At 36.3% G+C, this 127773-nt stretch overlaps 1 protein-coding gene across 1 annotated transcript; it reads left to right on the top strand.

The window, feature by feature from the left end:
- The first annotated feature begins 36905 nt into the window (after positions 1-36905).
- Positions 36906-102382, top strand: TEKT4 (tektin 4). Its single transcript, XM_074195997.1, has 6 exons — positions 36906-37549; positions 66202-66272; positions 70360-70503; positions 75754-75976; positions 79060-79214; positions 102043-102382. Exons 1-6 carry the CDS (start codon positions 37016-37018, stop codon positions 102257-102259), a joined length of 1344 nt encoding a protein of 447 aa, XP_074052098.1. The 5' UTR covers positions 36906-37015; the 3' UTR covers positions 102260-102382.
- Positions 102383-127773: the final 25391 nt, after the last annotated feature.

Below are 127773 nucleotides of genomic sequence, written 5' to 3'. Positions count from 1 at the left end.
AAGAAGAGACCTGACTTGGGTTTGTGGGTCAACAGCAGGAAAAAAAAAGTCTCCAGAACTCTAAGACTAAGATGACTGTATTCAAAACCTTAGCCTTAAACAAAATCAATCACATTCCTACCGGGAACCTGTTGTTATTCAGTGACTTTTTCTTAGAGAAGATACTGCCAGAGTCTACTGAGAAAGAAGAAAAAGCCCCTGCCTTCAGAGAGCTTCCAGAATTGGGGAGAGAGAAGGAGATGAAAAAAAACAGGACTCTTCCTTTAGTAGCTCACAGTCAGGAATAAAGTAAATAACTACAGTACAACATAAGGTACCATATAACAGTGCTAGAATGAAGGGTATAGATTGTGAATCTGAAGGATGAGAAAAGAGGGGAGAGTGGAGAAGGAAGAATGAGATCATAATCCAGGAATAGGTAGGACTTAGATTTTAGAGGATGAGTAGGGAGGGGAATTAGAATTAGAATAGGGAGGGGAAAAATTTAGTCATAGGCTTATAGAATCAAAGATTTAGAGCCAGTAGATACCCTATTGACCTTGGAGTCAAATCCTGCCAGCCTGGAATGGAAGGAAATCTATGACTAATTAATAAGCCTCAAGGCAGGAGGGATGGATTCTTTTGACAGTCTGGTGAAGCCAATGAATAGTGAAGCCTTCTCAGAATATCATTTAATATTTGAAATGTATACAATCATATTACATATTATATTTAAAATACATAAACATATATAGGGGCAGCTAGGTGGAGCAGTGGATAGAGCACCAGCCCTGGAGTTAGGAGTACCTACCTGAGTTCAAATCTGGCCTCAGACATTTAATAATTATCTAGCTGTGTGGCCTTGGGCAAGCCACTTAACCTCATTGCCTTGCAAAAACCTTAAAAAAAACATAAATAAGGTTATTTAAAATATATCTTATATTTTGTTATATTAATAGGTATAATATTATTATGCAATATTATTTAAATGCATAAAATAAAATAAATAAGATTACTGAAGAAGTTAGTATATTGAAATAGTTATCAAAATATCTTTAAAAACCCAGAAATGAGTGAATGAGAAGGTTAAGGACTCCTGCCTTAGAAGGAACATCTAAATTGAAATACAGAGATAGAGATAAACATAATGTGTTCACACTTGGCATAATGGAAGAATTTTACCCTACTGTTCTTTAGGAAAATTAACAGAATTCTGGATGGTCCAAGAGATTTGGTGAAATGTCCAAATCCCTGGTTTGAAAATCAGAAAACTTGAGTTCTAATTCCAATTTTGCTATCAAATTGTTGTGTGAGCTTGAGGAAGTTCTTGACCCTCTTTGCACTTCAGTTTCTTCATAAGTAAAGAAGGGGTTGATCTGGATATTTTTAATCTCTTCCAGCACTAGAATTATTTGATTTTTTAAAATTCCCTAAAATTTCAAAGGAAATAGAAAACCAACCAAGAAAAGTGAATGAAGACAACTGAAACTTTTGCATTTGGAAAAGACTGAAAAAGAAGTAAATCTTGATCTTTAGAGATATTTTAGGTCAAGGAGAAAGAAAATAGAGTTTCAGTCCCTTAATACTGAAATCAAGGAACCTCCCAGTAGACCTCAAAGGAGATAAATTTAGGGAAAAAATGAAAAGCTATATAACATTAGATCTGGAAGGGACTTTAACAATCATTTAATCTGACACTTGAAACCCAGTGAAGTTGTGATTGATAATGGTCAATCAGATCATAGGAGAGACAGCTTGGCAAGAGTCAGGGAATTTGGCTTCAATTTCAAGCTGTAACACCTACTATCACAGTGATCTTGGGCAAGCCACTTAACCTTTCTTGGCCAGACTTTCTTCCTTTCTCCATTTAGGCATGTGGTCTAGTAGAAAGATTACTATGAAATAGTGGACCTGGGTCCTAATCCTAACTCTGCAACTAAAGTAGCAGTCTCTTATTCAAATTAGATATTTCAAATCTAGGTCTCTTTTCGAGAGTCATAACAATGCAGGAAAACTATATTTTCCCTCAGGGAATCAAATGGGAATAGCCTCTTAGCAAACCCGGGGGGGCACTTTTCTATTTCAGTTCCACATAGGGCTTGATCTAAAAATCCTCTGCTCTCCTACCCCTTTACCCTCAGATTGCTATTTTAGGGTGTTCCTTGTCTAAGCTTGACCCTCTTTTAACCCCTGTAGGAGTGTGAATTGAACTTTTTCCTCTCTCAGCATGATTGCCTAGGATCTGACTTAGTTCCCTCCAAAGGTCCACTTCCCTTTCATTTTTTTTGCCTTAACTGAAAACTTTTCTAGTTATTTCCAACTATATAATAAATGATTTCTAAGATACTCTCCAGTTTTAGAGCTTATAAATCTGAGAAGAATCTTAGAATAACTTCAATAAAATATGCTTACCTTTAATTTTTAAAATTTATTGCTATATTTTGCTTTTATATCACCTATGTTCCTCTCTTCCCCCCAGAAAGTCATAGCTTATAAGAAAGGATTAAAAATAATTAATAAACCAAATAAATCTGACATCATATGCAATGTTCTGTACCCTACATCTACAAAGGAGAAGGGGAAGGATTGATCAAAAGGAAGTAAATTCACACCTCTTCTTAGAAATGAGCTTGGTCATTATATTTCATAGTATTAAGTTTCAGTTTTGTTCTTTTTCCTATTTCATTACTGTAGTTATTTTGTATACTGTTTTCCCAGTTCTGCTTGCTGACTTTGCATCTGTTCATAGAAGTCTTCCCATTCTATGAGCTCATCATATTCATCAGTTTTTACCACATCATGGCATTTCATCCCCCTCAGATATCATAGCTGATTTTGCCATTTCCTAGTTGATGGGCATCTGCTAACAAATATTTAAAGTACCAACTATGTATCATTAAGATGGTCTATTAGAACTAATGTTAATTTGAACTAATCAGAACCTATGCTAGAACCTTAGAATTGAAGTGGACTTCAGGGTTTATCCAATCCATCCCTCCAACTAAACACAGGAACCCCCTCTAGTATTTCTGCTAAATTTTATTCTGACTTCTCCTTACTTTTCCAGTGATGTCCTTCCTCTATCACACAGAGTAGATCATTTTATGGAAGTTGGATAGCTCTAATCACTAGAAAATTTTTATTTGGCACTGAAATATTTCCTTATAATATTTCCTTCCTATTACTGCCCTAGCTTTGAATGCTAACCTCCCCCCAAATGAAAGAAGTGTAATCCTTTTCTCAACAGCTCCTCCTATATTTGAAGATAGCTATCATATCTCCAGACACACACACTCACATACATATTCACACATACATACACACCCACTCAAGCCCCTAAAATCAGTCTTTGTCACCTCCATTCACCACCTTCCCCCAATCTGTCTGGGTTGCTACACTTCAACCTCCTGATGTCTGTAGAATGGCAGGAAGGGAGAGGGAAGGGGAAGGAAGAGGTGACAGTTGTCTGAAGGACAACAGAGTGATGGGGAAAGAATACTGGGGAACAGCTTGCTCTGTCAAAACTGTTCCATGTGAGAGAAACCTTTCATCAGCTTTCCCAAGGGAATGAGAAAAATCCTATGGTGGGTCTGAATTCAGACAAGCCCCTCATCCCACATTGCGTTGCACACAATATGTTGGCTGGGCTCAGTGCATATCATCACAGCTAATCTCATGCCAGCTGTCCTGAAGCTTTCTTCAGACAACACCAAATAGAAACTGATAAGAGGAGGAGCGTCTCTTCTCTCGCTTCTTCCCTTTCTGCCAAGCTCCCCCGACCCCCCCTTCTCCATTCTGGGAGAGAAGATGACTGAGTTGAGCCAAAAGAAAACTTAATATACTATGCTTTCAAAAGAGAAAGCAAGCTGCATTCTTTCCCTTTTCTGGTGGTGTATTAGTCTTGTAGTAGCAGAGTGACACCTCATAATTCACAGTCCCTGGGAGAGGGGAGACCCCACCACATGAGAACTTGGAGTGGTTGGGTGGGAAATTGAAGGCTTTGTTAATCAAGTCCACAAGATTTGTGAGGAGGAGGACTGGGAGAGAAAATGTTGCTAGACACCAAGGCACTTTGGAAGCATCCAGACACAAACAATTTAGGGGAAGAGTCAGGGTAGTGTAGTTCAAAGAGCTCTGGTCTTGAAGTCAAGAGAGACATGGCTTTTAATCCCTGCCTGGGTACTAACTGTGTGACTTCAGTCAAATTACTTTACCTATCTAGATGTGAACTCAGTAAAATGACTTGAACTCTCTGGGCCTTAGTTTCCCCATCTGTAAAACAGATTGATGATGCAGTGGATAAAACACTGACTTGGAGTCAGGAAGACAAGAGTTCAAAGTCAGCCTCAGATACTTGACAATTACTAGTTGTTACCTTGAACAAGGCCCTTTACCTGATTGCCTCATATCCAGGGCCATCCCTAGCCATCTTGATTCATATCTAGCCCACTGGATACATGTGGCCATGGAGGAGAATGTGAGGCTGGTAACTTAGCACAGCACCCTTCATTCAAATCCAATTCATGTGCTTGTCATGGCATCACCTCCCTGATGTCATGGTTTTCTTTGAGAATGAAGGACAATCATGAAGACAGAGAAACCTGGCTAAGTTGCCTCTAAGGTCCTTCCAGCTCTAAATTAAATTAATTAAAAATAATTCTAAGTAAAGTGAGTTCCCTGGGGAATCACTATCCCCACCCTCATGACCTCTATTAGCAATGCTTGTTTCATTATAATTCTAGTTTGTGTGGGGACCAGTGGACTTCAGGAAAAAGTGATGGATTTGGAGTCAGAGGGCTTAAGTTTGAATCTTTGCTCTGCCATTTATTATCTGTACCACTTTGATAAAGTTAATTAACCTTTTTAGGCTTCAATTTCCACTGTTCACTAAAGTTAGTCCTATAATTCTATAAAATATATTCAATTCAACAAATGGTATAAGTCTATATTGTGTATAATGCTCTGTAGTTAAGCACTGAGATTGCAAAGATGATTAAGAAATTAGTCCTTGGGAGCAGCTAGGTGGTGCAGTGAATAGAGCACCAGTCCTAGAGTCAGTTCAAATCCAGTCTCAGACACTTAATAATTGCCTAGCTGTGTGGCCTTGGGCAAGTCATTTAACCCCATTGCCTTGAAAAAAAATGAAAATCTAAAAAAAAGAAAAGAAATTAGTCCTGTCCTCAGGGGATTTCCAATTCAAGCACTAAAATTCAGTCTATATGAGAGCAAGGATTATTGTGTTATTGTGTTTAGACAAGGGTAAAGGAAAAATCCAAATGATATTTTGAGAATGCAGAGAAGAGATAGATCATATTCAACTGTAGGGACTCTTGGAAGAACTGAGTACTGTATTACTTCAATAGGCAGAAACTGGGGAAGAACATTTTCAGGCAGGAAGATGGCATGAACACAAGATCTGAAGGCAGAAATGGGTAGAATGAAATCCAGAAAGAAGAAAATGTTTGTCCTTCATTCTCAAAGAAGACTATGTCATCAGGGAAGTGATGCCATGATAAGCAGATGAATTGGATTTGAATGGAACCATCTGAGCCCAGTGACTAGATATGAACCAACAAGAATTGGTCCTAGATGCAAGGCAGTCAGGGTTAAATGACTTGACCAAGGTCACACAGCTAGTGTCAGGTGTCTGAGGCTGGATTTGAACTCCTGTCCTCCTGACTCCAAGGTCAGTGCTCTATCCACTAGCTGCCCTAGAATGAAATCCAGGGAGATGATAAATTGTGGTTGGAATATAAGGCATGTGAAGAAGAGTAATGTGAATAAAGAAAAAAAAAAGAACAGAAAAATATATTGAAGATGAACTCTTTAGGACCAGCTAAGCTGGGATTGGTTTATACTCAAGAAGGAATGACTAGAAGTTTTGGGGAAGAAGACTGACATGGTTAAACCAGAAAGATTATTTATATAGTAGGATGAAGAAAGGATTAGAAGGGACAGGGACTGTCCAATTGGGAGACCAATAGAGTAACCTAATCAAGCAAGAAAAAGGTCTATATCAGGGAGGGGTTTGTATGAGCAAGTAATGTCAGAGAATGTGCATGATTTTAAGAAAGAATGAATCTCACATCCAGAGATGGCTACACAAGTCAACAACTTCCAGAGTCCTTCATGTCACATCCCTGCTAAGCACTTGTTCCATTTGAAGAGATGTATCAGTCCTTATCTTCCAAAAGATCACATTTCATTTTGGGATAATCCTGTTAAGTTGTATTTTGTTCCATTAAGTTGAATTCTCTCTCTTTGGAATTTCCATATATTGCTCTTGGTTCTGTCACATGAAGGAGGGATTGGCCTAAAAGTCAATTTAAGACTGATGTCAGGAAAAACCCTATAGGCAATGAGAAGTTGTAGGCAGTTAGGAATTGTAACAGACAGAGTATGCAAATTAAGTTAGGAAGACCTAAGCTCATATCCTGCCTCAGAATACTTTCTACCGCTATGACAATAGACTTAACAGCTCTCAGCCTTAATATCCTCATTTGTAAAATGGGGGTAAATATGGTCCAAATTATATCTATATCCATATCAGTCTAGACATGGATATAGACGCAGATATGTTTATATATTTGGATGAACATACATATATACATGTATGACTATACATAGAATACATGTACACATGAGTATACACATATATCTTTATGTGTATGTCTGTATTCCTTATATACACTATACACAATTTTTGCTTTAATTCATATTATACAAATTTGACTTTATATAAAGAATTCTGAAAGAAACTAGCATTTCAAAAAAAACCACTCACGTTAACTTTACTGTGCAATAAATACTATGCTCTCTCTTTCCACTCCTACCCCTCCACTCAGTGCTCTGTGCACCCATACTCCTGTCCAAAAAACCCCCCTAGGTGAAAGCATAAGGGTTGGGAATAGGGAGCCCCTAGAGCCTCGGCTGACTCCAGATTGGGGGTAGGGGGTTGACTTGAGGCCTTCTGCTCTGAGAGAGGAGATCTTTGTCCCTCTTTGTCTGGTTCAGTCTTCCATCACATGTCTATCTTGGCTATGTGTCCCCCATCTCCCCAGGTCTGTGACTGTGTCTGGCCCCCACATGTAACCTCCACGTTCTTCTTCTCAGTCTGTCCAGATCCCCATGTTACTGATTCCGGACCTGACTTATTTTTCCTTCTGCTTTCATTTCTCTGTCCCATCCCTCCCCCCACATTTTTGAATCAAGTGCTGGCTTCCTCTCTCCATGGGTGGGGGATGGGATAGAGGTAATCTTTTTCTTGTCTCCCTCCCTCCTTTACCTATATTCCCTGATAAATTCATATTATGTAAAAATTGCTTTACTTGGAGGTCACAGAACAGTATACTTAAAGTGAGAGCTGTTTATATATTTTTGAATTGTTAAATTGCATGCACTATATCCATCATCATCATCATCATCATCATCATCAATATTCCTATTACTACATAGAAATCCCTCAAATACTTCACCCCTGGGAAGGGGAGTTGTATGTGTCTGTTGTACTCCATATAACAACCAACTGAAATGTTTTTGTAGAAATTAGTTAAATCAAAATATACAAATTTTATGTACTAGCAAATGATTATATAAATATAAAGGGACATCATTACTTTATTAGTCTACCTTTTATGAGTTGATTTCAGTCAAGATTAGAAGAAAAAGGAATTGGTTAAATTTATACAGAGGTGTAAATGACTGAAAATACTGAGACTTTCTATTTTAAAAGAGAAAACTGTCATTCTGTCATAGAATTAGAGGTGAGGCTATAAAAATCATAAAATTCAACCAGGTAAGAGATATTATTTGATTTTTTTTTATCCTTAAAACACTGTGAACACTAAGCAAATTATCTAAGGCTAAAAAAGTAATAATGTTGATTCAAATCCTTGTCCTTTGACCACAAAGCTAATGTACTTTACATTGTATTTAGTTAACAGGAATGAATATCTGATGAAAATTCCCTTTTTTTGCTTTTCCAGGAATACCTTTTGCTGGAATAGCTAAGTGGTGATGGAGGGAAGAAAAAATATTCTTATTGTTACATAGGGACATCTTCTGCCTCTTACCCCAGAGGCCCTAGGGAACTGGCAATAATAACACTTGTATATCAAAATGGTTCTGAAGTTCTGAAGTTCCTGAAGTGAAGTTGCCCTTGAAAAATGAAAATAAAACAGTACCACCTATCTCCCCAGGAGTAATATTCAACAATTCTATATGGGATACCTACTAGGCAAAAGAAACCTGTACCAAAGAATTGAATCCTTGAATCTTCTAGTTCAAAACCAGATGCTCTGGTCAATAGACCTCATGGTCCAGAGATTATGAAGATTCAATGTGATTATAGTTGTGAATGTTCTTCTCTGTGGTGACTTGCTTTTTAAGTTGTTCTTATGGCTTCCCCTGACAAAGTACAAACTGCTCCAAGCATATTGAGATTTTCCACATCACTTGAATTAGAAGAGTCCTCCCAGGGGCAGCTAGGTGGCATAGTGGATAAAGCACCAGCCTTGGAGTCAGGAGTACCTGGGTTCAAATCCGGTCTCAGACACTTAATAATTACCTAGCTGTGTGGCCTTGGGCAAGCCACTTAACCCCATTTGCCTTGCAAAAAAAAACCTAAAAAAAAAAAAAGAAGAGTCCTCCCAGATTATACTTCTCCCTTTCAAAATATGAACTTATCCCTTCCACAGAATTCTGGACAAGAGCTTGTCTATCCTTGGCTTAAAAGTCTCCAAAGAGAGACTTCCTACTTCATGGTATTCACTGCCTTTTCAAACAACTCTAAATTCTCCTTCATCAGATGGCCTATTCTTAGAGATCTAAAATTATATTATAAAGCATCAGTCATCAAAACTGTCTGGTAATGGCCAAGAAATAGAGTGGTGGATCAACGGAATAGATTAGGTGCAAAAGAGACAGCAGGAAACAATTATAGTAATCAGCTGTTTGATAAACCTGAAAAGTCCAGCTTTTGGGATAAAAACTCTCTCTTCAATAAAAATTGTTGGGAAAATTAGAAAATTGGATTAGATCAACATCTCATACTCTGTACCAAGATAAAATCAAAATGGGTATAGGATTTAGACAAAAAAAAAGACAATATTATAAGGAAACTAGGAGATCAAGAAATAGTTTACTTATCATATCCATGGAAAGGGAAACAGTTTATGACCAAAGAAGAGATAAAGAACATTCTTAAAAACAAATTAGATAAATTTGACTACATTAAATTAAAAAGCTTTTGCCTGAACAAAACCACTATAACCAAGATCAAAAGAAATGTAGTAAATTGGGAAATAATTTTCACAACTACTGTTTCTGATAAAGGACTCATTTCTAAAATATATAGAGAATTGAGTCTCATTTATAAAACAAACTAACCATTCCTCAATTAACAAATGGTCAAAGAATATGCAAAGACAATTTACAGATGAGAAAATCAAAGCTATCCACAGTCATATAAAAATTGCTCTAAATCATTACTGATAAGAGAAATGTAAATTAAAGCATCTCTGAGGTATCATCTCACACCTATCAGATTGGCCAATATGACCAGAAAGGACAATGTTCAATGTTGAAAAGGATGTGGGAAATCTGGGACACTAATACATTGTTAGTGGAGCTGTGAACTGATCCAACCTTTGTGGAGAGTAATTTGGAATTATACCCAAAGGGCAATAAAAATGTGCATACTTTTTGATCCAGCAATACCTCTACTGGGTCTATACCCTGAAGAGATCATGAAAAAGGTAATAATGAAAAAGGGAAAAAAAACATCACTTGTACAAAAATATTCATGGCAGCTCTGTTTGTGGTAGAAAAAAGATTAGAAATCAACTAACTGAATGTCCATCAGTGGGGGAATGGCTGAACAAATTGTGTTATATGTATGTTATGGAACACTATTGTTCTATTAGAAACCAAGAGGGATGGGATTTCAGAGAAGCCTAGAAAGACTTACATAAACTGAGGCTGAGCAAGATGAGCAGAACCAAAAGAATATTGTACACGGTAACAGCAACATGAAGGTGATGATCAACCTTGTTCACTCTATCAATGAAATAATCAGGAATAATTTTAGAGTGTGGAGGAGAATTCCATCTGTATCCAGAGAAAGAACTGTGAAGTTTAAACAAAAACCAGTCAATTACCTTCAATTTTCTAAAAAAAAAAGTTTCTTAGGTACTACATAATTTTGCTATCTCTAATATTTTAATTTCTCCTCAAGGATATGATTTCTCTCTACACATTCGATTTCTTTCTCCTTTTTTTTGCAAGGCAAATGGGGTTAAAGTGGCTTGCCTAAGTCCACACAGCTAGGTAATTATTAAGTGTCTGAGGTCAGATTTGAACTCAGGTACTCCTGATTCCAGGGCTGCCTCTCTATCCACTGCATCACTTAGCTCCTCCCAACACATTCAATTTCAATCAATATTTAGCATGGAAACAATGTAAAGATTATCAGACTTCCTTCTTGAGGGGGGGGGTAGGGGGAAGAAAGGGAGAGTGGGGGAGAAAATCATAAAATTCAAAGCCTTACAAAAATGATAGGTAGAAACTATAAACAAATAAAATATTAATAAAAATTAAAAATAAATTCTCCTTCATCCTAACTTAAAATCTGCCTTATCATAACTTTCACATGTTAATGTCATCCAGGAGCCAGTGAAACCAACCTTCTGCTCTCCTATTACAATACTTGAAGGTAATGATTGTGTCTCCTCTACATCTTCTCCTCTTCCAATCAATCATATAAGCTCATAGATTTGTAAATGGTAGTATACACAGGGACTACTTTGCCCAGTTTCCTAATGTTACAGATAAGAAAGGTTATATGATTTATACAAAGTCATGGTAATAATAATTCTCAGTTCTCCAACTCCAAATCCAGTACAGCATGGGACAATTAAAGATCAATTTGAGTGAACTGGATATAGTCACTGGAAAAGTAGGGAATTTGACTACCATCTAAAAACAGGGAAAGACCACATTCCTCCTTCCTTCAGTCCCTACACATATCCATATACCTTCAAATCTTATACTGATTTCCTGATGATATAAAGTTTGTCTCTAGATAATATGAACTCAGGCACTCAAGGCAAGCCAAAAAGCCCTGAACTTGAAGGTATATAACCCAAATTCAGATCTTGATTCTGCCTTTGTGAATACAAGCAAGTTTACTTCACCTTTCTAGGCCTCAATAGATAATCTCCCAAATCCCTTTCAGCTCTGTGGCTATGAGCCTATGACTTCTTTTTTGACAGGGGAGGGAGTGCAAGGCAATGGGATTAAGTGACTTGCCCAAGTTTACACAGCTAAGTAAGTATTAAGTGTCTAAGGTCGGATTTGAACATATGTCCTCCCAACTCCAGGGTTCTATCCACTGCCCCACTTAGCTGCCCCTTGAGCCTATGATTTACAGTTAGAAAGCAGGTATTAACATTCTTACACAGAGGAGATCCCAGAATCTTTACTGGAGGAACATTTAAAAAGGAAAGAAGAGGGAAGAATAAAGAATTTGAGAGGAAAAAGGCATAGAAATCACTGTGGAGGTATTAGGAGGTATAGAAATCATTATGAGAATCAGAGAAGTTTTGATGAAGCTGGAGAACACATTTCACTGATTTCACAATTTGCCACATGCCTGGCATGGACTGAATGCTCAAAAAATTCAGTGAGAGGGATTTTGACAGTTTATAGGAACTCCCTTCCACCCTCTCCAACTTCCAAACCCAAACCCTCTTAGCTACTGATGCCAACATTTAACTCTCCATTACCTTTTGCAAGTGACAGCCAACACTTGAAACAACTTCATTCAGCCACCTGAAGATGGGGATGCAACTACTAGTCAGTTTTATTCATTTAGTTTCTACCCTATTATTCTTGATGGGACACTTATTTGTAGGTGAGCCCCACCTCCCTTGCTACACTGTGACTCATGTTCACTTGGGTCATGGACTTAACAATGCTGTAAGCAAACTAAGATTGACTCTCTCTGGAATACCTTTGGCTTTCAAAGAAGGAATTAAAATTTTAAGGCAGAGGTGAATTTTGGAGAAAATGTTTTCAAAGCAGGAATTTGGGGCAGGGGGCTTATTCTCAGTATTGAATTCTCATTCCTATGGTTTGATAGCTGTGAATTCCATGATATGTTCCTGTTTCTGGAAAATTCCATTTAAATTGGTTTAGAATAGTTTTTTTTTAACTTTCTGAGTTTGATAAACTACAACTCAGGGGGATCTCGGGCAAGTCATTTTCCCTTAATGAACTTCACTGCAATTCCTTTCTTTTTAAAATGAAGGGGTTGGATTAGATGAGGGGTTCTTAATTTGGAGTCTGTGACCTTTTTAAAAAAATAGATATTTCAGTGTTGATTTCCTTTGCAATCATGTATATTTTATGTATTTAAAAACATTCTGAGGTCTCCATCCATAGGCAACATTAAATTGTCAAAGAGGTCTAGGGCTCTCAGAAAGTTTAGAATTCTTGGTCTAGATTATTTCAGATGTCCTTTTTGGCTCTAAAAGTAATGAGTCTTAACTTTCCATCAAACTAATATATGATCTGGGAGAATTTCATTAAATTCACTATATTCTTCATTTTCCATGATATAAAAATAGGTGAACTGCATTACCATTTTAATTCTACAAAACACATTCATACCTATGATCTCATTTTATCTTTGTGCTATCAGGACTTTGAGGTCTATTGACTAAAGCATCTGAATTTAAGGTTTACATTTTTATTTTCAATATATAGTGTTTCTCCTAATAGGTATCCAAAACATTTGTTGAATGAATACTTCATTTGTGATAAGCTATGACAGGTATTATTCTATTTTCAATAATAAGGAAACTGAGACCCAGATGGACAAGAGTTATGCTAACAGTAAAATGCAAAGACCAGTGTTGCCTAGTAGCAAGAGACTAATACCAGTATTTTAAGTACAATGTCTCCCTCTATTGGTCCATAATTTTTATGTTTTGCCTTTTGAAAAAATCATCTTGCTTTCTTTTGGTAAATTAAAAAGGTCTTACTCTGAATTTTTAATCCTTCAGTCATAGGTATTCTAAACATGAAATCCCTGCACATGTTTTCTTATTTTTACTATTTTATAACTATTTCTATATAATTGATTTCCTACATAATATTTTGATATTATGCAGTGAAAATCATTCTGAGAATCAGTCCAAGATGCAAAAAGAAAAAAAAGTTAAGAACCTCTGAGACCTAGGAGGACAATTAGAGCCAATTGCTTCTTCTTTGAATCCTCTTCTTTTTGGAAATTATTGTTAATGTCTAAGGAGATTAGAAAGGTCTGTTTGTCCCTCTACCCACAGGAGCTAGAAATCTCCTGCTTGAAATCTAATGAGTAGGCTAAATGTATGAATAATCCACTTGGGCTATCTGAGACTTCTTACACCAGCAATGCATAGCATGATAGAAGCTGAGGGAGGATTCAGTCTCAGGGCTGTCTAACAATTTTCCTGGGTCTCCAGAACATTTTCCCAGTTGTCAAGGACCTGAAGGGTTATCATATGGGGGAGGGATTAGGCATGTTCTTTGTATTTTATAATTGAATTTTTATTTTATTTTTCCAGTTATAAGCAATGGTAGTTTTTCAGCATTCATCATTTTCAAATTTATGAGTCCCATATTTTTCTACCACTCTCCCTTTTCTTCCCCTCTCCCCATGGTGATGAACAGTCTGGTAAAAGTTGTACATGTATATTTTGTGTTTAATATATTTGCATATTAGTCACGTTGTGAAGGAGGAGGAATTAGAGCTAAAGGGAAAGGAAAAAAAACTATGAGAAATAAGGAAAAACTAAAAAAAAATTTTATAAAAGTAAATAGTATGTCATGTTCTTTGTGATACCAATGGATAGAGACCTCGGAGCAATGAAGGATTTCCAAATGATCAGATCTATTCATAAATGAAATGAATCACCTGGAGAGTAACAAGTTCCTCATTATGGAAGAATGCTCAAGTAGGACCAACACAACTACTTTTTAAGGGTTCAAGAAAGGATATTATTACCCAAAAAAGAGTCAAACTATATTAAATGGTCTCTGATATTCCTTCCCAAGCAGAGTCTATAACTTCTGTTTTAGAAAGCAAAGAAGATGGTGGTATGTTTAGGGAGAGAGTCTACTTAAGAAACAGAAAGTAGGCCAGAAAAGGACTCTGTGGAGAAAACATGGGATGGAGGCTGTTGGGAGGTCAGTCATGAATTAATAACGAGCTAAACTGGATTATTTTTATTTTTTTCTGGTGGCTGGATGATTCATGCCTTTGCTCATCCCTCCTCCTCTACTCCCTCTACATTCTCCATATTTGTCATGGCCCTGCTCAAGCTCCACCTTCTCCAGGAAGTCTTCCCTGACCATTGTAACTTTCCTTATCCTTCCTGTCTCTGAATTGCTATGAAACTCATGATCAGAACCAAAATATTTAATGCTCATGAACTGTCATCTTGCATATGATTCTTGTTTTCTCTGGTAGGTTTGGTGTTCCAGAGGACAGTGCTTGTGTCTCCTCATCTTAGGCTTGCCTCCCTCCAGAACTTATGGTTGCCATGACAAGGCATGAATTTGCTTTCTTCCCTAATTGTGAGCTTTCCTTGGACAGGGTCCTTCTCTGTGCTGCAATTAAAAACTCAGTCATTTTCACAAGAGATAGAGTTTCTCCTTTGTTTTGTGGCATATACCAAATCAAAATGAAAGTGGCTTAGGTGACTATGTCATAGCTTACCAAGCCCTTGATATCATCGTCTTAAGAAAGCAAACTCTTTGAGGACGAGGACTGTTTCATTTTTTTATTGTAACTCCATCATCTAGCAGTGCATTATACTAAATAACTACCTGAAAAGTGCCTGCTGAATTGTTGTATCAAATTCTCTTGTTTTAATGTTAATACATCCTATCTAACTAAGTTCCCTTTTGATCATAAGCTATGTGTCTGATCTTTTAATATAAATGGAACAGTACTGTTCTGTGAACATGGCAGCACTTATTGATGAATGATTGACTCACGAGGCATACTCCTGGCTCCCAGATCTTCCAAAAGAATCCTGTCACCTCTACAACAGATACTGACAAGATGACTTCTTCCTACCAAGAGACACATGGCACAGATGAGCCAAAGCAAACTAGAGAGAGATTTTTGACAGGGTGGGGTAGGAGAAGATTACCCTGTCACAACATTACCTTGCAGAGTCTCAGAAGATATTTAAATTAGATGTGGGGGGGGAGGCAATATGTTAATAGAATGTTAAATCTGAAAAAAAATTAAAAATGGGGAAATGTGGGAAAATAATAAAAAATAAGTTTTCTGTTGAATCACCTCTGTAATGGACTCTCTGTATAATATACTAGATACAGTTGTCTCTCTCTCTCTCTCTCTCTCTCTCTTTCTTCTATGGAAGGATAAAGGAGAGGGGGTATTCTCATCCTAAGAGTTGGAAGCACATTGGAGACTCTCTTTTCCAGAATAAATAATCCATTCCTGGAACTATTATGGGCTGTGACAGGCCTGCTTTGGCTTTTATTTTCCCAGTTTTTATCTCCAGAAGACATCACTAGCCATTGCTCTAATTAGATTCCTCTTTCCACCCATCATTTCTTTATGTGTTGTCTTCTTGCATTAGAATGTAAGCTCTTTGAGGGAAGCGAGAGGTCTAGCTTATTTTTCTTTGTATCCCTTGTACCTATAAGAGAACCTGACATAGAAGAAGACATGGCAAATGCTTCACATATCTATCTTTTGTAGGGAAGAAAACTGAGTTTTAGAAAGAAGAAGAAACTTACCTAAGGTTTTATAGTGAGTTCAGAGAGAAGCCAGGTATAGATTCTAGATCTTTTGATTCCCTGAGACAGTTGTTTTAATAAAAATAGTATTAAAAGGTTATATTAAAAATTGAATCTCAGAATATGGATTAAAAACATGGAATCTGGATTTGGAAGGGTCTTAGAACTTTGAATGTCAGAGCTCTAAGAGCTTCTAACAGCCCAATTCGAGTCTGACTCAGGGGCAGCATGGTATAGTGGAATGGGATTTGGAGTGGGAGGACCCAGATTCAAACCCTCCTTCTTCCTTCTTATCTGAGTAATCTTAGACAATTTTCTTTACTTATGTAAGCCTTGGTTTTCTCATCTACAATATGAGGGCTTGAACTAGATGGCTTTTAGTGTGTTTCCTCGGTCATTCAGCAAACATCTAAGGGCTGAGGTTACAGAGAGGGACAAAAAGCAGTCCCTTCCCTTATGCATTCTCATAGAGAATATAAAAACTAAGTATATACAAGATACATGAGTTCATGCTAGTTGGGTATTAGATTATGAAATAAAGGAGTTTGTCTAAGCATTGGAACCTATATAATTTTTTTAGAATTGCATTATAAAATCAATAGGATTAAACTTCTCCTTGCTTAAGGATGGTATGGGTTTGATCCTAAATGCCAGAAGTCTATACCAGTGACCACAAGTTCTGGCAGTGCCATGAAGGTTTTGAGTTTGCTCCTGGGAGACTGGACTTTTGTGTTTAATTTAAGAATCACCCTGAAATCAGAGTGGCTCATCATCAGGTTGGATGTAGGGTAATTAAGTTTTCATTCACAACAATTCTCAAATATCCTACCTATTAAAGTGATAATGGGACTGTGAAGTACATTAGCAAGAAGGAGTTTCTATCTCAGTTTTCTGAGGCTTAATAGAGTAGTAGAAAGAGCACTAGGTTTATACTCAGGAAGAACTGGTTTTGAATCTTGCCAGAAGGCAAGAAGCACTTGCTAGTTGTGTGACCTTGGACAAGTCTGTGCCTCACCAGCAAAATTAAGAGATTTGGACTTAATGGTCTTGAAGGTTATTTCCATCTCTAAATGTTAGGTCTTAGTATTCTATGACCAATGAAATCACAGATCTGTGAAGAACTGAGTAATGGGAAGTTACTGAAAATATCTGAGTAGGACAGTGACATAAGACTATTCAGGTAGGAAGAAAGGAAATACACATTTATTAAGCAGATATGGGTAAGGTGTGACCATAAGCAATTTAAAAATATTACCTCATTTGATCTTTACAACATCTCTATGAGGTAGGAATTATTATTATCCTGCTTTTAAAGTTGAGAAAACTGAGTTACATAGAAGTTAAGTATGGGTCTCATAGCCAGTGTCTGAGACTGGATTTGAATTCAGGTCTTCCTGACTTCAGGCTCAATACTCTGGAAGATTATTCAGTTATTATGAAAGAAAGATTATAGGGAGGCAGAATAGAGGCAGAGAATTAATTATAATACTCCATAGGAGAGGAGATAAGTACCTAAACTAGAGTGGAGGCTAATATTGAATAAAGAAAATCAGATGATTATGTCAGAATATTTTGGATATACCCTGTTTCCCAAAGCATCTATGTCAGAATATTTTGGATATACCCTGTTTCCCAAAGCATCTGTAGCCTAGCAAGGCTGTGCCCTAAACTTGTCATAACAATAATTCTTTGCACTTTAGATGATCTCATCCTCTAGCAAAGTGTATTGCTTTGAGCAGCACCAAGTGTTCACTGAGGGATTTATGATTTTTTTCTCCTCTGTTTTCCAGGGACCTAAGCACCAACACCCATCATGTCTTTTGACATGCTCACAATCCCTGTTCCTAGCAGGTACTATATTCCCATTCCCATCACAGAATTCTGTTTCTGTGTGCCACATAGTAATCACAACCCCCAAGAATTGAGAAAATCACCTTAAGAACTATTCTCACAAGATACAGGAATGCCATATGCAAGCATGTCATGGGAACAGCAATTTAAGGCCTAAAAATGATTATGTCAAGGTCAAGCCCACTTAGGATTTATATCATATCTTTCTAGATCATCTATATCTATACCACATCTACATATGTGTATGTGTATGTGTATCTCTGTCTCTATCTCTATATTTATATCTATATATATATCTATATATATATCATCATTTATATAAACTCTGCCTTTTATCCAGAAAAATAAACCCTCCTTTTCAGGAGGAGGTCTTACATTTGCTATTGTCATTTTCCTCATTCTGAAATTAAACTTTTGTTTGTGTCCTAACTTGATCTTTAGCCTGCTTTGTGCTGCTCTGATCACTCATAGGTTAGAGGCTGGTACCAGTTCAGTTGACACTTATGAGAAGTAGTAATGCATTAAAATTGATAGAACATGGCAACAGATTGGGCTGTACTAGGTGAAAGGGGAAGAAGAAGGGGAAAACACAGAAGTTTCAAATCTGAGTAATCTGGAGGATGATTGAGAGAAATAAGGAAGTCAGAAGGAAGGACCATTAGCAAAGGAGAAAATGAGTTCGACTTTACATTGCTAAGTTTGAAGTGCTGGTACAAGAATCTCATGGATATACAGGTTCACATGAGGGAATTAGCAAAGATATGGATGTTGGGTTGGAATTTGGGGATTGAAAAGAGGGGAGAAAGTTATTAAAGTTATTAAAATTTTTTAAATTGTCAGAACACAGTGAAAGTTCAATTGAAGTGAGAGAATATGAATCTGTAGTGGGTCAAATTACTATTTTTACAACTTCTCTAAATAGAGTTTGGAGTAAAAGTGGAAAAGATGGGATATAGGGATAGAGGAAGATTTGTATAATCTCATTCAGAGGCTCTCCTTCCCTCTCTCTCATTATGGGGGTGGCAGGTGATGAATAATCCTTCTATTAACCATTGTTGCTCTGGAGCCCCCACCAGTGTGCTTCTCATTGTGTTAATGCACAAAATCATGATGCCTAGCATTAATTTTTAAATATAATAAATTTATTAATCAAAACCAAAGTTATTCAATATAAAACAAAAACAAAATTGACCAAAACATCACAACCCACCCATCAACTTGGATCAATCTCTTCCACAAGTTCATAATGGTGTACATGATGGAAAACAGATATAAACATATAGAAACCTAGCCAGGGGGTACATAATGAGTAGGGAATACCATATACCTGGAACAGTTTCAGGTATTGTTGTTCTTGTTCTTCCTCAAGGACAATATTCATCACATAAAGTTATTTTTCCTGCTAGTTGATTCCCCTTTAACTCTCCCCATTCTCTTATTTGACAAAGTCATGCATTTTCTGGCCATGAGCCAATGAGTCATTGCTTTTTTGCTTAATAGGGTTCTAAGAAAAATGATATGGTGCCATTGGCTAAGTACTAAGTCACCTAACATTAGTGTTAAAAGCTTAAAGCTTATCTTATAGATTTCTGGCAGAGAGAAGCCAGGCACTGATTTAAGCTCCCTAGGTTTTCCCTGAGAACCAGCATGAATCAAGTCTCTTAAAAGATTTCAGATTGACAGAGCCTACAAAAGAACAGAGGGGAACATCTTCCAGCAAAGTCTGTCATGCAGGAGGTGGGGGACTAACCTGAGAACCTCAGCAGTGGAAACAGAAGCCTTTGGGGTGTACACAGAGAGTATATGGGCAGAGCTCCAGGGTGGCTGTCCAAAACATTTATTCAGCCAGTGCTGCAGGTCTGGATGACTGAACCTTGAGCTCCTGTTATTCCCAGAAGAGCTTCCAGTATACCTGTGGGAAGGCTTGACTTTCTCCAATTCAAACTTAAAAGCAGTCCCAGGTGTTCACACCTTTGCACCTTTCTCCAAGGCCCAGGTCTGGGTGGCAGAACTTCTCTAGCAGTGACTATCCAGAGAGAAGCTTTGGATTTTCCAACCCAAATGGCCTAGCCCAGTGAATGGTTTGCATGAGGGCAGCCCAGATCCAGGCCCAGATCTAAGGAGTGGGCTGCTGATACCCCACACAGACAATCCAGAGAAAGCTTCTGGTCTATTGAGTAACCCACTGGAATTCCTAAATCCAGTAAGCAAGACCTCTAGGGTTCTCAACCCCCAAAATCTGTAAAATGGCCCCTCCCCCCAATACAAGAGCCTAGGAAAAGCTAAAATCCCAAAATGAAAAAGGTCTAGTACAAAGCAGGGTCTATTGAATGTTAGAGATAAGGATACTAGCTCAGAAAAGAAGGACAGAAGGGATTCTATTATGTGAAGCTTCAAAGGAAACTATGAATTGGTCTCCAGGCCAGAAAGACTTCTTAGAAGAGATCAGAAAGGAGTTTAAAAATCAAATGGAAAAATTGGGAAAAGAAATGCAAGAGAAAATTTGCCCTACACAAGAGAAAAATTATCTTAGAACAAAAAAATGACAGAAGAAAAATCCTTTAAAAATACAATTAGACAAATGCAAAATGAAAATAATTCCCTCAAAAACATAATTGGGCAAATGGAAAAAATTAACAACTCCTTTAAAAATAGAATTGACCAAATAGAAAAGGAGATGCAAAAGCCAAACGGGAAAAAATATCTCTCTAAAAAATAGATTAGGAAGGGAGGGTGGGGGAAAAATTGTAAAATTCAAACTTTTGCAAAAAATGATAGATAGAAACTACTCTTATATACATATGTATAAAATTGGAAAACAAATGAAACATTTTAAAAAATAGATTGGGATCAGTGGAAGCTAATGACTTCATGATACACCAAGGATTTGTTAAACAAAAATAAAAAAATGAAAATATAGAAGAAAATGAAAAATACCTCATTGGTGAAACAACTAACTTAGAAAATAGGAGTGACAATAAGAGCTTGAAAGCACTGATTAAAAAAAAGAGCCTGGACACTATTCTTTAAGATATAGTTAAAGAGAACTGCCCTGCTATCACAGAAACGGAGGGTAAAATATTCATTGAAAGAATTCATCATTCACCTCCTTAAAGGGAACTCAAAATGAAAACACCAATGAATATTGTAGTCAAGCTCCAGAATTATCAGATCAAGGAGAAAATCTTGCAAGTGACCAGAAAGGAGCGATTCATTTACCAAGGAGCCACAGTTAAGATCACATAGGACCTGAGTGCATCAACATTAAAGGATCAAAAGACCTGGACTATGAACTTCCATAGAGCAAGGGAGCCTGAATTACCACCAAGAATCAACTATCCAGAAAAACAACCTTCTCTTTCAGGGGTAAAGATGTACATTTAATGAAATAGGTGACTTTCAAACTTTCTTGAGGAAAAGACCAAAGTTGAACAGAAAATTTGATTTTCAAATAGGAAATTCAAGAGATACATTAAAAGGTAAACAGGGGAAATGAAAAAAAAAAACCTGCTATCCAGTAAGATTAAACTGGTTAAATCCATGCCTGGGAGGAAGATTCTCATAAGTCTTGAGAATTGTAACTCTATAAGAAGGAATATACTAAGGCTGATCAATGGTATGGACATTCATGATATGTCTATGACTGATGGAATGAATTAAAAAATATTTCATTAAAAAAAGGGGAACTGTAAAGAGACAGAAAGAAGGGGAAAATTGAATGGGGGCAAATTATATCACATAAAGGGTACAAAGGACTTATTGCAATAGAGGGAAAGAAGGGAGGAGGTAAGAACTACCTAAATCTTACTCTCATTGGAATTGACTCATAGAGGATTAACAAATACACTCAGTTAAATTTAGAAGTTTCTCTTACTTTCAAGTATTAAGAAGGGAAATGGGGAGGCAGGAAAGAAGGACTGAAAGAAAGGAGGGAAGGAAGAAGTGAAAAAAGGAAAGGGGAAAGAAAAGGTAGGATGTTGGATAAAAATGGGGAAGCACATTGAGGGAGATGGCATTCAGAAGCAAAACATTGAGGAGGAGGTATAACATGAAGGAAGGGGAAAAATACAAATGGGGGAGATAGCATGGAGGGCAATGAATAGTTACTAATTATAACAGTGAATGTGAATGGGATGAACTCTGCCATAAAATGGAAGCAAATAACAGAACAGATTAAAAATCAGAGTCCTATAATGTGCTGCTTACATGAAACACATTTGAAGCAGAGATATACACACATAGTAAAGGTAAAAGACTGGAGCAGAATATATAATGCTTCAACTGAAGTGGAAAAAAAACTAAGGGTAACAATCCTTATCTCAGACAAAATTGCAAAAATTTTGCAAAATTTTGCTCCATTGCAGAAATATATCTCATTAAAAGAGAGAAGGAAGGAAATTACATCTTCCTAAAAGGTACCATAGACAATGAAGTAATTTCAACACTAAACATGTATGCACCAAACAGTATAGCATTCAAATTCTTACAGGAGAAGCTAAATGAGCTATTGTCTATGAAGTCACTATACTGTAGGGGACCTCAACCTTCCTCTTTCAGAATTAGATAAATATAACCATAAAATAAAGCAGAAAGAAGTTAGGGAGATGAATAGAATGTTAGAAAAGTTAGATATGATAGACTTCTGGAGAAAAGTGAATGGGAAATGAAAGGAATACACCTTTTTTCTGTGATACATGGCACCTATGCAAAAATTGACCATGTATTAGGGCATAAAAACTTCATAATCAAATGAAGAAAGGCAAGAATATTGACTGCATCCTTTTCAGTTCATGATGCAATAAAAATAACATGTAATAAAGGGCCATAGAGATATGGGCCTAAAACTAATTGGAAACTAAATAATGTAATTTTAAAGAATGAGTGAATCAAGCAACAAATCAAAGAAAGAATGAATGATTTCAGGGCCAGCTAGGTGATACAGTGCAGGGGCAATTAGGAAGCACAGTGGATAGAGTTTGGACCCTGGAATCAGGAGGACCTAAGTTCCAATGTGACCTCAGACACTTGATAGTTAGTTACCTGTGTGATCTTGGGTAAGTCACTTAACCCCATTGCCTTGCAAAAACAAAAAAAAAAATTAATGATTTCATCAAAGACAATGACAATCATGAGACAACATATCAAAACTTATGGAATAGAGCCAAAGCAGTTATTAGGGGAAATAGTATATCTCTAAATGCTTACATGAATGAAACAGAGAAAGAAGAGATCAATGAACTGAGCATTCAACTAAAAGGTTAGAGAAAGAACAAATAAAAAATTCCCAATTAAATACTAAATTATAAATCCTGAAAATTAAAAGTGAAATTAATAAAATCAAAAGTAAGAAAATAGGGAGGCTAGGTGGTACAGTGGTTAGAGTACCAGCCTTGGAGTCAGGAGTACCTGAGTTCAAATCTGTCCTCAGCACTTAATAATTACCTAGCTGTGCGGCCTTGGGCAAACCACTTAACCCCATGTGCCTTGCAAAAACCTAAAAGAAAAAAAGTAAAAGTACTTTTGAACTGAAAAATAAAACTAAGAGCTGGTTTTCTGAAAAGAAGAACAACAACATAGATAAACCTTTGTTTCATTTCATTTAAAAAAAGAAAGAAGAAAACCAAATTACTAGTATCAAATTTGAAAATGGTGGATCTGATGCTGAGCAAAGGGAGTAGAACCAAGAGAACAATGTATACATCAACAACAGCATTATGAGATGAACAACTTTGATGGAAGCAGCTCCTCTCAGCAGTCCAGAGAAATAGGACAACTATATTAGTCTGGTTATGGACTATACTATCCGCATCCAGAGGAAGAAAAACAAAACAAAACAAAACACACACACACACACACACACACACACACAACAACAACAACAACAACAACAACAACAACAACAACAACAACCCTTAAGAATCTGATGGAAACTTTATAAAAATTATCTCTTATGTATCTCTTTCCTTTAATCCTAATTCCTTATACCAAAAATTACTAATCTGTAAATATGTTTATCAAAATGTGTATGTACAATGCTAACCTGACTGTCCACTACTGAGGTGAGAGGTAGAAGGAAATTTTGTAACTTAAAAATATATATGTACATATCGATAAAAATAAATACATTTTTAAAAATTAAAAAAAGAAATTCATAAATTTGAGGGTATGATGGTGAGTAACAATAAAATGAAAAACTTGACCCCTCAAAAATAAAAAGGGCAAATTCTCCACCAATGAGGAGGAAATTAAAATAATAATTAGGAGACATGTTACCCAGCTGTATGCTAATAAATCTGATAATCTAAGTGAAATGGATGAATGGATGAATATTTAAAAATATATACATTGCTTAGATTAAAAGAAGAGCAAAGTTAAGTATTTAAATAACCTCATCTCAGAAAAAGAAATTGAACAAGCCATCAAGGAGCTCCCAAGAAAAAATCTCCAGGGTCAGATGAATTCACAAGTGAATTCTACCAAAACCTCAAGGAACAATTAGCTACAATTCTATATAAACTATTTGGAAAAATAGGTGAACCAGGTCTGCCAAATTCCTTCTGTGTCACCAAATATTGTGCTGATACTTAAACCAGGAAGTGCCAAAAACAGAGAAAGAAAATTATAGAACAATTTCCCTAATGAATATGGATGCAAAATTTTTAAATAAAATATTAGCATGATGATTACAACAAGTTATCACTAGGATGATACCCTAGTATCAAGCAGGATTTATACTAGGAAAATAGGGTTGATTCAAATTAGGAAAACTATCAGTATAATTGGCCATATCAATAATAATCCTAACAGAAATCATATGATTATTTCAATATATTCTGAAAAAGCTTTTGACAAAGTACAGTACCCATTCCTATTAAAAACAAGAGACCACATGAATAAATGGAATGTTCCATAAAATAAGCAGTATCTATGTAAAATCATCAATAAGTAATAGGGATAAGCTAGAAGAATTCCAGGGGCGGCTAGGTGGCACAGTGGATAGAGTACCGGCCTTGGAGTCAGGAGTACCTGGGTTCAAATCTGCTTTCACACATTTAATAATTACCTAGCTGTGTGGCCTTGGGCAAGCCACTTAACCCCATTTGCCTTGCAAAAACCTAAAAAAAAAGAATTCCAATAAGATCATGGGTAAAAAAAGGGTCTGTTATCACCACTATTACTCAATATTTTATTAAAAATATCAGTTCTACCAATAAGAGAAGAAAAAAGAAATTTAAGGAATCAGAATCAGTATTGAAGAAAGAAAACTCTCACTCTTTACAGATGATATGATGGAGTAACTAGAGTACCCTAGAAAATCATCTAAAAGAAATACTGGAGACAATTAGCAATTTTAGCAAAGTCACAGGATATAAAATAAACCACATAAATCCTCAGCATTTCTATATATCAATAATAAGATACAGCAGTAATAGATAGGAAGAGAAATCCCATTTAAAATAACTACAGAAAACAATAAAATACTTGATAGTCTACCTGCCAAGGCAGATTCAGAGACTCTCAGAAAATAGTTATAAAACACTCTTCACAGAAATAAAATCAAATCTAACTAATTGAACAAATGTCAGTTACTCATGGGTAGGTCAAGCTAATATAATAAAAAATGATAATTCTACCTAAATTAAATTACTCATTCAGTGCCATACCAATCAAACTTCCAAAAACTCACTTTAGTGCCCAGAAAAAATAATAACTAAATTCATATGGAGGAACAAAATGTCAAGAATATCAAGAGAATTATTGAAAAAAATTCAAAGGAAGGAAACCTAGTCATACCAGGTCTAAAATTATATTATAAAGCATCAGTCAACAAAACTGTTTTGTACTGGCTAAGAAATAGAGTGGTAGATCAGTGGAATAGATTAGGTGCAAAAGAAATATGAGTAAATGGCTATAATAATCTACTGCTGTTAAACTCAAAGGTTCCAGTTTCTGGGATAAGAACTCTTCAATAAAAACTGCTGGGAAACCTGGAAGATAGTATGGCAGAAACTAGGTGTGGACTAACATCTCTTGCCCTATACCAACATAAGGTTGAAATAGGCGCAGGATTCAGGCATAAAAGGTGATAACATAATTAAGAGTACAAGTAATAGTTTAACTTCAGATGTTTGGAAAGGGGAACAGTTTATGACCAAAGAAGAGATAGAGAACAGTATAAAAAAAAAACAAACTGGATAACTTTGATTATACTAAATTAAAAAGGTTTTGCATAAACAAAACAATTGCAACCAAAATTAAAAGGGATGGGGCAGCTAGGTGGCATAGTGGATAAAGCACCAGCCTTGGAGTCAGGAGTACCTGGGTTCAAATCTGGTCTCAGACACTTAATAATTACCTAGCTGTGTGACCTTGGGCAAGCCATTTAACTTCATTTGCCTTGCAAAAACCTAAAAAAAACAAAAACAAAACAAAAAACACAAAACACAAAACAAACAAAAAACAAAAAACAAACAAAATTAAAAGGGATGTAATAAATTTGGAAATACTTTTTTTTATAGCTAGTGTTTCTGGAAACAAACATTTTAAAAATAGGTCAAATTTATTTAAAAAAAAGAAGTCATTCCCCAATTGATAAATGGTCATAGGATATGGAAAGGCAATTCTCAGGTGAAGAAATCAAAGTTATCTACAGTCATATGAAAAATTGCTCTAAATCATTATTGAGTAGAGAAATGCAAATTAAAACATCTCTGAGGTACCACCACACAACTATCAGATTGACCAATAGTACTAGAAAGGAACATGATTAGTTTTGGAGTGGATGTGAGAAAAATGGGATACTAATTCATTATTGGTGGAATTGTGAACTGATCAATTTGGAATTATGTCCAAAGGGAAATAAAACTATGCATACCCTTTGATCCAGCAATACCACTACCGGGTCTATATCCTGAAGAGGTCATGAAAATGGGTAAAAATCCCACATGCACAAAGCATCTCTTTATTTGTAGTGGCAAAGAATTGGAAATCAAGAGAATGCCCGTCAATTGGGAAATGGCTGAACAAATTATGGTATATGTATGTAATGGATCACTATTGTTCTATAATAAATCATGAGAGATGAGACATCAGAAAAGCCTGGAAAGACTTGCATGAATTGATACTGAGTGAGATGAGCAGAATCAGGAAAACATTATACAAACTCCCAAACATGGGGTGATGATCAACTATGATGGACTTGTTCATTTCAGCAATATGATAATCAAAGACAATTTTAAAGACATGATGGAAAATACCATCCATATCCAGGGAAGGAATTGTGGAACTTAAATGAAGATCAAAAGCTTATTATCTTCAATTTTTTCAAAGTAATTTTATATATTAAGTCTTTTTTTTCTCTAATGTTTTCTTTCTTCCATTTGGATTTGATATGTCTCTCATAATATGATCAATGTGGATATATTGTTTAGCATAATTACAAATGTAGAGTCTTTGTCAGATTGTCTTCTGTCAGGGAAGGGAAGGAGGGAGAAAAATGTAAAATTCAAAATCTTGCCAAAAATCTTGGTAAAAAAACTATCACTGTATGTAGTTGGAAAAACAAATAAAATATTTTTAAAAAGGAAGAAAGACAGACAGACAGACAGAAAGAAAGAAAGTAAGAAAGAAAGAAGGCATATCCTTTCAAAAAAAATGTTTACAGACTTAGAAGTTAATGAAGAACACTGAGCCCAGACATTTGGGAATGTCCAAAGTTTAGGTACCCTTTAGTTCCCTGTCTTATGACACTTTACAGGCTAGCAGGGAGATAAAGCCAACCAGATAATTATGAACTAAAATTTTATAGTAAGAACATAACAGAAAAAACAACAAACTATCATATAAGATCTAAAGAGGAAGGTCTTTGGGCATCCTTTCATTAAAATGTAATTTCCAAGAGAACAATCTCTATACTTTTTTTTCAGCTTTGTATCCTTAACATCAAGAAGAGTAATTTGCAAACAGTAAGTGCTTTTAGAAACCTTTGTGGAGGGGGACGGAGCCAAGATGGCAGCATGAAGGCAGCATATTCTGGGAACTCCAACCCTCCAAACCCCCAAAAACAAACAAAGGATGACTCTAGCCAAAATTTAGAGGGGCAGAACCCACAGAAAAACTGAGTAATACATTTCCTCAGTCCAAGATAACTTAGAAGTTCTGTGGAAAAGGTGTGTTTCACCAGGACCAGGGGCTGGAAAAAAAGCTGCAGCAAAGCCCACCACAGCTCAGAGATCACCCGCAACAGCTTGAAGGGGTGGTGAGAGAACTCTGCTCCACCAGAATGAATGTGGAGTGAGGAGCACAAGCTGCAGAATCTACAATGAGAATCTGGAAAAAGCAGCCTGCACCCCCAGAGATGGTAAGGAAAGTCTGCAGAGATTTCTCTGCTCTCCCTGGGGTAGGACTCTGCTGTTTGCCTACACTTAGACCCAGGGTACAATTTGGGTTTCCATACTAAGATAGCTGGATCCCTCCTTATAGCCTTAGGGCAGAGGGAAGTACTGGGTCATCTACATATAAAAGCACAGGCTACAGAGCATAAGACCTTGGAGGAATAAAGTTCCCAGTGGGATGTCCTCCCCAAAAAATACCCCACTTAAGCTATTTCCCTCTGAAGTGCTACAAATTAGTCTTGGGCTGAGGAAATGAGTAAACAGAAAAAAAAGAATCTAACCATAGAGAATTAGTTTAGTCCCATGGAATATCAAAAACATACAGAGATGATGACAAAATGGAAGCTTCTGTACCCAAAACCTCCAAGAGAAATAGAAAATGTGCCCAGACTATGGATGAGCTCAAAAAAGACTTTGAAAAGCAATTAAGGGAGGTGGAAGAAAAATTGGGAGGAGAAATGAGAGTGATAGAGAGAAATCATGAAAACCAAATCGAAAACTTGGTGAAAGATATACAAAAATGTACTGAAGAAAATAATATGTTAAAAACCAGTTTAGGCCTAATGGAAAAAGCAAAACAAAAGGCAAATGAGGAGAAGAATGCCTTAAAAAGCAGAATTTGCCAGCTGGAAAAGGAGATTAAAAAAAACTCTCTGAAGAAAATAACTCCTTCAAATGCAAAATGGAACTAAAGGAAGCTGATGACTTTGCAAGAAAGCAAGAAGAAATAAAACTGCCCAAAAAAGCCAGAAATTAGAAGAAAATATGAAATATTTCATTGGAAAAACAACTCACCTTGAAAACAGATCCAGAAGAAATAATTTTAAAATTATTGGGCTATCTGAAAACCATGATCAGGAGAAGAGCCTAGACTTCATTTTTCAGAAATAATACAGCAAAATTACCCTGAGATCCTAGAAGCAGAGGGTAAAATAGAAATTGAGATGGAAGGGAGGCGGGGAGAAAAGTTGTAGAATTCAGAGCCTTGCAAAAAATGATGGGTACATAGTACTAATGTATATAATTGGAAAACAAATAAAATGTTAAAAAATTTAAAAAAGAAATCTTTGTGGAATTTAAGTGAATTGAATAGGAAAGACCTTTTTGAACAAATGGATGGAAAAAATGAGGCTAAGTTTTCCAGATTAGATCTACCATCTTCCTTTCTTCTGTTATGTTCATGTTTCTAAAACTAGCAATAAGAAGATATGTAGAAAAACTAACCTCTACTTTAACCCCAACAGGAGTAAGAATTCAGAAAATTTGTGCTGGTTCAACATTGGTTCTTGATCTAGTTTGACCATGTTGGTTCTCAGACAATTTGTGCTTAACCAGGACGCCCAAGAGCCTATTTATCATTAGTGACTTGACTGTTAATTTTCACGACTGATTCATTTTTCAATTAGTATGTAAACCATAATTAGCTGAAAAGCAATTATTACTTTGACCTCAGCACTTGCCATACTGAAGAAGGCAAAATTCATTTCCAGGTCTTATTTCCTTTCCCTCAGTCCTCATCTATTCTTTGGTTAACTGTGATTTGAAAACCACTTAAACCATTTCCCTCTGAAGACAATTTACAATTTAATATAGCAATTTTAGAGAATGAAAAGTGATTAAGATTCAATTGGAAAATGTACATTTTATAAAGTACTATTCCTGCTGCTGACTTACTCAGTGACCTTGGGAAAGTTATTTCTTCCCCTTAGGCCTCAGTTTCCAAAATTAGGATAATAGATTTAGAGCTAGAAGAAACCATAAAATTAGCCTATTCTAACCACTTAATTTTTCAATTGAGGAAACTGAGATTTAGAAATTGAGTTACCTAAAGCTATACAGATAATAGAAGGCAAAACCATGATTTTCAGATCCAGGTCATTTTCTATTATGTCATATGGACTGGATATCTTAAATATCTTTCAATCTTTGAGGTTTTAAAAATATTTTTATCTTGTCAAATATTTCCCAATTGCAGGAAAAAAAATTAACAATCAATTTTAAAATTATTTTAAGTTCCCAACTCTCTCCCTTCTATCCTTCTTCACTCTTTGGGAAGGCAAGCAAGTTGATTGAAATTATACATGTGAAGCTATGCAAAATATATTTTCATATTAGCCATGTTACAAAAGAAAACACAAACAAAATCAAACAATAAAAATAAAGGAAAAAAGTAAACTTTACTCTGCATTCAGAGTTTATCATTTCTCTCTCTGTATATAGATATTTCATCAGCAGAACTTTTTCTTTCAATTAGTTTATATAGTATTGGGAATAATTGTTATTTAAATGTTCAGTGGACTGAGAATTTTTCCTTAAGAAGTTCATTTCTTAAGTCCATTAGAAAGATGAATTTCTTTTTTTCTAAGATGGGATTATTTAAGCATTCCATTTCCTATTCTGTTAATCTGAGCAATTTTATGTTTTTTGACAATATTTGCCCATTCTATTTAGACTGTCAAACTTTTTGGCATTTGATTGGTTAAAATAACTCAGGTAATTTTATAAGTAAATTTTATAAGTAAAATTTAATTTGCTTCATTGCCTTAATTTCCTCTTCATTTGTGGTAAATTCACCCTTTGTCAAATTCATCAATAATTTATCTATTTTATATTTTTCATAAAACCAGCTTCCATTTTTATTCATTAGTTATTTTTTTACTTTCAGTTTTATTAATTTCTCCTTTGATTTTGAGGATTTCCAGCTTGGTGTTTAATTGAAAATTTTTGGAATTTTAAATAGAAAATTTTATTGGAAAAATTCCTTGTTTTTTAATTTCATTTCTAATTCTTTGATTTACTCTTTTATTGGTGTATGCATTTAGATATATACTTTTTCTTCTAAGGATTACTTTGGCTGCATTACACAAATTTTAGAGTGCTGTATCACTGTTGTCATTATCTTTAATGAAATAATTGAATGTTCCTATAATTTCTTCTTTGCTTAGGATTAGATTATTTAGTGTCTAATTAGTTTTTAATCTATACTTCCATGGCTTTTTATAAAGGCACATATAATATTTCTGCTTTCTGTATTTGGTTGAAGATTTTATGCCCTCATACATGGTCAATTGTTATAAAGGTATCATGTGCAGGTGAGAAAAAGTTATACTCTATTTTATTCCCATTGAGTTTTTTCCAAGATTTGTTGTATTCAGTTTTTCTAAGATTCTCATCATTTCCTCGACTACTTACTTTTTGTGGTTAGAGTTAGCAAGCTCTGAGAGGAGAAAGTTAATATCTTCTACCAATATAGTTTTATTGCCTATTTCTTCCTATAATTAATTAATTTTTTCCTTAGAGAATTTGAATGCCAAACCATTTGGTGTATACCTGTTTGGTATTGATATTATTTTATTGCCTATGGTGCCTTTTAGCAGATAAAGTTTACCTGATTTATTTGGGATCATGATTGCTATCCCTGTTTGTTTTTTTTTAACCTCAGCTGTAGCATAATAGATTCTACTTCAGACCCTTATTTTAACTCTTGTGTGTCTTTCTGTTTCAAGGGTGTTTCTTGAAAACAACATATTGTTGGATTCTGGTTTCTAACCCATTTTACTAACCACTTCTATTGTATGGGTGAGTTCATTCTATTCACATTCACAGTTATGATTGCCAGCTGTGCATTTCCCCTCCATCTTATTTTCTTCTTTTTATCTTTTTCTCTCTTTTTGCCCTATCCTTCCTCTAAAGTCTGTTTTGCCTCTGATCACTGCCTTCTTTTATCAGCTCTTTTTTTTTCTATTGCCTTGCCCCATACCTTGTTTTTATTTTTATTTCCTTGTCAGAAAAGATAGATTTTGTTTACCAATTGAACGGGTGAATGTGAATACATACACACATATCCTTCTTTAAACCAATTTATATGTGGGTGGGTTTAAAGCATTGCCTATATTTACCAATTATTTTCCTCTCTAAACTATAAAAACTCTTCCTTGTGTATCTGTTTTATATGAAATATTTCCCCCATTCTTCTCCTTTCTTCATTCTTATTCTTTCTCATTTATCCATTTTTAGAAGATACACACTTCACATTTCCATATAGAAAAATAAACAGTTTAATCCTACTGACTTCCTTATGAATTCTCTTTCATTTTTAGCTTTTTAAAGTTTTTCTTGAATATTGGGCAGTTAGGTGGTGCAGTGAATAGAACACTAGCCTTAGAGTCAGAAGGATGGGAGTTTGGATCCACCCTCAGACACTCAACACTTACTAGTTGTGTGACCTTGGGCATCCAGGGTCATCCACAATCATCCTTATTCATATCTGGCCACTGGACCCAGATGGATCTGGAAGAGAATGTGAGACTGGTGACTCAGCACAGCACCCTTTCACTCAAATCCAATTCATCTGCTTGTCATGGTATTACCTTTCTGTGTTCTTCTTTGAGAATGAAGGACAAATATCATCATCATCATCATCATCATCATCATCATCATCATCATCTCTTGAGTATTGTATCTGAGATTCAGATTTTCTATTCAACTCTAGTATACTGGTAAACATTCATCAGGAATGCTTGAAAGTCCTCTGTTTCATTAAATATCCATTTTCCCATGTACCTCTTTCCCTATACTCTATTTTACTGAGTAGGTTTTTCTTGGTTATAATCCCAGTGCTTTTGCCTTCTGGAATAGCATACTCAATGCCCTATGCTCCTTTAATGTGATAGTTATTAAATCTTGAGATCCTGACTGCATCTCCATGATATTTTCATGATTTCTTTCTAGCTGAATGAAGTATTTTCTCTTTGACCTGGGAGCTCTTGAATTTGGTTATAATATTCATTTTGGGATCTTGCTAAGATCATTTAGTATCTGTTTTATCCTCTAGTTCTAGGATAGAAGAGCAATTTTCCTTGATAATTTCTTGAAATATGATGCCACCATTCTTTCCATGAGCAAAGTTCAGGTAAGTTGTTTTTCCAGTGAGATATTTTATATTTTCTTTTTTTTTTCATTCTTTTGACTTTTTTTTATTATTTCCTGATCTCTCGTGAAATTATTAGCCCAATTATAATTTTTGAGGAATGATTTTTCTTCAGTGGGTTTTGAGCATTGTTTTTACATTTGACCATTTATGCTTTTTAAGGAGTTATTTTCATCAACTAATTTTTGTAACTCTTTTTCAAATTAGCCAATTCTAGTTTAAAGGTATTTTTTCCTTCAGTATTTTTGAGTCTTTTTTTAGCAAACTATTATCTTTTCATAATTTTCCTTTCCTTTTTATTTATTCTTTTAACATTCTATTTTTGAAAAAAAACATTTTTAAGTTTTTTTTTTCAGAAATTCCAGGTTGCATTTTTTTGTGACTTTGCTTATGGTTGTTTTGATTTCATTGTCATCTTTTGGGTTGAAGTCTTGATATTCCCTATTTTCATAGAGGATTTTTATGATTAGGTTCTCTTTTGTTATTGCTTGTACATTTTTCACCTTCTTTAATTGGAACTTTATGCTAATGTGAGCTCTATTCCAGGCATAGCAGAGATCATGGAAGAGACTTCAGGATTTATCTAACTGTTGTTTTCAAAGCTAACTTTTTTAGTGCTTCAAAGGTGATATGATTTGGGGGAGAAATATTGTCACCAATTTTCTTGTCTTCACTTTGGTTCATATGTAGGAAGGTCCACTGATAAATTGAAAATGAAATTGATATTGCCCTTCAGTGCCCCTCCTCCACTGGCATCAGAATTGATACTGTCCCTGAGAATCCCTGATCCTTTGGCACTGGAAATGATAATTCCCTGCAGGATTTCCACTCCCTTTTCATGAAAGTAAACCTCTCCGTCCTTGAATTATGACCCAGAAGTGGGTCTAGCCATTGAAGTTGTTAAGTAATGTCCAGTTCTTTCTCTAGCACTAGCACAAGAGTACCTTGTAATCTCTTTCTTACTAGCAGTCAAGTCCCTTTACCATCTCTGACTTGAGAGCTTCTGAAGCTGCTTCTGAAGCTTCTATTGCTACCACCTCATCCCGCTACTGGTATTTCATTTATATGGGCTCCAGGGACAACTTCTACTCCCCTTTCATGGATCTCTCTTTCTGACCTGTTTTGGTTTTGAATGGAAGAATGTCTCACTCTGACTTCTTTACTCTATACTCCAGAATTCAATTTGAGGCATTATTTTTAAGTTGATTGCAGGAAAATGTTGAGAGAGTTCTGGTGAGTGTTTCTCCACTCCATCATCTTGTCTCTGTCCCCAAATTCACTGCCTGTTCCTTCTTCCTCCGAGTTTTGATAACCTTTGAGTAAAGCATCTGAACCAACAAAATGGATTTTCTGGGAGTAGTGCGGACTGTCAGATGAGAACATAAATGAACTTGATTGCTGCATTATGGGACTCCTCATTTCCTGTAGTAGAATGAAGAATAAATTATTTAAATCTCACTTTCAAGAGAGATAAAGTATTAAAGAGAAATGTGTTTCTAATGAGAAAGGAGCATGATTTAGTGAAAAGAGCTCTGGACTTAGTCAGAAGACCTGAATTCAAAAATCTGGATTTGCTATTATATGATTCTATGAACTTGGGTGATTTATGTCTCCTTTTCAGGACTCATCTTTCTTAATTTGTAAAACAAGAGGGTAAGATTTGATGATTTTCTTTCCTTTTTTTTTTCCCCAAGGGACAAACAGGCTTAAGTGACTTGCCTAGAGTTACACAGTTTGTAAGTGTGAGAGGGCAGATTTGAACTCAGAACCTCTTGACTTCAGAATTGATGCTCTGCATCCACTGCACCATCTAGCTTTGCCAGATTTGATGATTTCTAAGGTCGTTCTCTTAAATCTGAGGTTTTTCTGGTTCAATGGAAGTTATTAGCTGGCTAGAGGAGAAATTAACTAGAGAAGGCAAAACTAGAATGTTATGCACTGGGGTCTCCATAACAACACAAATTAGAGGATAATAAATAGAAGTTCTATGCATCTAAGACAGGAGAGGTCACACTGAAGCAAAGGATTGAAGTACAGGTGTTTATTTCGATTAAAATAGTTTAAGAAGAGGAGGACATTTATGATTTAGGGACCATTAATGTATTGACATTAATTATTGGTTGAATAAATAATCTTATTTGATTTGGACATATAGAAACAAATGGGGATGATACTTATACAGGGTTTTTGATTCAATAAATGACCAATTCATTATTAAATTCCAGATTCTCTGAGTTATTAACCATGGGTGTTTTCAATAACATTGGGTTATCTCCTTACAATAGTTAGGGGTCTATCAGAAAATTTAGTACAGATACCCCCCCATGCACACTCCTGGATGTCACAGCAAAGTCCTGTGGACTTTGTGTCCATTGCTAATAGTAAAATCGATGGTGATTCAAGAGAAGAATCCTGCTATCTTCCTCCTTAGTGCGGCATGAAATTCAGATAAAATGATTCATTGATTCAACAAGCATTTATTACCAATTTAGCAATCACACATTCTTAATGCCAGGGATGCCTACTCCTTCCCAACTTTTTTAGTGTTGAAATACTACCTATGTTTCAAGGCTTATTGCTTGGACTTGCCAAACAATCCCTCCAAGACTTCTCCAATCTGTCTAGCTGGAAGGAACTTCCTGTTCTCTCATTAGATTCCTTTGTTATGCCAGTATTAGAAAAAGAACTTCATATATGATGCTCTGTTTTATGCAAGACTTAAAAATAAAGTAAAAGCTGAGTATGTAGTAAAAAAAGAAATATGACCAAGAATAGACATCTTCTAAAGTCAAAGGATCTAGAGAGAGGTCCCAGCTTGATGACTGAATCCTAACCATGAGGCAAAAGAGGACATAAGTAAAAGCTGACAAGTTTGCAATCTGGATCCCTGAGAAAGTAGTTCCCACATTGTTATCATATATTTATTAAAATAGCTATCATAATAGAGCTCAACAATTGAGAGCAAGGGTTCTTAAGTTGATATCACCTTCCCCTATGGTGTCCTTAGGATAGATTTTAGGAGGTTCCTTAGATGAAAACAAATGCATTTTTCTTTTTAATTAAATTGACTTCTTTTATAATATTATGTATTTTATTTTATACATTTAAAATTTTTATTTTGAGAAGACACCCATAGACTTCATGATACTGACAAAGGAGTCCATGGCAAAAATAAAAATTTTAAAGTAAAAAAAAATCTGTAGTCTAAAGAAAAAACAACCTTGAAATGTGAAGTTAGAAGAACTATATTCAAATTTTTTCTCTGCTGCTTATTAACCAAGAGATATAAGACATTCTATGGACTTTACCTTGGTAAAAATGGAGTCATATTATCTCTGAGGACCCTTCTAGGTAGGTGAGGATATTTACTCCTATCAGCAATGGGGCCATGCCCCTTTTTCTCCCCCAAACCCTAGTACTGGCCTTTAATTCCATGGGGATTAATCATTATTGGGAGTTATCAAATGTGTAAAGTTTACAGGTTCAATTGTGTAACATACTGACTTTGGAAATAGACTTTATAGGAGATCTCATTACCCATTATGGCAATGATTTGCTGTTTGAGAGACTCAAGTACAGAACTAAAAATGCAGAGTGAATTTACCAGAGTGATTCATTAAAGTGAATCAGTTTTCCAGTTTATTTTGACTACTCCTGATAATTCCTGGATCTGCCCATTTGACAGTGAATCTAGAGATGAGGGAGTTTCTAAAGAATCTACTTACTGCCTGACACCCCCCCCCCCATTATTAAAGAGCCAGGAATACCATAGCCTTTAATAGAATGGCACTCTTAATTTGACCTTTTAAGAACAGCAGGTCTACTCATGGCCTCTTTGCCCTCTTATCCTGAACAAATGTCCCTTTCCTTTCCTTAGCATTTGTGTGTGGAAGGGGAAATCCTGTTACCTAGCAACAGGACGCAGCTGTTGATTATGTGTCTGTTTCCTAGGAGATGAAAGTCGCTTCAGTCAAGGGCACCAGGGCAGCCCAGTGCAGACTACTCTCTTGTTACTGCCTTAAGGAAGGCATCTCGCTCAGAGACGATGCAACAAACTGGAATCCTGGTCCCCCATGAGCCTGCCCCTCAGACCGTTCAGATCTCTGACCTTCCTGTCAAGGTCCATGAGATTGAACGCAACACAGGATCCTACACCTCCTCAGGGTCGGGCACAGTAGGCTTCAGGACAGCCAAATACCTTAAAGAGGAGTGGTATCAAAACAGTTTTGCCCGCTACCACCAGGCCTTTGCCGACCGTGACCACTCAGAGCATGACCGACATGTGTCCAAGGAGATAGCTGCCAAGACAGAGGAACTTTGCCGGCGGACTCAGCAAGACTCAAGCAGGAAGGCAGGGGAGAGACTCCAAGATATACACTTTTGGAAGTCAGAGCTGCAGAGGGAGATTGAGGACCTCATGGCAGAGACTGACTTGATGCTTGCCCAAAAACTGAGACTGGAAAGGGCTCTGGATGCCACTGAAGTACCCTTTAGCATTGCAAGGGACAACCTGCAATGCCGGGAGAGAAGACAACCTCCAGACCTTGTCCGGGATGACGTGGAACTGGAGTTGTTGAAGGTGCTGAGTCTCCTCATTCCCTGGAGTTGGGGCAGGGGGGGAGGGGGATAAAGGGAGGGGGTCATTCTCCACTTCTGCGGCAACTATTAACTATATTCCTAACCCTGGTCTATCTCAGTAAGGGACAAACCAATGACAGTGGTGAAAAGGGATTCCAGGATCATGTGACAGTAGATTAGCCTCTCTAACCTCTCTCATCCAACATTAGATTTTCATTATTTTGGGAGGTAAAAGTTGCCATTTTGTAAAATGCAAAGCTATTGGAAGGAGGGTTCTGCTTCCCTATTGCATACTTCTCCCTGATAGAAGGGGACAGGGGTTGAGGTTTTATTTATGAAATAGGGATGGCTGGAATAGAGGACCTGAAAGGATAAGCCTAAAATTTATGGAACAAAATTTATAGAGGATGAGACCCTAATGATTATCTAGTCCAACATTTTCATTCAAAGGAAGAAGAGATAAGAACTAGAGAGGATAAAAGACTTTTCCAGAGTCACATTGGTAACAGGTAGCAGGTAAATGATTTGAATCTAGCTCCTCTGACTTCAAATTCCATTTTCTTGGCAGAGAACAGTGATTTCTCAATTTCATATTTTGTGCTGTTTTTTTTCAATACAAGGTATGACCACAGCTATATTCTGTTATGTTCAGATACATGCAGTTACTTATGTCACTCCAGGATGTGTGGGGAGAGGTGGAGAGGAAAATGAAGAGAGAATGTAGTCAGAATATGGGACTGACAAACGATCGGGCAAGACATTTAAATGGATAGTCTAGATATCATTAGCAAGTCCAAATCATTCATTTTACATAGAAGGAAACTGAGAAGTTAAATGTTCTATGATCATATAAAAGCATAAGAAGTAGGATTAAAACCAGGACTCTTTTCATTAAACAATGCAGATTCTGGGCTTGTTGGATTCCACTGCCTCACTTGTTCATCCACTGCTTTCATCTGATACTAGGAGACAGGAGACTGGGTTTTAGTTCCTGGTTTGACCGCTGACTTCCTGTGGTAAAACAAAGGACTCCCCTCCTCCCCCCCCCCCCGCCCCCCAGCCCTAATTTGGCTGCAGTTTTCCCTTGAGGAGTTTATAAACCAGGATTTTCAACTTTCCCTGTATCTGTTACAAGCATGTAAGTTGCATAGGATTCTGGGTGTCTCTGATTTTGCTCAGGCTAGATTTCAACTGTTCATCCTTAATTATGCCTAGGCTAGTGGGGGGGGGGGGGTAAGGAGGAGGAGAAGTGGACAAAAATAACAAGTTTGAGATTCATTATATTGTGAAAATTCAGATTCTATTTCAGGGTCACCTATGGGCAATATCATATGAAGTTTCACTTCTTTTCAGTAATGTCTCTTTTCCTTTATTTAGTGTCCTGGCTTTTCATCATCTGGTGTAACCTGTTTTCCAACTACCATTCCTCCACTCACTCAGTTTCATTTCAGGGCACCGAGGAAAACAAGTATCCTTAGTAGAAAACATGATTTTGAATCCTTGCTCCTCTTGCTTACTCTCTATGCTACATTTGGTCACTTAACCATTCAGCTTCAATTTCCTCAATGTTAAATGAGATTGTTAGACTAGATGACCACTAAAATTTCTTCCATTCCTGTTTGGTTTTGAGATGTTTTTCAGTCATGTCCTACTCTTCATGACCCCATTTGGGGTTTCCTTGACAGAGATGGAGCAGTTTGCCATTTCCTTCTCCAGCTCTTTATATAGATGAGAAAATTGAGGCAAACAGGTTTAGGTGACTTGCCCAGGATCACACAGATAGTAAGCATCTGAAGCCAGATTTGAACTCAAGAAGTTGTTTTCCTGATTCCAGGCCTGGCACTCTACCTCCTGCATCACCTACTTTCTATCCCCAAATATATGATATTAGAGTCAATACTCACTCTCTCCTTAGGCAAGTCATTTCCATTCTGTTTCTCAGTTCCCTGCACTTAAAATGCTACTTTTCTTTTGGAAATCACATTTTCCAGTAATCCTAAATGAATATTGGGGAATAAGAGGATTAGATTCTGGAAATTTGGGTTTCAGTCCAAGTCCTAGCATTCATTGTGCAGCATAGTTCCTAATTCTGAGGACTATGAAATGATCTCTGAAGACTCTTCCATCTCTAATGTTTTAGATCCTTTGTACTTTTCTGTCATATGATGTAAACAATAACTCAACTAACAAAGGAGCTCCCCTGCATCCTATCTTTGTGCTCACTTATGCTGTGTGGTGAGAGACAAAAGGCTAACCTAAAAAAGGTTGTCCTGCAGCCTTTGGAAGCTCACAGTTTGGGGTTCGAAGGCATATTGACCCACAGCAGAGTTAAAAGACAATGAATATTATAATATACTAGATGGACAAAGAAGTGAAAATAATGCATTATTTGAGAATCTTCTTGATTCAAAGGCTGTCAGAGCTGGAAGGAACTTTTTAATGTCATCTACTACATTTATCATACAATGAAAGAAACTGAGGTCCAAGTGGAAGTGATGTACCTAAATTCATACAGTCAATTTCTGACTTGAAAGGGATTTGAACTCTAGTATCCAGACTCTTAGCCCAGAATTCTTGTCACTTTAATTAAAAGAACAGAAATGGTCATTAAAATGTCTCAGTTCTAACATTTTATACTTTTCTATCATTCATTGGATATAATTTTTCTCCACACACTTGACCCATAGTGTGTTAAACTGGAAATCCTCTTGACTGTATAATTTAAGATGCTTTTAAATTTGATTGGACCATGGTTTCCAGAGCAACAGAATCCACAACCACTATCTGCAACCCATTGCAGTTTATGTAATTTAAGTTTGGCCCTTCCCTCTGGTGGCCCCACTGCACCACTAAGGCGGCTTCCTCATTTCTATACTTAGTCTAAGAGAGAAATTATAAAAATCTCTGGGACTAGAGAGCCTGAATGTTTCAGTTCTGTGACTCTATAGAGGATGACAACAATCTGAGGACCTGTAGCAGGTGAAGGGAAATTGTCTTCCCATTAGACTTCTGGGTTATCAACTTGTCAGGCTCAGACTCATTTCCAGCTGAGCATCCTGAACTTGGTACCTTAGACCATCAATTACTAGCTCTGACGTCCCAAAGTAAATTGACAGGATTTGCCTGTACCTAAAATAGGAACTAAGGTACAGGTCAGAATTTGTCTTTGATGCTTTATAAGGTTTTAGGTGTTCTCTCTCCCAAGGGTACCTAATTTCTTTGGGAATCATCAAAGACCAAAAAGCCTCCAAGATCCAAAGGAATGAAACTCTAATGGTGAAATGTCAGGTATCAAGAGTGAACCAGTAGTAAGGGAAGGAAAGGAAAAGGAAAGAAAAGTTTGAGAGGAAAATTTATTAAATTTTTACTTTATGCCATGAACTTTACAGTATTATCTCATCTGATGAAACATCATCCTACCATCAAATGCCAGGAAGTTATAGAATGGAAAAGGGGGATGGGTTTCAGCTTTCATCATCTTATCCAGTATATATTTCTAGTTATCTTTCCCACAGTTAAGGTTCTTCATAGTCATAGGTATTGGTACATAGAATATCATCACAATGCCATGGAAAGTGAACTGGATTAGAATTTCCTGCTTGGTCCAGTCACTCACTGAACCTGAACCTCAGTTTCCTCATTGGTTTAGATGACCTCTTATTTCCATTTCAACACTGATATTTTATGGCTCATTATTCTCCATAAGTCAGGAAAATGTCCAAGGCTTCACCCATCATGCTTAATTTCTAAAGATTCTATCCTTCTCTGACAGCAAAGTTTTTCTCAGTCTTCCTCACCTCCCAACAAACCCAAAAAGTGATTTCCTCTGCTACAGTCAAGTAAATCAACCAATCTAATTCAACATTTAGTAATTAAATACCTAGTATGTGGAACATTGTTCTAGTCAGTGGAAGAGATAGAAAGTTCAGATTAAAGATGACCTCTGTTCTCATGGAGACTCTGGGGTTAAGAAAACAGATTTTGTTATTAGAATCATATTTTTATGTTATTCTCATATTTCAATGATTTTCCCTCCCCCTTCCCCACCTTAATATATGACAGTTAAATACAGTCAAGCAAAACAAATGGACACATGTATGCCTCATGTGTGCATCATTTGATAGTCATAATCCACTAACTCTTGACTGAAAGGGGGAAGATATTGCTTCACTAACTATTCTGAAGTCATGTTTGGATGATGCTTTAATCAGAATCACAGATAACTTTGTTACATTGATCTATCTGTGATTATGTTAACGTGGGTTATTTTTCACATCGATGAATACCTTAAATGTTGCATTCAGTGTTAGGAGGTTTTTGTTCATGTCTTTTAATATCTTGAACACAGAAAATTTCTTTTAAGGTTGCCTATTTATTGATTTTTATTCTTATAATGTGACCTGAGCATCTTTTTTTTCAGTCTATACATGTCTTTGGATAGTATCCTTTAAACATTTCTCATGTGAAATTCATTACTTATGACTTGATCTATTAATTCATTCCCACCGTGTATCTTTCTAAGAACTTTAAGGTCACTTGTAATCCTAACTTTTTTTTTTGAGCATGACATGATTTTTAGCCACTGGGAGAATATTGGTATTTAAGAAATGGACCTGGGCTTTTTCAGCAGTGAACAATTTGGGATCATTCTAAGTACTAGACAATTTGCCAGATAAGATTACATTTAATCTCCTCTTACTCAAGTATTGGCCTAGCTCACAACTTATTTACAGTACCTTGCTAAAGTATAGTATTTTTCCCCTCCATCCATTAAACAAAGATGTAAAACCAGAAAAGATTTTTATTTAAACTTTGTATTTCCTTCATATATTATACATATGTTTTCATGAGTGTAGAGTATACAAATTTGTGTATACATATACTTCTTGGAGAGATGCAGATCTCAACCTTTGCCATATGTTTGTCTCTCTCTCTCTCCATATATATATATATATATATATATATATAAATATAAATATAAATATATATATATATATATATATATATATATATATATATATATATATGTCAACACATGCATATTCAGATGGAATGGATACCCCTTCAGCTGCATTTCATAATCTGGTAATGGGTTAACATGATTTTTTTTTCTGAAAAAATGACTGATTTCCCTAACATAGTTTTTCATTTCACTAAAGCTATTTTTGTAATGTTCAATATATTTTTATCTGCAAGTAGAGGCATTTGAAGAACATTGCTATTTTCTTCTGTTTGGATTCTGCCCATAAGATTAGTGAATATTTTAGGTGAACACTCATATAATTTTCATTACATAGTGTATGGTTCTATTAAAGAGTTATTTGTGTACATTGATTTAGGTGCTGCTTTTTCTTCACAAATTTTATTTATTTTGAAATTTTTAATATTTTATTTGTTTTTCCATCTACATGCAGCAGTAGCTTTATCAATTTTTACAAGGTTTTTAAGGGTGTTATTTTGGGGATTTTGCAGGTTAATGGGATCAAGTGACTTGCCCAAGGTCACACAGCAAATTTTAAGGGCCCTCCGTACTTCCTTGAAGGGCACGTTGGTTAACAAAATGGTAGAGTCCAAAATTAATGGTTCCATCATCATATCTGATTATATTGTTATTCAAATGCTGGCAAAACTGTACCATCCCATAATAATTGTTCTCCTTCCAATATCATCCACAATTTCTGAACAAAATAACTTAGTTGGATCTCACATCAAACATCACATGCTCATTTTTCCCTTGACTGCTTTTCATTGTTTTTTTTTTGTTTGTTTTTTTAGGTTTTTGCAAGGCAAATGGGTTAAGTGGCTTGTGCAAGGCTACACAGCTAAGTAATTAAGTGTCTGAGATCACATTTGAACTCAGGTCCTCCTGACTCCAGGGCTGGTGCTCTATCCACTGTGCCACCTAGCCAGGTCCTCCTGACTCCAGGGCTGGTGTTCTATCCACTGTGTCACCTAGCTGCCCCTGACTGTTTTTCATTGCTTTATGAGGTAATGTTCACAGTTTATTCCACCTTTCACCATAATAATGATTTTACAAATGAACTAGTAAATCGTGATGCTGCTGGGTTTCCCTGTTTGACAATCAAACTGAGCATTTATTACTGAAAGACTTCTGGTTTCTTTACAGCTTCTCTTTTAAACTAATAGAGGCAGCTTCTATGACTCATTGGATGGAAAGGTGAATCTGAAATCAGGGAGACTCTTCTTCCTGAGTTCAAATCTGGTTTTTGATGCTTATTAATTGTGTAACTTTGGACATATCACTTAACCACTGTCTACCTGTTTTCGCATCTGTAAAATGGAGATAATAGTAGCACCTATCTGCAAGGATAATTGTGAGAAATAAATGAGATGATATTTGTAAAAACACTTAGCAAAATAGGCTTGGCACATTGCAGCCTCTTAATAAATACATATTTTCCTCCTATTGTTTTAAGCATCTTTAAGAATCAGTAATACTACATCAATGTCTTTTCCTTTATCCATTTCCTGTTTTTATTATTCTTAACTTAGATTAAGAGGCTAAAGGATCAAAGAATTAAGAACTTGAAGGGACATTAGGAATTATTTAGTTCATCTTCTCCTTTTACAAATGATAAAGCTCAAGTCCAGACACTTACCCAAGGTAACAGAAATATTAAAGTTGCATACCCAGGAATTTAACCTGGCATCTTGTTCCTCCAATTCCAATGATATTTTTCATTATCACATAGTCCCTGACTTGAATATGGTGGCTAAACAGTCTAATTAATACAGGTCAAGAACTTTTCTCTTCAATGATGAGTCATTCTGTGTAAAGTCATTGACTCTAAACCGGTCATTTTTTATTATCTGTGAAGTCTCTACTATGTTATATGTAAATGTGGTTTCAGCTGCTAGAGGCAAAAGTATGCTAATGGTTATGAAGCAATTGTTCTAGCTTCTCTGGAGAAGAACCCTGAGGGTAATACAAGTAGTAACAATAACTATCAAATGCTTTGAAATTTGCAAAACACTTTATATGTCAGCTAATTTTTATTCTGATGACTATATCAAGCTTAACTAACTTTCCCTAACCCGGTAGTTTTCCCCAAACTGGATCTTCTTTATAACTACTATTTCACTATTAATGTGTTATAATCATCCAGGCTAGAAGCCTCAGTCATATTTAGTGATTCTTTCTCTTTCACTCCTCTAACTTAAAAAATTATATTTATTTTTCCAAATTTATGCAGATAATTTTCAACAATCATTTTGGGGGCAAGGTTTTGAGTTTCACATTTTTCTCCCTCCCATTCTTCCCTCTCACCCTGACAGAAAGCCTTCTAATATAGGCTATACATGTTTAACTAAGATAAATATATTTCCATAGTAATCATGTTGTAAAAGAAGAATCAGAACAAAAAGGGGAAAAAATGAGGGAAAAACCCATAAAACATAAAACCAATTTAAAAAATCAAAAATATTAACAAGTTTTGGATCTGCATTCAGACTTGATAGTTTCTTCTCTATGTGGGTGGTAGTTTTCATCACAAGTCCTTTAGAATTGTCTTTGATTATTGTACTAATGAGATGAGCAAGTCCATCATAGTTGATCATCACACAGTGTTGCTGTTAATGTGCACAATATTCTTCTGGTTCTAACAGTAAAATTTTTCTTCAAGATATTTCATATTCATGTCTTTCTTCATTTCCAGTGCACTCATTCTCATTCAAGCCCTTGTTACCTGTTATATTGACTTTTAAATAATTATGTTTTTCATTAAATATTTCCCAATTACATACAAAAGTTTTTCTTCTTTTTTATTTTTATAAAAATTTTTAACATTTTTTTTAAATTTTGAGTTTTAAATTCTTTCCATCTCTTCTACTTCTCCCCCCTCCTTGAGGAGGCAAGCAACTTTATTTCTATTATATACATAAGAGGTCAAACAAAACATATTTCTAAATTAGCTATGAAAGAAAAAAATTAAAAAAATAGCTTAAAAAGTATGCTTCAATTCACATTCAGAGTTCATCATTTCTCTTTCTGGAGGTGGATAGCATTTTTCATCATGGGTCATGTCTTGGATCATTGCCTTTTTTTTAAGAAAGATTTTTATCTATTTTGAGTTTTACAGTTTCCCCCCATTCTTGTTTCCCTCCCCCTACCCCCCACAGAAAGCATTCTGTTGGTCTTTACATTGGTTCCATGTTATACATTGATCTCAGTTGAATGTGATGACAGAGAAATCATATCGTTAAGGAAGAAGCATAAAGTATGAGATGGCAAAATTACATAATAATATAATTTTTTTTTCTAATTTGACAGTAATAGTCTTTGGTCTTTGTTCAAAGTCCATAATTTTTTCTCTGGATACAGATGGTATTCTCCACTGTAGATAGCCCAAAATTGTCCCTGGTTGTTGCACTGAAGGGATGAGCAAGTCCATCAAGGTTGATCATCACCCCCATATTGCTATTAGGGTGTACAATGTTTTTCTGGTTCTGCTATCTTGCTCAGCATCAGTTCATGCAAATCTTTCCAGGCTTCCCTGAATTCCCATCCCTCCTGGTTTCTAATAGAACAATAGTGTTCCATGACATATTCCATACATATACCACAGTTTGTTAAGCCATTAGCCAATTGAGGGACATTTACTTAATTTTGGATCATTGTCTTAATGAGAATAGCTAATTCTATACAATATTACTGTTACTTTGCACAATGTTCTCTTGGTTCTGCTCACATCATTTTACATGAGTTCATTTAAGTCTTCCCAGATTTTCCTAAAGTCATTCTGCTTCACCTTGAATATTGCAAAACATTCTTAATTAAACTTCCTTGTCTCTTTTCTCTCCCTTATATAATCCAGTTAACACAGATTGCCAGAAGCACTTAATGCACAGCTCTGTGATACTGTGGACTCTACCTCAGAAAATAATATTGATAAAACAATTAGCCACTTAAGATTCTATTTCTTCCTATTCCTTCTTTCAACAGAAGGGTTTGACTATTTTTCCCTGATATATATATATATATATATATATATATATATATATATATATATATATATATATATATGACATTAGACAAATGACTTAAAAATTCTGGACCTCAGTTTCCTTATCTAGAAAAATAAATGGAGTTAGACTAGATGACCTCTTAGGTCCTTCCTAGATCTGCCAAATTATTCTGATGTTCAAAATTCTTCAATGATTCCATGTCACTTTTGGAAGAAAATGGTCAGCCTTGGAATCAAAGACCATTACAATTAAAATTCACCATTTTAACTTCATATCAAGTTCTTTCCTCTGCATATACCCTCAGGTCTAATCAAGGCTATTTCTCCACCATCTTCTAAACATGCCTAGTTCATTCTTACCACTGATTTCATTCACATTGTTCTCTAATCTAAAATGCCCTTCCCTTTCTTCTCCTCTTTTTTTTTTTGAGTTTTTTTCTTTTTCAAGGCAAACGTGGTTAAGTGGCTTGCCCAAGGTCACACAGCTAAGTAATTATTAAGTGTTTGAGGTCAGATCCCAACTCAGGTACTCCTGACTCCAGCGCCGGTGCTCTTTCCACTGCACCACTTAGCTGCCACACTTTCTTCTCCTCTTAACCAAGTAGTATTGATTATGTTCCAGATTCAAGTTCAGGGAGTCCCCCCCCCCAGGTAATCTCTCATAACAACCCCAAGTCCATGCCTTTCCCTCCCTCTTTTTTTTTTTTTTTTAGTTTTTGCAAGGCAATGGGGTTAAATGGCTTGCCCAAGGCCATACAGCTAGGTAATTATTAAGTATCTAAGGGCAGATTTGAACTCAGGTACTCCTGACTCCAGGGCCAGTGCTCTATCCACTGAGCCACCTAGCCACGCCCTCCCTCTTTTGAATTTTTCTGTCTTTCACTTTCTATGCCTACTTAGAATCAGAAGTGAATACAGTACACAGAACTTAATTACCCTTTGTGCATGAGTTTTGAATCCTGGTATGGCAGAAAACATATTTATAGCAGTATGCTATAAGAAAGACCATTTCTAGTTCTTTATTTAATTCAGTCCAACAGATAATATTATAGAATCATGTTGTAATACAGTGATGCACATTTGTCTAAAGAGGCACATTTTCCTTGGCTATAAAAACAGGTTTCAGTGATAATCATAATTTTGTAAACTGGAAAGCACAATGAGAATGAGTTGTTGTTATTTTTGTTTGAGAACTGATAGGCATTTTGAGGGATTCAGAGGAATGTCAGTCCTTAAAACTTTAAGAAAAATTTAGAATATTGTTATATTTGAGCTAGAAGGGGAACATGAAGCATGCCCAAAAATTTTAAAAGAAAGATGCACAAAAATCGAGGGACAGGCATATTCCCTTTCCCACACACAAGTTAAACTGGAAAGAATCTGATGTATAAGGCAATAACAGACAGAAGTAAACAAAAGAGATGAGCCGCAGTAGAAAAGGGAAATAAGAGTTAGACCCTCAGGCCTCTCCAGGCACCAAACAGAAGAATCAAGCTAAAACTATTCATCTTTTCAAGGATCTGAGGGAAGACCAAAAAAGACAAGAAAGAAAGGGCTATTCTTTCCTAAACTTTCCCTTTTCATTCCTTTCTGTTAACAAATGCTGTAATATATATTTGCCTGATTCTTTTACCTAAATATTTCCTGTCTCCTGACCTTGACTGAATTAGAGAGAGAACAGGAATTAGCTGGAGATGAAAAAAAAAATCTTAATGCTATTAAGGAGATGAATCTCTTTCTGAATGTTAGGAATTTGCTTAACTGGGGGCTCTGAGCTCTTGTGTTTACATTACTTTTTGTCTGTTATAAACTTTGCAAAGGGGAAAAAGACCATTTGAACCTCTCAACCATAATATTGATCCTAAGCTAAATATCAAGCTAATTGTTGCAATGAGTGTGTCTTATTAAATCTCTAGATGGAAAGGGGTAGTATGCTGGTAAATATTTAACAATTGGCTCTCCAAAAATGCATGCTCATGTTTAAGTTTATCTGCATCACTAACATTTTCTCTGTCACTTTAAGTCTAAACCAAAGTTGTCAAACTCACAAATAGTAAGGCAGTCATCTCAAACTAGTTTAATGTGATTGGTAATAAAATGTAATTGGTAATAAAAAATGAAAATAAAAATACAATGCAATATAGATAATATTATTTTGTGATTTTCTAAGTCAATATATGCCCTTCAGGGATCCACTTCTATTTGACATGGACACCATTGCTCTAGAGAAATAACAAAATAATAAACCAAGCTTATTTATAATATAACTGATTTCCAAGATGTAAATAAATATTTACACTGAAAATTTAAGAAACAATTCTCTTAAGTCAATTAAAACAGGCTTCAGGAAGGGGCATGGAGGAGAAAAGATCACACCCCCAAAGAAATAGGTAAAACTTGGGAAGGATTCAGCTATGCCTAACCTAGTTGGAAAGAGGAAACCAAAAGGATACAATACCAGTCAGCCAACCTGATAGTCAATGATTATACCTATTAGAATTATATTTTTATTACTTCAAGACTACAAGAACTAGACTCTATTGGTGTGGGCATACTCTCCAACCTATGCAATCTTAATCCATCCATACTTTACTGGATATTTTCGTAAAGAGGCATGGGAAAATAGATTTGACAACAGAGACCAATATTGTTATTGTAGGAATGTGAACTACTGTTATCATCAAAAATCATCTAGAAAATGAAGGGACTAGATAGTCTTGGAATTAATTTCTCCTTGCTCTAAAGGTATAAACTTATGAAAATAATTTTTATTGTGATGCCATTTATCCCCCATAGTCATGCTACATTTTGTTGCCTTCTCACTCTGAAATTCTGTGATTCTGTGAAATTCGTGGACCCCCCTGTCTTTGAAACCAGAGAAAGTTCTAATTCCAACAAAGGGGCTAACTATGTAATTCTGGACAATTTGTTTCCCTCATGAGCCTCAGCCCTCTCATCTATAAAATGGGAATGATAACATCAATCTCAAGAACACAGCATGAGGATGAAGAGATGCCATAATAAGTCCACTATCTATCTGACTCTCAGGATAGCAAAGTTAGAATCTACTCTTTCTGTGAGCATAATGCCAGAAAACCCTAGGAGTAACATAACAATTTAATCTCTTTTAAGTCTCACAAGGAAATAAGCCCCATAAATTTAAGTGAATCACTAGCATTTGGTCTTAAAAAAGGAATGAATATTTCTGTTGGGCCTCCACAGCAGAGATTCATCAATATAAAACTACCCTAGTGATGGATTTATGACCTGTTCTGCACCATCGAGGGCAGCCCTAGTCTTACAACTATTGGAACTACACAATCATAAAAAGAAATGACAGCCTCAGCCTTGAAATCTGAAACATTCATTACTTTCTCAATTGATGCTCACTTGCTCCACTAATAAAAGCAATTATTATTATCAACTGGGCAATCAGCTGAAAATTGACTTAAGTCTGCTTCCAAGCCCAAATAATTTTTCCATTTGTATAGTCTGAGAATATCTGCTTATTTATTGAGCTCCTACTGTGTGCAAAGTTCCCTCTTAAGATCGCTTACCTGACTGATAATGATTCCTATCATCCTTAAATAGACAAAGTAGGCACTTTATATTCTTTCAACAGAAGCCCCCCACTTCAAAGGAAATAACATTGCATACTTCTGGAGAAGCCCTGAGATCCATCCCTAATGTACAGATGAAGTTAAATCACTGGTCACTTAACTGAGAAATCTGTTACTAGATTTAACCACTTTTACACTGGTATATGGACTGGGGTTGGAATGTGTGACTGGGGTTGGAATGTGTACTTCCTGGGACTACAATGAGAAAGAAATTCAACTGTGGTGGTAAAGAATTAGTTTAAACCAACTAGTTCAATCTCAGACCTGTTCTTCCTAGACTTATTAATAGTCTTCAAGTGCCCTTTCCTCAGTAATGTTCTGGGAAAGGCCTAACAATCAGTTTTCCAAGGCAGGACACACTTTAAAGCTTAATTTACTTCATTAGCATTTTCTCCACCACTTTCTAAAGCCTAGATAATCAACAGCACAATAATGCAAGCCTTGATTTGTAGTTTTCTGATTTCTGTAGTGAAAAATGTTCAACACTAAAAACTTAACAATCGATTCTCTGAGTTTTTTTGAGCTGACTGACTGCATCCCTAACAAACACTCTTGGAGGATTGCAAGTCCTATGGATAAATAGATCATTCAAACCAGAAAGGATTTGAGAGAGTCCAACTCCCAAACTTTACATAAGGACAAACTGGAACTCAGAGAAAAGTGAATAACCACTGTCAGAAAAGTAGTGGCAGAGCAGGATTTTTTCCTGTGACAATTTTACATAATCTATGTAAATAGATTATGTAATCTATACATAATAGATTAGTCTCCCCTGTTCTTTTTAAAGTTCTTTCCTGCTCTGTAGCCTATTTGACAGTACTCTGAGGTTTAAAGACCAATTTTCTCATAAGAGCTTTGTGATGTATGTGAAAAAGATATTGTCCTCATTTAATAGATAAAGAAATGGAGGTATTGAGGGATATGATGAGGATAATCAGATCTAGAACTTAAACTCATATCTTATAATTGATTCTCAGATCATTGCTCTCCCCTTGATATTAATACTGCCTCTTCCAAAATCTCCACCAAAGTTGTCATTCATCCTTGAGGTAGGTACCTTGGAGGTAGGTACCCTGAGGGAGGGACTTGAAAAGAATGCTGGGAGTTTGTTAATGGTGAAGAGATCACAAGATTCACTCAGGAGTATAAGAAAAAGGTCAGAAATTTTCTTTCACGGGTTACTACAAAAAGTTACAAGCAAGGAAATGAAAATGAGATTTTTGTAGAGAGAAGCAAAGAAAAGAGGAGGCCATAGCAACAGCCCCTTGAGTAATAGAGAGGTTGGGGAGGCACGTGAAGAGTAGAGCTGCAAGGTCACAGCAGGCTGTCTTCAGAGACCAGCACAAGGCAGAGAAGGAGAGGGCTTTTGAGGAGCCCAGTCTACCTTTGTGCTGGGAGGAGTCAAAGGGAGGAGCCCAAGAGGGAGGGCCAAGGAGTGATCACACCTGGCTGTGACTGGGGTCAGTCATACATACACCTTGGCAGGCTACATGTTAGAAGGATAAGGAAGGGTAGGAGGAAGGAACTGAGGTTGCTCCTATTAGCTCAGTGAATTTATATTTACAAAAAGGCTGAAGAGTGGGGAGGAAGTCAGAGGTCTACAGAAAATGCCAGATGAGTACAGAAAATATTTCCTTAATATTAAAGGAAATGCCAGCTAAATATTTCCCTAATATTTCACCTTCAACAATCATCCACTCTCAGCTTGAACATTTCCAGTAATAAGGAACTCACTCCTTTGCAATGAAACATGCCTAGTTTTGATTGCTCTGGTTGTTAGGACATCCAATTACTTTAAACCTTAAATATGTTTAATATATGTTCAAATATAGTTTTGTGGGTTTCTTTCTTTGTCTCTGTCTATTCCTTTCAGTTAATTCTGCTTCATAAAATTAGGGGAAAGAATTTCTTTTTTACCAGGTTAAAAGTGCCAGGTAAATGTTGACTTGCTGGTGGGCACAGGGAATATTTAGTGACAGTGGCTGACTTCATGCTGTGACTAGAATACTAGATCAGCAGCCATAGGTGTGTGAGAGTCAGCTTATACTGGCTTTCAATATTTGATCGTTAATTTTTTTAAGGTTTTTTTTGCAAGACAAATGGGGTTAAGTGGCTTGCCCAAGGCCACACAGCTAGGTAATTATTAAGTGTCTTAGGTTGGATTTGAACTCAGGTCCTCCTGACTCCAGGGCCGGCTCTATCCACTGTGCCACCTAGCTGCCCTGATTGTTAAATTTTCAATGTGAATATTTCCATCTCAGAAATCGGTAAATGCTACAAATTAGGGATTGATTTATTATTTTGTTTTTTTAGAAAGTTAGTGGATTATTAAGAAAGTGATGGAGATGTTAATGCAGATCAAACTGTAAAATGTGTCATATACAAATATTTTGGAGAGTCAGTTATTAAACATTAGCACACCCTTGGTTCATGTCATCCTGTTCATATGTCTGGTTCTATTCTGTAGGAAGCACCTACAGGACTATCAAAGGAACAATTCATGTCATACTGTAACAGAAAACATTCAACATTAGAGTGAGAGCTTAAGGCCTCTCTGACTCTCACATTTCTGGTCACCTTCTATCCTTGGCTCTGTACCTTTGTGGGAATTAATGTTTGTCTCCTTAATCTAAAATAGATGTTCTTAACATGGAGTCTGTAGATATCTTGGATGGGAATTTTTTTTTATTTCAATATAATTGTTTTCCTTTGAAATTCTATGTATATTTTATTCTATGTAATCAAAATATTATTCTGAGAAAGGAGCCATAGGCTTCTAAAGAAGCCCCTAGAATAAAAAAAAAGATAATCAAGAACCCTTGATGTAAGGATTCAGTATGTGGATTTACTCAGTCAGCTCACAGCAGCACATTTTCCTTTCTCATTCCCTGATGTGTGCTTCATTGATTCACCTCTAACTATAGGACATATTATAATCAGTATTTAATCAGAATAAATCAAAGGTTGCCTGGGGCACTCAGTTGCAGATGAGATTTTGGTCTGTATCAGTAGAGAGAATTCCTCACTAAGATGCATTCTATGTGAAAAATAAAAATATTCCAGGTTCCAGTCCTCTGCTCTTCCAAAAGAACAATATCAAAGACAAAGCAAAGTAGAAATAGTAAGCCTAATAAGAGACTATAGCTGATAAATAATATTAAAATCTCATACCCATTTCCTTCCAAGAAACTCTTTCAGGGCCTATATTCATATTTCCCCCTTATGTCCTAGTCAGAAGGTTTACCAAAAATAAAGTTTTCCATTGTTCACAGTAGGAAATTCAGTAAAAAGGGTTCCCCCCCCCCAATAAACACATATGAAGCCCTGTAAATCAAGTCTTCTATTGATGACATCAGGAAATTAAAACATTCTGAGAATCTCAACTGCAGAGTAGTAATATAGTTTGAGCAAATGGTAGTGCCCTCATGTTTGTCCTTTTTCTCTGTCTTCAAATAAAGTCAGTTGGATTTTCTCCTAGGGAAAGATCACTACTACTTGCTCTCAGTATCCTCTCCAAAGAAGATAGCCCAAGAAGTGGGAATAAGCAGATAACTCTTAGTCCTTTGTCATCTTCTCTCTCCCAATCTCCTTGAAAATCCAATAAGCCTGTCATACTTTATATACTGGTATATGCTGCTTAGAATCAGAAAGAAACGTGAGGGCCCCCAAACAAACTAGACCACATAGCTAGTAAATGATGATGATGTTAATTAATGATAATAACTGACATTTATATTAGTTCTTTAATTTTTGCAAATACTCTAATAACTAGTATTTATAGAAAAACTTTACTTTTTGTGAAGTGCTTTATATACATTTCATTGGCACGAAGACTGTAAGGCAAGTGCTATTTACCTCCATTTCATAAATAAGGAAAGTAAGGTTAAGGAACATACAGCTAGTGTTTGAAGCAGGATTTGAACCTAGGTCAGCATGTCTATCCTCTTTATTTTACTATTGAATCAGAATAAAAAGCCTAGGTCCTTGGACTACAGATTCATTTTGCTCCTCCTGGGAATTTCAGTCACTTCAAAGTGACTTTAAAGGTCATCCAATCCAAGCCTAGATTTGAACAAAACCTGCCAGACAAGTGATCAGACAAATTTACATATAAGAGGGGGCCTTATGGCTCCTGGGGTATTCCATTCCACTTTTAAGTAGCTCTAATTGTAAGGAAAATTTATTACATATGACTTAAAACTGCCAATCTATAACTTCCATCCACTTCTACTATTTTTGTCTTCTGGGGTCAGAAGATCCAATGTCATTTGGCTGGGCTCAAACTAGCCTTGCTACCTCTCCTCAGACTATCATTTCCCCCATTGGAATAATTGGATTCCATTCCTGGATCTTTAAGTTCAAATACATTGGTTTTGCTGTATCTTTCTTGGGCTCAGAATCCCATGCCACTGAGCAAGACCCTCATCTCTTGCCTCCTCCCTTGTCTCCCAAAGTCTTTATGGGTAAGAATATTGTAACTTGGGGCAGAGACTACCTCATTTTTCAGTGTAAGTCTCCCCAATGTGTCATCAGACTGATCACAGACTGATTCACTTTATAATTGCTTGATCTACCTATCTAGTTCCTCTCCAAGTTTTCCCTTTTCTACTATGAATATCACCAATTAATTCAATTGATCTTTATGATCTTATAGCTTTTCACCATTCTGATGGCTGCCTTCTAGGTATTCTCCAATTGAGAACAAGCTGCAAAAATATGACAACTCATAAGGAGTCCAGATGTAATCTGACCTAAAAACAGAGGGACTATTAAAATACATCCCTATTAAAACCACTAGGCTTCCCTTATGCAGTTTAAGAACATTAGCTTTTTTAGCTGCCATATCAAATCTGATAATTTTCAGATGAATTGCTATCTAGGCAGGCCTCCCCCAATTTTTTTTTATTTTTGCAACATTTAGCTTTTTCTTAACTTTAATTTTTTAAGATTTAGCCTAATGAGCTAGCTAATCATAATAGGGTTTGATTCAATATGATAGCCAATTTTCTCAGCAAGTTTGATGATGTTATCTTTTAGACCATTATCTTAAGTTACTGATAAGAGCTGTTTAACAGCATAGCACATCTAAAAGACTGCTTTCTAACCATTAATAACTGGTCTTTGGATCCAACCATTCTTTCCACAAGGATAGTATTAGAGATTTTCTCAATTGCTTCTCTGGCACCTAAGCTGACTCTCTTCAATTATTCAGCCAAAAAAAAAAGATTTAAAAAAAGTAAAGGAAATAAGGTTAGTCTGGCATGACCAGTTCTTGATGGGAACATTGCTTTTCTCTTTGAATGTTCACTAACTTATCTTTTCAATAATGGATTCTAGAATTTTGCCAGGAATCAAAGCCAAGATCACTGGGCCTATATAATCTGTTTCCTTTTAAGGAATCTAGGATAACATTTTACCTTCTCTACGCCTGTGCATGTCTCCTGTTTTCCACAGTCCTTTAAAGATCACTGATGGGCTTCAGTGACCACATCTGCTGATTACTCAGCACCTTGGGATTTAGTTCATTTGGGGGTTGGCGACTTCAATTTTATTAATAATGACAGCTCAGAATTCTTTCAGCATGTCCTTTATTTATCTTGTGTTACAATGCCCTCAACCTCCACCTCCCCCCCCCACAATTGGGTCTTATCATTTTATTTTCTTATTCAAGGTATATATATATATATGTGTGTGTGTGTGTGTGTGTGTGTGTGTGTGTGTGTGTATACATATATATACATATATATATATATATATATATATATATGATTATCAGAGAAAACAGAAGAAAAAGTAATTCTGTAATTCTGTGCTCTGACTGCTATCAGTTATCATTGTCTTATCCACCCCAATCAGCAGTCCTGTCCTTACTTTGATCTTTCTTTTTTCACCAATTTAACTTTTGAAAAAGCAAATCTGACTTTTTTGATTATCTTTACTTTGTTGTTCTTGATGCTTCAACTCATTCTACTACTATCAGGCTGAATCAGTAAGAACATACCTTTATTTGTATGAGGCATAATACAGTGCCTGATACATAGTAGATGTTCATAAATGCCTGTTAATTGCTTCATTTAAGTAGGGTTTGTAGAATCACAGGATTTAGACAGCAGAGTGCTGTGACTATGTGATATTTAAAACCAGAGAAGTTAGGCTACTATTCAATAATGCATAGTGAAAGATGAAGAGAATTACATTAATGTGGGAAGAACAAAAGTGATAAGAATTTTGGATGAGAAGTAATGGACACTGTGGTGTGAGGGGGAGGAGTACTTACAGGAGAGAGATTGAATGAGGAGCATAATATGGAATGACATATGTTTATCACCATTGTGGTATAAAAGATGTCATTAGTTATTTGCCTTCCATGATTACTGAGCCCATAAACACAGTAGATAACAATGTGGGCAGCCAAGCAATGAAGCCAGGGTCTCAGCTCTAGCATTTTCCTTATCTTATTTGAATCAGATAAGTACCTATACCTAAAAAAGAATGCCTGGTTCAAAGTTTGGAATGAATCTGATATCTTCAGTCATTCATTCCCCTGCTAATGGTATGAGATGGAGACTAAGAAAATATAAGTATAATAGTAATTAACATTTATTTATATAATGCTTTTAGTTTTACAAAGTACCTTTACAAATATTAGCTCTATCCATTGCACCACCTGTCTAGCATGAGATAGCTCCCTTAATTTTTTTTTAGGTTTTTGCAAGGCAATAGGGTTAAGTGGCTTGCCCAAGGCCACACAGCTAGGTAATTATTAAGTGTCTGAGGCCGGATTTGAACTCAGGTCCTCTTGACTCCAGGGCCAGTGCTCAACCCACTGTGCCACCTAGCCGCCCACCCTTAATTTTTGATAAGAAAAATATCCCAAAGCAAAAAACAGCTGGCATTTATATATATACTTTACCATTTGAAAAACATTTTTCTGCTCCACAACCTTGTGAGATAATTTTCTTTCACATGTAAAAAAATATTTTTAACTGACAAATTTTGTTTATCATCACTTTTCCCCAGTATCCCCCTTCCAAAAGAGCCATACTCTAGAACATTTACTTTTTTTAAAAAAAAAAGTAGATAATATCAACAAAATCAATATGTCAAAAGTCTTAGAAATATTCCAGACTCATAAAGCCACCACTTTTGAAAAGGAATTGGGAAAAGCATCCTTTCCTATATTTTCTTTGGTGTTCAAATTGTTCTTTGTAACTTTTCTTTTTTTTTCTTTTTTTCTTTTTTGCAAGGCAATGGGGTTAAGTGGCTTGCCCAAGGCCACACAGCTAGGTAATTATTAAGTGTCTGAGACCGGATTTGAACCCAGGTACTCCTGAATCCAGGGCCAGTGCTTTATCCACTGTGCCACCTAGCCACCCCCTTTGTAACTTTTCAACATGCATTTTTGATTGTTCTATTGCTTGTTCCCATTATTTAATCATTCTCCAAGTGGTTAGAAACTATTTTGCTTCACATTAATTATTATTATAAAAATAAGAGAGGGCCTATCTTTTCCATAATTATCTTTTTAGAGTATTTTCCTAGCAGTATAATCTCTGGATCAAAGTTATATGGATGTTTTAGACACTGTATCTGCATAATTCCAAATTTCTCTCTAGAATATTCTACTAATTCAAACCTTCATGAACAAAAATTCCCATCTCGTGTAATCTTAATTCATTTGTATGAAGTAATCTTCAGGGCTGTTTCAATTTGCATTTCTCTGATTAGTGAACTAGAGAGTTCCTTCCTATGGTTGTTAATAATCTGCATTTCTTTTGAGAACTGTCTAATGATATCCTTTGACAATTTCTGCATTGGTGTTTTGGTTTTATATATTTTTGCTATCTATCTATAGAGATAGATAGATAGATAGATAGATAGATAGATAGATAGATAGATACTCTATATATCTTAAGCAGTAGGGTTTTTGTCCTTCATTTTCTTTTTCTTATTTTAGATTGTATTTACTTTGAGTTTTACAGTTTTTCAATGAAATTTACAATTTTTCTACAATCTTGCTTCTTCTCCTCACTCCCCACAGAAGGCAGTTTGTTAGTTTTTACATAGTTCCCATAGTATACATTGATCTAAGTTCAATGTGATGAGAAAGAAATCATATCCTTAAGGAAGAAACATATAGTATGAGATATAGTAGAATTACATAAGATAACTTTTTTTAAAAATTAAAGATAATATTCTTTGGTTTTTGTTCAAACTCCACAATTCTTTCTCAGCATACAGATGGCATTCTCCACCACAGATATCCCAAAATTGTACCTGATTGTTGCCCTATTGGTTTGAGCAAGTCCATTAAGGTTGATCATCACTCCCATGTTGCTTTTAGGGCGTACAATATTCTTCTGGTTCTTCTCATCTCACTCAGCATCAGTTCATGCAAATCTTTCCAGTCTTCCCTGAATTCCCATCCCTCCTTGTTTCTAATAGAACAATAGTGTTCCATCACATACATATGCCAGTTTTTTTAGCCATTCCCCAACTGAAGGACATTCACTTAATGGCCAATTCTTTGCCACCACAAACAGAGCTGCTATGAAGTTTTGCACAGGTGATGTTTTTACCCTTTTTCATAATCTTTTCATGGAATAGACCCAGTAGTTCAAATTGTTGGTTCAAAGGGGATACACATTTTTGTTGTCTTTTGGGCATAATTCCAAATTGATCTCCAGAAAGGTTGGAAGAGATCATAGCTCTACCAACAATGTATTAGTGTCCCAGATTTCCCAAATCCCTTCTAACATTGTCCATTGTCATTTCTGGTCATATTGGCCAGTCTGAGAGGTATGAGGTGTGGTACCTCAAAGATGTTTTAATTTACATTTCTCTAATAATTAGTTATTTAGAGCAATTTTTCATATGACTGTGGACTGCTTTGATCTCCTCATCTGTAAATTGCCTTTGCATCTCCTTTGACCATTTGTCAATTGGGGAATGGCTTTTTTTTTTTAAATATGACTCAGTTCTCTGTATATTTTAGATATGAGTCCTTTGTCAGAAACACTTGTCATAAAAATTACTTCCCAATTTACTACATTGCTTTTGATCTTAGTTACAGTGGGTTTGTCTGTACAAAAACTTTCTAATTTAATGTAATCAAAATTATCTAGTTTGTTTTTAATGATGTTCTCCATCTCTTCCTTGGTCATGAACTGCTTTCCTTTCCATAGATCTGATAGGTAATTATTCCTTGTTCTCCTAGTTTGTCCATGACATTGTTTTTTATGTCTAGATCCTGTATCCATTTTTGATCTTATTTGGTATGGGGTGTGAGATGTTGCTCTAATCCAAGTTTCTTCCATACTAACTTCCAATTTACCCAAAAGTTTTTATTGAAGAGTGAGTTTTTATCCCAATAGCTCGACTGTCTGGGTTTATCAAACAGCAGATTACTATAATCAGTTCCTGCTATTGCACCTAGTCTCTTCCACTGATCCACCACTCTATTTCTTAGCCAATACCAGACAGTTTTGATGACTGATGCTTTATAGTATAATTTTAGATCTGGTAGGGCTGAGCCACCTCCTTTTGCACTTTTTTTCATTAAATCCCTGGAGATTCTTAACTTTTTATTTCTCCATATGAATTTACTTAGAATATTTTCTAACTCATTAAAGTAATTTTTTTAGTATTTTTATTGGTAGGGCACTAAATAAGTAGTTTAATTTTGGTAGAATTGTCATTTTTATTATATTTGCTCAGACTATTTATGAGCAGTTGATATTTGCCCAGTTATTTAAGTCTGATTTTATTTTATGTGAGAAGTGCTTTGTAATTGTTTTCAAAAAGTTTGTGAGTCTGCCTTGACAGGTAGACTCCCAGGTATTTTATATTGTCTGAAGTTACTTTGAATGGGATTTCTCTTTCTAGCTCTTGCTGCTGCATCTTGCTAGTCATATATAGAAACGCTGAGGATTTGTGAGGGTTTATTTTATATCCTGTGACCTTACTAAATTTGCTAATTATTTCTAGTAGTTTTTAGATGATTTTTTGGGATTCTCTAAGTACACCCTCATGTCATCTGCAAAGAGTGAGAGTTTTGTCTCTTTCTTCCCTATTCTAATTCCTTTGATTTCTTTTTCTTTTCTTATTGCTGAAGCTAACATTTGTAATACAACATTGAATAATAGTGGTGATAATGGGCATCCTTGTTTCACCCCTGGTTTTATTGGGAATGCCTCTAGCCTATCCCCATTCCATAAAATACTTGTTGATGGTTTCAGATAGATACTTTATTATAGTAGGAATGGGTGCTATATTTTGTTAAAAGTTTTTTCAGCACCTATTGATGTAATCATGACTTCTGTTAGGTTTGTTATTGATATAATTAATTATACTGACAGTTTTCCTAATATTAAACCAACACTGCATTCCTGGGATAAATCCTATTTGGTCATAATCTTAGTGATAACTTGACGTAGTCATTTTGCTAAGATTTTATTTAAGATTTTTGTATCTATATTCATCAGGGAGATAGTTCTATAATTTTCTTTCTCTGTTTTTGACTCTTCCTGGTTTAGGTATCAGTGCCATATTGGTGTCACAAAAAAAGTTAGGCAGAGTTCTGTCTTCACCTATTTTTCCAAAGAGTTTATATAGAACTGGAATCAATCATTCCTTAAATGTTTGATAGAGAGTTCATTGATAATCCATCTGGCCCTGAAGATTTTTTCTTAGGAAGTTCAATAATAGTTCTGGAATTTCTTTTTCTGAGATAGGATTATTTTTGTACTTAATTTACTTTTCATTTAACTTGGGTAACTTATATTTTTGTAAATATTCACCCATTTCATTTGTTGGCATAGAGTTGGATAAAATAGTCCCAAATTATTATTTTAATTTCTTCCTCATTGTTGGTGAATTCACCTTTTTCATTTTTGATACTAGCAATTGGGTTTTCTTTTTTTTTTAAATCAAATTGACCAGAGGCTTACCAATTTTATTGGTTTTTTTTTTTTTGTGAAACCAGCTCTTGGTTTTATTTATTAGTTCAATAGTTTTCTTGCTTCTTTTGATTTTATCAATTTCTCCTTTAATTTTTAGAATTTCTAATTTGGTATTTTACTGCGGGTTTTAATTTGTTCTTTCTATAGTTTTTTAGTTGCATGTTTATTTCATTGATTTTCTCCTTCTCTAATTTATTCATGTAAACATTTAATATAATCCCCTGACAGCCACCTTGAATGTATCCCATAGGTTTTGGTATGTTGTTTCATTATTGTTATTATCTAGGATAAAATAATTAATTCATTCTATAATTTGTTGTTTGATCTACTCATTCTTTAAAATGAAGTTATTCAGTTTCCAAATAGTTTTGGGTCTGTATCTCCCTGGCACAATATTGAATGTGATTTTTATTGCATTGTGATCTGAGAAAGATGTATTCACTATTTCTGCCTTTCTGCAATTGATTATTAGGTTTTTATGCCCTAGTATAGGGTCAGTTTTTGTGTAAGTGCCACGAACTACAAAAAAAAATGTATATTACTTTCTATCTCCATTCAGTTTCCTCCATAAGTCTATCATATCTAGATTTTCTAACAATCTATTTACCTCTTTAACTTCCTTCTTGTTTATTTTATAGTTACATTTATCTAAATCTGAGAGCAGGAGGTTGAGGTCTCTTACTAGTAGATTTTTGCTGTCTATGTCTTCCTGTAACTCCTTCAATTTCTCCTCTAAGAATTTGGATACTATACTATTTGGTGCATACATATTTAGTATTGAAATTACTTTATTGCCTATGCTACCTTTTAGGAGGATAAAGTTTCCTTCCTTATCTCTTTTAATAATATTTATTTTTGCAGCTGCTTTGTCTGAGATAAGGATTGCTACCCCTGCTTTTTTTCACTTCAGCTGAAGCAAAATAAATTTTGCTCCAACCTTCTCCCTTTACTCTAGATGTATCTCTCTGCTTCAGATGAGTTTCTTATGAGCAGCATATTTTAGGATTCTGTTTTTCAATTCAGACTGCTATTTGCTTATATTTTAAGGGAGAGTTCATCCCATTCATATTCAAAGTTATAATTACTAACTCTTTATTGCCCTCCTTGTTATTTTCCCTGTTTGTATTCCCCACCTTTTTTCCCTTTATCAATATTCCCAAGTATATTGTTTCCAAATACCACCACCTTCAGTGTGTTTGCCCTCCTAAATCCACCCCCCCCTTTTCCCCCTTTCCCTTTGCTCCTTCTTCCTTCCCTTCCTTCTGTTGATTCCCCTTTCTTCTCCCTTCTCTTTCCTGTTTTAACACTTTAAAGGTAAGATAAATTTCCTAACTCAGTGTGTTTGTGTATGTTAACTTTAAGCCAACCTGGTGAGAGTAAGATTAAGGTGGTTCTCACCTCCTCCCCTCTATTTCAATAAGTTCTTTGTACCTCTTAATGTAATAAGATTTACCCCATTCAATTTCCTCCATCTTCCCATCTCTTTACTGTCCCTTTTAAAGGAGCTATTGTTTTAAAATCATTCTATCTGAGTCATAGAAAGATAATGAATGCCCATCACTTCTGGCTATTCTACTAGAATTACATGTATTGAGAGTTATTAGAGTCTTTTTCCCAGGTAAGGATATATCTAGTTTCATCTTATTGGAAAACAGTTTCTCGAATAAATTATGTGTGTACATCTCTCCTAGCTAATTAAATTCTCTCTAATAGAGTTGCAATTCTCAAAAGTTGTTAAAATCTTTCTTCTAGGTAGGGATATTGCCAATTTCATCTTATTTGATAACAGTTTTTTTTCCTCCCCCCCACCTTTTTCTGAAAATTTTAACTTTTCATATGTCTCTTGAGTCTCCTGTTGGAAGTCTAGCTCTGGTCTTTTTATAAGGAAACATTGGAAAGTCTCCTATTTCATTAAATGTCCATCTTTTGCCCTGGAAGAAACATTTTTTCTGGATAATGGATTCTTGACTCCATTCCAAGCTCCCTTGCTTTTTGGAATATTGCATTCCAGGCCCTTCAGTCCCTTAATGTTGATGTTGGCTTCTTGGTATCTAAATGGTTTCTTTCTGGCTACTTGTAGGGCTTTCTCTTTTATCTGATAGTTCTGGAATTTAGCTACAATATTCCTTGGTGTTTTCATTTTGATATCCCTTTCTGAAGGGGATCTATGTATGTTTTCAATAATTATTTTGCCCTCTGGTTCCATGATATCAGGGCAGTTTTCCATCACTAAATTCTGTAATGTTGAGTCCAGGCTGTTTTTCTCTTCAATGTTTTCAGGAAGACTAATAATTTTTAGGTTATCTTTTCTCAATCTATTCTCGAGGTCACTGGTTTTGCTGATGAGGTATTTGCCATTTTCTTCTATTTTTTCAATTGTTTGGTTTTGTTTAACAAGTCCTTGTTGTCTCATGAAGTCATTGGTTTCCATAGACTACATTTTTTTAAGGGAAGAATTTTCTTCAATTACCTTTTGCAAAATTACCTCTTACAAAAATAGTTTTCCCTTTGATCATTTGAGGTTTTGAGAAAATTATTTTCTTTTTGCATTTGTCCAGTTGCATTTTTCCAAGGATTTATTTTCTTGTTGCAAGGTATTAATCTTCTCTTGGGATTCTTTTCCCAAATTTTCCAATTGATTTTTAAACTCCTTCCTGATTTCTTCAAGAAAATCTTTCTGTGCTGGAGACCACATCATTCTCCTCAGAGGTTCTATGTCTCTCTCAATTAGGATCTTTCCTTCTAGGAATTTTTCTATGGTCCACCCTTTTGCTGGCCTTCATTTTCCTAAGATCTTGTGCTGGGAGAGAGGCTTGTTCACAGAAGTTTGGTGGTGGGAGCCCTAGAGGTTTTACTCACAGAGTGTAATATCTTCTCCAGGCCAGTGGTGGGTGCTAGAGGCTGGAACCTACCCTCTGGCCCTTCCTGTAAGTCCCAGACCATTAGTCCCATGGTCACACCTCCACTCTAGTTGTTTCTTTGAGTGAAGGGGTTCCCTCAGAGAAAGCTCCCTGGGGCTGATCTTAGATTAGTCCAATTCTGACCCTGCCCCCACTAGCTGTCTATGCTCTGCACTTGCCATACCCCTGATCCCCAAAGATAGACCCTGAGATAAATGTTCTTTTCCTAACTTCTCTTTCTGAGTTTTGTCAATAGGACTTCCATTAAGAGGTTTATTTCATATTGTTTATGAGGGAAGATCAGGAGACCTTAGCAGGGCCTGGCTTCTCTCTGCCATCTTGGCCAGAAGTCTCCTGTCCTTTGTTTCCAAAGAAGGCCACAATATCAGGGAGGTGATGCCATGACTAGCTTGTGAATTGGATTTGAGTGAGGGTGCACCAGCCTCACTTTCTCCATCAGAGCCATCTGGGTCCAGCGGCCAGATACAAATCAGGACTATTGGAGATAACCCTGCATGTGGGGCAATCAGGGTTATGTGACTTGCCCAAGGTCATACAGCTAGTGACTTAAGTGTCTGAGGCTGGACTTGAACTCCTGTTCTCCTGATTCCAAGGCCAGTGCTCTAACCATTGTGTCATCTAACTCCCCACCTGTTCTGAAAACCAGACAGGCAGTAAGGTGATGCAGATAAAATGTTGGGACTGGAGTCTGGATGATTTCTCTTCATTAATTCAATTCTAACTTCGAACATTTATTGGCTGTGTGATTCTGGGCCAGTCATTTAACCCAGTTAGCCTCAGGTACCTCATCTATAAAAGGAGCTAGAAAAGTAAATGACAAACCATTTCTCTGCTAAAAAAAACTCCAAATGGAGTCATGAACAGTCAGACATGATTGAAAACTGACTGAACAGGAAGAACAACATATCATTTTCCCTTCTTAACCTAGATATATTTATTTTAATTATATAGAAGCTTTCCAATTCCAGGTAACCAAGATTATTTATTTTATTTCTTCTAATTGTCTTACCCCTTGTTTAAGAATTCATTTCATATGTGGCAAATATTATTATCCCTATTCTCCAGTTGAGAAGCTGAGACTCAAAAGAAAGGATTTGTGCAAGACCATACAACAAGGTAACCAAAACAGAAGTTGACTTAAAATATTTTGACTTCAAGTTTTGAGGTTACATCTCTTTATAATTGTGTGGTAACTGATTTTTAATAGGAAAAATTCTTTACTCGTTTTAAAACACAAATCAGGAGACTAAATAGAGGAACCAGGGATGAGTGGTACTGATGTACAAAATAATAGCATCATAAACATAATGGTAATGACAATTGATCTTCATATAATGCCAAACAGATGGTGCTTTATTAATGATGAAAGAAAAATGGGCTTAATTTAAAGCCTCCATTTCCCCCTGACATGTTTAACTGACTGATCATTTGCTGATCGGTGTATATTGAATTATTTTGCATTTTAATTATGGTTTAATAGTCTCAAGATATTCAATTTCAAATCTTAGAGTTGATTTTCATGATATCAATCTTTTAAAGGTGAGGTAAATGATGTCTAATATAACAGGATTCTGGCCTAAAGGATTTCTTCTTCTCTACCCCCCTCCCTCCCTCCCCCTTTACCCAAGTGCTATATAAGATGAATGTAAACATAGAAGAATCAATGGATTTGTGATCAGAGAATATGATTTTGAGTCTTGGGTCTTTTACTTTATGTTTGACCTTCAGGAATCCCTGACACTTATTTGGGCTCCTGATTTCCTTGTATGTAAAAATGAAGGAATTGGATTAGATAATCTCTATTTGTTGTTCAATTGCTTCTGACTCTCCATGACTCCATTTGAAGTTTTCTTGACAAAGATAATGGAGTAGTTTGCCATTTTCCTCTCTAGCTCACTTTACAGAAGAGAAAACTGAGGCAAATAGGGTTAAGTAGACTTGCTCAGGGTCACATAACTAGTAAGTATCTGAGGCTGGGTTTGAACTCATGATGATGAGTCTTCCTGATTCAAAACCCAATACTCGATCCATTCTGCCAATTAGGTGTCATAATAATTGCTATGAGTCAGTATGAATCTTGGCAATTTATAAAAACAAGAAGCAGCCTGGAATCTGTAGAATTTCAGTACTATGTCTTATTGATGTTGCTTTTTTTGTTTATATCCAGGAAGCTGAACTTATTCGAAATATTCAAGAACTTCTGAAAAGAACCATAATGCAAGCTGTTAATCAAATAAAGTAAGACACCTTCTTTCTAACATCTTTGTGTTGCTAATCAGTCCCTTAAAAATAGCTTTGTGTCACTTGGTGTTTTTATCAGTCTTTCCTCAAAAGAAAGAAAAGACACATTTCATGCATGAATCAAAGGGATGTTTTGTGTTGGGGCCAGATTGAGAACTGGTTGCTAAATTTTTCAGTACAAGCCTTTATTTTATACCTCAGAAATAGGTACAAATAAAGGTGTGATTTATTGTTTGGTTGATTAGCTAAACTTAATAACGTTATGAAGAAAATGTTAAAAATTCATATTAAATGTAAAAGTGCTTTGTACATATATATATTTGGGGGATAGGGAAATGATTATTTATCTTTGGATGGGTGTAAAAGACTAGCGCCTTGATTTTTTGGATGATTTAGAGAATACCTATTAGAAATTGAGAGTTAGCGTAGTTGTAATGCTAGATTGAACAAAAAACATGATGATCATGGTATATAACCACAATTTGCTCTATTGGAATAATCATTGAACATTGGAGCTTTGCATGTAACCTTATCTGATGAACTGTTTTCAAATCCTAATTGTTTCTTATTACCATTGGAAATTTATTTATCTTCTCTAGACTTTTCTCCTTATATTAATAAAATGAGGTGGTTTGACTAGATTTCCAAGGTCTCTTCCGAACATAAATTCAAGGTTCCTATTAAGCAAAAAATGATAATTTCCATTTTAAAAATGAGAAAATTACGCCCGAAGGGCAACAAAAATGTGCATACCCTTTGACCCAGCAATACCACTACTGGGTCTATATCCTGAAGAGATGGTGGGAAAAGGGTGAAAACATTCCTTGTACAAAAATATTTATGGCAGCCCTGTTTGTGGAATTGGAAATCAAGTAAATGTCCTTCAATTGAGGAATGGCTTAGCAAACTGTGGTATATGTATGTCATGGAACAATATTGCTCTATTAGAAACCAGGAGGGACGGGATTTCAGGGAAGCCTGGAGGGATTTGCATGGTCTGGTGCTGAGTGAGATGAGCAGAAATGGAAAAACACTGTATACCCTAGCAGCAACATGGGAGTGATGATCAACCTTGAGGGACTCGCTCATTCCATCAGTGCAACACTAGGGAACAATTTTGGGCTGTCTGAAAAGGAGAGTGCCATCTGTATCCAGATAAGGAGCTATGGAGTTTGAACAAAGTTCCAGGACTATTCCCTTTAATTTAGGAAAAAAATAGACATCTTATTGTCTGATCTTGTTACCTCTTAGACTTCTTGTCTCTTCTTTAAGGATATGATTTCTCTCTCATCACACCCAATTTGGATCAAGGTACAATATGGAAACAAAGTAAAGACTGACAGATTGCTTTCCGTGGGGGTGGGGGGTGGGGGGTGGGGGGAGGGAAGTAAGATGGGGGGGATTGTAAATCTCAAATAATATCTAATAAAAATAAATTTTTAAAAAATGAGAAAAAGGGGCAGCTAGGTGGCGCAGTGGATAGAGCATAGGCCTTGGAGTCAGGAGTACCTGGGTTCAAATCAGACCTCAGACACTTAATAATTACCTAGCCATGTGGCCTTGGGCAAGCCACTTAACCCCATTGCCTTGAAAAAGCTAAAAAAAATGAGAAAATTAGAGCTTAGAGAGAAAGGATCTTATTGCTAATAAGTAGTAATACTTCCAGGACTTTTTTTCAAATTCTGTGATTTTCCTTTTTCTTCATGTTTTTCTTCTACATAACCATGGACCTACAGTTTTTCCTCTGCATGATAAACATGTATGTGCATGCAGACACACCTCACTTTATATGAAAATCAAGATATATACAATACATTTATAGTCACATGCTGTATGTGATACTGAGATACACAATCAGTATGCAAATATGTGCATATATATATATATATATATATATATGCATTATACACATACTGAGTTTTGAAACAGGTAAGTATATCCAACAAGACTAAGAATCCATGTTCTTTTCATTTCTTGGTTGATGCTGACACCTGGTGGACAATATGAAATAGAATTTCTTCTGGAATGTTCAGTTTCATGTGACCATTAATTTCATAGAATCCTAGGGTTTCAAAACTGGAAGAACCTCTCCCCAGAGGTCATCTCGTTCAAGCCAGTGGCCTCCAATAGCCTTTGCTTGGCCACATACAGTGACTGAAGCTCAACTGTATTTTCACTGATAAAAGAATAATTACTTTAATATTAATCATTCTTATTTAAGTAGCGCTTCCAAGTTACAAGGCACTGTTCACCCCTTTTCAAGATGATAATACATGTATCATTATTGATATTTATAGATAAGGATTTTGACTTAAAGAGATTACTGACAAGTGATTATCATACAGCTAGTAAATAGTCAGGACCACTAGGTCCAAATGCCTATACCATACTCTTTTTCCCAAGGGACATAACTATATATTGCCATACTCTGAATTAGAGTACTGGAACAGATGGCCTCATTAGGTTTCTTATCTAGCTCTAGGATTCCAGAGCTCATGGCTCATAACTCTAAGGAAGGTACTGACATATGGGAGAAGGAGGATTTCCTCTCTTTTAAGATGTGCTTCCTTTCCATGCTACAGTATGCTATCAAAGAAAGATTTTTTCCCCTCATGCTTAGTGTCTCACAGTCCTTCATTAGGGCTATGAATCTCATAGTATAATGTTGGACTTAGAATCTAGAAGACCTTGGTTCACATCCACCTCTGAGGCTGACTATCCATGTGATATTGAGCAAGTCACTTAATCTCTATGAATTTCAATTTCCTCATATGTAAAATGAAGGGTTGGAATTGAAGGATATTCATCCTTGCCAGCTAGACTTGACGTCTTTTATGGTCCTTTCTGGTTCTTAAAACTATGATGTTATGAGAAGAGATGAGTCTCTGAGTGATGGAGTTGGGTTAATGAGATGCACAGGTTGGTGGAGGAAAGGAAGAAAGGATCTTTTTTTCACTGTCCAGGGATCAGTATGGCTTCTCCCTCATATTATTTTGCCCCAGGTGAAAGAATTTACCTTTGGTCCATGGTTAGCATTTCAACTCTGGCCCTCAAATGATTTTCTAATCTGGGACTATGTACTTTCATTCAAAGCCTCTAGTGTCAGATATGGTGGTAACCCTGGATTCTCAAAGTCCAGGTCACTATAGTACAAGCTCCTACCAGGGAAGAAAGGTTTTAAGAATGGGACAGCAATAGGCTAGATCATACATTTAGTTCTTCTAACTTACAGTTTCTGTCACCTATGAAATGTCTATAAATAAGTTTATGTGATGAAAAGGAGAAACAGAAAATATGAGGATCCTGGAGGAAAAAGAAAATACCCAGGATGGTGAGAACAGAATATCATTGAAGACTCAGTTTTCTCTGAGTTTAGAAGTTGGGATAGTGGGGGGGAGAGGGGAATATATGCTTCAGGAAACAGGGATCAAGAAAATTATACAGTAAGGAAGTAATGTGATATGTAGCAATATTTGCTACCCAATTAGGTGATTTAGAGTTAACAACCCATTAATGTAGAACCAGAAGAAGGCCAAAAATAAGTGAGGCAATTCACCCAAAGCTACACTTTGGAGATATTAGTCATTGCAGCTAACATTTTGTTATCTAGATGCCAGGTGAATCACTTTGATCCCTGGTCTCTTATCACCAATAAGCCACAAATTATCTTGGACTGGTAAAGTACCAAGACTGATGGGGTCTTCTTTGCCTTCTGTCTGCCATTCTGAGATTCACAGAGTAGCAAATCAATAGACCTACAAGAAATCCTTGAAGTAGAGAATAGAATGTCTGAGCTGGAGGGTCCTTTACCAAATATCTGGATTAACCTCATTATTTTATAATGGTAGAAATTGAAGATCAAAGAGAAGGAAATGATTCAGGATTCTACAGCTAGTAATTTTCAGAGTCAGGTTTTGAACCTGGAAATGTATTCAACAATGCAAGATCAGTATCCCCTCCATTACACCACATCTGTTCCTTTGCAGGAATCTGGGATGGGATTCTCTTTCAGACTCTTCCATTCAGCTTCAGTGGGATAATTTTAAATTTCTTTTCACCAATGTTCTTCTTCTTTTCCTTTTAGGCTGAACAGAGACCACAAGGAAATCTGTGAAATGGACTATTCAGATAAGGTTGAGACCTACAACATTGATGAAATGTGTGCCCGTTACAACAACAAAAGCACCAACATACAGTTCCACCCTCATTCAACCAAGTTTGAAGACAGGTAAAAATATTATGCTTATATGTCAACTCATGACTTCAGGGTCATGATCTTCTGGGAATGCTAATATGTCAGGCTCATGGTATAAGTTAGGGAGGAGGGAGAAAAAACCTGTATGACCACATATTTAGTTCCATTTAATTCTGGAAAGAATTTTTAAGTTCATGTTTAATATGTGAGCAAGCCTGATTGGAAATTTTCATTAGCATTAGTTTTAAATGGAATGATTAATCCTTATTGAACATGGTAAGAGTAAGTATATATCCTCTTTCTAATCTTGTTACTCCTCCACCATCCACCCAGTCAAAAGATTCATTTCCTTTCCCTCCACCATTTTTTAAATGTCTTCTCTCTGATTTCCATCCCTCCATTCTCCACTTCTCATATCCATCCCATGGTCAGACAAATCTTCCTAAACCATAACCCTTATCATAATACTTCTACCAAAAGACATTCAAAAACCTCAAATGAATGAAAAAATTTATGAATCACTTACTATGTATCTTATTATTTATCTAGAGAGGCTAAGCTCTAGATAAATTCTCTAGTCTGGACCCAAGATCCCTAACATTCTAGTCACAAGTTTAACTTCCCACTCATCACATTCTATTTCCTTGTACCTCCATCTAAACTAGTTCACTGCCCATGGTTCATATCACATGCTTTCCTCTCTTAAGTGCCTTGCTTATGTTTTTCCCTGTTTGGAATATGTTTCTCTCCACATCTCAATCTACTGAAGGACTTTTTTGACAATAGTATTTTTCCCAATTACATGTAAAGATAGTTTTCGACATTCGTTTTTTTAGAAAATTGTGAGTTCCAATTTTTTCTACCTCTCTTCCTCCATTGCTTCTCCATTTCCCAAAATGGCAAGCAATCTGATATAAGTTTCCATGTGCAATGATGTTAAACAAATTTACTCGTTAGTCATGGTGTAAAAAAAAAGAAACCAAACAAAAGAAAAAGAAACTGAAAAAAAAATTTTAAAAAGTGAAAATAGTAAGCCTTTCTCAGAATATGGAAAGAATTTCCCCTCATGAGTTTTTGAAATTGTCTTGGAATGTTGCATATCTGAGAAGAGCTAAGTCCATCACAGTTGATCAATAAACAATGTTGCTGTAACTATGTATAATGTTCTCCTGGTTCTGCTCACTTCACTCAGCATCAGTTCATATGAGTCTTTCCAAATTTTTCTGAAATCATCCTGCTCATCATTTCTTATAGCTAGATAATATTCCATTGCTTTCTTATACTCCATCTCATTAAGCTATTCTTCAATTGATGGCCATACCTTCAATTTTTAATTCTTTTAAGACCAATCATTCTTTAAAGGTCCAACTGAGGTGCTGCCTCCTTCAGAAAGCTTTCCCAGATCTCCACAGTCAAAAGTACTCTCTCCTAACTGTGAATATATAGATCATATTTTTTGGTAACTGCTCCTTTAGCATTTTTTCCCTCTGCCTTATGCTGTAGCCCAATTCAAAAATCTTTTATTAAGGGCCTCCCACAGATATATGGCACTCTGTTAGGCATTATAGATATAAAAGAAAAAGACAAACCAAAAGATCTCCTACCTTCAATGAGTTTATAATTCTTAGAATTACCTTAAAATTGTACTAATCTCAATTGTACCACAATAATACAATTATATTGTAGTTATGTAAATCTGTGCCTTAGTTTCTACTAGACTTCATTAGATACCTGAGGGAAGAGATCCCATCCCTTCTCCACTTTTGTTCTGTAGTTCACTCCCAACCCTTCAATGCTAAGGAGTCTGTAGATTAGAGGTCAGTTTCTATTGATAGTGTGAGGATCGAGTGAAGACATTTCCCTTAGGTAATACCCCAGACACTTAAAAAAATAGGAAAAAAATTGATAAATAGGTATGTTTCCACATATTTTAGACCACCACCATCATCATCACTCACATGGGGTGCAAAGGTTTATATTTTTTTTTCTTCTCAACAACCTTGTGAGATAAGGACAAGAAGGTGTATTTATTTTGCAAGACAATGGGGTTAAGTGACTTGCCCAAGGCCACCCAGCTAGGGAATTATTAAATGCCTGAGGTCAAATTTGAACTCAGGTCCTCCTGATTCCAGGGCCAGTGCTCTATCCACTGTGCCACCTAGCTGCCACTGACAAGAGGTATTTATTGAAGAGCAAACTGAGGTTTGTTAAGATGAAGGGATTTGCCAAACTCTAATAATAGCTAATAAAAGTTGTATTCAGAGAAATTTCTAATGCTGGGAAGGAACCTAACAAATCCAACCCCCCTCATTTTTAAGACCCGTAAAATGAGGGAATATTTGTGTATATGTATTTCAACAACCTTGAAAATTACCTTAAAAAGTCTGGGGATTGTAAATATTTGTTGAAATGAATTCAAAACCTTTTACAACCAGACCCTTTCCTACCTTTCCTGCCTTCATATATCTTGCTCCCTGCCACATACTCTACTCTCCAATGACACAGATTTCCTAACTAACACATACTATATTTCCCAATTCTGGGTATTTCATTTCCCAGACTGGCATGTTCTCCTTTCTCACATCAAGGTTTCCCTTCAAGTCTTATCTAAAATCCAGTCTCTTTTGAGAAACCTTTCTTATTCCTCTTTAATTTCCAACTTATCCTGGATTAAATTTTATATGTACATGGTTGTTTGCATGTTTTCTACCCTTCTTGGGCTATGATCTCTTTGAGTGAATGGACCATATTCTACCTCCCTTTGTATTTCCAGTGTTTAGCAGAGGGCCTAGTCTATAGTAGACGTGTAATAGATGCTAATTGACTGACTCTAAAGGAAGGATATATAACTTATTCCATATTTCTAGCTAGTAAATGTCTAAAACTCAGCTCTCAGAAGAGCTTCCCTAGGCCATTGCTATTTTGGGCGCAATGTTACTGTAACTCTTGCCTTTGGCCTCCTTTAATAAATTCCTGTGATTCACAGATAATATTCTCTTGTGACTCTTAGATAATCTACTTCCCCACCACTCTCCACTCTATTAGTAGATGCCAATCTTTTTGAGGATTGGCATGGTATGTAATGTCTCTAATGACCAACAGGTGGCAAGCCATCACTATCAAATGAATTCCTTACTTCTATTCCCTTTATACTAGAGAGGAGCCTAGATTAGGTCTGAAACCTAATTTGCCTCAGGGGTCTTAGGGTAAATGAAAAAAATAAAGATTGTCTGTAGTATGTTTTTTCCCCTTTCTTTCTTGATGTGAATTGTTCAAGATGACAAATGTTCAAGGGGGGCTGGTGAACCTGGAAGAGGTTGATGGCCATACCTTCACTAGAATAGTTTGGGAGAGTGAAATGAAATAATAAGGGAAACATTCATAGGATAATAGATTTAGATTCCAAATAGAAATCTCATTATTTTACTCATGAGGGAACTGAAGCAGAGAGAGGTTAAGTGACTTTCCCAGGGACATACATCCACTAAATGTCTGTAGTTGGATTCAAACTCAGGCCTTGGTGACTTTATCTAGGTCTAACACTCAATTCAATACTCATCTAATTAGGGGTTCAAAAGATTCTCCAAGGCTGTCTGTCCCTCACTGTGTGGTTTTAAAGGTAGAGAAGATGGGGCAGAAGAAACTGTGAAACAAGTTCTGAAATTTGCCAGACATTATATAGAGCAAGGGTTCTTAACTTGGGTTCCATAGTCTTTAGAGAAACTTTAGGAGAAGGGTTATGCACTTGGATGAAAAAGAATCATTGCTTTCACTAACTTTTAACTAAAATTTAGTATTTCCTTCATTACATCATTTTCACAAACTTTTCTCACAAAAAAATTATTTCCTTCAATTAATTGTTCTGGGGTATCCATATTTTTCACCAGATTGTCAAAGGAGTTCATTTGATAAGAAGGTTAAGAACTTCTGGTTTAGAAGATGACAAACTTTTAATATCTGTCTCTGAAAAAAATGAAATTGGACCTATCTAGGGAATAGCCAGACAGAGTATTGTGTGAAAGGCAACAGGGTTTTGGAGTTATGGTTAGGGGTCAGACCTAAGCAGAAGAATGATTGAGGATTATGGAGGGTATTGAATTCATTCTGATTCAGGAAACTCTATTTTTCTTTTAAGAATCAAGTAGGTATAATGGTAGATGCTCTTTTCCCACAGAAAAAGAAGCAACTAACCCTGTCTTCAAAGATTTTTTTTGTTTTGTTTTGGTTTTTTTAGGTTTTTGCAAGGCAAATGGGATTAAGTGGCTTGCCCTAGGCCACAGGGCTAGGTAACTATTAAGTGTCTGAGTCTGGATTTGAACCCATGTACTCCTGACTCCAGGGCCTGTGCTTTATCCACTGTGCCACCTAGCTGCCCCTAAAATGTTTTTTTGTTTTGTTTCAATCAAAGATTTTTTAAACCAAAATGACAGAATTCAAGGCAATGATCCTAAATCCAAGTCAAAACCAAGAGACTGAAACCAGATGTTAACTTATGGACCTGGAAATCACAACTGGTAGCCAAACTCTTCCAGGGCTATAGAAAGGGAAAGGTAAATATTCTTCCTGGAAACTATCTCTCCTCTCTGAGGTATGAACACAGTAGACCCATTCAAAGACTATACAAAGGTACATTTATTATATACCTTAGGCATATGCTAGAATCCTCTCTGGGTAACTTGTAGCCAAGAACTATACTTTTTGTGTTTGGTTTAATGGGGGGAAACAACATGAAAACAATTATGATCAAACTATATACAGGATAAGCTGGAGATAGTCACAGATGGGGGGGTAAGTTGTGAAAGGTTTTGAATGCTAGAAGATTTTCTATATGATCTGGAGACAATAGGAAGGCTCTAGAGTTTATTGAATTGGGGGCAGTGATATGACCTAGTTGTGTTTAGGAAGACCAGTTTCACAGCTGAGTGAAATATAGACTAGAATAAGGGAGAGACATAAGACTAGAACCTTACAGTCAATGTAGCCTGTAAAGACCTCCATCACCTGTTATTCCCTAAAGTTCCAAGGTTTATTTCTGGTTGTGAACCCCATTCCCTCATCACTTCTTTCCTATCCTGGTTCTGAGAATTTGTCCTACTCTACACAAATTATGCCTCACATCATTCTTGCCTGCCTAAGCTTATCTCATGTCCTCAGTTAAGAATAGAAACTTCATGGAAGTCAGGAAACTTTTCTTCTCCTGAGTCCAGAATAGTTGTTCCATGATTCCTCAAACCATGGTGTCAAGAAATACTGACTTCTTTAACCATTTTCTGACCTCTTTAGTGCTTATACTCCAGAAACGTGGGCCAAGTTCACTCATGACAACATTTACCGGGCAGAACGGGAGAAGATGGCATCTGTCAATCTGCGACTCCTGATTAACAATATCCTTAATGACACTGCCGAGGACCTCCGTTTACAGTGTGATGTTGTCAATCTGGCCTTTACCAGGCGCTGTGAGGAGATGGAGGACACCAAACTTAAGCTGGAGTACCACCTGCACAAAGTGAGCACCATTCTGACTTTACCCTATCTACTCTCCACCTAATCCCCTCCCTGATTCAAAGCCCATGCTTTCAAAGTTCAGTTAGTCTATCAATAAGCATTTTCAAAATATCTACCATGAGCCTGCACAAATCTAATGGGGGACACAACATGCAAACAACTATGTACAAATAAGCTTTTTACTGGATAAATTAGTGATGATATTGTTTGTCCTTTGTTTTTGAAGAAGATCAATGACATCATGGAGTGAAGTCTTAACTTATGAGTGAATTGGATTTAAAAGGCAGAGTTGTACAAAACTATCAGCCTCAATCTCTTCCAGAGTCATCAAAGTCCAAGGACCTGATAAAAGTCAGGATGCTTGGTGAAAAACTGAGATGTTGAATGACTTTGGCATCTTTAATGCCTGACCAAACTCTTAAGTGCTTCACAGTACATGGCAACCTTCAGGGTCATTGAAATAAATAAATTAGAGATAATCAATAGAGGGAAAGCACTAGTATTAAGGGGAATCAGGAAAGACTTCTTGCATAAAGTGTCATTTTGGATTACATATGAAGGAAACAAGAGAAGGCAGAAGACAGAGATGAGGAGGAAGAGAATTCTAGGCATGGGGAACAGCCAGTAAAAATGTCAGAAGTTCAGAGACAGATTATTTTATGTGAGAAACATTAAAGAAACCAGAGTCATTGGATTACAGAGTACATAAAAGGAGTAAGGTATAAGGAGACTGGAAAAGAAAGGGATGAGACATGTAATGAAGGACTTTCCAAAGCATTTTTTTTCATCCTGGAAGTGATAAGGAATCAGAGCTTAATGAATAAAGGCTATATATATAATCATGAGCAACTAGACAGTGCAATGAATAGAGTGCTGGGCCTCATGTCAAGAACATTCATCTTTATGAGTTCAAATCTAGCCTCAGACATTTATCAGGTGTGTGTTGTCACTTATCCCTATTTGCCTCAGTTCCTCCTCTGTAAAATAGGATGGAGAAGAAAATAGCAAACCATTCTGAATTTTTACCAAGAAAACTTCAAATGGAGATATGATTTAAAATGACTAATCAACAACATAATCATATCTGCCCTTTAGGAGGATCAATTTGACAATTGAATGGAGAATGAATTGGGATGGAGAGAAATTTATGGTAGGGAAATCATTCAATATGCTATTATAATAGTCTAAGTCTATTAAGAGTCCATACCAGAACAGTGGTAAATGTAAGAGGAGAGAAAGAAGTGGGGTATATGAGACATGTTCAGTGACACAGAACTTCAATTTATAGTTAGATAGAGACTCTTAAGTAATCTAGTCCATTAACTTAGTATAGCAATCCTTTCTCTAGAACCCTCATTATTTATCATCTGGTCACTGCTTGGAGTCTTCCTCTGACCACTGATTTTATCCTATAACAGCTCTTTCTATTATCAGATATCTCTGATTGCTAGGAAACTTTTCCTTGGTTTAAGCCAAAAACTACTTCCCTATTATCTAGTTTGTTGGAATGTGTGGGCACACCCTCATTTTATAAAACCAAAAGGTGAAATATTTCATTCAAAGTTCTATAGTTGAAAAATAGCTAAGTTGACGTTCTAATGCAGATCTTATCTATGTCTAAAACCTTAATTCTTAACACAACTTCCCATCACTGGTCTTAGTTCTGCAAAGTTCTTCTTTTTAGCCAGGCTCAAGTGCCTGAACCCAGGAAGGGTTATTTATCAGTCCTTCCTGAGTCAATTCTATGACTTCTCTAACCCAGAACCATAGCCTGAGCCCTAAGGCTTCTTTTGGGGATGCACACAAATCACCCAAAAGTTCCTTATTCCAAGTCCAGAAGGGGGTTCTAGTCACTAGTCTCTGGAGACTGGTAGCCAAGGTTCTTCTCTGCTGGGCACTTCTCACTCGAGTCCTTACTTTCCCAGCAAGCCCCAAACTGGTTTTTCTAAAAGCAAATCCCACTCAGCTGCTTCAAAATAATTTGACATTTGGGATAATTTGCTAGTTATAATGTGGGAGTGACTCATTGTAGGAAGGTCACATTCTAAGGCAGTTTTGAGTGGGAATAGATAAAAGCAACTCCTCTGCTTTTTCAGCAGAGGCCTATGTGCTCAGAACTTGGGGGGACCTCAGAGACCATCTGGTCCTGCTCTTGCCAGGGCAGGAATGACCTGTCCAGCATCCTAGACAAGCAATCTTCTGTCTTATGCTGGAAGACCTCCAAGGAGGTGGTCCTCATCACTACTCACTTGTGAAGTTAACCCTATCTTATGCTTCCTTCCTCTTTATCTTTAGATGGATAAGACCAGGCTCCCTATTAAATTTGCTGTGCCTTAGCTTCCTCATCTGCAAAATGTTTCTTCTTCTAAGAAACTTAGAATCATGAGGCTATGATACTTTACTTGCCATAACCTTCCTGCCAAATATATCTTAGCAGAGTACTTTCAAACTGTTAAGTGAACAAGATACTTAGCCGTTTTGACTCAGGTAACTCATATAAACTTTTACCCCTTCTAATTTGGCAAGGACTTCTTAAATGTTTCTTTCATTAAACAAATTCAGGCTAGAGTTCCATTAGCAAAGAGGAGGTTAAGAACACAGAAAGTTTTCTACAGTCTCCAAACTCAGTCCTACACCAATCTTGTGACCCTTTTCTCATTTTTCTGGTTGCTTTGTTTCATGGATCTCTGTTCTCTGAATGTTGGGACCAAGCCATAAAGTTGACCCTGTCATCACCATCTCCAAGCTTCTCCTGTGCTTAAGGGACAAATTTAACATTAGAGTTATAAGACATAAACATTCAGAAATGATATAATGTTTAGGAATTCAAAGACGAAAATGGTAGAAGGAAGGGGGTTTAAATTTTCCAAGGTTGAAATTTTCATGATGATTCATTCAAATGTCTGAGATGGGAAATAAGAAGGTTCATTTTTTTCCCCTTTGGTAAAGCTCAGAGGACATGGTGAAAGATAGAATTCACAGGGGTTACTTTAGGATTTGCTTGAAAGCTTCCTGGCTATCCATATAATTGGAGGCAACCATAGATACTCAGTCTCTTGCATACATACTTTGCTTCTTCCACAGATACTAAAAGAAATTAAAGACCAGGAAAACAATATTTCATCTCTCAAACAAGCCATCAGAGACAAAGAAATTCCCTTGAAAGTTGCTCAAACGAGGCTTTATCAGCGAGCTCAAAGGCCCAGTGTGGATCTTTGTAGGGACACAGCACAATTCAGGTAATAACTTTGTCCTGGTTTAACATAACTTATGTTTCTGTACATATATACTTTTAGTTAAACAGAAGATCATTGGGTCTGTTTTGAGATAATTCAGATGACAGCTTTGAATCTCCATCTTATTTATTGCTTTCTAGAGATATGTAAGTCCCTTAGCAAAACAATTAATTAAGATATTAAATAAAGAGAAAATTAAATACTTTAACATTCTCAGTGCCCATACACAAAGGAGCACAATATCTACTTGTCCAAAGGAGTTATAATCTCTTTTGTTTCTCTTATTCCCAACATATTGAAGGGATACAGATAAGATTGCTATTCCCAGAAGTCTGTATTAATAGTGCATATCCTCTGAGTTGGAGTATTTTTCCTAGGGCTCCTTCAGAAGAGGTTGAAGAATAGTTGACATCTCTTAATGTGGCCATAAAATGATCTGCATATGAGGCTAGGGATTTGGGATGCCATGGTTCTACAATTCTACATGGTGCTTCATTTCCAAGAAAAAGTCTTGAACTGCCCAAAGCAGATTTGGGCTTAAATCCAAAATCTAATACCTAACCTTTCACCTTCCCAAATCTCATTTTCATCATCTGAAAAATAATGATTATTTAAAAAAATATAGGAATATTGTGGAGTAAAGATACTTTTTTAAAAGCATCTGGGATTCAGATTTCATTAGTGTAGAGAACTCCCAGTGAGAAAATTTCCTCTAACAGATTGAAAAATTAAAAGTCATAAAGAGTTGCCTGGGGGAATTAAGTGATAGATTGATTTGTTGAGGGTCATAAAGGTAGCCAATATATGTCAGACAGGACTAGAATACAGATCTTATGATTCTTCAACTATTTTGGGTTTTTTTTTAAATTAAAGATTTTATTTAGAGCTTTACAATTTTCCCCCAATCTTACTTCCCTTACCCATCCCCCACAAAAGGCAATTTGCCAGTCTTTACATTGTTTCCATTGATCCAAATTGAGTGTGATGAAAGAGAAATCATATCCTTAAGGAAGAAACATAAAGTATAAGAGATAGCAAGATTAGACAATAAGATATCAGTTTTTTTTCTAAATTTGAGGTAATAGTCCTTGGTCTTTGTTCAAACTCCACAGTTATTTCTCTGGATACAGATGGTATTCTCCATTGCAGAGAGCCCCAAATTGTCCCTGATTATTGCACTGATAGAATGAGTGAGTCCATCAAGGTTCATCATTGCCCCCATGTTGCTGTTAGGTTGTACAGTGTTTTTCTGGTTCTTCTCATCTCACTGAGCATCAGTTCATGCAAATCCTTCCAAACTTCCCTGAATTCCCATCCCTCCTGGTTTCTAATAGAACAATAGTGTTCCAAGACATACATATACCACAGTTTGCTAAGCCATTCCCCAATTGAAGGATGTTTACTTGATTTCTAATTCTTTGCCACCACAAACAGGGCTGCTATGAATATTTTTGTACAAGTGATGTTTTTAACCTTTTCCCCCATCTCTTCAGGGTATAGACCCAGTAGTGGTATTGCTGAGTCAAAGGGTATGCACATTTTTGTTGCCCTTTGGGCATAGTTCAAATTTCTCTCCAGAAAGCTTGGATGAGTTCACAGCTCCACCAACAAAGTAATAGTGTCCCAGATTTCCCACAACCATTCCAACAATGATCATTATCCTTTCTGGTCATATTGGTCAGTCTGAGAGGTATGAGGTGGTACCTCAGAGAAGCTTTAATTTGCATTTCTCTAATAAGTAATGATTTAGAGCAATTTTTCATATGACTGTGGATTGCTTTGAGCTCCTCCTCTGTAAATTGCCTTTGCATATCCTTGGACCATTTGTCAATTGGGGAATGACTTTTTTTTAAAAATATGGCTCAGTTCTCTGTATATTTTAGAAATAAGTCCTTTGTCAGAAACAGTAGTTGTAAAATTGTTTCCCAGTTTATTACATTTCTTTAGATCTTGGTTACAGTGGTTTTGTCTGTGCAAAAGCTTTATAATTTAATGTAATTGAAATCATCTTGTTTGGTTTTAGTGATGTTCTCCATCTCTTACTTAGTCATAAACTACTTCCCATTTCATAGATCTGACAGGTAAACTAGTCCTTGATCTTCTAATTCACTTATAGTATTGTTTTTTATGTCTAAATCCTGTAACCATTTGGATCTTATCTTGGTATAGGGTGTGAGGTGTTGATCTAATCTAAGTTTCTTCCATACTAACTTCCAATTTTACCAGCAGTTTTATCAAAGAGAGAGGGTTTTTTTTTTTTTTTTTGCTAGGCAGTGGGGTTAAGTGACTTGCCAAGGCCACACAGCTAGGTAATTATTAAGTGTCTGAGGCTGGATTTGAATTCAAGTACTCCTGACTCCAGGGCCGGTGGTCTATCCACTGCACTATCTAGCCACCCCTAAAGAGAGAATTTTTATCCCAATAGCTGGACTCTTTGGGTTTATCAAACAGCAGATTGCTATAATCGTTTCTTGCTATTGCACCTAGTCCACTCTATTTCTTAGCCAATACCAGACAGTTTTGATGACTGATGCTTTATAATATAATTTTAGATCAGGTAGGGCTAAGTCACCTTTCATTCATTGAATCCCTGGAAATTCTTGACTTTTTAATTTCTCCATATGAATTTACTTACAACTTTTTTTAACTCATTAAAGTAATTTTTTGGAATTTTGATTGCTAGGGCACTAAACAGATTGTTTAGTTTTGGTAGAATTGTCATTTTTATTATATTAGCTCTATCTATCCATGAGCAGTTGATGTTTGCCCAGTTATTTAAATCTGATTTGATTTGTGTGAGAAGTGCTTTATAATTGTTTTCAAAAAGTTTCTGAGTCTGCCTTGGAAAATAGGTATTTAATATTGTCTGAGGTTACTTTGAATGGGATTTCTTCCTGCTGAATCTTGCTAGTCATATATGGAAAAGTTGGGGATTTATGAGGGTTTATTTTATATCCTGCAACTTTGCTAAAATTGCTAATTCTTTCCAGGAGTTTTTTGGATGATTTCTTGGGATTCTCTAGGTATATCATCATGTCATCTGCAAAGAGTGAGAGTTTTGTCTCTTCCTTCCCAATTCTAATTCCTTCAATTTCTTTTTCTTCTCTAATTGCTGAAGCTAACATTTCTAATACAATATTGAATAGTAGTGGTGATAATGGGCATCCTTGTGTCACCCCTGATCTTATTGGGAATGCCTCTAGCCAATCCCCATTGAATATAATGTTTGTTGATGGTTTCAGATAGATACTGCTAGATAGATACTGCTTATTATTCTAAGAAACAGTCAATTTATTCCTACATTCTGTAGTGTTTTTAGCAGTAATTGGTGTTGTATTTTGTCAAAAGCTTTCTCAGCATCTATTGATATGATTATATAATTTCTGATAGGTTTGTTGTAGATATAATTGATTATACTAACAGTTTTCCTAATATTGAACCAACCCTGCATTCTTGGGATGAATACTACTTGGTCAAAATATATCATCCTAGTGATAACTTGTAATTGTTTTGCTAAGATTTTATATATGATTTTTGCATCTATATTCATCAGGGAGATAGGTCTTTAATTTTCTTTCTCTGTTTTAACTCTTCCTGGTTTAGGTATTAGCACCATATTGGTTTCATAGAAAGAGTTAGGCAGAATTCTATCTTCCCCTATTTTTCCAAAGAGTTTATATAGAATTGGAATCAATTGTTCCTTAAATGATTGGTAGAATTCACTTGTGAATCCATCAGACCCTGGAGATTTTTTCTTAGGGAGTTCAATGATGGCTTGTTGAAGTTCCTTTTTCTGAGATAGGGTGGTTTAGATATTTAATCTACTCTTCATTTCACCTGCGTAACTTATATTTTTGTAAATATTCATCCATTTCACTTAGATTGTCAAATTTATTGGCATAGAGCTGGACAAAATAATTCCAAATTATTACTTTAATTTCCTCCTCATTGGTGGTGATTTCACCTTTTTCATTCATGATACTAGCAGTTTGGTTTTCCTCTTTATTTTTTAACCAAATTGACCAGAGCTTTAGCAATTTTATTGTTTTTTTTATAAAAACCAACTTTTGGTTTTATTTATTAATTCAATAGTTTTTGCTTTTGATTTTATTAATTTCAGCTTTAATATTTAGAATTTCCAACTTGGTATTTATTTGGGGATTTTTAATTTGTTCTTTCTCTAATTATTTTAGTTGCATATTTAGTTCATTGATTTCCTCTTTTTCTAATTTATTCATGTAAGCATTTAAAGATATAATATATCCTCTGACAGCTGCTTTGATTGAATCCCATAGGTTATGGTATATTGTTTCATTATTGTCATTATCTAGGATAAAATAATTAATTCTTCCTGTAATTTGTTGTTTGATCCACTCATTCTTTTTTGTTTAATTTTTTTATTTTGCAAGGCAAATGGGGTTAAGTGGCTTGCCCAAGGCCACACAGCTAGGTAATTATTAAGTGTCTGAGACCAGATTTGAACCCAGGTACTCCTGACTCCAAGGCCAGTGCTTTATCCACTGTGCCACCTAGCGACCCCTGATCTACTCATTCTTTAAAATGAGGTTATTCAGTTTTCAATTAGTTCTGTATCTATATCTCCCTGGCCCAATATTGCATATGACTTTTATTGCATTGTGATCTGAGAAAGATGTATTCACTATTTCTGCCTTTCTGCAGTTGATCATTAGGTTTTTTGCCCTAGTATATTGTCAATTTTTGTATAAGTGCCATGTATTGCAGAGAAAAAAGTATATCCCCCATTCAATTTCCTCCATAAGTCTATCATGTCTAGTTTTTCTAACAATCTACTTAGCTACTTAACTATTTACTTCCTTATTTCTTCAAGGAAGTCTTTCTGAGCTGGAGACCAGATCATATTATCTTCAGAGGTTCTAGGTCTCTCTGAGTTAGAGTCTTTTAGGGTCTTTTCCTTCCAAGAATTTTTTCTATAGATCCACCTTTCCACTGACCTTTCTTCATTTTGCTAAGACCTTGAGTTGGGGAGGGACTGGTTCACAGAGATTTGGTGTTGGGATCCCTAGAGGCTTTACTCACTGAGTGCAATACCTCCAGCCAGCCAGTTGGAGGTGCTGGTTGCTTTCTCTAGAGTGTCTGTGACCTTGATTGAGGCCTTCTCCCTTGGCCTGTAGGGAGTGATTGAAGCTGTTAAATACTTTTGTCTTCAATCAATGGTGGGCTTTACCCTGGGGTGAGGTTATCCCTCTCCCTATTGTCAGCTGAGTTGGTTCTTCTGCTCACACACCTGTGCCTGGGGCAGAAGGAATCTGGAATTGTGATTGTTCTGGGAAGAGGCCTCAGCCACAATGGAGGTGTGGACTGGAGTTCCTCAGACCAGAGGAGCCCAGGGATGATGTCTGCAGCTCTCTTGCACCAGAATTCTCCCCTGCCCCCCAACCCTGTCAGTAAGCTCCAACACCAATGCTTTGGCTGCCTAATTGACCCAAGTCCCTGTGGTGGAACAGGCTCTAGCCCTGTTGATCAAGCATGTCTGGCTCTTGGGCCTTCAGGCTCCCAGGGCTCCAACCCAGCTGCTAATCAGTCTGATATGCTGCTGATCTGCTCTCTGAACCTGGACTCACCCAGGACCACAGAAGACAAATCCTGAGGTAGATGTTCTTTCTCCTGGCTTTTCTTTTTGCGTTTTGTGGATCGGATTTATGTTGAGGTTTGTTTCATACCAGAGATGGGGAAAGATCAGGAGACTTTAGAACTGTGCCTGTTTTCTCTCCACCATCTTGGCTGGAAGTCCTTCTTCAACTATTTAAATAGGAAAAACAACCCATTCTAAGAAATATAATAAGATGAATGTGCTTTGGCAAGTATATAGCATTTTATCAATAGAATAGACTGATTTGGCATTACACATTTTTTCTGAAGGAAAGGCTGGGTGAAAACAGAAAGTGATCAGAGGAAAGGTGAGCCCAAACTTTGCCATTTTCTTGCCAAGTGACCATAAACAAGTTGTTCCTACTTTCTTGACATCAGTTTCCATATCTGTAAAATTAGGAGTAGGGTGAAGGAACTGATCCCTTCAGGTCTGATGCCCTATAAAAAGCTCAGTAGAATCCAGATTCCAGCTCTGTTTGGATACTTTCCTTGCTCTACCATTCTGTTCAGGGGATCTCCATATGTATTCACCCAATCAAAGTAGAACATTGATGTTTGCTATGCAAATAACACAAGAAAAATCTATTAGCTCCATGAGAACATCACTACCAACATGAGGAGGCTTTCTCCTTTAATATATCCCACAGGGCAACTTCCAAGTGAGCCTCTTTCAAATTAGAACTGAATCAGAATCACTATTGATTAGGAAAATTGCAAATTAAAACATTTCTGAGGAACTACTTCACACCCATTAGACTAGCTAATGAAATAAAAAAGAAACTAGAAACTGCTGGAGGGAATGTGTAAAAATTGAGACCTTAATATCCTTCTGGTGGAGTTGTAAACTGGTTCAACCATTCTGGGGAATAATTTGAACTATGAAAAAATTGTTATAAAAACAAGCATACCATTTAACCTAGCAAATCCACTACCAGTTCTTTATCCCATAGAGATCAAAGAAAAGGAAAGAATCTGTATGTATAAAATATTTTATCATCTCTTTTTGTCATGGTAAAGAATTAAAAAGGGGATACCCATCAATTGGGAAATGACTGAACAAGTTGTGACATATGATTGTAATGGAATACTTTTATGCTATAAGAAATGATAAGGATGGTTTTGGAAAAATCTGGGAAAGCTTCCATGAACTGATGCAAAGTCAATGGAGAGAACCAGAAGAAAATTGTATACAGTAATAGCAATATTGAAATAATGATTAACTATGTTTGATCAATACAATGATCCAAGACAATCTCAAAATATTTTTGTTGAAAAATTCTATCCACCTATAGAGAAAAAAATTGATGATGTCTGAGTACAGATTGAAACATACTTTTTCACTTTATTTTTGGTACCATAGCTAATATGGAAATGTTTTGCATGATTTCACTTGTGTAATTGATTTCACAATATTTGCCTCTTCAGTGGGTAGGGGAAGGACTGGAAAGAGGGAGAGAATTCATAACCCAATTTTTTTTAAATGAACAGTAAAAATATCAATTTGAAAAATTAGAGTTGAAGGCCCTAAACCAAAGAAGGCCTCATTAGAAGTGTCAATGAGATTCCCTGAGGAGTGAAGGTGGGGGTCTAGGCAGATAGGTACTAGATCAATCCTTTAAGGGAGGTTAAAAAAACTTAGCTTCTAAAAGGGTGTGACTAATGATGAATTCAGCTCAGACAAGGATCCACTAAATGTAGCCTTGTGTAAGTTAAGTAAGAATTCATAGGGAAGAAGCAAGGAAAGAAATGGAAGCCCAAAGAAAAGTTATCTGGTGGAGATCATAGAGTGAGACTACAGTTGTACAGGGAAAAAGGAATTGGATTTTGAATAAAAAGATTTATCATCAAGTAGTCTCTCTCTGGATTTTGGCTTCTTCATTTGCAACATGAGAAAAGACCAAATGACCTCAAGATCCCTTCCTATTTTTACATCATTCTGACTTCAGGACAGAGTTGGGACTTGAAGTGAGATCTATTGACATATCACCCAGTGATCTGTAAATATCCCCTGCCTCTTCAGTGTTCCTTGTATGCTGTGTAGATCTAGCCTTAGTATGTAGTAACATTTAAACTGTGCACCAAGTGGATGGTGAATAATGTTGTTAATAATAGCTATCACATAGTATTTTAAAGCTTAAAACAACTCTATAAGATGAACAATACAAGTACTAGGATTCCCATTTTACAGATGAGGAAAATGAAGATCCTAGAGAAAAATTGTCTACAATTCTATTGTTAGTAACTGACAGATCTTGAACCCAGGTCTTTCAAGTCCAAGATCATTTGACTGATTCACTATACCACAGGGCTGATTAGTCTTAGAAAATAACTATGGGCATATAAAATGAGGCAGGGAAAGATATTTTGGGAGGGCATTCCCGATTTAATGCACTATTCACCTCAACCACTACATTGAATCTCTGCCCTTGTTCAGGGAATCATAAACCTCCCAGGCAGGGAATTTTTTTTTAACCTGACATGTTGTTTAGAAATCCCATTGCCAATGCAGATAGACATAGTTTGGTGCCATTTGCAATAATTTTTGCTTTTTTTTGAGGAAATTAGTGTACCTGAATCCACAGACCTATTAAGTATCTGAGTATAAATTTGAACTCAGGGCTTGCTGACTCCAGGACCAGGGCTTTATCTACTGTCCCATCTAACTGCCCCTTTTGGCTTGGTTTAAAAAAGAATTTTCCAATTAACAAACATTCACTTTTTCTTTTTCCCTTAAACCTCTCCACTTAAACACAAGCAAGTAAACAAAAATCAAAAGAAAACCCTTATAATTATATTCATACAAGTTAGGCTAAGTTCAAAACTATGTGCATATTCTGCATATTGAGATCAGTATATTTTTGTCACAAAGTATGTAGAATTCTTTATCACTGATCCATTGGAATCATGGTGGATTAGAGTCCTTGAGTTTTTCAAAATTATTCATTCTTGAAAATAATATTTCCCCTCACATAAATTCTTCTGTGCTGCTCACTTTACTTAGTATCAGTTCATAGAAATCTTTAATAGTTTTTTCGGAAACCACCAATTTCATCATTTCTTAAAGGAATAAATAGTATTACAGGCTTGTCTACACTGATCATGGATATATATTTTGTTCAACCATTTTCCAATTAATGGCACTCCCTTAGTTTCCAATTTTTTTGGATGATATAAAAGAACTGTTATAAAATATGTGTGTGTGTGTGTGTGTGTGTGTGTGTGTGTGTGTGTGTATGTCCATTTCCCCTTTCTTTGAGGTAGAGGTCTAGCAAGTTGTCTAGGATACTTAAAATTTATATGAATTATCCTGAGTCACAGAGTCAGTATGTGTCAGAAGGTCTTTTTGACTGAGATTGACTCTCTGTCAAATGATGATAGGCTGCTATAACAACAACAACAACAACAACAACAACAGTAAGAATACAAAAGAATACAAAAAGCTTTGAAAAGTACCTTAAACTCATTTGTTGGGGCAGCTAGGTGTTGCAGTAGATAGAGCAGCAGCCCTGGAGTCAGGAGTACCTGAGTTCAAATCCGGCCTCAGACACTTAATAATTACCTAGCTGTGTGGCCTTGGGCAAGCCACTTAACCCCATTGCCTAGCAAAAAAAAAAATAAGCTCATTTGTTTGCATACATATTTGTATGTTGTTCAGATATTTTTACTGTTCATGAACACGTGGACCATCACATTGACCATGGAATTTTCTTGGCATAGATTCTGGAGTGTTTTATCATTTCCTTCTCCAAGATATTAAGGCAAATAGAGGTTATTTTATTTACCCAAGGATGGACAGTTAATCAGTATCTGAGGCTGGATTTGAACTAGAGTCTTTCTGACTCTGTGGCAGCTAGGTGGTACAGCTGATAGAGTACTTGACTTGGAGTTAGGAAGACTCATCTTGATGAGTTCAAAGCTAGTCTTAGACATTTGCTAATTTGGTTAGAAGTTACTCTAAGCAAGTCACTCAGCCCTGTTTGTCTCAGTTTCTCATGTGTAAGATGAGTCAGAGAAGGAAATGTCAAACTCTTTCAATATCTCTACCAAGAAAATCCCAAAATGGGGTCACAAAGAGTCAAACATGACTGAAATGGCTCAACATCAACTTCATGGTTCAAGGCTTAGTGCTCTATCTACTGATCCATCTGGTTCCTACATTTATATCTGTGTGTGAGTATATATTTATATACATACACACATAACATATATATATGTATATATATGGGTATATATATATATACATGTATATATGTGTTTACAAACACACACACACACACATATATATATATGTTAATACACATATGTGATAGCTCTCCAAATATTGAAAGTTTGAATCATTAAGTTAGAGATTTTTCCATTTACACTCTCCAAATATCAATGAACTGTATGAAGCATTTAGGACTCATTTTATTCCATGAAGCTAGTCCCTTTAGAATTTGTTTAGAGAGTAGTTTTCTAGTACCATTTTATTCATTTCATAATCCCTTAGAAACATTAAGGCTTTCCACACTATTAAATATAAAAAATACACATCTGGGAATATGGTACTAATTCTATTAGTCAGAGGAAGGATACAGTCTCAAGGATTACAGAGTGTGTCTATACTGATCTTGGATATAGAGTTGGATCATGTAAATGATGAATCTAGACTGGGCTTCCCTGTGGATCCTCAAGTATATCAAAGATGAGAGGTTGCTTGAAACCCTAGGACTGAAAGGGTTTCTACATAGAGGTAGATCAAAACCTAGATGATAATAACCAGGACAAAGAACCAGTGTACACCCACCTCTGAATTCTCTCCACATTTGAACTTTTTTCCAGATGATATGATTTTATTTGTTTATTTGGATAGAGGTGGTTGATCTATCCAGGTAATAGTCAATACTTATATAGTATGTTCAAGTTTATAGAACACTTTATTCATGATAAATCCATTATGTAAGTAGTGTGGTTGCTATTGTAGTTGTTGGTCAGTTATTTCAGTTATGTTGACTTTTAATGACCCCATTTGGGGCTTTCTTGCCAGAGATACTATAGTAGTTTATGATTTCCTTCTTCAACTCATTTTACAGATGAGGAAGCTGAAGCAAACAGGGATAAATGACTTGCCCAGGGTCACACAGCAAGTAAATGTCTGAAATCAAATTTCAGGCCTGGTACTCTATCTACCATGCCACCATTTGACAGATAAGGAATCTGTCCATGTCTTGTTAGATCTAAAGTTTACATATGTTCTTTCTCCTCATTCCATTCCATTATAAAATCCCTGAAGACAATGACTATACTTTGGTCTTTATTTGTATCACCATAATTTAGCATTGTACCTGACCCATAATATGAGCTTAGTCAGTTCTTGTCATTGGGCAAGTCAATAACATACACACAGCAAGGACAATCTCTATGGCACCTCCATATAGGACAAATGGATGGACTGCCCCAAATTCTGTCTAGCATATATCTCACCTTGAACTCATTCACCTTGGCCTGCCATAAATCCAATCTAAGAAGTCAAATGATATATTTTCTGCCTATATCAGCTCTTCAGAGAGAGAAAGATTGGAAGCTCTCATCTATCTCATTCCAAGATTGATCAGGTCAAGTGAATCAGTAAGTATCATCATTACTTAGATGCTTTAAAAGATTCATGATCTTGTCAGTGTAGGTACCTTGTCTACTGGCAGAATATCTATCTTCTATGCCTCAGCATTACTAGGGCCAAAAAATTTTAAAATTTAAAAAAAGTTTAAAATCACTTGAATTCATACATTGTTCCAGATATATAGGTGAGGCAGCTAAATAGTAGAGTGGCTAGAAATTCAGTCCTGGAATCAGGAAGACTCATCTTCCCAAGTTCAAATCTGAACTCAGACACTTACTGAGTGATGTTAGGCAAGTCACTTTATCCTGTTTGCCTCAGTTTTCTCATCTGTTAAATTAGTTAGAAAACGAAATGTCAAACTATGCCAGTATCTTTGCCAAGAAAATCCCAAATGAGTTCTCAGACAGGACTAAAATGACAATAACAACAAAAAAATGTTGCCTAAGGCCTGTTGGTACTTACTACTATGCTCCCTACCCCATTGTCTTCTAACCTCTGAAAATCCAGAGTCATTTCTTTACAACAATGAAACTTCAGAGCAGCATCATTTGTGTTAACTGTACATTTGGCACTAATAGTTTTCAAAATTCATTTGTATCCATTATCTCATTTGCTCTTTATTAGAACTTTCAAGAGAGCAGGGATTTTTTTAATGTTTATTTTATAGATAGCAAAATGGCACAGATATGAAAAGTGACTCAGCCAAAGTCACACAACAAATCAGGGACAGATCCAGTACTATAATAACCTAAGAAGGATATTCCTGCTAAATGTTTACCAACTAGCTCTGGGGAAGAGAGCTGAGGGTGGAATAATGTGCATTGTTAACTTTTTTTTCAAAGTTTAAACAAACTAAGCATATCAAGTCCTGATTTACAACATTTACCAATTTCTGAAGTGTTTACTGCTCACCCTGAACATTTGACAAGCAGTTCTAGTTAGGCCACAGGAGCTATCTCCAGCACATCACTGAACCCAGGATCATTTTCTTCTTGCCAAATTCACACACACACACACACACACACACACACACACACACAAACAATGTATACACACACAAATACACATACCCTATTTTGACAGCGTTCTACCAAAAGTTTAGTTAAATAACCTTTTATTTAAAGAAAAAAAGATGTCTATTTGTTGACAATAAAAATCTAATGGATTTTTCCATTCTTTATTGGTGGATAAATATTTGAGCTGCTGAATGGCTGACATACACACAATCTACCATTTTCCACTACACACATCCTTACTTAAGCACCCAAGGCTCTAAAAAAATTCTGGAATGACATAATTCACAAAAAGATAGAGTGGAACACTTTTTCAGACTAAGACAACTTGAAAGATTTCCAGGAAAGAGCTTTTGCTTCAGGATGAGAGAGGAGTGCAGTTCAGTCCCGGTCATGCTGAAGCAGACCAGTTCCAGTGATTCAGGAGCAGGAAGCAAAATGACTAGGTCAGTGACAGTACTGGTAGTTTCTAGAAACTTCAGCCCAGAAACTGCCAAGAACAACTTGGAAGGCCAACAGGAAGTTTGTCTCACCAGGATGAGAATGGAGCACAGTCCAGCACAGGCTTCAGCAGCACAAACCAGAATCAAAGGACAAGGAGCAGTCCTTGAGAGTCACTGAAGTTTCAGTCAGTGGCTGTTTCTGGAGTTCTCAACCCACAGAGAGTAAGGGAGTCAGAAGGAGATTACAGAGTTTCTTTGCTAACATTGACACAGGACTCTATTGCTTCTCTCACACTCTAATCTGGATCACAACCCTGGGTTGCAGTCTTAGGAAGAGGAGGAGCAGAAGCACAACAGTGTTTACTGTCACAGGGGAGTGGGAGAGGGGAAGATCCTCCTCACAGTTCCATGACAGAGATCAGAACAAAGGCCAGGAGAATAGTAAGCATACCTCTCCTTAAATCATTCCACCTTGGAAAAACTGAAGACTTGCAGGTACCTAGAAATATCTCTGAAAAATCTGCAAAAAGGGCTGAAAGCTTGGAACAAAAGTAGAGTCACACCTTAACAGAGTGGTTAAAGCAAATCATAGGCTGAGGAAATGAACAAACAAAAAAGAAAAAAATCTGAGCATAGAAAGTTGCTACAGAGATAGGGAAGATAAAAACACTCAGAAAAAAAGAAGACAATAACATCAAAGCTCCTACATCCAAGAGGTCATGTAATAAACATGGCCAGAAGGCCAAGAGGCCAAGAGGCCATGGAAGAGTTCAAAAAGGATTTTTAAAACTAAGCAAGAGAGGCAGAGGAAAAATTGGAAAGAAAAATGATAGGAGAAAATCATGTAAAACAAGTCAATAGCTTGGTGAAGGAGGCACAAAAATATTGAAGGAAATAAGATCTTAAAAATCAGACTGGTGACTTTTGGTCAAGATGGAGGAGAGAAGACTACACTACACTTGGGCAAATGGAAAACTCCTTAAAAAATAGAATTGGTCAACTGGAAAGGGAATTGTAAAAGATAAATGAAGAAAAATCTTCTTTCAAAAAAAGAATGGAATTGATGGAAACTAATGACTTCATGAGACAACAAGATTGTGTTAAACAAAACCAAAAGATTGAAAAAAATAGAAGAAAATATAAAATACCACATCAGCAAAACCACTGACCTTGAGAACAGATCAAGATGGAAGAGCCTTAGAATTATAGGCCTTCCTGAAAACATTGAAGAGAAAAAAAGCCTGGATTTAATATTACAGGATTTAGTGATGGAAAATTGCTCTGATATCATGGAACCAGAGGCCAAAATAGTTATTGAAAGAATATATTAATCCTCTCCAGAAAGAGATCCTAAAATGAAAACACCAAGGAATGTTGTGGCCAAATTCCAGAACTATCAGATAAAAGAAAAAAGTTCTACAAGCAGCCAGAAGAAAATAATTTAAATACCAAGGAGCCACAGTAAAGATTACATAGGACCTGGCCACAGCAGCATTAAGAGCCTGGTATGAGATATTCTGAAGAGCAAGGGAGCTTGGAAGGCAGCCAAGAATCCATTACCTGGCAAAACTGAGCTTTCTCTTCTAGGAGGAAAAAATGGATATTTAATGAAATAGAAGACTTCCAAGATTTCATGATGAAAGAGCTAAATAAAAAAAATTTGGACATCAAACAGGAGGCTCAAGAGATACATGAAAAGGTAAAAAAGCAAAACAAAACCTATATCTAATAAGATGAAATTGGCTGTATATCCACTTGGTAGAAAGAGTTGCATAACTCTTGAGAATTATAACTCTATCAGAGAGAATATACATAGCCATAGAGAGAATATACATAGCCATAGAGAGAATATACATAGCCAGAAGTAATGGACACATAGCTTTTCTGTTACTCAGATAGAATTATTTAAAAACAATACCTCCTTAAAAAGGGGGACAGTAAGGAGAAGGGAGGAAGTGAGAACCACCTGAATCTTCATCTCATCACACTTGGCTTAAAGTTAACTTAGACACACGTAGTTAAGTTAAGAAACTTATCTTAACTTTCAAGCATTAAAAGGGGAAAAGGGGAGGTGGGGACAGGGAGGGGGAGAAAAAACGGGAACTAACAGAAGGAAGGAAAGAAGGGGAAAAGGGAAAGGGCAAATAAAGGGGAGGGGGATTGACATAAGAGGGTATATATAAACTGAAGGTGGCAGTATTCAGAAACAAAATACTGGGGAATATGGATAAAGGGGGAAAAATGGGGAAAATACAGACAGAAGGAAGTTAGCATGGAGGAAAATATAATTATAACTTTGAATGTGAATGGGATGAACTCTCCCTTAAAAGGCAAGTGAATAGCAGACTGGATTAAAAAACAGAATCCTACAATATGCTTACAAGAAACTCATTTGAAGCAGAGAGATAGAGAGTAAAGGTAAAAGGTTGGAGGAAAATATATTTTGCTCCAGCTGAAGTGAAAAAAGCAGGGTAGCAATCCTCATCTCAGACAAAGCAGCTGCAAAAATAGTGTTAAAAGAGATAAGGAAGGAAACTATATTCTCCTAAAAGGTACCATAGACAATAAAGTAATTTCAATACTAAATATGTATGTATCCAATGGTACAGCATGTAAATTCTTACAGAAGTTGAAAGAGCTACAGGAAGACATAGACAGCAAAACTCTAATAGTGGGAGACCTCAACCTCCTGCTCTCAGATTTAGATAAATCCAATCATAAAATAAACAAGGAAGTTAAGGAGTTAAATAAATTCTTAGAAAACCTAGATATGATAGACCTATGGAAGAAATTGAATAGGGATAGAAAGGAATACACTTTTTTACCCTGCAGTACACGGCACTTACACAAAATTGACCATATAATAGGACATAAAAACCCAATAATCAATTGCAGAAAAGCAGAAATAGTGAATACATCTTTCTCAGATAATAATTCAATAAAAATCATATGTAATACTACCAGGGAGATATAGACCCAGAACTAACTGGAAACTAAAGAAGCACATTTTAAAAAAATGAGTGTATCAAGCAACAAATTATAGAAAGAATTAGTTATTTCATCCTAGATAATGACAATAATGAAACAACATACCAAAACCTATAGGATACACTCAAGGCGGCTGTCAAGGGATATATTATACCTTTAAATGCCTCCATGAATAAATTAGAGAAAGATATGAAACTAAAAAAAACTAGAGAAAGAACAAATTAAACCCCCCCAATTAAATACCAAATTAGAAATTCTAAAAATTAAAGGAAAAATTAATAAAATCAAAAGCAATAAAACTGTTGAACTAATAAATAAAACCAAGAGTTGGTTTCACGAAAAAAAAAACAATAAAATTGATAAACATCTGGTCAAATTGATTAAAAAAATAAGAAGAAAGCCAAATTGCTAGTATCATAAAGGAAAAAAGGTGAACTTACCACCAATGAGGAGGAAATTAAAGTAATAATTTAGAATTGTTTTGCCTAACTCTATGCCAATAAATTTGACAATTAAGTAAAATCGATGAATATTTACAAAAATATAAGTTGCCCAGAATAAAGGAAGAGGAAATTAAAATCCTAACTAGCCCTATCTCAGAAAAAGAACTTCAACAAGCCATTATTGAACTCCTTAGGAAAAAGTCTCCAGGACCAAATGGATTCACAAGTGAATTCTATCAAACATTTAAGGAACAATTGGTTCCAATTCTATATAAACTCTTTGGAAAAATAAGGAGAGATGGAACTCTGCCTAACTTTTTCATTGACATCAATATGATGCTGATAGCTAAACCAGAAAGAGTTAAAACAGAGAAAGAAAATTATAGACCTATCTCCCTGATGAATATAGATGCAAAAAATCTTAAATAAAATCTTAGCAAAATGACTACATCAAGTTATCACTAGGATAATACATTATAACCAAGTAGGATTTATCCCAGGAATACAGGGTTGGTTTAATATTAGGAAAATTGTCAATATAATTAATCATATCAATAACAAACCTAACAGAAGTCATATGATTATATCAATAGATGCTGAAAAAGCTTTTGACAAAATACAGCACCCATTCCTACTAAAAACATTAGAGAGCATAGGAATAAATGGATTGTTCCTTCAAATAATAAACAATATCTATCTGTAACCATCAACAAGCATTTTATGGAATGGGGATAGGCTAGAGGCATTCCCACTAAGACCAGGAGTGAAACAAGGATGGCTCACTATCACGACTACTATTCAGTATCGTATTAGAAATATTAGCTTCAGCAATAAGAGAAGAAAAAGAAATCAAAGGAATTAGAATAGAGAAGGAAGAAACAAAACTCTCACTCTTTTCAGATGACATAATGGTGCACTTAGAGAATCCCAAAAATCATCTAAGAATGTACTAGAAATTATTAGCAACTTTAGCAAAGTAGAAAGATGTAAAATAAACTCTCATAAAGCCTCAATGTTTCTAAATATGGCTTGCAAGATGCAGCAGAAAGAATAGAAAGTGAAATCCCATTCAAAGTAACTTCAGACAATATAAAATACCTGGGAATCTACCTGTTAAGGCAGACTCAGAAAGTTTTTGAAAGCAATTACAAAACATTTCTCACACAAATAAAATCAAACTGCATTGTTGGTAGAGTTGTAAACTCATCCAACCTTTCTGGAGAGCAATTTGGAATTATGCCCAAAAGGCAACAAAAATGTGCATCCCCTTTGATTCAGCATACTGAGTCTGTACCCTCAAGAGATTATGAAAAAGGGTAAAAACATCACCTCTACAAAAATGTTCATAGCAGCTCTGTTTGTGGTGGCAAAGAATTGGAAATTAAGTGAATGTCCTCCAATTGGGTGATGGCTTAACAAACTGTGGTATATGTATGTCATGGAACACTATTCTATTAGAAATCAGGAGAGATGGGAATTCAGGGAAGCCTGGAAGGATTTGCATGAAATGATGCTGAGTGAGAGGAGCAAAACCAGAAAAACATTGCACATCCTAACAACAACATGGGGGTGATGATCAACCTTGATGGACTTGCTCATTCCATCAGTGCAACAACCAGGGATAACTTTGGGCTATGTGCTATGGAGAATTCCATCTATATCCAGAGAAAGAATTATGAACTTTGAATAAAGATCAAAGACTATTACCTTCAAATTAGGGGAAAAAAACCCGTTATCTTATTATGAAATTTTTCTATCTCAAACTTTATTTTTCTTCCTTAAGGATATGATTTCTTTGTCATCATATTCAACTGAGATCAATGTATACCATGGAAACAATGTAAAGACTTACACGCTGCCTTCTGTTGGTGGGGGGGGGGGAGGAAAGCAAGAGTGGGAGAAAATTTTAAAACTCAAAATAAATAAAATAATTCTAAAAAAAAGAGAAATAGAGAAGTGGATTTGGGGTACGAATAGGGAAACAAGTTCTATTTTTGGATATTTTGTGTTTGACATGCCTAGATGACATCCAAACTGTAATGTCTGACAGGCAGTTGTTGATTTCTGACTCTATGGGAATGTCTGCTTTTTTAAGTTACTCATTTTTTTAATGTTATTGCCACTTTCCATTTACTATTCTCTGCTCAACCCCTCCCTTGCAAAAATATATATTTAGCCCTACAAAACAAATTAGCATATTATTAATATTTTAATTATCATTATATTATTATAAAATTATTATTATAAAAATAAAAACATCAGACTGGGTCAAATGGAAAAAGAGATAGAAAAGTCAATGAGGAGAAAAAGGTCTTTCTTAAAAGGAGGTAAAAATCAATGAAGAAAATAAGTCCTTAGAATATAAAAGTGACCAAAAGAAAGCTGATGACTTTTTGAAAAGTCAAAAAACAATTAAAAAACCAAAAAGAATGAAAGACTAGAAGCTAATGTAAAATATGTCATTGGAAAGACAACTGATCTGGAAATTGAGCCAGGAGAGAAACTTAAAAATTATTGGAAAGCCTGAAAGCCATGGTCAAAAAAAGAGTCTATATATCTTCTGACAAGAGATTCTCAAGGAAAACTATGCTGACAATTCTAGAAACTTTGATCACATCTTCAAAGAGCTCTTTAAAAAAAACTCCCAGGAATTATTAACATCAAATTTATGAACTCTCCAAGGTCAAGAAGAAAATATTTCAAGCAGTCAGAAAGAAATAATTAAGAATCAAGGAAGTCATGGTCGTGATAACACAAGATAGAACAGTTTCTACATTAGAGGACTGGAGGACTTGGGATATGATATTATGGATGGCATAAGAGCTTGGATTGCAACCAAGAATCAACTACCCAGCAAAAAGTGAGCATACCATTTCAGGGAAAAAGTGGATATTAAGTGAAATAGTGAACTTTCAAACTTCTCTGATAAAAAAGATCAGAGTTGAACAGAAAATTTGATCTTCAAACATGAGACTTAAGTGAAGTATAAAAAGATAAACAGGAAAGGCAAATCACAAGAGATTTAATGATGTATATAGACAGGGCTCAGGTAAAATTTCAATATGAAGGAATAATATATTAAAAAGGTAGAGTTGATGGATGAGAGGAGAATGTACTGGGAGAAAGGGAAAGGTAAAAGTAAGCTGGAACCAGTTATTTCAAACAAAAGAGGCAAGAAAAAGCTTTTTGAGGTGGGGGAGTTGAGGAGGGAGATGAGTGATCCTTACATTGAAATTGAGAGACAGAATAACATGCATTCTATTTTTTAATTTTAATTTTTTAATTTTCTTTAATTTATTTACACATTACTAAAATATTCTTGTTCAAGAGTAAATAAAATACCCCCTCCTCCACAAAAATATAAAACCTCGTGATAAATAAAGTGAAAGAAAGAGAAAAAAATGTGTTTCAGTCTGTGTTCTGATACCATCATCTCTGTCTTGGGTGAATCACTTTCTTTATCATAAGTCCATCATAGTAGTTACTTGCATATTTTTCCACAGTTGCTGTTTCTGATTGTAATGCCCTCCATCCATTCCTCTCCACTACCATCTATTATATTTTCTCTCTCCGTTCACTCTGTCCTTCTTCAAAAATGTGTTGGGAGTCAACCCAGTGGTGCTGTGGACAAAGCACTAACCCTGGAACCATGAGGCTTCAAGCCTACCTCCCACCCCAGACACCCAGCAACTACCTGGCCCTGTGGCCCAGACAGACCACCCAATACCAGCATCTTGCAAAAAGTAAAAAAGAAAATGAGTTATATCTTACTATCCTCTCCTGTGATCTACCGTATTCTCTATCACCCACATCCCCCTCCCCTCCCCCCTCCCCCTTCTCTCCTTTTTCTTCTAGATGTTTATACCCGGTTGAGTTTTTATGCTGTTTCCTCTCTGAGCCATTTCTGATGAGAATGAAGGTTCCCTCATTCCCCCTAGCCTTCCCCCTTCTATACCACTGCAAAAGCTACATGAAATATCTTTTATATGAAATATCTTACCCTATTCTACCTTTCTTTTTTCTTTTTCCCCAATATATTTCCCTTTCACCCTCCATTTTTACAATATATTATATCTTCAAATTCAGGTCTCTCCTGTGCCTTATCTATAAAAGCTCCTTCTACCTGCTCTATTAAGTGAGAAGGTTCATATGAGTATTATCAGTATCATCTTTCCATGCAGGAATGCACACAGTTTATCATCATTAAGTCCCTCATCATTTACCCTTCTCATCCACCCTCTCTATGCTTCACCTGAGTCCTGTACTTGAACATCAAACTTTCTGTTCAGCTTTGGTCATTTCAACAGGAACATTTGCAAGTCCCGTTTCATTGAAAGTCCACCTTTTTCCCCTGGAAGAAGATGTTCAGTTTTGCTGGGTAGTTGATTCTTGGTTCTCTGATTGCTCTCCTGGTCTGTGAATGACCATAAGCACACTCCTAGCCTGGGGTTGTGAAGGGGGTCCCTGCTCTATGGGGCTCTAGACTGTGACCAGGGTCTGAATATGGTCAAAGTCCCAGAGTCCTGTTCCAGGGACAGGGGACAGACTTCGTCAGTCTCCCCCCACTCCCTTACCTTTGGTGGGCTGAGCATTCAGGGCCCGGCTGCCTGGAGACTCCTGCTGGGTGGTCCCATGGATCTGCTTCTGTTTTCTGTGATCTGGGCTGCCAGGGCCATGCTAAAGGCCTCGGCTTCACACTTGCTCTGGCAGAGGTCTCCCTGCTGATCTTCTGAGTTGTGCTTGGTGTTCCATGGGGCTGTTCCTGGGAGGCTGAAGTTCCTTTGTTCAGGTGTGGTGCCACCCCTCCAATGCTATGGAACACAGTTTTCCCACTAATTTCCAAGTTACCTTTGGCTGGAGAATTTCTTCCCTGGATCTTTCTGTGGGTTCTTTCTCTCAAAAATTTAGTTAGAGTCATCATTTTAAGGTTTTGGAAATATTTTGGAGAGAGCACCTAAGAGACATTTTCTCTTGCTGCTATCTTGGCTCCACCTAAAGAGTTTTTTAATCATAACATGCATTCTCAATTGGGCATAGAAATCTAACTTGTGCCAGAAAGTAAAGTGGGGTAGAGGTGATAGAAGGTAGGGCAGATTGTGGGAGGGTGTAGTTAGAAGCAAAACATTTTTGAGGAGGGGCTAGGATGAAAGGAGAAAGAATAGAATAAATGGGGTGTAGGAAGAATAGGATGGTGGGAATTACAAATAACTATAGTAACTATGGGGAAAAATATTGAAACATGTTCTCAAACATTGAGAACTATGTCAAATTTAAAAAAACATAAGAGTTATTTCTCAATTGAAAAATTATAAAAAATTCAGATGAGGTTATCAATGCTATCTAAGGCTATATTTTAAAAAATTCTACCTCACTACTGATTGAAGAAATGCATATTAGAATGATTCTAAAGTACTACCTTATACATTTTTGAAATGGTTAATAGGACAGAAAAGGAAAAAGAAAAATTTTGGAGAGAGGATGAAAATGAGACATTAATACATTATTTGAGGAGTTGTGAAATGATTCAAACATCACACAGAGCAATTTGGAATTGTATTTTATACCTCAAAGGGTTATAAAACCATTCATGCCCTTTGACCAAGCAATGCTCCTGCAATTATTTTTATTCCTAAAGAGATGAAAAATAGGAAAGAAAAGGACCTATATGAATAAGAATATTTATAGATGCTCTTCTCTGGTGGCAAGGAATTCAAAATTGAGGTGATAATCATCAATTGGGGAATGGCTGAACAAGTTGTGGTGTCTGATTGTGATGGAATGCTATTGTACTATAAGAAATGATGAGAAGGATGCTCTCAGTAAAACTTGCAAAGACTTACAAGAGTGGATGCAATGTGATGCAAAGTAATAGCAATACTGTAGGATGATCAGCTGTTATTGACTTCACTTTTCTGAACAACTCTGTGACTCAAGATAAGAATGCAATCCAGACTGAAGCATACTTTTGTTTTTACTTAAAAAAACAGCAACATTGGATGATGATATACTATGGTGGATTTAGCTCTTTTAGCAGTTTAGTGCTCAAGGATAATTATCAAAGATTTGTGATGGAATATTCCATCCACATCCAGAGTCAAGATGCAGAGCAAATCATACTATTCATTTTTAAAACTTGTTTTATGCTTTTTTCTTTTTCTCATGTTTTCACACTTGAGTTCTGATTCTTCTTTCTCAACTTGACTAAAATTGAAATATGTTCAAGATGATTATACACATATTACCTATATCAGATTACTCACTGTCATGGGGAGTGGGGGAGCGAAGGGAGAGATGGATGTTGAAAACTATCTTTTCATTGAATTGAAAAAAATGACACTCAAAAAAAGAGACATTACAACCAAAGATCTGGTTTCATAGATCATTGTTGCCATTATTCTACTTGGGCAAGCAGAATGTTGTAATGAAAATAGCACTTAATTACACATTGGTGGGGTTAGGTTCTGCTATTTACTACTCGTAGTGACCAAGACCAAATCATTGAAACTTCCTCCATTGGCTTCAATTTCCTCATTTGTAAAATGATGATATGTGTATTATTCAATTATCTTTGATATTTTATCAGTTTGAATTCATGGAAGCAGAGGATGATAGACTCCAGGGCCATCTCTTCCTCTGTCACACCCCTCAGTGGTTCTGGTGAATATACTCATTATAATCCTTCTGTTCCTATCTTCATGTGTCTTTATGGTTTAGGTTGACCAGTGAGGTTGAAGAACTAAACACGTCCCTTGAGGTCCTGAAAAAGAAGCTGCTTGAATCAGAGCAGGTGCTGAGGAACTTGGAGGATACTCGGATGACCCTGGAGAAAGACATATCCATCAAGGCTAATAGTCTATTCATTGACAAGCAGAAGTGCATGGCACATCGAGCACATTACCCTACTGTTATCAGACTGGCAGGGTACCAGTAGGAACCACTCTTTCCAAGACCACCCCATTCTAAATGAAGATTCACAGAAGGATACTTGTTATTTTTTTTAAAAAAGAACAATAGTTCCACTAAGTAATAATAAACTCTAGTTATGTTAAATGAAATGTGCTTACTTTTGTACATATTCCTTCTGGTATATTAAAGGTAACCTTAGACACTTAAAAACTCAGTGACTCTTGGCTAGTTAGCCTAAGTCTGCTTCAGTTTCTTCATTGGTAAAATAGGGATAATAATATTTACCTCCCAAGGTTGTGAAAGATGAGAATTCACTAAAATTTCTTTTTTATATTTAATATTTATTTATTCTCATTTTGTACAAATAATATTTTTTATGCATTAATAAAATATTCTTGTTTAAGAGTAAACAAAATACCCCCTCCCCCCAAAAATATAGACTCGCTTGAGCGATAAAGTAAAGGGGAGAGAAAAAAATTAAAATTAAAAAAATAGTAATAATTGTAGGTATTGCCAGGTGCAGCAATGGATGGAGCACTAGCCCTAGAGCCATGAGCACCTGAGCCCACATCCGGCCCCGTACACTCAACAATCACCCAGCCATGTGACATGCAAGCCACCCCAACCCCACTGCCCTGCAAAAACCAAAAAAAGACCCAAAATAAAATGAAATAGTAATAATAGTAGGGGTGGCTGGGTGGCAGACAGAGCATTGGCCCTTCAGCCAGGAGCACCCAGGTCCAAATCCGGCTTGAGACACCCAATGATCACCCTTCTATGTGGCCCCAGGCAGGCCACCCAGGCCCATTTGCCCTGCACCCCCCAAAAAATAATAATAATAATAATAATAAATGTGCTTGAGTCTTTGCTCCAACACCAACAACTCTGTCGTGGGTGGATCACATTCTTTATGATAAGCCCATCTCAAAAGTTACTTCCATATTTTTCCATCATTATCATTGCTGGTTGTAACTCCTCTCATATTTCTCTACTACCATGTACTCTATTTTCTCTCCTTTCACTCTGACTCTGCTGTAGGGTAGCTGAGTGGCACAGCAGACAGATCCCTGGCCCTGGGGCCAAGAGGCCCTGAGCCCCCATACCACCCCTTAGGCGCAGCTTCCACCTGGCCCTATGGCCCTGGACAGGCCTTCCAATCCCAGCCCCTTGCAAGAAGTAAAAAAGAAAATGTGTTATATCTGATCACTCCCCCACCATGGCCCATCCTCTCCTCCATCACTCATATCACCCCGCTTCCCCCTGACCCTCCCTTCTCCTAGCCACCTCTGATGAGAGAGAAAATTCCCTCATTCCTCCTTGCCTTCCCCCTTCCATATCATTGCAATAGCTCATTGTAATAAGGAAAAATCTTATTATATGAAGTATCTTGGCCTATTCCCCCTCTCCATTTTCTTTCTCTCATTACATTTCCCTTTTTTCTATTGACTCCATTTTTACACATTATTTTAACTTCAAATTCAGCTTTCTCCTGTGCTTCATCTATAAAGCTCCTTCTACCTGCTCTATTAACTGAGAAGGTTCATATGAGTATTATCAGTGTCATTTTTCTATGCAGGAATACATTCAGTTCATCATCATTAAGTCCCTCATATTTTCCCCCTTCTCCAATCCCTATGCTTCTTCTGAGTCCTGTATTTGAAGATCAAACCTTCTGTTCAGCTCTGGCTATTGCAACAGGAACATTTGAAATTCCCCTGGTTCATTGAAAGTCCATCTTTTTCCCCTGAAAGAGGACATTCATTTTTTGCTGGGTAGTTGATTCTTGGTTGCATTCTAAGCTCTTTTGCCTTACGGTATATTATATTCCAAGCCCTACAAGCTTTTAATGTAGTTGCTGCCAAATCCTGTGTGATTCTGACTGCAGCTCCATGATATTTGAATTGTGTCCTTCTGGCTGCTTGTAATATTTTCTCTTTGACTTGGGAGTTCTGGAACTTGGCTATAATATTCCTAGGGGTTGGTTTTTTTGGGATCTCTTTCTCAGGGGGATCGGTGGATTCTCTCCATTTCTATTTTGCCCTCTGCTACTGGGATATCAGGGCAATTTTCCTGTAGTAATTCATTGAAAATGATGTCAAGGCTCTTTTCCTGATCATGACTTTCAGGTATTCCAATAATTTTTAAATTATCTTTCCTAAATCTATTTTCCATATCAGTTGTTTTTTCAATAAGATGTTTCACATTTTCTTCTAATTTTTCATATTTTTGGGGGGTTTTGAAGTATTGAGTCCTGATTTCTTGTAAATTCATCAATCTCCCTGAGTTCTGTTCTTTGTCTGAAGGATTTGTTTTCCTCAGAGAGTTTTCTTATCTCTTTTTCCATCTGGCCAGTTTTGCTTTTTAAAGCATTCTTCTCCTCAATAACTTTTTGAGCTGTTTTATCCATTTGACCTAAGCTGGTTTTTAGCATGCTATTTTTCTTCACCATTTTTTTGGATTTCCTTGACTAAGCTGCTGACTTCATTTTCATGTTTTTCCTGCATCTCTCTCCTTTCTTTTCCCAGTTTTTCTTCTAACTCCCTCATTTGATTTTCAAAGTCTTTTTTTTCTGTTTTGCCATAGCCTGAGCCCAGTTTCTGTTTTTCTTGGAGTCTTTAGATGCAGGAGCTTGTGTTTCCTCATCTTCAGACTGAGTATATTGATCCTTCTTGGTATCATAGATAATGTATTTCTCAATGATGTTCTTTTTTCTCTGCTTGCTCATTTTCCCAGCCTAAGCCTGTTTTGGGGGTGCTTCCTGAGCTTTTGGGTCACTCCCACAAGGGTCTCATTGTGTGAGGCTCTGTACTCCTTCCTGTTCTGTGAATGACCATATGCGCCCCCCTCTGCTACCAGGCTGAGGTGGAGGGGGCCCCTGCTGATTTATGGGGGACCTAGACTGAAATCAGGATCTGAATGTGTTCAGAGCCCCCGAGTCCTGTTCCAGGGCTCATGCCCTGGGGGCTGCTGCTTACAGGCTCTGCCTGCTTCTGTTTCCTGGATCTGGAATGCAGTGGCCAGCCTGGTTGCTGTGTTCCCTGAGGGCTGGGCTTCAGGTACTCCCTCTGGCAGAGGCCACTCCACTGTTCCCCCAATTTGTTCCCAGTGCTCCCCTGGCCGTAGCTCAGGAAACTCCCCGGCTGCTTGGAGCCCTGGCTCCCAGTACCCTGGGGCTGCCTCCGGGAGGCTGAAGTTCTTTCGCTTTGGCAGGCCACCCCTCTGGCGGGCCACCCCTCTAGTGGGCCACCCCTCTGGCGGGCTGCCCCTCCAACCTCAGGGAGAAGAGCCATTCTGCTCTTTTCCAAGTTACCTTGAGTAGGAGAACTGCCTCACTGGATCCCTCTGTGGGTTCTGTCTCTCAAAAATTTAATTAGAGTCCTTAGTTTCGAAGATTTATGAGAAAGTGCCTAAGACAAATCTGTTCTTGTCACCATCTTGGCTCTGCTCCTTCTCACTTTTCTTTAGTCTAATCCCCCCAATTAATCATCAGAGTCATTGGGGAACAGGTTAGGGAAATAATGTCCCATGTGGAAAGGAACTTCATCTAATCCTCTCATTTTACTCAAAACTGAAATCCAACAAAAGGTGGAACCTGGCAAGGTATGAGGGAGCCACGATGTGAACTTGGCTCTCTTAACTACATATCAAAGAGTATTTCCATTTACATTATATTCAAATGTCTCCCAGCAGCCTCACCCCCAGTTCTCCTCCACATACTCTTTCCTTATGGCTTCTACAGCTCCTCTACAGATTCCTTCTTCAGCATAATATTATTCTGTCCTTTTATTTTCCCTTTCTAGTTCCTTTTCCTTTTTTTCCATACCTCCCCCCTTCCAACTTGGGAACAGAGTGTGGTAACAGTTTAGGTTCAGGGTAAGATAGAGACAGTAAAGGGGCTGTATATTGAGGATGTTTTACTTGACTTTGGAATAGTAATAGTTGAGGCTGGCATGGTAGGCACACAGCCTGCTAAATGTTCCTTTTTGAAGAAAACTGCCTTGACTCTCCTCCTGTGGGAGCCATATGAGTATTTTTTTGACTGCACCTACCCTGAGATCAATCCTGATGTTCACTCCTATATAAAGACTTCTGAAACCCATGACATGTAGGAAAAATAAGAAACTGAATTATCCAAGTTATAGAAACATTTTAATTGATTAATCAATGTTTATTAAACACTGTGATAAATATGATACCCCTTTATCTATGGATTTGCGGTGTTTTGGGTAGTAATGGTAGGATATGGATCTATAGTTATTCAGCTTAAGAAATTGTCGGTAAGTAAATTCCCTCCATCAAGGAGACATTGGGAGGTTAAGTATCTTGCTCAGCCTGGGTCACACAACTGATAGGTGTTGATACAGAATTATAATCAGATCCCCTTGACTATAAAGTCCATGCTCTATCTCCTACTCTGTCCCTCTGGTCCATGACTAGAAAGTTCTTTACCTCTTAGAGAATCCCTTATAAAGATTGGGTGATGCTTGTGGTTTAGGAAGGGAACACAAAAAGGGGTGTTTTGAGATGAATTCTGAAATCCATTTCCAACATTGAGATGCTATGATAGAATATAAAGAAGACTGAAATTGATAGTTATATGTATAACACCATACATTTAGTCTGACTGTTTTATCCAGTTTCATTAAGAAAATAATCAACCTGGTCTGTTCAGTTGCCCAGATGATGTAGTGAGGGATGGTATTTTTAAAACTGATCCACAGATTCCCTTTATCTATGCTCTCCCATTAACACAGCTTGAGAGTTGGCTGCCTTATTAAAACTAAGTCTAAAATTACTGTACTTTAATTGAAATGATGCAGGGAACTACATTAGTGGGGGAGCATTGTCCTCTGTGACAGCTAATTTCACTCCGAAACCCATTATCCCTTGAGCACACCATTCCAGGCTGCTAACCATTTTGATGTGGGGAATTAAAAGCCCAAACCTTTGCTCTCCAATAAATGACATCAGTCAGGAATATTTTGCCAGTTCTGTCCAAGGCAGGAAAGACTTTCTGATATGAATTCAAAACTGAAATGCTAAGGCACAGGTGAGCCTGCAGAATTCAAAAGGAAGGATGGGATAAGTTACCAGGTTACTACTTCCCAAAATGGCACAAACAACGAACAAGGTCTTTTGTTCATTGTGCCTCAAGTCACACGAGTCTTCTTGCCTGAGAAAATGATGTGATCAGCATTGGAGAAAGAAACTTCCATCCATCTCACTGGCGATATTTTGTCTTCATGCAAGAAAGGGTATGGGTTCTGTTACCAACTCCAAGTTACCTAAGCTAAGTCACCAAATCAGAAGAGGAATTACAAACTTAATGACAATTCTTATGTAGAATAAATGATCAAGATTTCCCTAATAAATTTTTCCATTCAAATATTTCTAAGTTGTATTATGAGACCCAGGATTCTTAAGCTGATAACACCAGGAATTCTGATTCAATCAAATTAACTAACCAGGAAAGGGCATTTGAGACTGAAGAAAAAAAATATTTCCAGAGAATAATAATACAAGATTGGAGACAATGAATCTTGTTTCCCTTCTTCCACAGTTGGTGGAGGGGGTTACATCAACCATATTTCAAGGTTTTTGAAGCTCTTTTCATGAGGAAAGAAGGGAGAAGAAGTTGTATTTTCACTTTATGGATGAGGAAACAGAAGTTCAGAGAGATGAAGTTATTTAACATGTCCAGGTTCACGCATGTATCTTGAGTACTCGGGCAACTTAGGTGGGCCGATGGAGAGAGCTCTGGGCTTGGAGTCAGAAGGACTGGAGTTCAAATCTAGCCTCAGACACTTAATATTATTATCTAGCTGTATGACCTTGGGCAAGTCACTTACCCCAATGTCTTGAAAACGAAAAGAAACAAAAAGAAAACGGACAGCATTTCATAAACCTTGCTGGGGTTTTTTCTCTCTACCATTTACCTTCTTCTTTCCTAGAAGTATATGTTAATCCCAACACTCTGACAAATGTGCAGTTGTCCCCTAGGGGAGTTCAAAGCATTGCTAAGCTTTGATAGTTGCAGTCTTTATTTGTGGGGCAGGATTTGAGAAAGGTTGAAGGATCCCAAGTGGAAAAATATGGGCCTCAGTTTGTCCCTTGGCTTTTACTTTCCACCCGTTAGTCACTCCCATGATTAGATTAATGTGATGAGATAGCAATCAGGAAGATTTGGATTCCAGGTCTATCTCTACCTCTGGCTTACTGTGATCTTTGGGACCTTCTCTATCTTCATCAGTTTTTTCCTATCCCAAATGAATAAAAAAATAATCTTCCAAGGTACCTTTTAGCTTTGATACTTGGTGAGACTTGATAAAGTACTGAAAACTTTAGAAAATTAAAATAAGTTATCTTGTTGGGTAATAGTTTCATCTATTATTGGCTACTGGCACTTTGAGATCAATTTCTCTTCTTAGAAGATCTCAGAGAACAAGGTGCTGAGGGGATAAAATGGGACTTGGGTTATACAGAGGAAAGGAAAGTCTGGAGATTTCAAGATACTTTAATGTTGGCATTGGATGGGTTGAGAAAGTGGGGTACCTCAAAGGAAGATGGTGTCATCTAGAAAATTGCTAGAAACAAAGTATATTAATTTAGTAACAGTTATCATGTATAGTGGAAAGATTACTGGTCCTGGTTAGCTTTTTAATACAAAGTTTCTTAATACAGAACGTAACACTAGGAATCATTCAATCTAATTCTCTGACCTGCAAATGAGCAATTCTTCTGTGCATTTATTGAAGTAATGGAGTACTCACATGCTATGACTAGGCACCAACAGTTGGAGAAGAAAAGAGAAGGAAAAATATTTAAGAAGCTGAGTATGACTGTGATTAGGACCAGTATGACAGGTATCTAAATCATAGAATGCTAAAGCTACACCAGAGAACATAAGGCTCAAACTCCTTCCAAAGAATCACTTTCTATTTACAATATCCTGGACCAGTTATTTAGTGAATGCTTGAAGATTCCAGCAAAGGAGAACCCATGGCAAATAATAATAACAACTAGAATTTACAGTGATTTAAGGTTCATAAAAGTTTCTACAAAGATCTCATTTGATGCTCACAACAATGCTGGAAACTACATGCTATTCCTATTACCCTCATTTGACAAATGAGAATGAGGCAGAGAAAAATTAAGTGAGCTGCCCAGGGTCACACAACTAGTAAGTGTTCTCATTTCCAGGTTCAAACTTGCACTCCGGAGTACTTCACTTGTACTCCACTTCTTTCCCTATTCCCTGAAGTTATTAATGCTTCCTTGTATTCACTGATTCATCTCTACCTTATGATGTGAAACACCCCAAACAAACAAATAAACAAATAAATAAAAAGAAGAAAACCACCTGTCAGAAATAACCCCGATTAGACTTTATATAATCTTCCTCTGGTTCCCAGACAGTTGTTTGACTTACAGTTCTTCAAGTATATATCCTTAGAAGCAATCTGTAAGCAAATTATCTGGAAAGGAACTGAAGAAAAATACCTTTCAGACATCCCCACCTCTATTCAGGCCTTTTGCCTCTGATCCAGTCTCTTGGAACAGCCTGTGATTCTCTTCAAGCACTTTTATCTGATGAACTGTTTTTTCTCAAGTCCATGAGATCAGTGTTTCACCCACAAATGTTCTTTTTTTGGTCTCTTTCAGCAAATAAAATATCCAAATTAAGGGAGGGGAAAAGGACAGTGCCTCATATGTACTATTTGTGTTCACATTTCTGACATTCTATTTATTCTTGATGAAGCTGTGAGATCGCTGGAATTTTTCTAAATATTTACTAAAAATATCTTTGGATTTTTTTTAGAATTTTGTCAGGAATGTGTCAAAATTTGATACTCTATCATCTACAATTTATGTTCTCTTTCCTTTTTTTCTTCTGAAAATTAGGCCTATGGAACTTCTTCCATTCTCCAAGTATCTTTCAAGTATCACTGAGAGTGATTCAGAAATCCACTTATTCTTTCATTATTCAAGAATAAGTTTAACTGAGTCTGAGAACTTAAATTCATCAAAGACAACCAACTGGTCCTCAATGACAATTTGCTTATCTTCAGTTTCAACTCTCTATTAGTATTTTCTAATCCATAGGTCATTTTCCTTGACAGAGAAAACACAAATGAGAATTTAGTAACTCTGCCTTCTTTAAATCTTCATTTATCACCTTCTCATTTCTCCTAATAATAGTTTAGTATTTAGTAATTTAATGAAACACTTCATTGGAGTCTTATTTTTTTCAGTTTTTTTTTGCAAGGCAATGGGGTTAAGTGGCTTGCCCAAGGCCACACGGCTAGGTAATTATTAAGTGTCTGAGGCCGAATTTGAACTTGGGTACTCCTGACTCCAAGGCCAGTGCTCTATTCACTGCGCCACCTAGCAGCCCCGAGTCTTATTTTTAAAATTATCCATTTTACAGATGAGGGAACCAAGGCAGAGGAAGGGAACTTTCCCATGATCACATCACATTGCTATTGTCTGTATGTGTGTGTGTGTGTGTGTGTGTGTGTGTGTGTGTGTGTGTGTGTGTGTATCAGGATTCACTCTTAGATTTTGTGACTTCACAAGCCCACAACTCTATCCACTCTCCTGCCTGTCTGACTAAATGTTCATTTCCCTATTTTGAGTCCCCATTATAGCTTAAAAATATTACAAAACAATCTTTGTGATATCCTAAGTTTTCAAAACCAGGCTCTTTTTATTGTAAACTTTAATATTCCAGATATTCAAGCATCCTTCATTATATGCTCTTGCAGCCATTTTCTAAAGACATATCTTTTCAATGTAAATTGATTGGAGAGGTCCCTGTGAGACCACACAAGGTCAGAGAGCTAATCATTGGAAAGTTTTCTTTATGTGGATTTGGAATCTACTTGTTCATCCCATCCAGGCTGTGATCCTAGTTCAGCTTTCCAGGGTAAATCACTCTGCTCCCTCTTACACATGACTGAGTGAAATGGCAGGAGTCCTCTTCTCAATAGATATTGTATCTTCTCTACCTGGGCTGAACTCAGGAAGAACCTAGTTCTTATCCAGTCTCTCATATTTCCTAGCCAGGCAATTTACTTAACCTCTTTTGCCTCAGTTTCCTCAACTGTAAAATCTATATCCCAGGGTGGTTGAGAGGTTCAGGAAAGATAATCATCTCTGAGAAAATAAGATACTCTCCATGCCATGATACTGAAAACTTCCTACATGAAATTTCTTTAAATAGCTGAAGATTATTTTTCTTTCAGTGTCTTCAATCATATTCATAGGATTATAGAGTTAGAACTAAATGGGATCTTAGAATTCATATCATCCAAACCTTTCATTTCATAGATGAGGAAACTGAGACCTAGGGAAGTTACATGGCAAGCCAAAGATTATATATAATGAGGGAAGTAAGTGGTTATTGAACCCTGAGTCCTCTGATTGAAAACCTCTAAACTCAAAACTCTACCATAATGCCTCTGAGGGTATCTTCTCATGGTTTTGAGACTGTTTTCTAGCCTTCCTTCCCCCTGTAGTCAGATTTCAATGTTTTAAGGTTTATAAAGCAATTCAGTAAGATAGACAGTATCACTATCATTTGTAACCTTATTCTACAGATAAAAACTTGCCCAGAGACCCACACAACCACGAAGTGCCAGAGCCAAGGTTCCTGACTCCCAAACCCTTGTTTCCACTAGACTAGACTCAATCCAATGGAGGTAGACAAACTAAAATGTCTCCTCTCTGGAGGTAAAATTCAATGCAAACTTTTCCATTTGTATATTCAATAAGTACTCCATGTGTGACATCATCTCACTTGAAAATTATGACATTACCTTCCTGTTGCTTTGGTCCTCTTTAAAATGAAGGAAAAATAATTACAAAAAAACCAGCAACAGAGCATCACCAGTACCTACCTATTGTCTTTGTCATTTCTCAAAGGGGATGGATCTTTCAAACTGACAATTATGGGGTCCCAGGTGCTAGACCACTTTGCAATGATGATTTGTATCAGATGCATCTGAACACAGCTGTTTCTCTAGGATCAACCAAATAGGGGTAACCAGACCACAAGTCAAAGTACTTTACAAGTGGAAGGTATCCATCAGCCCAAGTCTCTCATTAGCAGATGAGCAGACTGAGATCCAGAAAGCTGAACTAAAGTTGCCCAAGGTATCACACAAAAGAAGAAGTGGTAGAGTTGTGTCCTTTGCTTCCAGATGCTGTGTCCCTTTCATTAAAATAGGCTGTCCCCTTACAGCCAAGATATGAGTAAGGAGATGGAAGTAATAAATGGCATCATCTGTGATCATCAAGGACAAAGCTCAAGAATTAATAACAGGAGATGGAGAAATGGCCACTGTTTTAGAATGGGGGAAGGGTAACAGCATGGCTTTCCTTTAAGAACTCTGAAACACCTTGTTCTTTCTGTTTATTTGAGTAGGACTGACCACACAATTTCTGCAAGCACAGAACACTCTTGACTGAAGTTGCTTTCCTCTAGAATATGGCTAAAACCGTATCATAAAGACCTTTGAACAAAACTGATGAAACAGATGACTTCTAATCCAGTGATTGCTCTCCTCTGACTACCCTGGCATATTTCATTATATTCCCCTACCAAAACCACCACATACATGTCTCTAGTGCTGCAGTACATAGAAAGCTGGGGCTGGCAATGGAAAGATACAAGTTCAAATCCTGCCTCAGACACTTAGTAACTGTGATCAAAGGCAAGGCATTTAACTTCCATTAGCCTCATTTACTCATCTGTAATTGGAAAACAAATAATGCTTACATGAAAAGAAATGACTTAGTACAGTGTCTGGAACAAGTTAGTGATATATGAATAGTTATTTCCTTTCCCTTCCTTCCTCTCCTCCATCCTTCATCCACAATCTTTTTTCTGTCTATACTTATGATTTTGAAGGAAGCTGGAGATGGACTAATACCATTTATTTTCCTGAAGCCCAACTCCTACTTAATGAGACTGATCAGGAGCTAATTGATCCTAATGAGCAAAATGAGCCTTTAATAAGCATGTAACTGCACCATGCCCTTCTTGGCCCAAGTGAAGCAAGGAAGTGACTCATTTCCTTCAGTTGTGTAGAGACACTATGATCTTATTGAATAGCATATGATTTTCAGGAGTTCAAGTTTGTAAGTCATACACACCTTCTCATGCTGAGAGATTCTTGTCAATCTTCTAATACCTTCTTCTGTAAGAAGGTCTTTGGGAATCTTAGATTAAAGTTCATAATCTTTTCTGTTTGTGTGTGTCCTAGACACATTACACTCTCATATTTCAGTATTCCTCCCAACCCCACACAAACAAATGTTGTGAAGTCTTCCTTCAGAGATAACTTGGTAGAGTTGGAGAGAACTCTGGGCCTGAAGACCACAAGATACCAGTGCAAAACTCAGCTCTACATACTCACTAGTTGTGAAAGAGAGAGGTTAAGTGACTTGTCTCAGTTTCCTCAACAGTAATATGAGAATACTAATACCTCCAACTTCCTGGTTTCTTATAAGGACCAAATGAAATATTTGTAAAGTGTTCAATACAGTGTCTTCCACAGAGTAGACTCTTAATGAATGTATTTATTTACTTTCCTTCCTTTTAAATTCAGAATTAAAAAATATAAAATAAAAAATACCCAGCTTAAGTATCACTTTCTGCAAGAGACATTAACTGTTAATAATATACCTTCTAAGGGCATCTTGTATGTGCCTAAACTTGTGTTTTGTCTTTCCCACTGGAACACAAGTTCTTGTAGGTCAGAGACTGCTTAGCTTTTTGCACTTAACATAGGACCTAGTATATGCTTAACTTATGATAAATGCTTATTGGTTGGTTGGTTGAGCTATTTTTAAGGTTCCTTCTACTTATTAATTCTATAATCCTCCACACTAGAATGGCTGCTCTCAGAATCTTTAGAAGAGCAGGAAAGAAGAGACACCTAAAAAGGCTAGGATGAGTCACTACTAGAAGTAAAAAAAAAGTTCAAAAGAAGAGCTCGTATATGCTCAAAGTTGAATTATAGTGGTAGAATAAAGAAAGCATTTTTTTAAAATCAGAAGCCCTGAATTTGAAGCCCAACTCTTACACTGAGGATCATATAACTAGAGCTGTTGGGGGCTTACAAGCTATCTAGCTTAAACCTCTTATTTTATAGATGAAGAAACATAAAGGAAAGTTAGTGACTTTCTAAAAGTTACACAAGTAGTGGTAGTATAGTTGAGAAAATACTGGACTTGGAGTCAGGAAGACATAGGTTCAAATTGTGCTTTTTGACCCTACCTGGGTGATCCTCAGCAAATCATATAAATTCTCTATACCTCAGTTTCTGAATTTATAAAATGAGAGAGTAGTCTAAATGATTTTTATCATTTAGATAAAGAACTCCAAACTTGGAGGCAAAAGCCTTGTATATAAAAACCGTTTTTTTGTATACTAGTCTTTCTTAAACTGCCCATGCTCTAGCTAAGGTCCCTATTTCTATGGGGGTAGAGGTGATAAAAGATGGGAAGAAATCAGTAGACTGACTTTGTTTGAGAGCAGTCAACTGTTGGTCCACTTTGAGTGAGTACAAGATATGAATGTTACTCTACTAGCCTTCCCTTATAACCCTGTTTTCTCCTCTGCATTTCCTTGAGTGTCTACAATTAAACCATGAGGACTTCTCTTCAGAAAAAATAAAAGATTTCTTCCTTTTATGCAATATTGCCTTTATATCCCACTCCTGTTCTACTCTAGTGCTTAGTCTCCAATTCCAAGTAGGATCCTGGATTGAATAAATTCAAGCATCATTTTCTGCAAAAGACTTTAGCTGCTAGTAACTTACCCTCTAAGAGCATCTTGAATGTGCCTATACTTTTGTGTTTTGTCTTTCTTATTGGAACATAAGTTCTTTCATGGCAGAGACTGCTTTGCTTTTGTCTATGTACATGATGTATTTAATACAGAGATTGGTACATGCTAAATTTATTTAAACACCATCTTATTTCTGAACCATGTCACCATATATAAACCCACTTGCTACTTTCCAACTCTAGTTTTAAGAACAGCACTCAAATTAACCCAACCATTTCTATTCCTAGAAAGGTTATGCCCATTGTCCTATGATTCTAATCACTCTTTATTCCAATTTCCTCTTCTAATTCCTGGCCACAAATGAAAAGTTTCTTTTTTCTCATGTCATAAATAGTTATTATGTTTTTTATTTTAGTTTCACATGTTTCCAGTACTGACATGAGTAAATCTCAAGAAAGACCATGAGGTATCTTGTAAATCCAGGTATTCTGTTTGAGGTCATGGCTTCTTGACCACTACTGTCCTATGTGGCAAGGGTGTGTTCACAAATAAAAGATAGAAAAGCACAAGTTTTCTCACATTGAAAGTTCACTTGGCCCCTGGGACCTTTCTTAGATTGGTCAGTTCTTCCCAGTACCTCCATTTTAAGGAAAGAGACCAGACAAGCTCTGTCTCCATTCCTTTTGGGGCTCTACTCTTGACATGCCCAACATGCTCAGGTTCTTTTTTCTCCCTCCATGCCCTTTTAAATCTTCTTCTTATGTATTGTCTTTCCCAAATAGAGTGTAAGTTTTTTGAGGGAAGGACTGTATTCCTAGTGCTCAACACAGTGGCTTGCATATTATAATTGCTTAATAAATGTTTGTTATCTTGACTTACCCTCATTCTTATCTGTTATCTTTCCTTATTAGAATGTAGGCTCCTTGAGGACAGGGGATGTCTTATTTGCTTTTATTAATAAATGTTTTTTCATTAATTCATTCACCACTGTCCGGGTCTTACAATTTTTCTGTAAAACCTCTTTTTATCTCATCATTGGATTCTAACATTGGCTAATTTTGTGACCTTAAGTAAATATATTGAGAGAATTAGATTAGATTAGGGATTTTTAACCTGGGGTCCATGAACTTGCTTTTTAGACAATTATTTAGATCACTACTTCTACAGAATTAGCTTCCTATGGTTTTCTGCAGCAAAAAAAATTTACCTGAGAAATGATTCAAAAGCTTCCCAAATCTATCAAAGTAGTCCAGGACACAACAGAGGTTAAAAAAACCTGTAGTTAATGTTAAGGAATCTTATAATACATCTACAATCCTTTTCTTCCTTCCCCCTGACATCTTGTATATCTATGAGTCAATTTTAACTAAGTACATGTTTCTGGAGGTTCCAAGGAAAGTTTCAATCGATATTACAAATTAACCAAGCAGGGAAAGGCAAGAAGAAAGTCACTCAATTGGAAAATTAATGTTGATCCTGGACAGGTCCCTAGACCACAACAGGAAAGGTTGAAGAGCTTTGTTTTAGAAAATCTGCAAAGACTTCTTAACACTTTGGCTTTTTAGATAGGAAAAAAAAAACCCTTCTCCACTTTATGGAATGAGCAACATAAATTGCTGAAAGACCTAGAGATATATATTATCACAGAGCAGTTGCATTTTTCCCTAATGGGAGAACACTTCTGAATGTAAAGGTCTTTGAAGAATGATTATATGTCCTTTAAAGTGAAAGGTAGGGTCATGTCCATACACTTTTAAAAAATCAATTGAATGTTTCTTAAGAATGAGATTTGATGGGGCAACTAAGTGGCACAGTGGATAGAGTACCAGCCCTGAATCAAGAAGACCTGGGTTCAAATCCAGCCTCAGACAGAAAGAAGGAAAGAAAGAGAAAGAAAGAATAATTCAAAGTTAAAAAAGAATGAGATATGTAAAATAATAAGTATTTTGAGAAGGTAGCTCCCCACCAGTGGAGAAAAGGGAGTAGAATCTTCAAGTGGAGGCTAAAAACCTACCAAATTATGAGAATGCTTTCAGGAGGATCTGTGTATAAAGTAGAACTTCAACTTAATTCAATCCAATAAAAAATATTCTCTATTTTTGTGCCTTGGACTGGGCTACACAAGATGATACAGAGATGAGATAGAAATATTGCTCTAAAAAATTTACCATTCAATAAAGAATGTTAGAGTTGGAATAGACTTGTCCAAGCCTACTTCCAGTTTTCCTCTGGGTTTGTTTCCTCACCTATAACAACAAGATTAGACTAGATGCCCCATAACATCCTTTCAAGTTCCATAAATTACTCTTCTCAAGTTATTCAAAGGGAATGTGGAAGAAATGAACTATAAAACAGAGGGTATGTGATAAGGACTATTCTTGCCTTGCTTTATATCCCTAATACATATAGTCAGCATTTAGTAAATGTTTGTTAACTAGGAAACATGCAAAAGAAGTCCGATGAGAGAGGGAGATTTTTACCTGTGGCATACTGGGAAAAACTTTTGGGTTTTGAAGGAAAGAAAGATTTCAATATTGAATTGACCAAAATTTATAGGTGAAGGAATGTGGGAGAATATGCCATTTTAGGTCCATGTCTGGACAACCTGTTCAAAAAAATGAATAAAGAAGGGAGTATAGTCTAATTAAATTGCAACATAGGCCCATAAAGGAGAGTAGTGTGATATAAGGCTAGATAGATTGACTAGAGGAAGATTATAGAGGGCTTTGAATGCTAAAGTTGGGAATTTTTGTTTGTGTTTTTGGTTTTTTTGCAAGGCAATGGGGATAAGAGGAATTGTTGCTTCTTTTGATAAGGAATGAAAAAACCACTCAAAGTTTTTTTTTTATAACAGTGATTTGCTTAGACAAGTTTGAAAAGTGTCATGGTTGATGGACTGGAAGAAAGACATGACAATCAGTATAAGACTATAATTCTTATCCCTTGCAAAAGATCAGTTCATAGGTGGCTTCGGGAATGGTTTTAGTCAACCCTCATTCTGCTGCCCCTAGCTCTTGAGTTTGGATTTTTTTCCGGCCTGGATGCCTAGTGATGCCATTGCTAACCAGTCCCATTCAATTCTCCCATTTTAACCACACCTCTCACTTATTTGTCAGGTAAATTGGTGAATTTTCTTCAAACCCAGACTCCTGGACTCTCCTTCAGCTACAGTTTCACCTCCAGACCCTTCCTCCTGAATCTTCTCTTCACCTGTGATAGGACATTACTTTATCTGTCTGAGTTTCTTTTCCACTCTAGTTTGGCCACTTCCCTCATCACTTAATCTTACATATTTGAAGCCTTACTATCTTGGCTTCCCCACACCTTTCATATCCAATCAGGGACCAAGTAACTTTTTTTAGTCTCTCATACCAATTTTCTCCTCTCTATTCCTGTAACTAAGCACCTCAGCAATGTTTTGTTCCCATCTTCCTGGACTATTGAAATAGCTTGGAATTAGTTTCCCTATTTTCTAGCTCTCCATTCAATTCATCTTGCATCCTTGTCCATCTCATTTTGAGTACTTCCATTCAAGAACATTTCAACTCTCTATTGCTAACAGGATAAATTCTATACTACCTAGACTGGAACTCAAGACCTTCCAACATCTGGAACCACAATTTTTGGCCTCCTACAATCCTCTCCACAGACTTTTTTGTTTTTGGTCAAAAGGATTTTCTTACCAGTCATATAGTACCCCCTCTCTGTGTTTCTCCACTTCCATGGCTCTGCTCATATTGATTCTAATGCCTGAGATACCTCTCCCCTACCTACCCCTCTTTAAGGTCAAGTAAGGTTCTATTTCACCCACCTCTCAACATCTTTGCTTACTTCCTCACTTAGATCATTATTTCAGGAAAGTACTAGCACTAACTTACACATTAGCAATGATTCATGCTTACACAATAATAAATACCTTGCTTACTAAGCATATGGCCCTTTCTCAACTCCTTTCTCCTCCAGGTCTGAAACTTTCTGCCTTTGTTCCTTTAAGGTGTGTGTGTGTGTGTGTGTGTGTGTGTGTGTGTGTGTGTGTGTGTGTGTGTATTTACCTATGGATCCTTTGTCAAAGTCAAGCAAGCATGGTTCCATTCCATGAACTCCTCATTTCCACTGCTGACTGCCTCTCCCAGAAAACCATCCCAGAGTAGTAGTTTCTCTCTGACCTACCCCATTATAGGTGTTCTCCTCTTTAGAATATAAGTTCTTTCAGGGTAGGAATTACCTTTGCTTTTGTATTTTGAATAATTTAATAAGTCCTTCTCCTATGATTAATTCCAGAGAGAAATGATTTGTTAAAAGCCACACATGGCATCTTAAGCCAAAAAATAGGACCAGAACCTGAGACTTTTGATTCATATTAGACCACATTAGGTAATTACTTCTTATTATTTGTAATCATTGATCTTAAGATCATTATATCTTGTCTGTTCTGGTCTGCTAGCAAATTAATTTTATTCACCCTAGTATAAATAGAGAGCATAACATTAAGTAAAGCAGAGGAAATTGTATAGAGATCATGGTTTGTATAAATGAGATAGAGTGCCTTCATTAGATTTGAAGACTGAACATCATTTTGTGTCATTAGGTTTTGTGTGATTATGTGTCTACTCTGTTTCTCTCTGCTGAATAAAGTTGACCTCCTACAATGAAAATACCTATCATTCAAAGCAGAAGCAGAAGGAGTTTCTTATCAGTATCATGAGTTTGAAGGATGGAAAGATAACGATATAGAGAAGGAAGGATCCCTGTGCATCTAGTGGCTTTTATTTTAGTAGTCTGTATACTCTTCCTATATAATTAAGGGACCTAAACCATCTCTGGAGAAAGCAATTTCTTGTTCTTTAGGGAAAAGAGGATTGAGGTCCACAGGTATGATCAGATGACATTCAGTAATAGTCAGAGAAAGGAGGGACAATGAGAGGGTTTCACTCATGAGATTTGATCCATGTCAAGTTAATCTAATTTTTAAGGTGTCTTTATCTCAACAAGATTCCTGAAGGTCCAGGATTTTGTAGGACTTTTCTACTATGTCAAACTCAGAGCACAAAAGGGTATTTATTAAGACAAATTTCATGTGAATTCAACAATAGATATTGTACCTTTTCCTGTCTTTCAAGGACATATGAAACAGCATAAACTTGTCAAGTTCTGCTGAAGTTTCTCATGCCTAAGGATCAATGTGAGGACAAATTGATGCCTAGAAACAACCTACATGGTCTCATTCACTTAGCCTTGCTGAGAATTAGGAAGATCTGATCAAGATCAAACAAACCAACAAACAAGCAGACAAAAAAATCCAAAGCCCTTTATACATGCATTTGTTTGAATTGCTTTCCATTAAATTTAAGGAAAGAAAGACAGATTTAGGAAGTAAACAGCTGGCTAAGAAAGTGATCTCTCCTCTGAGATGGTCTATGAAAATGTGAAGAAGTATAGGATGAAAACTTGAGGGATGGTAGAGTCAACTGAACTTTTGTTTTTTAACTACGGAAGAGGCTTGGGAATTTTTGGAACTATGCAAAAAGTTGCCTTTTGATTATAAGAATTGGAACTTTAGAAAAAGATAAATGGAGACTACTGATAAGGAAAATTAATGGGAAGAAATGTGAGAGGCTGAGATCAAAAGTACAAGGGGTTGATTTTGGTGGAAGAATGTACCATACCTACTATCAGAGATTGAAGCAAAGGAGATAAACTATCAGAGATTGAAGCAAAGGAGATAAGGATGGAGTGGAGGGGGTCAGGGAAGAAAATCATATAGGGGATTTAAGATATAGGATATGGGAGTGGAGCTCATAATAAAAAAAATCTGCAAAGAAGAGAGAAATTGGTGGGTGGAAAGAAAGAAAACTACTAGGGTAAGTATTAAACCTGAAAATATACATGCATTTTTGTATCATCATTTAAAATAGAAGAATTATGGGCTCTTCATGAATAGTTTATTAGTCAGATCTATGGATAAAGGAAGATTTTAGGAACAAACAAGATAGAGATCCAAAATAGCTCAATTTGATTACATTAACATTAATTTTTTTTGCACAAATAAAACTAATGCAACTAAAATTAGAAGAAAAGCAGAAACTTTGGGGGAAATTTTTCCAACAATTATCTCTGATAAAAGTCTAATTTCTCAAATATATAAAGAACTGAATAAAATCTTGAAGAATATCTCATTTCTCTACTGATAAAGAATATGAATAGTTTTATTTTATAAATATATTTTTATAAATATTTATACAAATATTTTATATAATTTATAGTTTAAATTAATTCTTTAATTAAAGAATATTGAAGTAGTTTTCAGATACAGAACTCAAAGCTATCTATAATCATATGAAAAAATGTTTTAGATAACTCTTTAGTTTTTTTATTTTTTGTACAAATGACTTTTTATTCATTACTAAAATATTCTTGCTTAAGAGTAAACATAATACCCCTCCCCCCAAAAATATAGACCTTATGAGCAATAAAGTAAAGAAAAAAGTTAAAATTAATATAAAAAATAATAATAATAGGGGCAGCTAAGTGGTGCAGTAGACAGATCACCGGCCCTGGAGTCAGGAGCACCCAAGCCCAAATCTGGCCCCAGAGACACTGAAAAATCCAAATAATAATAATAATAATAATAACAACAACAACAAAAATAATAATAATAATAATAATAAATAGGGGTGGCTAGGTGGTGCAATGGACAGAGCACTGGCCATGGAGCCCAGAGCACCCAGGCTCAAATCTGGCCTCAAACACCCAACAGCCACCCAGCTGTGTGACCCTGGGCAAGCCATCCAACCCCATTTGTCCTGCAATTCCCCCAAATAATAATAATAATTAATAATGATAACAATAATAATGATAATAATAATGATAATAATGATGATGATAAATGTACTTCAGACTGTGTTCTAACACCATCAGCTCTGTCATGGGTGGATCACATTCTTTAGGATAAGTCCATCACAAAAGCTACTTCCATATTTTTCCACTGTTGCCATTGCTGATTGTAACTCCCTCCATTTGTACTTCCCCACTACCATATACTATATTTTCTCTCTCCTTTCACTCTGTCCCTCTTCTTAAATGTGCTGTAGGGTAGCTGAGTGGCACAGCAGATTGATCACTGGCCCTGGGGCCAAGTGGCCCTGAGTCAACACACCACCCCTAACATCCAGCAAGCACCTGGCCCTGTGGTCCCAGATAGACCATCCAATCCCAGCCCCTTGCAAGAAGTAAAAAAGAAAATGTGTTGTATCTGATCATTCGCCCCCACAGTCCACCCTCCCCTCAATCATTCACATCCCCCCTCCCCCTGTCCCCCTTCTCTCTTTCTTACTCTAGATTTCCATACCTCTCCGAGACACCTCTGATGAGAGCAAAGGTTCCCTCATTCTCCCTTGCCTTTCCTCCTTCCATATCATCGCAATAGCTCATTATAATAAAAAATCTTATTATATGAAGTATCTTAGCCTATTCCACCTCTCCTTTCTCTTACTCCCCTTACATTTCCCTTTTATCCATTGACTCCATTTTTTACAATATATTATATTGTCAAATTCAGCTCTCTCCTGTGCTTCATCTATAAAAGCTCCTACATGCTCTATTAAATGAGAAGTTTCTTATGAATATTATCAGTATCATTTTTCTATGCAGGAATACATGCAGTTCATCATCATTAAGTCCTTCATATTTTACCTTTCTCCTGCACTCTCTATGCTTCACCTGAGCCTGTATTTGAAGATCAAACTTTCTGTTCAGCTCTGACCATTTCAACAGGAACATTTGAAATTCCCCTAGTTCAGTGAAAGTTCATCTTTTTCCCCTTGAACAGGATGTTCAGTTTTTCTGGGTAGTTGATTCTCAGTTGCATTCTGAGCTCTTTTGCATTCTGGAATATTATATTCCAAGCCCTACAAGCCTTTAACGTAGTTGCTGCTAAGTACTGTGTGGTTCTGACTGCAGATCCATGATATCTGAATTGTGTCCTTCTGGCTGCTTATTATATTTTCTCTTTGACTTGGGGGTTCTGGAACTTTGCTATAATATTCCTGGAGGTTGTTTTTTTTGTATCTCTTTCCAGGGGAGATTGGTGGATTTTCTCAATTTCTATTTTGCCCTCTGCTTCTAGGATATCTGGGAAATTTTCCAGTAGGAATTCTTTAACAATGATGTCAAGGTTCTTTTTCTGATCATGACTTTCAGGTATCCCAATAATTTTAAAATTATCTTTTCTGAATCTGTTTTACAGATCAGTTGCTTTTTTTCAATGAGATGATTCACATTTTCTTCTAATTTTTCATTCTTTTGGTTTTGTAGTATTGTATCTTGACTTCTCATAAAGTCAGCAGCTTCCTTTAGCTCCATTCTAATTTTGAAGGATTTGTTTTCCTCAGAGAACTTTTTTTTTATCACTTTTTGCATCTGGTCAATTCTGCTTTTTAAAGCATTCTTTTCCTCAATAACTTTTTGAACTGTTTTATTTATTTGACCTATGCTGGTTTTTAACATATTATTTTCTTCAGCATTTTTTTTTTTTGGATCTCCTTGACTAAGTTGTGGACTTCTTTTTCATGTTTTCCTGCATCTCTCTCATTTCTGTTCCCAATTTTTCTTCTATCTCCTTTACATGATTTTCAAAATCTTTTTGAGCTCTGTCATAGCCTGAGCCCAATTTCCATTTTTCTTGCAGTGTTTAGATGCAGGAGCTTATACTTCCTCATCTTCAGACTGAGTATTTTGATCCATCTTGGGATCATAGACAATGTATTTCTCAGTGGTATTCCTCTTTTTTCTCTGTTTACTCATTTCCCCAGCCTGTGCCTGGTCTTGGAGTGCTTCCTGGGCTTTTGAGTATTATTGGGACACCCCCCCCCCCCACACACACACACACACACAAGGATCTCAGTGTGTGAGGTTCTGTCTTCCTTCCTGGTCTGTGAATGACCACAAGCACACCCCTCTACCATGGGACTGAGGTGGGTAGGCCCTACTATTCTATGGGGTGCCTATACTATGATCAGGATCTGAATGTGGTCAGAGTCCCAGAGTCTTCTTCCAGAGACAGAGGACAAATCTCGGAAATCTCTCTCCACTCCCTTCACTTTGGTAAGTTGAGCACTCAAGGCTAAATTGCCTGGGGTCTCCTGCTTACCAGCTCTGCCTGCTTCCATTTTCTGGATGTGGGCTGCCATGGCCCCCACTGCAGTTGGTCTGGGTTTCATGTTCTTGCTCTGGAAGAGGTCCCCTGGCTCATCTTCCAAGTTGTGCCTGGTGCTCCCCTGGTTTGTAGGTCAGGAAACTGCCCCCACTGCCATGAGCCAAAACTCCCAGGCACTCTGGGGCTGCCTCTGAGAAACTGAAATTCCTTCACTCTGGTGGGCTGCCCCTCTAACCCTGTGAAGCAGAGCCTTTCCACTATTTTCCAGGTTACCTTGGGTTGGAGAATTGCCTCATTGGATCCCTCTATGGGTTCTGTCTCTCAAAACTTTATTTTTTAGTTATATTTATTTATTTATTATTATATATGATATGATATCATGTCATGTCATGTCATATTATATTATATTGTGTTGTATTGTATTACATTATATTATATCATATCATATCATATTATAATATATTATTTATTATATTTATATTATAATATTTATTTAAATTATATTTAGTTAGAGTCCTTATTTTTATGAATTTTGAGTGATAGCACCTAAGAGAAGCTCTTTTCCTGTCACCATCTTGACTCTGCCCCTGTAAACAACTATTGATTAGAGAACTGCAAATTTACAAAACTCTAAGGTACCATATCACATCTATCAGACTTTCTAATATTACAAAAAAAGGAAATTACAAATATTAGAGGGAATGTGCAGAAACCTGGAACACTAATCCAATGTGAACTGATCCAACTATTCTGGAGAACAATTTGTAACTTTGGCCAAAAGGCAATCAAATTTCTTTCCTTTTTTTTTCTCATCTTTTCCATTTTCTTCTCTTCTGTTCTCACCCCCTTCCCATTCCTGACTCCATCCCTTTCCTTCCCCCTTTCCCCTTTTCCTCTCCTCCCCCTCTTCCCCTCATTTCTTCTCTCTCTCTTTTTAAAAAATAAGATTAATATGGAAATGTTTTACATGATTGCACATGTATGACCTATATTGAACTGCCTACCATTTAAGGGAAGGAGGAAGAATAGAATTTGTAACACAAAACTTTTTTAGAAAATAATATAAATATAAATATAAATAATTGTTTTACCATATAATTGGAGGAGAAATGAAATATTATAAAAAACAAAAAGAATGATAGGATCTTACCTGAAGATGGAATTCACCTAACAAAGTTCAGGAGTAGCACATTTACCTGAAATCTAAAGAATCTACTGAAAGTCCTTTAAACAGTAATAACAAAAAAGACACAGAGACATGGATAAAGGGAAATATTAATTTATAAAATAAGTCAGGAACCAAGGATGAGGAGGTATATAGGAAAATGGAGAGCAGAAGATGGAACTTGTAATTCAGGGGAAACAGTGCATTAAAAGAGTCAATATAAATACACAAATTATGAATAATAAGCAAGATGAATTTGAAATTTTAATGCAAGGATACAAATTTGTCCTTGCAAGTGGGAATTGGAGGGATTTGTATACCTTATGCAAAGGAATCAAAACAAAGGAGTAATATATATATAAAGCATTTATATTCAAATGAGAAATTTAGAAACTCAATAAGAAAAAACTCTCCAGAGAGATTTACATTTAGATCAATGGAGGAAGAAGCAGAAGTAAAATTTTTAAGGAAGATATTATAGACCAGCCAGCCAGGGCTTACTAAATGTAGAATTTAGAAAATGAGTGACAAGTTGGGTATGAAGATACAATATTATGGTGAAGGGACCTTTTTCTGAAGATTTACTGAAGCAGAGGAATTTAAACATTTGTGACTTGGCTGAATGATAATTTCAGCCTTGAAAAGTAGAATTGAAAAGGGTTATTGCTATTTCCTGACTATCTTTAACTAGAGAGAAAAAATTAATTGGGCAAGTGATTATAGGGATCTTGGAGTTTGTAGTTGGGAAGGATAGAAAAAGAAATAGTCAGATATATACTAATTTGGAGGAAAACATATTTTGAGGAAATTCTGTACCTAATGTTTAAATATTCTGTAGAGAAAGGAAGCCTGAGATGTGGCAAACTTTCAAGATGAATTCTGTAAACACAAGTAAAAATTATTCAGAGGAACAGGAAAAAGAAGAATTGCCTAAAGAGAGTAACCTTTTTTGAAAAATTCATCAAAGAAGCTAGATTTTTGCTAAAGACTTGTACATGCAAGTAAGAGGAAGTAATAAAGAATGAAATCAATGAGGAAAAAGTCTAAAATGGATAATGTAAGGAGGAAGAGCTGAGGCTGATCATAAAATGTTGTCCTAGGAGATGTGCCCACTTCAGATGCAATAGACTACAATTCAGACCCTGGGCCTTGAGCAAAGCAAGTACTTAACTAAAAACACATTTAGTTGCATTCAAGTAACCAGGAGAGATGGGAATTCAGGGAAGCCTGGAAGGATTTGCATGAACTGATGCTGAGTGAGATGAGCAGCACCAGGAAAAATGTTGTACACCCTAACAACAACATGGGGGTCAACCTTGATGGACTTGCTCATTCCATCAGTGCAACAACCAGGGACAATTTTTGGCTATCTACTATGGAGAATGCCATCTATATCCAGAGAAAGAATTATGGACTTTGAACAAAGACCAGAGACTATTACCTTCAATTTAGAAAAAAAATCCATTATCTTATGTAATTTTTCTATTTCTATTTTGTTTTTCTTCCTTAAGGATATGATTTTTCTGTTACCACATTCAACTAAGATCAATGTATACCATGGACACAATGGAAAGACTAATAGACTACCTTCTGTGGGGTTGGGGAGAGGGAAGCAAGAATGGGGGGAATTGTAAAACTCAAAATAAATAAAATCTTTAAAAGGAAAAAATCCCCCCCAAAAAAGAGAAGATCATGACAAAAAAACTCCCTCTTCAAAACATAGAGAAGTCTTTATATATTCCTTGCTCAAAGGATCAACAGCTGGGTTTCAAGTTAATCTACTAGAGGATAAAATGAACACAGTATATACTCAATAAAGTGAATCACCTCCTGACTCACTACAGCCTTAGTTGGTGGAGTGGAGTGGGAGTGGAGAAGTTAACTCAAGTGGTCTTACATTGAGGTAGAGAGGATCATTCAAATTAATTTAAGGTCCACCACAGTCTTAACCAATGAAACATGGACTCTCATCCTTCCTTTCCTCTCCAGTTAAAAAAAGGACTTTTAAGAAAAGATAATTCTAATTTTTCATTGGATTCAACAAGCATTTATTTTAATTCTCATTTTATGTAAAGTCCTATGTTAATTACTGGAGATGTAAAGGCAAAACTAAAATCAATCACTGCATGAAAATAGCTTACACTCTGCCAGGAGAATATATTTATTTGGGTTTTTTTTAATATTTAATATTTATTTATTCTCATTTTGTACAAATAATGTTTTTATACATTAATAAAATATTCTTGTTTAAGAGTAAACAAAATACCCCCTCACCCAAAAAATATGGACTTGCTTGAGCGATAAAATAAAGGGGAGAGAAAAAAATTAAAATTAAAAAAAATAATAGTAATAATTGGAGGTATGGCCAGGTGGTGCAATGGACAGAGCACCAGTCCTGGAGCCAGGAGCACCTGACCCCATATC

The sequence above is a fragment of the Macrotis lagotis genome, chromosome 8, assembly GCF_037893015.1.
Source record: "Macrotis lagotis isolate mMagLag1 chromosome 8, bilby.v1.9.chrom.fasta, whole genome shotgun sequence".
NCBI classification, from domain to species: Eukaryota; Metazoa; Chordata; class Mammalia; order Peramelemorphia; family Peramelidae; genus Macrotis; species Macrotis lagotis.
The sequence above is the reverse complement of the archived record's forward strand: the minus strand, read 5'-3'. Positions and strand labels throughout refer to the sequence as shown.

Coding starts and splice junctions, on each gene's coding strand:
- TEKT4 (XM_074195997.1), top strand. CDS start 37,016: ATGCAACAAACTGGAATCCTGGTCCCCCATGAGCCTGCCCCTCAGACC. Junction 75,977..79,059: donor TGGAGTACCACCTGCACAAA/GTGAGCACCATT, acceptor CTTCTTCCACAG/ATACTAAAAGAAATTAAAGA. Junction 79,215..102,042: donor AGGGACACAGCACAATTCAG/GTAATAACTTTG, acceptor TTTATGGTTTAG/GTTGACCAGTGAGGTTGAAG.